Raw genomic sequence first — 144,179 nt, forward strand, 5'->3', positions numbered from 1 at the left:
TAAAGATTCAAGCCAGCATTTATTTTGTAGTGTAGGTTGTTCAACACACCTCAGGAAAACCACATCATTCGAACTGCTGTCAGATTGTTGTGGTTATACAACCCGCATGGACATCACCGCGATGTGCACCCCTCATGAGCACTAAATCTGGGCTTCATCTAAAACCAATGGCAGCAGTATTTGAGCGAGCAGAGGTATCTGAGGAAGAGTTATCTTTCCAGAATAAGTTTCCATAAGGTTTATTTAGGTTTATTCTGGTGTGGTGCCTGAACTTTATCATACTGATTTCTCATCATGAGGGGCATTATGTTCTCCCTGAACTACCAAGACAGTATTGCTAGGTTAGTCTCCAAGCATAGAAATACTGGAGTTGCTGCCTTGAAGAACCATGGCAGATCTTCAGCTTAAAGCTGGAGGTTCAAAAATATTAGCTTTGGTTGACAGGTGCACAAATAGCCAAGGTGGTGTGTTCAACCCACTGCAATGGCCTGCCTCCATCACTGGTCAGGGTGACACATCCTGGGGAAGGAGCAAGAAATCATGTGGAAAATATAAGAAGATGCATAGCGGGCCTTGACAGCTACTCTTTCCCTTCTTTCCCTTTCAGTTTCCTTTTCTCTTCTCTCTTTTTCCCCTTCCCTTTCCCTAGCATTGTAGAAAATGATCGTCCTGAGGATGGGAGTGCCACAATGGGGACAGGAGTTCTGAAAATTAAATGGACTGAGTAACCAAAGACCAGCCAAGCAGAGGGTGAAGGAGAAAGCCTCCTCAGCATAGCAGCAGCTGGAACACTGGGTATGAAATGGCTGCTCCACAGACTGGTCTGCATGATTGGTTTCCCTGACATTAACTTCTAAGCCCTTTGCCTAATTTGCTGACCCATATATGGTTTTATGTCTTTAAATATATATTAAATGCGTAACAACTTTTTCTAATGGCTCCATGAATGACACACTGCTGCCCTGTAACACAGTAGCTGTCCCTGCAGTTACATAGATGTGTCTGATTATAGATCAGCCTTTCAAAAGTACTAAAATGAAGTGGCATTTTATGTAACTCAATGGGTTACAGTAGGAAGCTGTTAAGAGTAGAGGATTAAAATAAAATTGTTCTTGATATTTAAAAAGTGATGAAATGAAGAGAAAAATAAATCCACCCCCAAACACTGCAAATCACTCCTTACAAGTTTGGCATCTGCCAAGATCCTACTTGGAAAAAAACCCTGGGCTCCTTCCCTCAGAGGGTCCTCCCACGCTGTTCAAGGCATGAAGCTCAAGGGTAGTGTTCACTGTCCACAGGCACACCCAGCATCCTCATTAATAAATGCCACTTATCACATGGGGTTTTTTTGATCACTTTCTAAAAATATTACTGCTAAATCTTTGTATTCTGTACATTTTCTCTGATGAGATGTAAATGCAGGGAGGAGATCTGACACATTACAGCAGTTTCCGTGTTCTTTAAAGGTAAACATTCAAAGGTGGGACATTAGTGTGTTACATTTAATGTTTACACATCAGTGTGTATTAATGAAGTGATTGGCTGACTAAAATATTTCAACAGTGATCAGTCAAAGTACGATTACAAGTTGAATCAAGTTATTGAAATGAGGGACTACATTCAGCTGGAAAGAAACATGAATAGAAATAACTCATGAGTTTTAGATTATTCATTTGTATTACTTCTAAAAGATCATCCCAGCTTATTGTCTGTTGCCTTATTTTCTTTTCATTTCTATGACATGACTGCTACCATAAATAAATGAACTTGCATAACTTTCAGATCATTCACTGGATGTGGCATTGAGTACATCACAAAACGGAAAAGTATATTCCGCAAAATGCGTTCCTCTGATGAGATGGAGTTAGTCTTGCGTATTTATTTCCAACATTTTGGCTAGGCATGTACCTGTCGCACATACTTAATAAACACAAGATTATTTTCCAGAATTCCACTGAGTAGTTTTTGCCATTAAACACTAAAAACGAAAAAAAAAAATATCAACCATTCACTATTAAAAGACTTTAATTATTTGGAACACTAACATCAGGAATGTTTACTTGAAAAGGTTTCTTTCCACTTCAGTCCATCTTCAAACCTGTTACACTGTATTCCACTGACTAGTATTACAAATTACACTGACATGTTTCCTCATACTTGTAAAAGATAGAACTACAGTAAATTGTTTCACAAAGTGTTTGGAAAAAACATATATAAGAAATCATTCTTTCCCTCTTCTTTTATGATGAAGCAGAAGCTTAGTTTTAAAGTAACAAGAACAGTCATTATAGAGCTAAATATATTTGACATATTTAACCTCACAAATAAATAAATATATACAAGGGAGGTTACAGCATGTCAACTACAAAGTAGAAGCTTTACATTGTAGAACTGAGAGCATTCAAGAGATCTGACACAAAACAGTTTAAGATTACTACATGGTAGTAAAAAAGAGAAAAAAATCTTAATTCACTAAAAATATAGGTAGCTGTACATTAAATTGATAGTTAGATTACAGCTCAGCTTCAGTTAGGATACTGTGTTTGCTTTTTATTTATATTTTACTGATCTATCGTGTATTACTGATTCCTCATTTTTTCAGGAATGTTTGGTTTTCCTTCACTTCTGATCACCTTAATCAGGTAGAAATCTCACAGTAAGCTGCTATGTGAATGCTATTATCTACAGTAGTTAAGCAAGTGGGATGATAAAATGTAAGTTCAGTAAATGCTTGTACATAATCTCTCCCTAAAATATTTCCCTTACTAAAGATCTCTGACAACACTCATCCCTGTTAATAATTACATTTTAAGTGAATTGGGTTGACTTTCATTCATACCACCATGTATTGCAAGTATCTGCAGTTATGAGACTGAGGTTTCGTTAAGGTCCGTGTAACGACAGCAGTGTTTCTGGACAGAATAAGATCAGGACATCCTCCTCCTCCCACCAGGTGTTTGCAGCCAGGGAAAATATGCCATTTGTGCGGTCACAGCATTAAACGATCTCTGCACGCAAAAGCACGTGCAAAGAGCAAAGAAAGGCACAAATCCACTTCCCTAATCACTGAACATCCACCTGCTTGGCAACTGAAAAATCTCAGCACAATTTTCTGGACACCTTCTGAATACAATTAATCAAATACTTGGCTAAAAATATTTTGTTTAGAGAAAAAGTGCCTTTTTTAAAAACAAAAATTTCCATTAGGAGACATTCTCCTCTGAAGACAGTATTTGAAAATACCTTTGATGTTTTGGCCCATGCCTTCAGCGTCAGGCACAGCTACAATTTTTTAAAACCTGTCATGGGGCAAGACATGCTTTGTGAGGAGATGCACTTTTGGCAGTCATGCCCCCATGGTAATGTATCACACATTTATAGAGATTAAAACAAGTAAGCATTTTATGCTCTTGTCTGTGCTCTGCACACACACAACTCAGTGTTGTTATGCACAGAGTATAATGATGTGAAATTCCCTAATGTTGCCTGAACACTGTTTAAACTCTATGCTTCCAACAACCTCAGTCAAGTCAACAAACAAGGGAGCAGGAGAGGGATACTGATAACGTTTTGTGCCCGGAAAGATGTTGTTTATTTATTACTGGCAAATGCATTCCAGCTTATTCTAATGTTGCAATGCCATCTGATGGAGGTGTCTATACATACAGTATATCTGAACTACTGAGACTGACAAACAAACTCATGGGTTTACAAAGTATTCATCTTGTATTTAAATACTTAAGTTTTAGCACCATTTGTAGTTCTTAGATTGTCTGTGGTACACATTGTGGTTTCCTCTGTCATATTTACTGTGTGCATTGCTATAAAAATACATGTGGAGAGACATCTAGCTATCTATTCATATATCTATCTGTAGTGGAATGTCGTCTATTTTGTTTAGCGAAAAAGAACATTAAACATAGAATTGCGGTGGGAGATGCTGCATTTCGTACATACCAATCAATAAATGCTGAAATGTGGCTTTGGGTAAACTTCAGATTTACCTGTGTACTTGTTCTGCGGATATGCCAATGATACCCACAACTGTCTGTTTCCATACACAGAAATGGGCTTAAAATTTGCAAGAGTTACTAGCGACCTGCACACCCTTCTCGGGCAGCAGATCTATGTAATAAGTGTGTTTCTACATACAAGGATACAAAATAGCCTGAATTTACAGCACATACTGTTTTGGTAAGCAAGATTTGCATGATAAGGTCTATTTAGTAAAAAATGGTTTAAAATAACCCTTTAACACTAGCGTTAGGGTTTTATTCACTTACAAATAAAAAACACACAGCACTAGACAGTCAAGAAGCAAGAATGTAACAAGTGTCATAGGGAAAATCCGTATTTTTCAAGAGAAAAAGACCACCAGTAAACTGTTCAATAAGAACTTGCCTATACTGCATGACACGTCTGCTGTTTTCTCCAGGAGTCAAGAGTTTCTTCTGTTTGGACTACATAATTTAGAGTTAGGCTTGTGGCTCTTCAGTCTTAAGAAATATTTACACAGGATTACAATTAGCTGTCCAGTCATCATGGTGGCTGACACACATTTAAGAACAGCTCAATACCATGGTGGAAATTTGTCTTTTTCCACAACAGTAAAAAGGTAGAGAAATTGGTCCTTGAGTGGAAGCTGTTAACAGAAGAACATTATAAACTGGGAAAAAAACCCTAAACAGGTCACATTCTATGACATCCAGTATTCTCAATTCCAGGCAGAATTTTTGTCTTCCTTTGGTTTACAAAATTCAGAAGCCCACTCAGAATTTTGTGCTGTGACTAAATGTGTCAGACATGATGATATTTTTATAGAAGTTGTCGGAGTGAGGATTGCAGTATCCCTTGACTTTGTCAATAACCTGGTGGACAGGGATGATTGATGTCTGTTCTCCATCCTCTTGGGAAAATTTTGAAGATGGCTTGTCAAGAAAAACATTCTCTAGAAAGATGAAGAAACAACAAGAAGTTAGGCCTTCTTAAGCAAACTCGTAGTTTAAGAGGTGTGTCACTCCCACACAGATATGCCTTCAATGGCCACTACTGATGAATGAAATTACTGCCCTAAAAGCCAGCAAACAACCTTTTGGCTTGGCATTGCTTCTTGTAAATTCTTTTGAGATGCCTGGTGTTGTGGACATCTTGAAATTATTGTGGGCGTCTTGATAATTTCTCATGAAATTATGCCCCTGTTCCTTTGCCTAAAGTGTAACTGACTCCTACGACCTTTTAATATACTAATTTACTGCTGATGCTTTGAATCTTACAAACTAAAAACATTTTGATAGCACTGGAATAGGGGTGACCTCCATAACACCCGGTAAACAACATCTCCATATAATGAAGTAGTGGAAAATGACAGTAAATGGATGCAATTATTTTAACAGTGGAGGTCTTAGGCTACGGATGGAAATAATGTACTTTGTGCAGAGATTTAGCAGAAGATGACTTGCATCTTCAAGCAGATAACAAGAGCTGAAACTGGCCTAAACTTTGTGCTTGCCTAGCATCACTTTCTTTTTTCCATATTGTAGAGGGTACGGACTGAACAACCGTGGGGAGGAAAAGATGCAGAAAACTGGCATCCTTTCAGAGTTCATGTGCTATAAATCATGGGTGGAGCTTAAGAGAAAAAGGAGCAAAGCAATTCTCAGCCGTGCTGGGAAAGTCTGCTTCAGCGTTGCTGTTTGGAGAATGGTCAGCAGGTAGAGCTCATGTAATGAGCAATGAGAAGGAGAGAGCCTGTATCTCATTTTCTCAAGTACATTGTCCTAATGAGATTTCTTATGTCTTCCACTGTAGTGAATAAAGCTGGAACTAATTCTCTTAACCTAGGCAAGGTTTGGACCATCGCTAGCCAACAGTAAGATGGAGTATCCTGCGAAGCAATGTTTTCTACAAGTGAAGTTTTTGATGGCTGTTTACAAGACCTTGGTGAAATCACCTTCAAAAATTCCTTGGTAAAGGATCGTTTAAGAATTTAGCATATTACTTAAACTATGATTTCATACAAAACTTTTTTCATATAGAAATAAATTAACTAAAAATAAACAGAAAAGTAACCCGCCCCTGCAGAAGTCCTGATATCAAGGCATAAAAGAGTATAAAATGTTGCAAAGAAGAAATGGATTACAGAGTGAGAAATCAAAACAGTTTCACTCATGAAAAGAGAAACAGGCATGTTCAGGCATATCAGGATGACTTTTTCAAAGCACGCAAGAATGTCTATGAATTACAGCAAATAACTCCATGTCCAACAGCAAACTGCTGAGTACTGTGTGCCTTTCAAATGTATGCATTCACTAGCCAATGGTACTACATTCTGAAGTTTTTCTACATATTGAATACCTTATTGCAAAGACAAAAAGTTAATTCTCAGTCTTTAGGGAAAGTTTTTGAAATTCCTTACAAATATATACATTTTTTTTCACAAGGCATCATTACATCGTTAAATGGCAGCTATTTCCTCATGAAATGTGCATGCACAGGAATTATGCAAGGCCTCTGAAACCAGCAGTGCCCTCTTTTTTGTTTAGCTTAGTGGGCTTCACACCTAAGTACAGGGTTAAAATCCTCTATCACTGAAGTAAATGGGAGTTGTACCACCCAATTCTCTGCAGAAATAATCTTAACTTCTAATTCATATAAGTGCTATATATGGTATTTAAGTGCTATCTACAAGATTATTTCAGACTTGTAGACAGCAGGGCCACAAGATGGAGAAGTGATTTCTTTTGTCCACACAGTAGGGCCCACCCAATATTTATTTTCCAATCGGTGTGTTCTGCAGCCAACCAGCAGTTCACAGCACAGCTTTCAGGCATATATAGTTTGTCATTCAGAGTCATTTTGGGTGTGACTGGATATGAAAAATCAAGGGCTAGAAGACTAATTCCATAGTGGCCATAGACCAAACAGAAATACAATATCTTAAAATTCCTGTAATAACTTTCAAAAATACTAAAAAAATTTCTAGGAATTGATCAGATTGTTTTTGCTTTTTAATATACGCTTTGTGTATAGGTGTTTCAACTTAATCTAATTGCCCCAGACTACTGTACACAGGCATTAATGTCAGGACATGGTCTGTTTTCTAACATGGCATCTTTCCAATGCTTCATGCCCCATGCAGAGTGCAGATGCCCAGAGCCTGAAGCACGCTTACCCTTTGATTCTGCATCAATGGCGCAAGATGTAACAGTGAGAAACAAGCAGTGCTTCTGATTAGCAAAGCCCTTTGCGTCAGTGAGGACATCATGCAAGTGGCATCCCTCCACCCTGTTCAAACCATGCATTCAGCAAAAGCAATTCTCACTTTACCTGTAATGCTCCACCACTGATGAGGAAAGGGCCTTAGAAGACATTATCTATACCACAAACACACGAATGCTTGTGTCAATTCCAGGGAGCACGTTAGAACCATATTAACAAGAGTTGCCAAAACGTATAGCTGTTACATTATTTGCCTGCAATTCAGCTAAGACATCAAACTGAGAAGTGTAGCTGCATTAAAAATCGGAATCTTAATGTTATTTTCTATTTTTTTAATACATGAGACGATATGTCAGTATTTTAAAACCTAAGATTAGCAAAAAATCCTTTGGAGTATCACAATAAAACGTGTGTTTTCAGAGGTCAGAGCAAAATGTGTCAGAAAAATGTGGTAGTCCCTTAATGTCCAATAAACTGTCACATTACAAACTATGATTACATTACTAACTGCAGGCCTTTTTAGGAAAAAATTTATGCATGGGATTAAGCTCACCAATTTGAAGAAAGTACATGAGCTTGTTCCTAACTTCAAGTTTCTGTGAACTTACTTCTTCCTATCTGGAACTGTTTTATTGTTGTGTTTCAACCACGCATTACAAAAACTCCAGCTCTAAGTCTCTTTAATTGTCAGAGTCACGAAAAGCCCTGAGTTCAACAAAAATTTTAAGCATATTTTTATCACTAATCCAGATCCCAAGGGTCTGAAGGTTGATCTGCCACGAGTACAAATGGAATTCTCTGTCTGCAGAACAGAGAATGTTCTGCAGCGGGAAGGGCGCAATGCTCTCCTCCTTTACTACTAAATTAATCGTAGCACTGCGGTCGGTGGATATTATAAACGTTGTTCATGCAAGACTGCTGACAGAAGTGTCCCTTCATAGGAGAGTGAGCTGAAGACAGCTTGATCAGGGCAGCTGGGTGGGTGGCACCCCGGTGAGGCGGGTGCCAGCCGTGTCCTCCCAGCGCAGCTGCGAATGGCAGTCCTGTGAGCAAACTCCGGGGAATTTCTAAGATACAGCTTGTTTTTACTGTATTCAAAGCAAGTGTACTTCATGTACATTCTCGATAACCAAAAAAAAATTTACACTCCTAAAATACCTGATGCACAGCTCCTCATGCTAATGGATGCATTGAATATTGTGAAGTGAGAAAACAGCAATGTAGTTCTTAAAAAAGGGGATTTCTAGACAGAAGTTGTGTACCTAACTGAACCAGGTAATGATCATCAATAAAAAAATAAGGTTTTTCCTGGAAACTATGCCACATATCAAGACAGGAAACTGTATCATCATAAATGAGACATTGAGGACCTCTGAAAATAATTTATACTTAAGAAACAACATAACTTTCCTTCCAGTAAAATCATGTATTTCTTATCTAAACATTGCTTGCAACACACTTTAAAGCAAGTAAACACATCTTTGGGTTAAATATGTGGGCAGATTTTATTTCCATCATGTTTTAGAAAAGCATTCTGTGATAATGTTATGTGACTTTACACAAGACAAAACATAAATTCACAAAAACGTAGTAACAAAAAAATCTGAAGTGATTTTCTGAAATATTATCTCACACATCTGCAAACAGATTTGCAAATCATTTCAGCTCCTCTCTTTTTTTGCTCCTTTAAAATGCTCTTATAATGAGCACATTTTTATGGCATGAGTGCAATACAGATGATGCCTTTTATTACATACACCAATGACATCTAAATAAATAAGCAGTAGATGTGTTATGTTATTTGTAGAAGGGAAAGACAATGCATACTCCGGGAACACAGTATCAATTTCCAAGTAGCCTCCATTTGCCTCTCTATCCATAAATGTGCTACAATTAAATGGAAGCAGTTTGACCAAGTGAATCAACTGTGGACTTGGGTTCAGAAGACTTGATCCTTATTTCCAGCTGTGCTGCTAACTTTCATGTTACCTTGGACACTGAACATCATCTCCCTGTGCTTTGGTTACTCTGTGTTTACAATGGGATAAAAAGACTTACCTTCTTCTAGCCAAAGAGGTGAAAACGCTATAAAAAAGTAAGGTTTGCTTTCTTCACACCTACTTTGTTTAGTATGGGAATATACCCAGATCAGAATTATATACTGGATGTACTGTATGTTTGGTTAAGATTCTTATTAAACCGTAACATATATTTTAAAAAAGCTGAAACTATATAAATTGGTGAAATTTTCTCACATTAACCTTTGGGAAGAAAACCCTATTGTACCTTTAACACAAAACTACTTATTTACAGATGTACTGTGTTACAGTGCAAGAACTCACCCGTATGGCTGTTTCGTTTGCAATATGTATTCGTTGTAGATTTTGATTTGGACGTTAAGTAGGTTGAATTGGAGCCGATGGAACTAGAGGACAGGGATTTCCCAAGATTATCAGAACTCTTCTTTATAATATTGGTTGCTGTTTTGCTCCAATCTAAAAATGATTGAAAAATTTTACATAAATTACCATAGGTAGTAAATTTACTCAGTTATGAACATTTCAAGCATTAGATACACTTCTTCATGTTGTTTATAACAAACGGCCTATCCTTTTCCTGTCAGGTAGCCTCTTTGGTTCTTAAGAAATACAAGAATTAGTCCAACTTGATTTACTTTGCTGTTTACCACAGCAGTTAAAATTGGTGGCTCTAACTCTCTAATGATAATTTGGCTGGATGGCAGAACTGTAAGATCTGGCTTTCCAGGATGCAGGAGAGCAATGAAGATCTGTAGCAGTATAAGGATGCCAGAGTTTTACCACCTGAACAGAGAAATCCAGAGAGATAGTAAAGGGACGGATAGGAGCATTTACAGAGGTCTTATCATTTCACAGCTTGATCTGCTGAGGTAGATACTACATATTAGTGGATTTGCACTTATAGGGTTACAGGGTTTATCATATTGGTGCAATATTAATTAATAATAATGGTTATTCAGTAATTTACATCTGACGAGTTTTGTCTGAACTATTAACACAATAGGCTCTTATACTGGAACAACTTTCAAAATTAAATTAAATGACTAACACCAATAAAATTACTGAGGAACATTCTCACTAAAAAACTCATCACAAGTGTCCCAATACCAGTAGAATAAATGTATCTAACTACTTTTGTATCATATACTTGCAGGTCAGTACAGATAGTTTCACACTTTAGTCTTGATACTGTTATTCACTGTATTGCAAGGAAATTCACAAAATGGAAGAGAAGTCCAAACCAAAGACACACGGGCCACTTTTGCCTTAAATCAAGACAAATATTTTATACCAAGTCATTGCTATAGGGTATAGGTTACTATTTCTCTGATCTAGCTATGGCAGTGTTGCAAGGCTTTGGCTTGTTTGCTTCTTCGCTTAATTGTAGCATGCCCTAAAGTACATTTCAATTGGACAGGTATGCAAGTTCACATTTGGCTTATATTTCACTTTTCTGCCTGCAAACTGTGTCAGGTTCATGGAGAATAAAACCAGACGGTGGTGATGGACTGGTTAATGCTAGGCATAATGACAGCACATTAACTGTGCCACTGAAGTACTCCTATCCTTCAGGTTTTTATTTCTGTTATACCCAGAAGCTGCCCACCAGCAGCATAAAAATCTGGAAATAATTCATCCACCTGTGTTTGCCAGTTCAGGAGTTACAGCGGGAACCACATGGAAACTGAACATATGAAACAATCTGGATGTCTGATCTGAATGAATATGCTTTTCCTAATTTGTATTAACTCTCTGAAATCACGAATCAGGTTTTCTTACTACAAAGTGAAAGCATAAATGTTTTATAGTGTGCAATGAGAATGTATTTCCTAAAAAAACCAGAGCAAAACAAAGCAAAAGTCTTGGTGGCAAAGCAGTTACTTATAATCTTGAAACAAACCTTGGATGCCAAGAGAGAAAGGACACAAGGGTATTTGGGGCGCTGTTATTATCTGGGCTAGGCTAGCTTACCTTACTAGGCAATGAGCTTGTGCCACCCTACATCAACTCTCGATTTCAACCCTCGTCACTGAGCAAGAACCATATGAGCAAGAATTATATGGTCCAAAAACATTACATCAGACAACAAAGCAAGATCCAGTCATCTAAACACAGGAGTCTAATGCCATCCGAGATGGCCAAACGTGCAGGAGACTATAAGCACAGTGTCCCAAGTGTTGCACTTCGAAGTGTCCAAACCAACTGCTCTCCTTTCTCTCTGAGATTCACAGACAAAGATGAACTTCAATTCTGGAACCTAATCAGGTTCTATCTGCTAAAGGAATCTTCTACATTTTGGAGTCTCTAATGATCTCTCTGAATTATATAGTGAAGGACAGAACAGTCTGAAAAGGCAAAGATAAAAGCAAAAGACCTCAGAGTATTTCTATCTGTCTTTTAACAAATTGCTCCTACATCAACCTAATAGTTCACACAATTCAGTCAACACACTGTCGTGTAGGAGAAAAGGAATAAGATTGGCTTTTGAATGAAAGAGTTTGAATCTCTGGACCTTTATTTAATTTTTTTTAGTTTGCAGGGTCCAAATGGCCTTCCAAAACCTTGCTTATAGCCCCACAAAATTTACCAGCTTTCAGTGGAAAACTGAAAGAGAAGATTTGAGAATTTTTATGGAGTGATATCTGAAAAGTCCCTTGGCATTTGTTAGTACTGAAGTGACAGCCTATGATTAATTTATTTTTCCATATCTCTGGCTTACATAGTATATTAAAAATAACTTGGCAAGCTGTTCACCTGGACTTTTACGGACTACTGCAGCATCTAAGGAGGGGAGCTGTGAATTGCTTTTACCTGAATTGTCTGCCAGCCGGAATCTGCCACAACAGAGATGTCTTCTCCATTGTTTCTGTACGTTTTCTTTCATAGCACAATGGAATACAAATATAAATAAACCTGCGACAAAAGCAAATAAACAACAAATGAAGCATGTATTTATAAGCAGACAAATAGGTTAACTAAAATCTGCTAACAAAAGACCATGAAGTACAAGCGAAGGAAAATCATCTTAAAGTTTTCTTACTGTCATCTATGCTTCAGTTAAGAGGTATGGAAATTGATTAAAATTTTGCCATCCTCTAGCTGCTATGTAAGTGCTTGTGACATCAGAAGAGAGAGAACTGGAGCCCTTTTATTGACACTGTTGATTTAGATCCTGCTCAGTGTGGATCTTCTAATTTTTTATTGGCTTAGAGGAAAATAATTAAAAGGTTTTGTCTTTGGACAAAATGAATACTTTGCAACAGCAAGAGCCAGACTGCAAAGTAAACACAGACACTGTTATATTAGCAAGAAGGTATTTTATCTTATTCTGTTCCGTATCTACAGAACTGTGGGCTGCATTCTTTTAAAACCGGTCTTGTAATTGGCACTAAAGAGTGCCCTGAAAAAGCACACTTGGATGTATAGCCATCACATGCAGGTACTTGAAATGATTATGAAAATGGTAAGTGTATGTTCACAAGTACTAATTAGGTGTCCAGCTACTTACTTCTGAAGAAAATTACTCAGTTTGTGTATGCAATTGCAATTAATGTGCTTAAGAATGTTTTTGTAGAGATCATGTTTCTCATGCAATTCTATAATCTTTATTTTCAAGACAGAAGATAAGCATCTATCATGTAGTAAAGGAGGTCTTAACTGGGCGTATGGTATGATTTCATCATTCTACGGAGATACTTTGGAGCTAAATATAGAAGTTGGAAATCTCATATGCTCCTAGCACTTCCCCAGCAGGCACTGGCTGTGGAATCTTCCATCGTTCTCCAGCTTGGCCTGTTCTTGTTCTATCATTATTCACTGGAAGAGAGCCAGCCCGGGGCTGAACACCTGATGGCAAAATGTTACTGCTGAATCCCTCATGGTTATATCTTAAACATGAATAAATGCTACATAATGTGGGCGAACAGGGTTAAGTGCCATCCTTTACGACTGTTCCTTTATGGTCATCAGGAATAGCTCCATATACTAATGCCTACTAAAGTTCAGCTGGTAGAAGACAAGGGCAGGGTATAGCTCGGAAGAAAATGCTTTGGAGCATAAAATTATCCTCTCTTCTCCAAAGTGGTGAGGTCTACTTTTGCATGAATGCTCGTCATTGAACTAGACTTGTATTTGCTTATAGCCATCAGGCCAGGCTGCAACCACTGAGATCAGTTAACTTTAGGTAAAGGTTGTGTCATGAAACACATTTTTTGCAATGTTTTTCAAGAGCTGCCGTTGAAAAAAAAGGAGAAGCACAATTTAAGGCAGGCAAACATACCTTAAATGCTCCCCCTAAGCAAGCTCTGTTGAATTATGGCTACTATGTTTGCGTTTAGTAAAATATTTCTGTGTGTGATTTGTTTTAAGCACAGAGTAATTCCAGTGCAGTCACTAGCAGCTCTTACAGGCTTAGAGTTATGCAGTTGTTTGTGGCTCAAAGTACCTCCTAGGACTCCTGTACAGCTACAAACTTACTAAATTTATGCTTAATTAAATTGTGGTGAACGTTTGGAACATTGTGAATGGTTAAAAAAGAAAATACACATGTCTACAGTAATACAAAACAAACGTACTGCATTAAGTACTTTGTCTTTGCCCCGTCTGGGCTTGGTCTCTGAAATTTTTTTCTCTGTACTTCATTATTCATAAAGTTTACAATGTGCTTCAGTAATATAGCTTTGGTTTTGTTTCCTAGAGCCAAATCAGACCCTAGGCTTGGCTCTAGCTTGGCTCTGACTTGAAAGTATTTGGCTTGCCCAGGCATATATATAAAATGAGCAGCCAGAAAAGAGATGTTCCCAGATTTTTTCTCTGAGCATCAAAGAGAGAAAAATCATTTCCTATATAGATGAAATAGCAAAGTACAGTAACGCCAGTAGTTTCTGCAATTTACTTTTTCACTGCCAGTGCACAGAAAACTAGGTTGATGGAGGCTGCTGGTACAGCTTAAAATACTACTGCAGTTTTCAAAAAACTTGTGAGAGAGAATAAACATATTTACTGGTGGCTCAATAATGAAGTTCATGCTAACACTGATGAGAGACTTGCCATACTGAACTGCTTTTTGCTGCTAGGAAATGCTTCCTGATACAAACCCTAAATTTTTCTTTGCTCCATTCCATCCCCTTACTGCTACATGTGCATTACATCAGTTGTACGTGATTTTAAACATCTTATTTTCTTGTTCCTTTAGCTTTGCCTAGCTCTTTCTGCACAGCAATAAGCATTTTGAGACACAGGATAGTTTTCTTCCTGTGCTTGATGTGACAGGCCTGAACATATACTGTGCCATCTTTGCTACCACAATCCATGAAAAGCTCATCAATCTTTTTCTTTCTGCATTAACTCCTCAGGTTTTTCAGCTTCATTTTCTGACTTGACTGCCTTCCAAATATTCATTTTCCATTGAACAGTGCTACTACCCCACAGAGACTTCAGCAGTGGTGGTCAACTTTGTGTGCACTCCGCACATACAAGCTTAATTGATTGCACTGGAAATTCTGGTTTCAGAGAACTTCTTGAATTTGATCCTTGGCATGCTCTTCAGAGCTTAAATCTTTTTTCATGTTCTTCCCATACTTCCAATCTCTCTAGGCCCTTCTGAATTTCTAACACAGGCACATTTCAGCAAATACTTCATTATGCTGCTAAGGGAGTATCAGAATCTGTTCTTTGGAAAAAAAGTCTTTAGTAAGAACACCACATCCAAACAACTTTTGCCATTTTGCCTAGCATTTTAGATTGAAACGGAACCAAACCAAAAACCACAACATTATTCTCTTTCCACGAAAGCTCAATAAATCTTTTAATGCAGTAAATATGTCTCAACTGTAACAGATAAAATCCACACAGAGTAACATTAAGTACTTTTTCCATAAAGGGAAGATATTTTGCTGACCCTGGGAAAATTTATATATTATCTCAATATTTGTGGGGCACAACACAAGCTCCTCCAATGACATTCTTGGGTTTGTTTTTTCTTATGGTTCTTTTTTGGGCAAATTTATTTTTTATCTCAATATGTGTGTGGTGTAACACAGGGCTCTCCAATGACCTTCTTGGGCTTTTCTTTTTGTTATGTTTTTACTTGGTCTTTATTAGCGAGTAGGGCAAGCGGAGGTGGAGATTCTTATGTCATTTGGTACATACGTAGATTTCAGCTCTGAGCTGAAATTATTTAAATGTCAGCTACATATTTCCGTAATTTATAACCATTTGATACAATTATAGCACTTTTCAGAAGGATGAACTATGTTGGAAAAGTAAAATATTTAGAACTTCAGTAAGGAAACAAAAATAAGCTGACTAAAACAGTTGCTGAATTTTCCTTAAAGAATATCCTATATACCTGTGCTGTCCCTCTGCACTGAAACAGGACTGAATTTTGTTCTATGACCTTCTCATGCCTTAATAAAATAATTACGAGCTTCACAGATTCCCTACAGGAATAAATTAAGGAAAGATGCTTCCTATATTTGTTATAATGAGTGAAAGGAAATGTTGAAAGTCATACAGCATCTATCTCAACAGAGTTCACTGCAGACTGTTAGTTAGGAATAGTACTATTTATAATAAAGTGCATTTTATTGAAAAGACCTTGAAAATAATTAATTTAACTAAGATATTCAAACCATGGGTAGTTGGTATCACTATGGCACATAAAAAGACGTTTTAGTATCAAGGAAAGATCCAGAAAGCTTGGATCTGAGTTATCTGGTCAAACCACCGGACATAATATGTCCCAGAACAGCAACAGCTCAAATATTATTTCTTCACAGAACAGAAATTCAGCTTACCTTGCAATGAGTTGAAAATGGAGAAGAGGTACAGGAAAGCAAGAGTTAAGGGACCCCAGGCAAAAAAGGCAAAGCCCCACGTCATGCCCAGGAGGAAGGTCAGGCTGACCACGCTACGGAGGTTCCTCAGGATCTCTTCCTTCAGGCTCCGATTAGTTCTTTTCCCATTCCTCCCACAGATCTGCACCATCACCACAATAAACATAGCAACGTTCATCAGAAACATGATTCCAAAGTAGCCAGCACAAGTCACGTAGAAGACAACTTCATTCTTGATCCAGCAGCTGCAAAAAGGTACAAAAATCGGATCATTTTTAGATAAAGCAAACTATCCTCCAATTATTTATATGACTACAAGGAAAACCAGTCTATGTCTGATTCTACTGATGCAGAGCTATACTTTCAAATGAAACCCTCGTCTATTTGCTGCTTGTAAAAAGGATGAAGCCCAGTGACATCTTAAGTGTGACTATGGCACATATTAGTATCATGTCAGTAATCTGAGGGTTGTACCATATTTTAGTTAAAACTATTTAAAAAGGAAATCTGACCTCAGATACAAGCTGTGGGAACTGCAATCCCATCACAGAAACTTTAGACTCATAAGTATGAGTACCTTCATCACTTTCATCTGTGTGAAGCATAGGACACTTTAGTAACAGAGCGGGCAATCTTGGATCTGCAGTGCCAAAACCTCAAGTTTCTGCCACTTGAGCTAAAGGAGAACTCATAGAGCTCTGGAGAAGAAGCAGGATGGGTAGTCCTTTGAGGTAGCCATTTGACAGTCAGACATGTGACAGTCACCCATGTGAGAGATCTAGCTTATTCCTCTAGCAGTAAATGGCCGGAATGCTTAACATAATACTTTAATAAAAATACAGAACGATATTTTTATTTATCATGATGAAGCGTTGCAGGCAAGGAACAGAAAATGAAGTAACAAAAGAGTCACAGAAAAATTCTGGCATTTGGAGGTTATTAACTGGACATCAAGAGAGGAACATAGAAAGCTAAAGAACTACATTTACAAAAGGCTGGTTTATTTACAAAGGACACTGTTTTTATATTACTTCTTTCTTTGCGCTTAGCTAGAAGACTTAGCTTTCATTTAAGATAAACCAAAACAGGTATTTTTATTTTATTTTCATGAGAGAACTTATGAATTACTCTTTTTCCAGAGGAGTGTCGGCACCTGGCATTGACTAACACAGCTTTTCCTCCAATTTTTCTTACAGCCTTCTTTACACTTCAGATTCAAATAATTTAGAAGGCAATTTTGTCCATTTTGCTTGTTTAATGCATGTCTGACTTTTCCAAAGCAACCTGACTAATTTTTTTTCCAGACTGTAAATGCTAAATTGTCAGAGATTAAATGAAATACTCACAAGTCGTCTCCTCCTTGCCCGTCAGCATCTTTGCCGTATAACTCTTTGCCATAAACATTAATTGCATTTGTATTAGCACTTGCTAAAACAATTGCTATCACCAGAGCTGGCAAACCTGTAACACAAGAAAACTTCTAGTTTGTTTTCAAATCTCCTAAACCTTCAAAATCGCCAGGCAAAGTTAAGTTATTGATGTCTCCATTGCTACTGCTTTAGTACAGAGTATCCTGAGGTAGTTCTATGTCAGAAAACTGTACAGAGAAGTAGAAGAAAACAATTTTTCAAACAGTACAAATATATAAAACTTTCAAAATGCTTAATGGGCATTAATGAATAAACCTTATAATGTTCTGTAAGGTAGAAAACGTTATTTTAGTATCTGATGTGAAAGCTACAGTAGAATAATCTCTCCTAAATATTCAAAGTTAAATTTGCATTTGCGCACAGGGTCTCATAATAAAGTGAGAAGGTTAACTATTACAAAAATGAGATCTAATGGAGGGATGATAATAGGATTTTTTTTGAGGGATTTTTTTTCAGAGATGCTAATGTGACCTGATTAGGCTGGGGAACTGGGGAACTTGAACTTGAACCTGTAATTTCTCCACTGCTTCTCTCAACTGTTAATCTCTTCTTTTTTTCTACAGTATTATATATCCTTTACTTAAATGTGTCCAAAAAAATGAAGTAAACTATATATTTTTAATACGAAGGGAATATTTTGGGAAAATAACAAACAACTATGCACAATAGAACTTCGTGCAGAGAGGTACAGCTTACACAAAAGAAACGTATGTTTCCTGACATGCCTTATTTACATGTCTTATCCTTGCTATGACAAAACAGATTCAAAGGGGAAGAGGTTAATTTGCTTTTCCGACCACTCAGTCCTTGTCCTCTGCTGAGGTTGCCAAATTGGATGCTAGTTGCCAATGGAAAGACATCAATTATCAGCTGGACTGAGGTCAGTGCTCTAGCCATGAGGTTAATGGTTTTCTATTGTGTTGTATTATTTCAAACACAATATGTGCATTCAGGCAGAAGGCACAGATTCCTGATACAGAAAAAAATGAAGAATAAAAGCCTTGCTGCCCGAGCCTTGCAGTTATTTTTCAGTATTACATTTTCCATTTCAGTCCTGCAGTGTACACTGCTTAGGGGAGGCAGGATCTCTTTGTGGTTTAAACACTGTGATGAAGCTCAGGAAATTTTAGTTGTTTCTGATTCTGCTATAAGCTTTCTACTTGTCAGCAAGAAACTGTAAGATGGAGTGAAAGCTTTTTCAAAGCCAACGCAAAGGTCCCCCATAGGCTTTGTAGTAACTGCAAGAGTTTCTCAATTCACTGTGTGCCAAAGTTCTTCACCTCTGATACGACACTAACATTTCCCCTCTCCCATGCTGGCCTCTGTGGAAAGTAAGACCAGTTTATCTGGTCTCTCCAGTCCTCCTCAGGTTGTGAGGTGCTCCAGGCAGACAGTGGCAGTTATGCTGTATTTGCATAGAATTATACAGGGGAACAGAGCAGGCTGGCTCCACGCCGGCCCTGTCACGGGTTGCGGGGAAGCAAACGGCACACTGATTTTGGTTCTACTCTGTATTTGTGACAGAGAGCTTTTATATAGCATCATTTCAAAATACATGCTATGTAAATACTGCATCTACTGAACTCACCCCAGCCAATGATGCAAAACTTCAGTATATATCGCCGTATATAGGTGTTGAACACTTTCACTAGAGCAATGTACATATGAACGGCTTCTAGTCCCATCCACGTAAAGGTGGCCAGAAGAAAAAAGTGCAAAAGTGCACCAACAGCTATGCAGAGGCCATCTATGTCAAATGACGCAATCCAACCATCAAGCAAGAAGATCAGGTTAAGAAAGAGCAGGGCTGTGCTCAAATTCATCAGGATTTTGGATGGATAATCTCTTCGCAACTTCCTGATGAGAGAAATACAGATGTACCTGATTAATTACCTTCAATCACCCAAGTTGCTTACAGCAGCTGGGTTTACCAGTTTTGAAAGTAAATAAAAGCACAGGGATGTCACTCTAGATGTAAGCTTTTGTGGCAATAAGGCATTAGTGATGTGTACTTCTGTGTGATATCACTGAAGGTTTCTGCTGTATGTGGCGGGGGAAAGCTACTACTTCTCTGGGTCCTTAATGAGCTAATTAACTGCCACAGTATTTTGGCAACTGGTTTATTATTAAAAACCTTTCAAATTAAATATAATACAATGTGTTTTGTACTTTAGATGAAAACTGAAGAAAACTGAAAGAACACTTTCAAAATACAGGTGACCAGAAGCTCACCTCTGATCATTCTGTATGTAAATCTTTGCTTAATTTTTGGAATATATTGTCCAGTGCGTGTTGTTTTTTATTTCTTTTTTTTTGTTTTGTGTTGTTTTCTTCTTTGTTTTTTTTTTTGGTTTTTTTTTTTTTTTAATAGGATCTTAGGAAGACTGAAGATCAAGTTTTCTTTTTTTAACTGATACACATTGAAATGTATGAACTGAGGGGCAAGCCAACTTTTGCCATCCTGGACCAGAACACTATACCATAGGTAATGCAATAGGAATGTAATCATTGGAGATATTTAGCACTTGAAAACCCCCTTCCCCCCCCCAGCAAACTATCCTTCTTTAGCAGCTACTCTGTCCCGTCCAGTTACAGGCAGAATGGTTTCTTTGTGTTGACATGACTTCATTTTCTCTTTTCATTGTTCGCAGAACCGTATCACTTCAAAACTTTTGCATTCCCTTGAGTCACTTGCACATTTCAGTAAGACTGCTGTTGAGATTCTTAAAACAATCCACAATTTATCTTCATTTTATTTCTCTTCCCACTTCTTTCTGAAGGGCTCTAGAATGCAGTTGTTCTAGTTGGAAATTTCTCTTCTTATACTTAGGACTTGTTATGCTGACATGGCTAAGTTTTGTTTTGTTTTATTTTCACAAAAAGCCTGGTTGTAGATTTCAAAATAATTTACATCTGTTCAGAATCTAGAGGACACTGTACTCCGGAAAGAGAAAATTTTGAGACACATTAGCCTTGCTCCCAGGCCTGAGCAGCACAACACATTGGAAACAGGAGGAAAAAATCTGAACTTACTTCCCCTTGAAAAAAATTTCCACTTACAACATTGTGACCATGATTTTGCAGGTTTTTTTTTAAACATGGATTCCCCTTCCTAGACAAATAAACCATACCAGCCCTATAACTAATTTATTTTATTCATCACACACAGGTACTTCCCTTGTGATGCTTTTCACAGAGCTAATACTTACTCAAATGCAATATATGTCAGAAGAGTTGCAGCTGAAAATATAGCAGATATCCCACAGCCAATGTAAGTGATAAAGGTGAGGACCTTGGTATTTTGTGGATCTATTTGTGTAACGGTTCTCTGAAGGTCCTACATGAGAGAGAAGGAAGAGGCATCAATTATAGCAAACACCTTTTCCATGCGCACAACACTTGATAATCAGTCCAGTAAAACTCAAAAGCACTTTGGCAATACCACTATAACCCTGACATTAGGGTTCATGTTTACTAAGTATACTTAGTCTACAGTCGTTACACCTCTCACTTCCTTCCCATAGCTCTTGAAAACTTTGTACTTTAAGTATTATAACTGCTGGCATCAGCAGATAAACTGAACCCAATACTGATCCTTCTAATTCAGTAACAGCAATGCAAATGTCCTTCGCTAGAAAAATCTCCCCTTTTCAAACTTTTTAGTTCAGTTGCTTATAGCCAGCTCTATTTAAATAGAAGTTTATGTTGTATGTGTATTGAAAATGTAACTTAAAACTATACATACTGAAATGTGCAACATTCTGGGGAGTTTGTGACATCACTTCTCATTATTGAAAGCTCATAAGAGTCAATGTAGCTAATCATCTGCTGGTGAAACCAAGGGCAAGATATTGCTTTTTGGTTTTATGGTCTGTTTTGACATGAAAACTGCAGTTATAAATAGAATTGGTCAGAAAAATAGTGACAAAGACAACATTTAAAAAAAAATGGAAATGAAGCAGGAACATTCTGAGGATTTTTTTTTCCAGCTTTCTGTCCAACTGTAATTGCCACATAGTACTGTCTGAGAATAAATGCCAGTGTTATTTCCTTTTTCAAGTACAAGAAAAAACGAGAATGTTTGGATCTATATCACTGTGGAGTAAATGTGCGCAAATACTAACATATAATGGTGTCTATTCTACAGTCAGTGTAGTCAGTGTAACTGTTGTCCCTAGCAAAACTCTGTATCAAAAAGAAACCAACAAAATGCTACAGAACTTGCCATTCTTCATAGGAAAAGGAAGGAGCTGTATGCAGTTTCTCACACCCTGTCCCAACCTTATGTTATAGTTTATATATACAAGGAAAGTGTTATTTGAAAATAATTTAATAGCTAAATTAAAGTCACCAAAGATTATTCAAATGTAAAAGAAACTAAATGGGGCAAAACTGTGTAAAAATCTACTGGAACACAGCCCAAATTCAAAGAACTTCTGCCTTATTTCCTACTGCCACAAAAGCACTCGGGAAAGATAAGGGACTCATTGAATATATCCTAAAGAAAGCCCTTTTTTTCTCCCTTCGAGGATGAAAAGTGAAACAAGACCACAATTTAGATTGCAAAAAGACAAAAAGCTTGCAGCTTTTTCATATCTACATCTGAGCATGACGTGAAGAGAGCAGCTCTATTAAGAAGGCTCTGGAAGGCCAAAGCTGAAAAAGTCAGTGCATGTGGCTTCCTTGTGCAGTTAAGTCCTGTGTGTCACTGCAACAAATTAAATCAAAACCCAAATACTTCTACAGCATTGCAGTGATCAGGAGCAAACGAAATTTCTTCAGGTATGTTTCAGAGACCAAAGAATGTTAATCTGAGATGGAAAGAAACATTTCATCCCATTACTGAGTGTAAAAAATCACCAAATGCTAAGACAAGACATCAGTATTCCATCTTTTTCATGTTGGAAATTTCTTCTCAAAAACATTACTGGAGGCACCTGAATGCTACAGGAATTACGCTACTGAGGCTGAAGTGCTCTATACAGTTCCCTCTTTCATCTTCCTGACAGGCTATGCTCTACCTATCTCAGCCACCCAGACTGGACACTTCGCTTTAGGCTGTGACAGAGTACTGGTTATACATTTTGTACCAGCCCTCAGTGGGCAGACTTTTTCCAAAAGAAGGTCTGCACTGCAAGGCATCCCCAAAGCTGATTAAAGGCATTTATAAGAAAACAGCAAATAGGGGTTTGCGCATTTCACAAAAGAAGATACTGCTTTATACTTTTTGACATTAGATAAATATAAATCTTGTCAAATCTGCAACGTAAATTTGCAAGGGACAATTTAGCCCCTTGAATCTCAGGAAGAAAGCAAATTATTGGGCTCCATTGACTTCTCACCCTCAGTAGCAGTTTTACTGACTGTAGGACGTTTTTCTTTCTCTACTGTTTTCTCTGACAATATGAACCTCTCTTTTTTTTTTTTTTCTGCCAACAACTTCCCACTTTCCTGATGTTGAAGTTTCAAATCTACCTAGACCTGTTTCTCATTCACTTCCCTCTTGTTTCACCCTCCTGTCTCAGCTGCAGGTCATTTTCATCAGATCACATTGTTAAGGGAAATGACAGGGACTCCCTGCACTGTAGGACACGTTAAGATTGATTTTTTCTATTTTGCTAGTGGAAGTGTTAGTACTGGGCCTTGGTTTTACAGTCCCTGACTTTTTTTTCAACCAGTCATGTCCCAGTTTGAAGCTGGATGCTATAATATGCTATTTGTATTTTGGTATTGCTCAGAAGTCTTAAGCCCAGGTATTTTCAAAATTTAGCATACTCTTATAGGCACATTTTACTTTTTATTTTATAATATTTAGCCACTTGTAATAAACATAAACATAATAATAATAATAATAATAATAATAATAATATACTTTCATTACTAACTTTACTCATTACCTCATTCCTGAATCCTTATCACTAGCTATTTTGTTATGAAAAGGTAATTTTATGACAATAAGGGGGAAAATGATGCATTATTATTAAAACTCATGTGCAAAAGGACTGACCCAAGCAACAAAAATGAAAGTTGTCTTGACCCAAGACAAAAACTGCATTGCAGTTCCTAGGAAAGGTAACTTTGTGAACAGTGAGTTTGCCTACCATTAGGACCCCAAAGTGTGTGAGGTGGTTGCACAAGCAAACGGTCTCATTTTCATTGGACTCTGCATCCACTTGGCAGCCTGCAGGGTTCCAGCCACCACTGCCACCTGTGGAAATCAAATAGGAGAAACCATACTTCCCAACAAACTCATGTCACACTCTCTTTTAACAGAGTTCTCACTTCACCTTGTGCAAATGCAGAAGTGCTTTCTCAAGCGCATGTTCAACGGGTGAACATTATAACAATCAGGAAAGAAGCAAGTGTCAGATTTCCTAGTGCCTGCAGAGAATCACACCAGATGAGTGTCCCAGTAACGGCCTACTGAGCAGAGGCAATAGATGGAGATCTATAATAAAGGTAAGGAGCTTTTTGGTTAATAAGGGATGAGTAAGACCTACTATGTGGATCATGCATTAACACACACCTTAGTTTTACCCAACAGTAAGATGGTTTTAGAACTCCTTTTTAGCACACTGATGCAGTATCTGCACCTGCCTCCCTCCTACTCACATATCCCCAGGTACATGAAAGCATTTATGGCCCAGGAGCAGAGGGTCCCTTCCTCTCTGCAGCATATAATGCAGAAGGTCAGAGAGGATAATCCCAATTATCCTTTGTGGCCTTATGTAAAAGCATGAAATAAAGAGTCCCTCACCCCACCTGAAAAGGCCATTCCGAAAGACAAATAAAAAGATTTTATTTAAAAAAAAAATGTTAAAAGGTAAAATCTGTATTTCTGATTACTTCTCCTTTAATTTTTTCCTGCTAAAATATGAACAAATTTTGTGAAATCGTTCATATTCTCTGAAGTCTTAAAGACATTTTTGCACAACTCCAGGCAAAACTCAGCAAATTATCTGCCTGACCCTGTAACTTTACCTCAAATTCAAGACAGAATCTCTCAAAAGACTGTGAAGAGGTTACAAAACCACTTAAAACTCTCCCCTACTCGAGCAGCCACTGAGAATTCCTCCCTGTGTTTCTCCTTTGATGTGCTTTTTGAGTTTGGCTTCCTAGTTTTTGGGGTTTTTTTTGCTATTTTTATCCTTCTGCATTCTTCTCAGTTCTTCTGTCTTAATTTCCTGCTTTCAGCTACAACTTTTATGGTAAATTTTATTTCTTGCAAGACTTTCTGTACTAAACACCTCCACCTCAAATCCTACTGCTAAGGACAGTTCTTTGCTCTATCTCTGTTTCACGGTAAGGCAAAGTAACATCTCAGTAGTGATCTCTAAAATAGAATGATCTGGAAAGTCATCCCAGAGAACAGCTTTGTCTGTGGCAAAGGATGAAGAGCTTGAGTTTAACACCACACACGAGTTAGGCAGTAGCAATGAAGAATGAGCTAAAAAAAAAGCCCTGTTAATATGTGTCTCCATACGGGACCTCACTGTGGAGACTGTCATCTCCTTACACGATGCATGTTGTGTCTCTGCCTAAATGAAGTTTGCATAATATAGTTTCTAACCTTCCATGGAAGATAAAACACCTTAAGCTTTGTAACAGGCACAATCTCACAATTAAATAACCCAACATTTTTAAAACGGTCAGTTAAAAGCATGGCTAAGAACCATTCCTGTGTCTGATTAGAATTACTATTTAATTTGCGTATGCAGACAGATCAGTGAAAAACTGCTATCAGATACAGAAAAGTAGAAAAACTATTTACAAATTTAAAGTGTTAATCAAATTTATGTACAAAACTTTTAATAAGAATATTTAACACCCGCTGTTACAAGTGACCTTACTAACTAGAAGTGACATAGTCTGAATATTTCACCTAATTCTGCAAGGACTGATTAACAAGCAAAAAGAGGCAAGACTGTGACTGATTTTAAAACTTAGACACCTTTATTCCCCACATAAAAGAAATGACAGCATTTTTAAACTTACCATTTTTATTCATATCCCAGAAGACACAGGTAGGCTTAGGATCTTCCTAAGAACATATTAAAAGTAGACCTTTTATACCTATTCAGACCTACATCTCATCAACATATACATTTAGAACAGCTATTTTACTACATATCTTTTCACTTAATAAGTAGAAGAATAAATATTATTTGGATTTTTGAAATTTTCTCTAGTGTCAAATTAGTATTTACTCTGCTAGAAGGACACATCTGCCCACATTATAAAATCTAGAGCACTGTTCCTCTGCACTGTTCTTTTTCCCAGTCATCAGAATAATGAAGTTTTATTGTCTCACTAAAGTTATTGATGAGTATGATGTCTTTACAAAATCTAAAGTGGAGGTTGTTTTGTGTGACTTTAAAATAATCATTACAAAAATGTAAGGAAAAGTTAATTGGATTGTAAAAATTACAAACCAGGCTCTCATTACATAAACAATTTACTTAGGTATTGCATTTTAACGTCTTCATCTTCTTGCTTAACTCCTGTAGGGCTGTTGTCTCTCTTTTGAGGTAGCTACTGGCAACATGTCTGAGAAAAGATCAAGCTCATCCATTTTTTAACTAAAACAGTATGTGCCAAAAGGTTGCATTTGTTCTGCATTTCCCTAAATGAACTGCTGTCATCTTTTAAAAGTGTGGTTCTATCCATTCTTCCTTTGCTGAAAACCACATAACAACAAAAGAATTTGGGGAACTATTAACAAAGCAATTCATGTTTGATCAAAGAATTTAGTAATTCTAAAGTTCCAGTGTAATAAATAGTGTCCCTGGTCACTGGTCACAAACATGGTCATGAATGTTGGTTTTGCCTACAGTTATTGGAACAGAAATTGCCTCTGAGTAGCACAATCAATAGTCTTTCAGATAAATGTTAGATCATGACTGGAGCAGCAATGTGTGAGGATGGGAGAGGTTATTTGTTTTTACTTGTTGCTTACTTGCTTTTGTTCTGGAGTTTTTATTTCCATCTGAGTTTATGTCCTTACTCAAAATCCACCCAAATAAATCAGGCTATATGCTCAGCCTTTACTGTATATAATCTGCATTCCTGTTCCTCTGAATAATCAGTCTTGTCTTACCTGTATTTTGGTATGCCTAATTGTAACCTTCACATAATCTGGAAGATCCTGAATGGTTATGTTTCCAATACTGCATGCCACTACAAAACTGGTCAAATTGGCAGGATTTTCTGCATCCTTTGAAAGATTCAGAAAAATACAATAAATGCTTACACAGCACATAACATAAAAGTCAGAGTGCACAGTCTCATTTCTGCAGTGTGCCAGAATAAATAACTTGTCAGCATTTCCACACTTTTGATCAAGCAATATAAGAACATTATGTTTATAAAATCAAATTATGTGTTTGCCTCATTGAAGTTTCCCTATTTTCCTTATAGTCATAAACACATATAGGCACAATTATAGAGAGAGGTTAGAAGGCATACATTCCCCTTTTAATCATTATGTCTGATGCCAACAAAATTGTAACTCAAACAATGTAGCAGATAACAATCCGTGACATGATTAGCTCACTTCCCCAGACAAGAATGAACTAGCTTTCTTATTTTATTGTCGATGCTATCCTTTTTAACAGATGCAAAGTTTTTGGAGAATAACCTGTTTTCTATGTATAGTTGCTAAACCATCCTCCATCTTACAATGACTGACTAAGCAGTAGTAAACAAATTCAAAGCAATGTTACATACTGTAGGAGGCATTTTCTGCAAGGTCTGTTTGATGGAAAATTTAAATAGAAGACTGACATTATCACTGAGCAATGCCATTTCTAACCTGCAGTGAAAAAGTACCAGGTTGAGAATTTTCCAAAAGAGAAGTTTTCCTTGGAAACTAATGATTTATTGTGATGGAAGTGCTCTGGAAGTACTATTTTCTGTTGATGAGCTTCCACTGAAACTTGCATAGTTACATGCCTGGTTGGCCTTACAGGAAGCTGGGAAGCTTGGTCACTGCTTGTGGCAGATTTTAGGTCAAATGAAGTCTGTTGCCACTCACTTTCCCTCCAAAAATTGGGGCTGCCAGACTCCTGAATCCCCTGATTCCTTCAGTCTAGGGGCTTTGTTAGCCTGACAAGATGTCAGGCATCAGCTCAGCACTGGGCTCATGAGATCCCACTATTCATGAGAGACAGAACAGCTTCAATTATTAAGTGCACATTATCCTAAGAAGAAGATTTCATTTCTTAACAACCACATCCAAGAGTTTTCAAACACAGTATTTCAGATTCTACTGGAGCTTTGTGACATAATATCCTAAAAACTTTGAAATTGCAGAGGAATGAAAACATGGTTTTCTAGACAGCTCTTGAGCAATCAAATAAATGAAAACCTCTTAGCTACTACCTAAGTTTCAACATCTGACAAAGTCTATGAAAGCCTTTGGACAAATTTCTATGGGTTTCAGTGGATTCTGTCTCTAGCAGATAACAAAAACTAGAAATAAATATCAGACGGTCTCTTTAGGGAAGGCAATTTAATATATTCTTACTTGTCTTTAGAAAGGAATACAAATAATGTGTGCATTAAAGTAAAATACAGATAACTGCTTATTTAGCTGTAAGGCTGTGCTCAGCTAAAGTTAGGGGTAAGCTTTTAGCCAATAAAATATACAGAGCTACAAAGTAAAGAAATGCTGAGACTAGTATCAATGACAGAAATCTGGTCTAGTCTAGACAATCATTATGATTCACATATTTATCATATTTGCACACTATTTTCTTGGCCTCAGAACTCATGAGGATGACCCTTCCAACCTAACTTGAGGTATGTAAAAAGAAGATGTCTAGAACTCAAGTAGCCATTCTAGGGTTTCTTAACATACTAAGTGAAAGGAAGCTGGCACATCCAGGGCATAATCCATTTTACCTATTCTATTCTAGATCAATAATTCATCTTACCTATTCTATTCTAGGTCAAACACAGGTCACCAAAAAACAGAGATTTTAAGGTATCCTGCCCAGTCTCCAGTTGCTACTGCAGAAGATCTCACATCTCTTACATGTTCATCGTCACGTGTGTCTGCCAGTAGTACCTTTGTACCTTGGGGTGTCTCAAATCGCACTACAGTCTTTGCCTGAGGAACAGATGCCTCCTCCTGCACTAGGATGAGATGTGTCACACCTCAGTGGTGTCCATTCTTTCCCATTGACCAGCTTTGAAGGCAACTTATGGACAACAGTTCTGGCATAGGTATGTACATTGAATACAGCTGACTTCGGCGAAATGAATCCTACCCTGGCATCTTACATTAATTTTTCATACAGTCTTCTAAGTAATGTAACCATCAGATTTTAATGAATGACAGGATTAACTTACTAGCATTCTCTCAGTTGCAATAAAAAAACCCTCTAGTGCTGTGAGGTATGATGTTTCACTGTTGCATTGCATGCGTATAAGAAATACAGCTAATAGCATTACGATTTTTTTAAATTGCAATTGGAATAAATACATTTATGAAATACTCTTATACTAATGGATAAAGTTATTCCATTTAAGACGGCATGTGGATCAATTTATTTTCAGGTTTTATTTTTAGGTTTTATTTTTAGCCTTTATTTATTTATTTATTTATTTTTAGACACTAAAATGTGAGTTTTATGCATTTTGAATTAATTGTGTTGAACATGTCACCCATGAATACTTTGAAAAACACCAAAAAATTGAAAGAATTCTAGTTGCAAATTTAGATACAAATATTCCTGTTTTTCACTTTTCAATGACTTATTAAGTATCCCTTAGAAACACATTCTAGCACCATTAAAGGTCACATTCTGACTTTGCATGATTTTATGCCATTGTGACAAGCCTACATCTATATTCCTCTGGTTTCTTTATTAAATACATCCATCCTGTTTTTCTCAAAAGCTGGCTTAAAATGAGTACTAATTTAAATAGCTGAAGATAATTCGGAGTGTATTTCAGAAGGCAACTGTGGGTCATGGGTATTTTCTTGCCTAGATTATCTGAAGAATCTGGATACACTGCCAATAAAAACGGTAATATAGGGACAACACAATACTACAGAGTTCTGCGGATGCACAAGAGCCAAAGGTCACTTGAAATACTAATGGGAAAACAAACTCAAGTCTTCTGAGGCTTAGTCTACAGTTCACTATGAAACAATGTTTTCTTAATAATTAACTGATTTTTTTTTTCAAAATAGGTATGTTTTCAGTCATTTTCTCCAAGCTTCAAACTCTTCCTAATTTTTTGCATCTACTGTGCAGGAACTATTTAAAATTACCACGTCATGGGACCCAGAGGAGAAAAAAATCAAATCTACCTGAGTCCCTTTAGTTTTCAGACTCAAGTATTGTTATCCATATTCTGTATTAAAAGACAGTATGCTTACAAGAACACATCTATGAAAAGAAGAATAGTATGAATAGAAACAAATGTTCTCTGGCTGATGACCATCAGCCCAGTTTCCAACTGAATACAAGCAGTCAGCTGGACACGAGTGCTAATGAACTCTTTCAGTAAAAAGAGAAAGAAATAGGCTTGGCAGTGCTATAGGCCAAATTCCCTTCTGATAGACAAGAACCCGGCTCCATTGAGCGTCAAGGACCTATATTAATGCATTTTACCAGATGTTAAGCCCTTTAAATGGCCTTGCTACTTTGATTATAAGCAGCTGGGATCCAAATTTCCACAGATTACCCTGAGAAAAAGTTTGTCTTGCATGTGACAGTACTTTGCAGTCAAATCACTGACTTCAATTCAACTTCGGCACTTTGTCTACTTTGTCACTCTGAACATAACGCTGTCTCTAGTGCCTACATCTCCTATCACCTTCTCATTCCTATAACTCATGAGATGCTGTGAAATGATTACACTACAAAAAAACTTTTATCAGCTGCCTTTGACTTACCCGAACTGAAATTACTTAAAACACATTACAGTTTACCTGAAAAAGACCGTTTTTATTGAAGAAAGTAAATTGAGCCCTGGATATAACTTCAAACTCCTCTTGACTTAAATTCTTCAGTAAACTTGGTGGCAGAACGACAGAAGCAAAGGCATTTGTCTGATCCTTGTCAAAATCTATCTGTTAAATAAACAGAAGAACATGTTCAAATAAAACCAAACCATTTATTGTCCACAAATGGGTTCACACCCTTACACAAAGATATCTAAACATGGGACTAGAACCAATAAACACTGATATGACCTGTATCTATGTAAGAGTTGATGCAATAAATAAATAAATAAATAAAGCTTAGAAGGTTTTCCCACCCTTCCAGCATGACATCAGCCTTATGCTACAGGAAGGTATTAGACAAAACAAACAAACAAACAAACAAACTCCTCCACTGCTCTAATGATGTTCTGGAAATAGTAAGATGACAATAATAGCAGTTATAATAATTTTCAGTAACCTTCAAGATACTTTTCCTCATACCAAACAATGTTGAGAACTGAAAAATATGCTCTTCATCCTTCTTTCTTGAGTTTTATTATTTGGCTTCATCTGCACATCTGAATTAATTCTCTTATGCGCCTTTCTAGTTTCTCTGTCACAGAAGGGAAGTTCAGTAATAATTAGTATCACATCTCTACATTTATCGTGCTATGTAGCACAAAAAAGACACTTTCTGCCATCAGTATAAGCTTAAACTATACAGGCAACATGTCAGCTGAAAGCCCTCTATGGCACAGAGATGTATCAAGTGAGCAGCAAGTAAGTCAGGATGCAAACTTGCATTTCATTAGCTACCAGGCAGCAATTCTATGACTGCACGCTCTCCCACCACGGCATACTCAAGGTGTGCCACCCTACCCACCAAAGGAACAGGAGCAAGCCAGCTCACAGTGGCTTTATAGTAAAAGCATTCAAGAATTTTACTGTGAGACGAGGAAACTCACACTCCTGACTTCTCCAGAGGCAATTTGGTCATGTATTTACGCTTTTCATGATCAGTCGTACGATCCTTAAAGCACCATTAGCTAGTAGAAAGTTAAAAGCTATAGGCTACTCATAGACTTATTTCACTTCTGAATTTTCACTGATTTACTGTGAATAATAGTCACTGTTTGAAATTAGCAAGAAGTGGTTCATAGCTATCTCCTGACAGGGCTAAATGCAGCTGAATGAAAGGTTTTCAAAGGATAATTCTGGCACATTAAACAGAAAGTGTGTGTGTGATAAAGACATCCCATTAGGTATTGTCTGCAAATAGAGTAGAAGAGGCTTCTATAAAGACGTGTGGATCTATTACAGGAACAATTTAATAATATGAATCACCCAAAGCTAACTTAGTCAAAGGTTTGGCAAGAAATATAAAGACACAGGGGACCGAAATAGAATCTTTCCACATTGCCATGGATACATTTGTTTGATATCTACTTTATAAAAAAAATACGAAATAAAATCTGGAAACATTCTGACATAGAGCTTGAAGAGTTTAATGCTCCCTGATGAGCTTGGGACAGATCATCACATCACTGGTGAAAAACCTGGGCTTTCACAAGGGAATCTCCCTCCAGCCGGGACAGCAAGTATCTTTCCTGATAGGCATGGAAAATATAAATGGTGACCACAGCTGCTGCACTTCTCTGGTAGGAAGGATGCTAAGAATTCTCAATCAGCTGTTGGAAATGTAAAAGTCTGAGAACAAACTCATGTTCCAATAGGAACATTATAAATAATTTGACGGAGTTTGGATTTTATGATTATTTAGACAGTGCTGTAATAAATGATTCCAGGGCAAGAAAATTCCTGGATGTCCTCAAGCCACAGATGGTAATTCTTATTATACATGCGAACATCCCAAACCTGACCTCAGAACTTTTCCTTTCCTCTTTCCATAAGTACAAAGGATGAAATCTGGAGAAGAAGTGTTCCTTTGATAACAATCAAAGAACAATCAGCTATTGAGCTTCATTAATAAGAGAGCTAAACAAAAGTAGAGTACCATCAAAAATTTCTAATAAAATTGACTCCAAGAAAATTTAGCCAAAATGTTTATGAATATAAATATGTGAAATCTCAACTACATTAAATCCATTTTATCTATTTGAACTAGCATCTGAGATATGATCCAAAGTCTATATACACAGCACATAAGAGGCCTGCAGTCTATCATATTACTACTAGTTTTTATAGCACTGTCTTCATTACTGTTTTTGATTTTTACAGTGCATAGTACTTTACAAAATGATCAGACATTTATTACGATTGTTGTCTTGCCAATTTGCAGCAGGGATTAATTTAGTTCCATAAGATGCTTATACTCTAGTGATCAGTCTTTAACTGTTTTCATAATGCCATGTGTTGTCTGGATTCAGATTTGGTTCCTCTGGTCCAAACAATAGCAGCTTTTTTATTTTTCATTTAATCTTTTCTGTATGTATCTTCAAGTAAGGCTCGCTGTATTTGAATGGTTACACTCCTAGAAAACTGAGATTACATTACCTTTGTTGTAGACTTCTTATATAACTGTGAAAAAACCACGTTGCACTACATTTTTAAAAGCATTTAGGTGCCATAAGAAGCAGACAGGCACACAGTGAAATCGAAAAAGTCTCGGCACCGCATTGCTACTGATTTCAACAGAACCTTTGGAATATCCCAGTAGGTGCTCATGTGCACCTCAGATGCTATTTCACAGTTTTTAGATGTCTCAGCTTTCATATTTGTGAAAAAAAGAAGAAAAAAATATTTCTGAGGTGATAAAATATATCTTAACTATAGCAGCCTGTCTAGAGGCTGCAGCACTGGAGACCATTCCGCATTTTGAGTGCTCTGTGTTTCTTTTGGTTTTCATGTCTAGGTTAGTCAAACTTCACATAAATGTCTTGAACTGCCTCGGACATCCCAAATGGCACAAGCTTATCAACCCATATGTGGACAACTGGATCAGCTGTAGGTCTCTGTTAGCAGTAGGTGTTTAAACTATACTGAAAGGTTGAAGACCTACTGTATCTGCAGAAATCCAGATGTAGATACCTATGTTTAGTCATCTTACTCTAAAGCTGAAATGCATCAAAGGACTTGTTAGCTAGTGTACAATGGGTAACACAGCAGACTGTTAAAGATTATTTTCCCTTTTCATTAGTGAAAAAAACCAAACTATAAAAAAAAAAGAAAGCCTGTTCTAGATTGTAAGCAAATTACTTTTCATCCATACGGAACATGTGAGTTTATCTGGGTTTCCTGTCACTTAAGGAAATACTACATTAATCTGTTTGGACGGTTGCTGGAAAAAGGAAATAGAAAGTAGGGGAAGAATTCAGAGTTGTAAGTGGTTTTATAGGAACCACAGGAAACACACTTGAAACAACAGGCACATTTCACATTCAAATACAACTGCTTGTTCCATACCTGGAAATCAGATGCATTGTTCTGTGGACTGACACTGAAAGAACCACCTTTGAATGAAGTTGAGTTTATAGAAGACACTCCAAGTGCAAGGTTTCGTGTTGAAATACTCATGGATGGTCCAGTGAACTGGATCTTTAAAGCCAAGGCATCAATAGTTTTTAGAGCTCTAAAACCAGAAATAAAATTGTTCTAAAAACTGAATACAGGAATAAAACCACTATGCTCTGTATGCTCTTAACGTTTAAGATGATCTTATTATTGACTATGTTTCTGTAACCCATCTGTGTATTCACAAGGAGACTGTCAGGCTCTAAATTTATGCATCTCTGTTGAAAACAAAAGCTTTTGATTGACAGAAACTATCTGGCTACTTATCATAAATTTTCCAACAATACTTAGATCAATGCTGTATCATGTATCAGGAGGCTTCTTTTCCATCCAAATACTTTATCTTTGTCATGCACATCAATTTTAGTACAAGAAGAAATATTTGTAAATCTAATTTGAAAAATTCTTTTTGATGAAAATCAGAAAAGTTTGATTTTTGTACTGCATATGTATGGGAGGATGAATCCTTCCAACATTCAGGTTGGTCTCAAAAGCTTGTCTCAAATGCAGAAATACTTACTCTGAAGATGATGCTGCCAATACACTGTCTGAACTGGTTAGAATATTGGAAAAAATTGTCACCACGGTAGAACCCAGAGATTCATCGATTTCTTCATCATTCACAATTTTTTTGAGCTTCTGCACAACATCATTTACTTTGTCTGAGGTTAGCTGCTGCCCTTCACCAGTGAGATTCAGAAGCTGATTGGCTATATCAGCTGCATTTTCTGTAAGTGTACACGTAAAATGGTGTAAGAAGAGAAAATAATGCATCTCAGTCCTGAAGTAATTCAGAAATACAATTTTTTAATCTCGTTGTTGAAAGCTAGAACATGTTCTGTGGTACTTGTAATCAACATAGAATTTTACCAAATTTATAAAATTTTGAAAAATTATATAGAATCTGCTGATTAATATATACTGTCCTCATTGGCTGTGTCTTTCTTTTCCTTAGTTTCATTTGCGTTTGTAAATCAGAACTATTATTGAATGGGCTGACTGGAAACCAGAAATAAAAAGCAAATTTTCTCTCTTCTTCTCTGTATGCTACCCCTTTTTTTTTTTTTTTTTTTTTTGTTATTAAACTGGGAAAAACAGTTTAACTCTTGAAGTGAAACAAATGCATCCAAAGTCACTATTACTGACTAAATATTCAGTCTCTTAAGTTTCGGGGAGAAAGTATGACCCCACTGTAAATGTTTCAGTTCCTTCAGAGGACTGAACTCTTACTCAGAAGGTTGGCAAGCATAACACACAAGCAAATTTCATAAGAAGAATCTTCCTGGTAAGGAAAGTTTGAGAGTGTGTCCAATGGCAGAACATTATTGTAAAGCATGTGTTAAACTGTACGTTTGATGCCACAAACTAATGTAAACAGTAACATTTTACAATATCAAAATATTTGAGGTATACTGGAATTTGCAAAAAGGATTTTGAAGGAAGATCAGCCCTCTTTAGTCTGCAACTGGCTGGTTTTTTTGAACGTTGTGTTTTATTAATATAGCTTTTGCTAGATTTACTGTAGAATGTTCATTTTATGTGAAATGATGTTTTCATATTGCCTGACTGCAAGTACTCAATCAACTAAGTTAGGCAGCCAGGCTCCCTAAGACCCCTCTATGAGAGGAGAAAGAAAAACGGGCTTCTCCAGGAAAGCAATTCAGAACAGGAGCTTACTGTAAGTGTTTCGATTTACTTGTGGGAGTATCATTCTCTTCACTAGCTCTAGCACTAAAAAAAGGTGACATAAAATTGTCTATTTATTTTATTACTCCTTTAAGGCCAGAATGACATCAAGGGGTATTTTGCAAACTGCGAATAAATCTGAAAATGTCTGATCATAAGCCCAGTGAAGAGAGTGGGAGTCTTTCCACTGGCACCTACATGCATCGGAAACATTTAAAAATTTGTCTGAATCTGAACAACAAATTGAGGCAAGCTACCACCTGCCTCTGTTCTTGCTTAAATTACCTGCAGAGTTTGATTTATTTCATTAATTGGTATCCAGAGCTTTTCATGGGTGGGCTGAATTCAACTTCGTGCACTTCCCCAGAGTTCAAATGCTTACTTTGAACTGATTTTTTAGAAAGATTTTAAACAACTTAGCAGAAAGGAGGAGAATATTCTTCCTTAATGTAACTTCCTTACACTAAGCAGTAACCAAATTCTACAAAACTATTCCTTTAGCCAAAGATCAGTATCAGTATACCCACCTGTGCAATTTCTAAGATCAGGCTGGCCCCAGTATGATGTATAATTCTGCAGACCCAAATAGCTAAAGAGGAAAAATGGTAAAATTCACATGAAATACAGTAACAAAATTATGTAAATGTTTCATAATTCTTCTGTAGGTGTCACAGTGGTCCACTCTTCTCAATTCACAATTTTCCTAGCAACATGACCCCTAGTGAAATGAAATATGTATGCTTGGCAGTGGATATATCTGACCAATTAAGTGACAGCGCTGAGAGAAACCCTAGTTCTTTTGGACAAATTCCCAGCTGATTCCTATACTGACTTGATAAACTGCATCAGTGGAACTTCTGACCTTGTATTTCAGGAAAGACCCAAATGTTGACACAAACTATCATGGCCTAATCAGTTGCTGTTTCTATAATTTCCCTTTGATATAAATGCCTTTGATCTAGTCAATAGCAAGCCATAACACCTCTCAGAAGATGCACGGGAGCTATGGGGAGATATAAAATTATGTCACCCATGAAAACTAGGGCTGGTCACCATCAGATCCAGGTCCAAGGTGAGGGGCAGATATAAAGATACCTTTTTTTCAAAAATCTTATTTAAAAAGCCTTAACACAGCAAAATACCCAGATATAGCTCCAAAATAAAACACACCTCTTCATCAGTTTTCTTTAAAGACACATTATCATAGCATGGCAAAGGCAGGTTGAAGAACGGGAAAATGTTCTCCTTTCACTCAGCACATGATAGAATAAAGTTATTCCTCAGTTGATCACCTTTATTATAACAGCACATCACAGGTAACCTTCTACTGTGGGATGCACAGGACTAGTAGAGACCATTAGAAGAGGTTCCTCTTCTCTCAAAACACATTCCACCTGTGCTCCATATTGGCAAAAGATAGTGGAGACAGAGGCAAGGAAAGCATAGCACAGTGCAGAACACAGTATTTTTTTTAGTGAGAAGTGCTGTATACAGAAAATAAATACTATTGTGTAGAGCACAAATGAACAATAAAGATAAGCAATACTGGCTGGGGCAGCAAAGGCCAGCAGCCTTAATTTTTAATGATTCCAAGGCTCTGACATAAAAACAATTTCTGCACGACTCACTCTACAACAAAAGTTAGTCAATTAGAATCTAGCAGTTCTTGTACAAGATTAAGAGGCTGAGGAAGTGAGTTAGTTAAATATAACGTTAGTTTCTTTCCTGTTTGGCACAGAATCTCAGAGCTGATTCATATCCATGTTGCCATATTGTTTTCAAAAAGTAAAAGATCTTGTCTTCTCAGAACATATTCTAGATACAATGTGGGCAGATAAGACTACTACACTGCATTCAATGGCGATCATCCTAAATGCTAAAGAAATCAATTAATATGGCATCATCATAGCCACATTCAAGGCATTCAAGGGAGATCAAAGCCGTATTGTTTTGGTAATATATCAAAGGAAGTAATAATACTCCCATTCTACAAATGGGAAACAGAGATATAGCATCTAAATCTTTTGTAGATGTTCACAAACAAAGCCTACATTAGGGAAAATTTATCCTAAACCTTAGAAAATCAAGTTCAAATCTTTAAGCATGAGATTATCCACATCTTCAACTATGACTAAGTACTTGCAAAATGCTTGTTTCACAGGATTTCTTTTACTTTCCCCTAATGAGATGAGAGGTTCTGGATTAAACCAAATACATATCTCGACAGAATTTTGTTGAGAATTTCTTATACAAGTCAGATAGTAGTAGCAGAGTGGTAGCAAATGTGAAACTTTTGGTTTCTGTAACATAAATATCATGACTTGAAGAAAGCAATTTCAGAAGGTGCTATTTTTATAGTCACTTTGAACATGTATTAATTGTGGGCCTCAATATGCCCTACAGAAGTGCTTAGAGGAGCATTTCTTTCTCACTAATGAAGTACATTTCTTACTGCACACACCTAATCTCTCACAGTACAGAAATCATCTTCCTGAAGTACAATACCAGCCAATGGCAACCATTATGGAGGATGCAGTTTAACCATATAATCAGAAAGTTGCATTTGAAGCTCACAGCTTCTCAGATATTTGAATACCTACCAGGTTCTTGATGCAGTCTGAACTGAGCTCCCATGGCATAATGTGAAGTTCGTCACAGTCGGTCTGGTATCCGGCCAAAAATAGTTTGGAGGGTTTTCTTCAGCTAAACATTTTTCTATAAAAATAAAAATACTTCAGTGTTAACAGTAAATTTCTTCATCTAATCATCTTCCATTTCTTGCCCTTAGCTCATCAACCAGCCTACTGCACAAAATTGTCTTCAAATGAAATGTTTGGTTGTTATCTGTAGAGTAGTGGCAATGGAGAGGTGCACAACAGGCAACAACATACACTGCTGCTGCTCAAGGGAAAAAATGAACGTTCATGCTGCATCCACTCGCACTCCACCAGCTCCCACCTCCTCCCTCCCAAGGGAAAGGCAGTCTCTGACTGGAAGAAGTTGAATGGCAAAAGATGAGAGCTAAACAGAGATTGACTAAGGGCAGCAGCTGGCAGGAGCACAAACAACAGGGTAGATGAGAGGGCATGAGGGGCTTTGGAGGTCCAGAGTGTCTCATTATAGCTCTGGCTGTAAATCATACCTCTTTCTCCTCAAACTGCCAGAGGAGCTGTCGGGAATTGTCCCAACCTCTTTGAACCAGACAGCAGAACACTGACTAATGCAATCTGGACAACTGTGTTTGTGTTAAAAGAGGTATCCTGAGCACGGCTCTCTGAGATTAGTGGAACAACGAGGCTTAAAGGGACAATTTAAAATCTGAAACAGTCATACTGTTTGAAAATGTGTGATTATTTTAACACAAAAGATGCTTATTTATGGACAAGCAAACAAAATCTGTTGTGTAACAAAGCTGAAAACTACTTGCCCACTGGATCAACTTCCACGGTATGAAGCTTATATCCTCCTTCTATGGTCCCATTATTACTTATGAGCTTCTGTCGGATGTCTTCCTCTTCTAAATTGATGTTGTTGGTAGAATTATAAACCAGAAGAGCCAAAACCTCAAAACTGCAAGGAAAATTATCCGAGTGTTTGAGTCAGAACAGCAGAGGCCAAATATGTGGAAATAAAAATATATGACAAAGTCTGATTTTCTGAGTATGGAACAGTGTCACCAAGACAATTTTGCTCGCTATCTGTAGATTATTATTTTTTTATACATAGGGCCACAACAAGAAAGTACTGTTGGTAAATTTCATCCTCTACTTACCATTAAAGAAGCATCTCATCTAAAGAGCTAAGGAATGTTTTCAGAAGATTTAGATTATTTTAAAAGATAGTAAAAGATGAAAGCATAAAGTTGTGAGTTGTGAGTTCTAAATGTGCCTTAATTAAATTTAAAAATCTGGTTGCTGATGGCCTAGGAACTTACGAGCTGATTCATCCTACCTTTCGAAACTTGTCAGAATGGGACAAGTCATCCTCCACAGGGTCTATCTCTCTCCACTGACTACAGAGGAAGGCTACAAGATTAATGAAGAACAGATGCCTGACGATTAAACGTCTAAATTTTGATGTAGTGAAAAACACCCTCACACACTTCTGTAACTTTTAGTCCTAATTAGGAAAGTCTAGTTGCTCAGATGAGTAATTCAAGTTTGAGCAGTAATAGCTGTTGTGTACTGTAGCCCACTGCTACTTTCTTGGGCATGAGAAGTAGTTCAAAGTGCCCAAGTCTCTTTCCTGTGAGAGAAATAAAACAGTCCCCACCCTTGTCCAAAAACATAGCTTTTCTGGAAGGGAAATAATGAACAGAAAAGCAGTTCTAGCAGGACATAGTAAAGAAGCCCAGAGCGGAAGGCTCAGAAATTTCCTCCTGGGACACAGAAAACACACGGTGGAGAAGAGAATATGTGGGTACCCAAGAGCATTGCTTGGCTGTGGCTAGTAGGAGGTGACGCCACTGAAGCATGGAACATTGGATCTCCATGGGAGCCAAAATGTGGAAAAAAGGAAAAAGCAGCCCTGCTTTGGGCTGTCTTCATCTTAGCCTTGCCCTTGGATACCCAGCAGCCTGAATAAAGACAGATCTTTGTGGTGTGTGATCAGTTCCTAGCAGCCTGGGAAGTGGTAGCATTGCCAGCATACATTGAGTGAGCAGGCCACACACCGAACCGAGCGCCTTTCACCGGCGGCCCCCAGCATGAGAAAGCAGCAGTGAGACGAAGGGTCTTGCAGTCTGCTTAAAGAGAAGAAAAAAACTGTAGGTGTGCTGTATGAGAGAGGGCTAATACGGTTTTCAGGTACCCCTTCCTAGACAGACCAGAGCTTCATTTCCAAAAACCCTCCAGAAAGACATCCCCATGATGACAGCTCAGAGATGCACTTCGCAGAGGTGCCTAGTCTGGTACAGTATAAATCTACAGCTTAGTGTTCCACTTATAGACGGCAGATTTAACCCTTTTTCTGTCAGACATCATTCTGAAAACTAACACCAACCAATAATTCTGAAGTACTCTCCTTAGTGAAATGGCATTCAAAGAATTGGTGTTAGAAAACAACCTCTCAGACTAGGAAAAAATAAAAAAAAGAAAAGCCCAAACCTCATAAAGAAATCACAAATACGAACTAAATGCTCCACACATTTCACTGTTGCAGATGTCAAGAACTAAGTAAATAATATACACAGTCCCTGGTTGGTGGGGTTTTTTGTTAGATTTTTTGTTGAACACCAATAAACTTTTCTTTTTTCTTTCCATACCTGCTGTTCAGTAACATGTTACTGAAGAAGAAGATAAAAAAGTGACTACCTGCTGGTTTGGCTTGTTTTTTCATCAGTGGATGTATCCTAGCAGAGAAAATCCAGCTATCCCTGGCCACGCTGCTCCTGCCCTGCTCCCAGAGACACTGAGTTCCTCCTAACATTCCTTTGGTCTCTGTGGAGTGTTTAACATATGGCAATAGTCTCAGTAGGGTCGATATGCATTAGCAGCCTTTTGCTGTATACCTCAGATATATTAGGAGGCACACGTTTATTATGGCATTTATTTTTAGCAGAAGCATGGAAATTGCCTACGGGATTGCCAGTTCCTTCAGCCCTCCAATACTTCAGCCCCAGAGTCTCCTGGCGCTTAACCATCTTTCCTAAAAGATTCTGGCTTCACTCATCTATTCCCTTTACTTCAGAAGAGGAAAACTTAATATACTGATGCCACTCCCTACCTCAGCACTTTGGCTGTAAAACAGAAGTCGTAAGTGAACAGTCACTGCTACTACCATGCTGACTATTGCAGGACTCCCAACTAAACAAAATGATATTTAGTAGCCGTAACTGTGGGGAGGGATAATGGCAACAAAATGGAAGCAATAATGACAGATGAGGTCAAACTGGTTACAGTTACATTGAACGATTACAGAGAAAAGTATTGATTATGAAGCACCGATAAAAATAATCTGCTAAACCACTTTGTTATTTGTTTTCTGAGAAACTCTTGGAGCACAAGTCATGTATACTGTGTAATGAGAGCCTGTTCCATATTGTGACGAAAACAATTTCTATAAACTTTTCAGAATGACTCATGCTAGCTTCCCAAAGTAAATAAATACCTTTTAACTCAACAGCTGACGCAATATGAAGCTGAGAGCCTCCTTCCACTTTTGTCGCACTCAGATCCCAGAAAGAAAACATTTTAATGGTGAAGAACAAAACTCTCGATTTGGGAAACAGTAGGCCTACACTCAAATAAATGGCAACACTGCCATGCTCTGCTAGTGTCACTGGACTTGCTATACCCAACCTTACGTCTTTTATTGTGTGCCATTTAAAAGCAGATAGATTCTTGCAGCACTAATCAATTACAAATTACCCATGATCTACACTAACCTGTAATCCTAGTATTACTGCTGTCAATATAAAAAAAATGGACTGTGGTGTAGGTAAACACAACAAGGATAAGTATTTATGCCCCTTTCATTTAGACCGGCGTCTACCCCACTTTGTCCTTGTCCGTTAAGCTAAGCTGGCTCAGAGGGAGAGGAGTCTGCGAAGCTGCATCCTCATCAGAGGCACGGGAGGCAGCGGGGGTGCCTGCGCTGCCATGGCGTGTACCACAAAGCCGGCTTTCTTCTCTGGCAGCGTGACTCAGAGCTATTCCAGGACAGTGTGCCTACACAGGGGCTGTGGTCTCACTGCTGCGTGATGCGAGGAGCTCGAAGGAAGGATTAACAAACTATGTGAACTGTGCAATGCAGGCTGTCTGATACCTGAAGATATGTGGTTGATAATTAGCAATGCCTATTTCTCCTCTTGTTTCAGTTGTACTAAGACAGACTGAACTAAAGCTGAATTACTGTGGTTGTCAAACTGTTTAACAAATCACTACTAATTTCTTTTGCAGGTGATATTACTTAACTTAAGGTATATAAAAAATCATTTTTAAAGAACCTAAGTACTCAGGGAATCTAAATTTCCACTAAAAGTGACTGGAAATTTAATTCCTAACTATGCTGGCATATTTAAAAAAGTTTTAAGATATCAGCATGAAATTCTTTACCAATCCTGCTGTTATGTTGGCTTTGAAGATAAGCAGAGATCGGTAGCTATAACTCAAGACTGGCAGCACACGTAGGCCCACACAGTCACCTGCAAATACTACTAACTTCTTCACATTAACTGGACAGACAAAAAAAAAGCTGACTATTGCATAAGCCACTCAGTGAAGACAGAACACTAACAGAAGACAAAATGTTAGAGAACACACAGAATGAGACAGAAAGAAACATGAAAATAGAGGGAAATTAAAAGCCTTCCACAAAAGCATCCGAGTTGTGGATAAACTTTTACTTGAGGAAATTTGGGCTGTGATACCACTAAAATGTTCAAAACAGAGAGAAAAGAGTAGGAACTGAACATAACAGACACATTCAAAGTAATGCCAAGGATGAAGAGGTTTCTTTCTCAGCAGAAGGCAATGTTCTAGAAAAAAATATAAAATCTGAGACTTCAGGACATAAAACTAAAAATTGAAGCTACTTTTTTGACTACAAAAAAATAAAAGTACCCAAAGCCTTCCTTTTAAGCTAATGGCCATTGTACCAGAACTTTGCTGCGAGGAGCATGGTCACGCCTCTGTGTCTGTCCTCATGTCTCTGGGCCCTGCTCCTCCTTGCAGATCTGGTGTGGGAATACAAATATCTATGGCCTTTCAACAGAAAGCACTTATAATATGTGATGATTTGGTATGAAGACTATTCATTATTCGAGAACATAGCAGAAAGGGAAAACAGAAAGAGCTGGAATCCCTCACATTTCAACAGCTGGTCTTCGCTGAAAGGAGTTTTTGGTTATGCTTGAAGTATGGGTCAGAACAACAAAGAAAACCCCCATTCCCCACTACATTACTCCCCTAAAAATGTCAACTAACAATGTCAGGCCTACATTAACTCAGGTTAAAGTCAGTGGAAAGACAAAGGAAGTCGTTGGAAGCTGGATCAAAAGCAGGCAGGTTCAGCAGGAGACTAAGAAAGGATCATCCTTCAGTCACTTGGGAGGAATTCCCAAATTTCTCCATCTGTGATGAAGGCTTTCTTTACAGGTCATGGACACAAGATGCCAGCAGGGCACTGTGGAGAAACCTTGGCTCTTTGTTGGCTAGTTTTTCTAGCAGAAATATTACACATAATGTACGCATTAGGTGGCATGTTTAAACTTTGCTCAGCACTGGTCATAGCTGTCCCTTACCGCCTTCGGTAACACCAAACTTGAAGTCAGGGGGAGTAGATAGGCAGAAGTTGTTCCTAAATCCTCAACCGTAGAAACCAGGAAAATTTTTAAAATAGGAATAGGCAGTGCAGATGTGTTCATTTATAACAAGAATAGCATTGTTATTTCATAACAAATAATCTGAAGTAATCTACAAAGAATGGAAAAGCCTAATACTTTACTCAGTAAAGATACTTAGGACTATAAAAGCAAAATTATGCTGCTCTGATGTTACTAACTCCTGTCTAAAACTATTACACAACCTAATTAACTTAAGTTTTATCCAAGTGCATTAAACTTTCCATTAAGCAACACAGCACCCAAGAACACAGCATGCAGGAGCCTGAATGTGCCTTACAGACACTGGTGGCAAAACTCCCACAAACTTCAAAAAAGCAGGACTAGGCATGGGCAGCTCCGATTTCCTGCTTTCCTCTTTGTTTTTGTTCCTAAGAGAAGGGATTTCTGTTTAAGTTTAGTGGTCTTTACACAGACTGCTATCACTGTGGTTTTTAATTTGGATGAGTTTTTTAACAGTACTAACATTAATGTTGTTTCACAAAGTAAAAGCAATTGAACACAGGAAATAAATAGGCCAAACTATGACTATCAAGTAGTGGAAGTTGGAGCAAGCATAATCTTCTTTGTATGTTAAGTGGAGAAAAGGTTATAAATGAATTGGGGCTTGAATTCTCAAAATTGCTTGCGAAATAAAAGAAGGAATGAGAAGCAGGGGAGCTGAGCTGCTTAATAAAGACCAGTTCTGCTACTGAGGCAGCCCTATAGTCGTCTGACAAGACCTAGGATCACTAAGACCCCTCCAAGCAAAGCAGCAGTCACAGAAAGACTGATAAAGCTGCAGAGTCATAAAAGGCAAAGAATTATTGAAAGAAACACATTTACAATTTATCTACATAAAATGCACAAATCAGCTTCACTTTCAAAGGTTTGTGCAAAATAATGGGGGACAAAGAAACAGCTATGTCCATAGCCCATTCTGAACTCCTTCCTGCATTTATTTTGAACAGCTGCCCTCATTAAGCGATGGAAACGGTACGACCAGAGGATAAGATTAAACACAGACACACAGTCAAGTATAGCTGTGATAAAAATCTGTCTATGAAAGTAGTTAATAATCTACCAAAGTATTAGCTTGATATACTGCTGTCATCCAGAGATCTCACACTATTAAAGATGCTGATAATAATATGCTCTTTTGGACTTGGCACTCTGTCTCTCACCACCACGTACATAAATGCATAATAAGCACAGTGCACTTTGGATTTCTGCAGCTCAGAACACAGCTATGAAAGAATAACAATCCGCTTCCATGTTTTTGTTTTGTTTTGCTCTTCTCCAGAATGCAGTACAGTTTAAAATATTTATTTGGAAAACACCTATTTTTAACGTGTCAGAAAAAGCCAGCTTCCTACCTCCCACTTCCAGCTTCTATTTCTTCTCTGAATCATTCTCTCTCTAACTATCCTTCCTCTTTCACTTGCAAGAAGACTAGGTGGGGAGACTGATAATGGAAGTTCCTTGATAGGGCAGCAGTGTGGCAGATGAGGGTTGAAGCAAAGCAAAATGCATAGAAAATGTTGGGAAAGGTTGTTTGTTTTTTAACTGTTGTTTAAAATGCTAATCCAAAAGGTAAGGAAAAAAGATGCGATCTGAATGATAAGAATATGAATTCATCTAAAGAGAGGGAAAACTTCTCAAAGAGCAATTTAAAGAACTATGGTAGTGCTTTAGAAATAAGCAGGCTATGTTCTCGTGGAAAATTCAGAAAAGAGAGGTAAGATTTAGTGAGTTAGACTAATATGTTCACTTCTGTAAAAGATAAAGTTAAGGCCATAATACTTACGGGTGAGGTCGTAAATTTTAACTGTGGAGTGAAATTCTGCTCAGATGAACATGAAGGTAAAATGGAATAAAAAGTATTTAAAATCTAAGGGAAATAGTGGAATGTCTAAAACTGCAAGAGACTTCTTAACTATAAAGAAAGGAGAAATAAGAAAATCTTTGGACAACTATTCACAGATATAATATATATGAATATTGAATTAACACAAACTGTATGACATCACCCTGTGAGCAAGTTACTTACAAAAACTCAGCCATAACATTTCAGTGGAACACCCAAGTAGTGAGAAATTAGCACTACTTCCACCAGGGATTAAAAACTTCCAACTTGTAACCTGCTAATTTTTTACACCCCAAAAATGTTACTCTGGTGTCTTGTAGGATTTCCTTAGGATCCTACCCAGGACAAATCCAAGATAGTGGAAAACCTAACAAAGTATCTTGAAAACAATTATTGGGAAGTAGTAGGAAAAAAGTTTGCTTTCTGGATCTTCAGAAATTCAACAGATTTCTTCCTTGCAAAATCTAGAAACAGGTCTGTGAACCTCAAAGAACTGGAAACCTGGTGACTAAACCCAGGAACACTGAAAACTACTGGGAAGCTAATCCTTCTTTCAGATGTGAAGCAATGTACAATGATAGATATATACACAGAAGACCTAAAGCTGGGAAAACACCAACTTTTCCCAAATGTTTCTACTGTAAGAGATGTGTAAAAATACATGCAACACACGAAAAATACATGTAAAAATAGCAAAAAATCCATGCATATACAATGTATAAAAAGTGTAATTTTTGTTTGTCAGTCACATATCATGTAGCTCTATTAAATTTTTAATTATCCCTATGTTATCCCAACCAGGTTGCTAGGTAGGGCAGAATCTTGACTTCTCTTTTTTGTCTCTTTTCTAAGAAAACATGCACAGCATAATAATCGTGATTATTTGGAGAACACTAACGTTTTGTGTGTCGTCATGATTAGCATTTATACTAAATTATTCAGAACGATGATAAAATGCCATTTGGCCTTGACACAAAATGCACTAAAGCTCATGAGAAGACTAGTTTCTCATTAGACCAGGTCTCCCTTGAAAATCTTTATGGCATACTACGAACCTGTAATTCCATTGCCTCTGAAATTACATCTGATGAGCAAAGTAAATAGGAATGGGGTTGCTTCCCTGTAACAGTGATACATTATTAGAAGTAATTTAGTGCTATATTCACTGTGTGTCAGAATGGGAGGGGAGAGGAGAGGAGAGGAGAGGAGAGGAGAGGAGAGGAGAGGAGAGGAGAGGAGAGGAGAGGAGAGGAGAGGAGAGGGAAACGGAATTACTAGAATAACTTCTCCCTTTTCACCTCCTCTTTTTTATAGACTGGGAAGAGGAAACAAAATCCAGAGGACAGGATGGCGGGAAGATGAGATGAGAAGAAATCAGGTGTGCAGTCTAGGGGAGAACAAACTGAGCTGCTAGCCTTGTAAAAGATGCAGAAATAAGGATGGGGAAAGCTTTAAATTCCTCAGCTGTCTTGGACTGTTAGTAAGACCTGAGGCATGGTCTCCACTTAAAAGGTTATGCTGGCATAACCATATAATTTAGAACTGTGAAAAAAAATCCCACCCACATCACTACATCCTACTGTAAACGTAGGTCAAGCAGCGAAACAGCCCATTCAGAGACTGCATTTACACTATACCAGTTAAATGGTTTTGGCAATAAAAGCTGTCTTTCTGCTGTGGGTGTGTGGGAAAGAGATAGTACCTCTTACAAATCTTTTCATATCTAGGTAAACTCTGTAGAAAACTAAAAGCATCAGTAAGTAATTCCTGATGGTAAACTGGGAATACTGGGCTATCTCTGAACTTAAAAAGCCCAGCTGTTATCATGGCAGTTCTCAAGAGTCAGCAGTTAAAAGTCCTTTCCTACGGGACTTTTGCCTACACTGCAAATAGATACATCCCTTACCCACTTGTTCCCCCTTCCTCACACCATTAATTAGGTTTTGGTTTCCTCTCCTTAATTTGGTCCTAAGATTCATTCCCTCCCCATATATCCCTCAAAAATCAGTCTGCTTTCAAAGAAATCCCCTGAGGCCCAATTTTCAGGGGTGTGGCCCAGCTAACTTTCTTTGGCTGCCTTTGAGGCCGTCCCAACTCCTGCGCCTCCAAGCCCAGCAGAAGTCAGGAAATGAGAGCATATGGTAAATAGTTTAACTCACACTAGTTTGGCTTTCAATTCTAGCATGATTTTGCAGTGTTTTGCATCTAGTAAGATGTCTGTTAACTCAAAAGGCTCTGGTTCAAGAGAATAAATGCTGTGGCAGGGGATAGATACCAGTGTACCAAAACTTGTTGCTAAAGAAAGCTGTGTGTGCCATACCACGTATATACGATATGTCTATCCAGTTTTGCGACAGATGAAACCTGAGCTCTGAAAAAATGATCAGTTAAGGTTTAAAGCTCAGTAGCTTTAAACCAAAACAAACACGATAACCAGTGTTAGGCTTCTGAGCACATCCAGAGCACTCAGCTAGCCAGCAGTCTTATATTTACAGATTTGCAGCATATGCCCAGCAATAGACAACGAATCCCATAATACACAATAAAGCCTGTTGTAAAGCCACTTGTAATGGCACCTGCTCCTCTATCAGAAAAAAAGGTCTTTAAAAATGTTACCTTTTAATACTTCTTTTTTGTCTTACTGCCTCTTTTAGGGAGCCAGGGTGGATGCTAGAAAAGAAATTAACATTAATTAGGGTAGAATAATTCTCAAAAGGAACATAGCATAAACATCTTCCCCCTTCATTTACCTGATATTGACCACATACACAGTGTAATTCCAGTTCTGGAAAGTACGGTTTAGCTGAAAAACAGGAAGACATTGATCATATGAATGGTGAGATGTTAATGGGGCTCTTTGTTGCTTAAGACAGAGTTAGAATTTCACCCTTCTCCCCCTTGAGAAATCCCTTTCAGTTTTTCAAAGCAAAGAGAACACTTCCATTTCAGTAAGGTGATTGTTTTATTAGGTGTATAACTGGTAGTGAGAGATGTGGGCATTTTTACTAACAGATGGAAATCTCTATTAGGTCATGACACAGTGAATAGGCGAGTGCACGTGATGCTGAACTTTTCACTTTCTCCCTCTCTTTCCTATCTTAAATTCTCAGAAACACTTTGATTAGAAAAGATCCACTGACAAAACTACAGGGTCAATTTTCACCTGAAAGTCTACAACCTTATGATAATCTTTTTTCCAGATCTTTGTATTATTTATTCTGAGTGGACAACGGCTGCTCAGTTTTCCCCTGGGAGACATTTTTGCACATTCTGCTAGGGCCAAGAGACTCCTCTTCAGATTCTTTGGCTCGGAACCTACGTATTTCGCCTGGCTACTGCTGCTAAGAGAACAATCTTGGGGGGCGTGGATGGCTGTATTTCTGGTTTGTAGATGACTATAGGTGGTTTCTCTTCTTTAGCTTCTGAAAGCTGAAGTCTCCAGGTTCATTAACAGAAAAATAAAGCATCAGTGCCATATATTTATGACATCATATTTTCTGTAAGTAGTTGGTATAAAGACTACTTACAGATTGTGTGAGTGCTACTAGATGACCTGTCAAAAAGGACAGAGAATATCTGCATTCACACAGAAGAAACTTTCAGAGGTAGGAACTTCAATAATCCTCCACCCAGAGGGCCCAGGAAGGAGCTTATGTCTGCTAAAATGGGCTGAAAAAACAGGTGCTACTACAAACCCCAACAACTCTGTGGCAGAAGACTTCTAATGTAGAGAATATTAAGGTAAATTGTAAAAGTGTATTGCCTCATACAAATGAACACTGCCTGTTTTATTATTTCTGTCACAAAATAACTTCAAAACAACATTAGTCTTTGGGGAGAAAAATTTCGCTCTGTATAGTGAGGTTGGAACTTAAACATCTACATCTTTCGGTACACAGTTTTGATTTCTCTGTACTTTCCAAAATCTCAGCTGGTATCCTCATTTCTTAAGGAGCTGGCTGGTATAGTGGAGACATTTCAAAATTTTATCCACAGTGCCTAATAACCCCAGCTAGCCTTGAATTCACTATTGTGCAAATAAATAATAGAACACATTAACTTAAGAATTTATTTGGTATTGTCTCTTTTTTTCCCTTTTCAGATTGACAACACCAATGCGGCACATCCATATAGGTAACCATACAGGAAAGAAAACTTAACTTACCCATTCTGCAATGACATCATGTACTTTCACCGCTGGGTTCGAGTTGGAACTAAAGACAATTATAGATATCCTGTAGAACAGCCCACCTGTCCATTAAAAACAGCATTATAATGTTAGAAACTGAGAAAATTTACCTTTTTAGTAATAAAACCTTAGTTTCATGATGACTATAAAGATTGGACTAAACCCCAGACAAAACGACACCTCAAGCTCTTGTTGACATTATACAAGTTTGGAGTGAACAAGCCCTGCAGGCTTGGACACATTCTCACTAGTCCTGTTGAATTAGAAAATAATTCCTGCCCCCCTATCCTTTTAGAAACACTTGAAATGTGACATGGAAACTTGCGATGTATGCATAAATAATATTTTGCATATGTCTTCGATGTGGTATGTAAAAGCAAGAACTTGAAAGTGTCATGAATTTAAAAAAGAACCATAACTAATGAAGTCTGTAACATGGATAAATTCTGCTCTCAGTCATATTGTTATAATCCAGAATTCAATCACTGCAAATTAGACTTAAAACTTTGTGACAGCAGATAAGGCTCATCAGTTCAAAGTAACAACATAACTGAGGACAGAATTAGGTGGGAGAAGGGATATCCAGCTCTTGTTTTCACAGCACAGTCTTTGCTCTCAGGCCTGGCGATGGCCAGATAGTAGAAGAGCCCACATTAGCTTCACAAAACCAGCAGCTGAACAAACCATCTTTCAGCCACAAAGTGTGTAGCGCTTGGCTTGGAGCAATTTTATATTCAGTAAAAATGTTTTGAAACGGCACTGGGTAAATATAAATTCTCTTTAAGCTCATGAGTTGGTAGACAGCATTACAAGACTTCACGTCTAATAAATAATATCAAATCATCTCATGGTTATGCTCTGTGTTAAAAGTCTTTACTTTTCACACGTGAAACTTTTTTCATTAAGCCACTGAAAATTCTGTCCAGTCTGGTTGAATAATATTTCTCAGGATGTGGGGGAGGTTTAAGAACTTCTGGATCAATCCACTTGCATGTATGTGCACATGTGGCATTGCTCAGTTCGTGGCTGTTACCAAATGAAGTTGTGGGTCTTGATCACAGATAGATGTATTTATATAAATCTTATGTGCATATTACAGAGACACTACACAGGACAGAACAGGACATGACAACAGTCATACAGAAATCCCTTTCTGTCTCTTGTCTCTTGATTGTAAAGGAACTGCTCTATCTTTTTGAGTCTAAATAAAAGACCCTTTATTCTAGTTATAGACGTGTAGAGCAAATTTTGTCATTTTACAATAGATAATGGTTTTATAAGAGCTTAAAATAAAAGTATCTGGAAAAAAATTGAAGTCAGTACTTTCCAATTTAATTGTGCATATTTGTTACTATCCTAGTCACAAGCTAGGTTGAGTATTGTTCTTTCTTTTCATTATGGAACTGACCCTATGATCACTGAGATTAGTATGAACATTCCTTTGTGACAAAACACTAAACAATCAATTTCTTTCAGGAAGATGGTTTACCGGTTACCTTCTTTGGTAAGCTGTGATTAGATTTTAGATATGAGTAGAATGAACTTGCTTGCTTTTTGGTTTACTGTCTTTTTTTCTTCCCTTAACCCAGCAGACACACAAATTTGGTGTGCAGTTTAATCTGAAAATGTATTTTTATTTGTTATTTTTACTGTGATAGTTTCAAATCAAAAAGAGTAAAAAATAAGTATTTGGAAGTAGAAGATTGGACTTTGGGTTAAGTTGAAAACACTCGCAAGACTTGGATCTCATTTATATGTATATACCTCTATATATACATATATTCAATAATGTACCTTTTATATGTGCTACACATATACACACATACTGAAAGTGTGCATTGTATATATTATTACACATTCATATATAATCATATATATAATTATAGCATCATTTATATAAACATGTATATGGACAAAAACACCCCAGTATAGAAATATGCAAAGTATTTGTAAGACCAAATATAGTAACTACAAACTAGAGTCAACAGCTTCAAGATCTCCACCAGATGGTGACCCAAAGCGTGTTTTAATGAGGTGAAAAAAGAACAAGAACAAAGAACTAATCTACATTTTTAAACACTCTCAGGAGACTGCAGTGGCAGATAGCGAAAACTAAAAATGATTTCTCACTCTCCAAATTAAACAGTGGAAATCCCACCTCAAAATGCTGAATGAAAAAAAAATATTTTTATGGGCAGATAATTGATGAAAAGTAGCCAAAGATAATTTGAAAAAAGAGGAAAAAAGAACCTGAAAAAACAATTCTCCCCACACCCACTCCCAACTACAAAAATACAATGACAAATGAAGTACCAGGATTGGGTTTTGTAATTCTGTTAGACAAATTATCCAAAAATTTCTTTTGGAAAATCTTTGCTTTTTGAAAGTTAAATCCTCAAAAATGTATGAATACTGTAAGTGAAAAACATTCATACAATCTCAAACAGTAAAATGGCATAAAAATATATAAAATACATAGCAACACAATACATTATCCTCACAGTCTCATGAGAGCTGTCTTAGAGAATTATACAAAAATTACAGATCACACACTAATGACATTTACTATCACTAAGATGTTAGAAATTCCCTTCTACTGTAATTAAATTACTATTCTAAAATCTTTTCATATGCGAAATGGATCTATAGCTAAAAGATGAAACATCTACTTCTATGTTCAGTCTACGAACAGAATATCTAATAGATGAGATGATCAGGGTTTTTTCTACATTTGACTTAATGGCTTGACATACTGTAGTTGACCTCAGGTTGACACAGGCAGCCCAGCTCGGAGTAACATAAACAAGATAAAAAAACTGCAGGAGAGCTAGTAAGTTGATTCAGTGGTGGGTAAGGGGTGGTATTTTGGCTCGTCCCAGATGGTGAGTTGGCCAAGGAATGAACAGGTGCCGAAATGGATGACTGATGGTACGTTACAGCAGAAACTGGCATTTTGGACTGCATGAAAGAGTGATGGATGGCTGCTGCAGGTGTTGTCAGAGAGCCCATCAAGATGGTCTCTTTGTGCTGAATAACAACTCCACTATATGAAGGTGGCAAAGGTATCGCATCATTCATTACTGCAGTTCTTGATGACTCCAAAACAGAAGAGACATGTGCAAAATGTCCATAATCCATGTTCTCAAAATCCAAGGCACGAGTACTAACAATATTCAGAGAAGACATTCCTTCACTGTGCTTGCTCAAAGATCCATACATCTCCCCTTTTGAATCGCATTTGGAAAGCCTCAATGTGTTTATTGACGTCAGAACAGCAGAATTCCTTATGTCTTCATTATCAACAATGATTTCTTGTTCTACTGCCCATAGAGAGTACCTAAGACTGTCCCTCTGATTTTCAACAGAGTTTTGTCCTAGAACAGTTAGATGGCTTCTCAGTGTAACTGTTGTTGGCAAGCTTAACTCTGCTACGTCCCACTGAGGGATCAGGCTCGGAGAAATTGTATGAAGTTGGTTCTGAAAACTTTGTCGTAGTGGAGGTGTGGTGTAGCTGTTAGGAGGTACACTGACTCTGAATTTTGAGTTTGAATGAAGAAGGTGCCTTAATTCCAAAGACAATGTCATTGGAAGCAAGTCAGAACTCGTTGAACCGTTGTTTTCTAAAAAAAACCCTGCATCTATTTGAACGCTACTTCCTGCCTTATCAATAGTAGTTGTTACAGCATCTTTTGCTGAAAGACTTTGAGTCTGCGGTGATCCATGTGCTCTTGTACTGTTTACCAAACTCTTAACTGGTGTATTGATCAAGAAAGCAGCTTGGCTATCCCTTGAACATGAAGACTGCATTCCTGAATGTGCTGGAAGGACAGAAACAAGCTGCTGCCCATTGTTTAGGAAGGTCATATTGGTTTGATCACTTACTACGTCAGTCCCAATTTCAACGTGCAAACTATCAAATATCATTAGTTTTTCTGTGGAGTTTTCAAGTACCTTATCAAAGGGACTTACCTGTACCCGTACAGAGGGTTGACTCAAAGGTGCTTCCAGGGAAGGAAAAGGAAAATAAAAATAAAATTCAGTGTTGGAAGAGATGGTTAGGTTTGCAAAGTTCATTGCTGACTGTAACTGCGATATTGTCCTGCCATTACTTTCTGAAATTCTCTTTGAAAGACCTAGAATAAATGAACTAAAGATTTGTGTTTCCAAAGCTGATGCACGACTAGAGAAGTTCATTTCTTTGGCCCTGTGACCTAATAACCTAATGGCAGATGTTTGTTTGGAGATACTGTCAGACTTAGTAGGTGAACTAACGGATGGCAACCTCTCTGTTGGGGAAGAAAGCAGTTTATTAAAGGAGAGCCACCAATTTTCTGATGGCTCACCAGAAAACTGAGATGCTTCTTTCAAATGATAGGAAGCAGTCCAGAAACTTGCTGTTAAAGAAGGGGAAATATCTACATATTTTGCTGGAAAATCCAAGTAACCTGAGTCCCAGGAACTGCCAACTCTATTCATGTTCTCTGGCTCTAATATGGAAAAAGTTGACTCTTCATTTTCATTACTATCATGAAATGCTTCTAAATTCTTCTCCAGTACTCCATTTCTGAGGGTCTCACTTGGCTTTTGAAAATACACTGAATGTTTTAAATGATGAGACCAGTAATTGCTGTTAGATGTAAACAGGCTGTCACTTTCCAAATATATGTCAGTCATTGACTTCTGATAAACAGGCAGGGTCGTTACAACAGGCTTAAATGCTGGGCTTGTCCAGCCTGTTACTACCAGAAATGCTGAAAATGTTAGTAGTTCTCTGCTGTGTCCTAGGACTGAAGTGGTCAGTTGGATGTCAGGCATAAATCTTGTGTATGCTTTTTTCATGTTTTGAAAAAAAGTTGTTGGGTTTGCACGTGGAGTCTCCACAGAGGTTAAATTTGTAATGCCACCTGAATGACGTTCCTTAATGTGTGTAGATTTTCTAAGCTGAAATTCACCACTTGCTGCTAACATAGAAATAGGTTCCCTATCAGCATTGCCTTCTACCATTTCCAGGCGAATACTCTCAGGTTCGAAGTCTAGCAAATCTAGCCTGCTTTTTTGGACTGAAGATTTCTCCTCTGTAGGTGATATAGATAAGCTAGAAAGAGAATAATGTCTGTCTTCTTGAATGTCAGAGGTGATATGATGATGAAAGACAGTCTCACTCCACCAACTCACAGGCTCCAAGATGTCGCTTATATGCATGAAATTGTTTGTGATGCTGTGGGAGGACAAAATCCACATGGTTTCTTTTTTGTATTCATAAGCAGTGCTGCTGCTGCTGGTGCTAACAGGAGAGTGGGACGCTGACTCAGAGTCAGAACTATCTAGCCCATTTGCCAAAGTCCACGCTAGCTCTGTGTAAGGACTTCTGTTTTGAAGAAGAGGAACTGCTGCATTCACAGAAGGCTCTGTACCAGCATCTGCTGCATCAGAAGTGCCATGAAATGAACTTCCAGAATCATTCAAAATATTTTCATTTGGTAACTGATTCATCACAGTATTATCTGGGTTGATTTTCTCTGTAAAAGCAGCCAAGCTATCGTTGCCAGTCTCCTCAAAAGCAGCTGATGTGGACACAGTTGGAAGAAACAAGCTGTACGTGTTTTTTCTCTCTGGGTTCTGATCTGCTGAGTTTTTACTGAAACGGAGAGGCCTTTGTTTCACTGGCCAAATAATTGGGGTTGACATGATTCCTATGGTTTTGATCCCTTGTATCTTAGACTCTTGCTGCCTCTGTGGTCGTGAATGGGAAGATTCAGGTGAATTTCTCCTCATTCTGAAGATAACTGTAGCAGGAAGTCTGAATTCCTGCAGGTCTGTGTGTAGCAAGCCACATAGTTAACGGATTCAAGAAAATACATGCAACTTAACTGAACTAATGTTCTTGGCTGGCTGCTCTTTGTCTAAAAATCAACTTACCAAGAGCGGAAAATGATGCGAGTTACTAAAGTAAAAGTTTAATTTGCTTCTACTGTAAATTAATTTGGCATATTTTTCTTAGTCTTTCTACTTTCTCTTGGGAGTTTCGAAGACAAAGAAAGGACTTATTGTCCAGTTTTTATTCACACTAACATTAATAAGGCATTCAGTTCCTTCTGTAGTTACAAAAATCAGAGTCAACTGGTCACAGTGAACATAGTGTGAGTGGCTCCACAAAAAGAAAAAAGCACAACTTGGGAGAAATTTTCAGTATTTTCTTCTTACTTCTACAGCTTAGTAAGTCCAAACAGGCTGAATTCAGATAAATTCTTTCACACTGTCTATTGTACTGCCTGATTGCCAACGTATAAGAAATGATCTGCCAAGAGACAAAATACTCCAGGAATTTTAAATCCTACAGTAACAACTGATGCATTTGGGGAAAAGGAAAAAAAAAAACCCTCTGTGGAACACAGTGAAAAAATAAATCTTTACAAAAAATATCTTTAAGCCTCCAATGAAAATTGCAGAAATCTATCTCTGTGTGGTTAATCATGTTTAACAACTATCTCTAAGAAACTAATAAAAATTTTCGCAGTGCCTCACAAAATGATGCTCAGTCTCTAGGAGACAGTGATATCATAGGATATGAGAAAACCTCAAAAGAAATCCCTGCTTTTTTCCTGTACTAATAATAGTGTCATTTACTACCTTATTTTTTCCCTTAATCTTTCTAAATGAAAAATAAACGATATCTGATACTGTCAACATTTTCCCTAGTAAAGTCTGATCCAGCTCTTCTTGAAGTCAGTGGAAAGATTCCTGTTGACTCAGTGGAAGTGGCTTTGCTCCATAGGAATGATTCCACTTGGCTCCTGCGCTCGACCAGTGAGGAACAGACAATCCCAGCACACTACCACTCTGGCTGCACCGGTGGGAGCTACACAGTGCCTCATAATCTGCAGCCTCAAAACATTTCAAAAGCCTGATTCTTTCTGGACCTTTTTTTTAAAAATACCGCTCCCTTCCCTTGTCCTTTCCATGGGTAAATGCAACGGTAACACAAAGTGAGTCCCTTTCGTACAAGAGTCAGGTAAACATGATATAAATAAACACTGAGTTTGGTTCTGTTCTCATTTACACCATTCCTGAATAGTCCAGTGAAGTCACTCCTGATTTATTTCAATGTAAATGAGATCAGAACTGAGACATGACCCTTAGCATTATGATAGTATGAAAAACACACCTTAAAACACAATAAATTTGCTCTAGACAAAGTACAAGAAAAATGTAACACAGGATTTCTTACCATTGTTTGGCTTATCGTTTCTATTAGTATCGGGCATGTTAGTGGTGACAGTGGGTGGTGTAGGAGTAGTAGCATTTACAGTAGCTGGTAATAAAGATGAGAAAGAGGTGAACTTGAACGAAATATGAATGTTAATGAGGTAAGACAACATGGGAACAACGCATGACAATGTAAAATGAAACCATCTACACACAATGCCATAAATGTTAAACAAACACATTATTTTTTCTGCACAAAGTGATGAACGGATACGAACTGAGGTCCCAACCCTGCAATCTTCACTTTCACTGACTTCAGTAGGAGTTTTGCCAGTGTAAGGGTTGCAAGATCAGTCCTATACTGCTTTCATAAACTCAAAATCCTCTTATGAGAGCTTCAGATCCAAACAGCTGTGCAAAGACTAGAAAATAGATCTTACAAGTTCTAAGATGCATGTACTTAGAATATTGCTTGTGAAAAGAATAATTGTCCGTACTGAGGGACTGAAGATGGCAAACAAATTTGAAACTAAAACATCCATTTAATTATCAAATTAACTCCATTGAACTCCATACAATGAAGAGAACTGAAATTGGACTTGGAATAATTGGAGTAGAATATATATTTTGAAAGGATCTCAGCTGTACTGTTTCCACAGATGCTAATAGGAGTCATCCCACACAACCTTGGCAAATGTTTCCCAGGAGAACTAGCTAGAACACACTTCAAATTCAGAGTGAGGAGCCAAAACTGCAAATTTCCCCCATAGTGGACTGGGAGGGTATACATGCTAGAGGAATTCAAAGGTCATGCAACTAAATTTTCAAAGAATAGTTTGGAAAATAATTTAATTTAATCTCGTAACTCCTAGGGAATGCAAATCCACTCAATAACAGATTTCTTTTTTCCTGAAAACTCTTTTTTTGGTGCGGTATAATTTCGCAGTATTACATATCTTTTGCAGATTTTGACCAAGAACCTACCTGGAAAGGTGAAACAACTGTATTTTTGTCACGAAATATCACTTTTGACTTTTTACGAGGTTGTTTTAGCTAACCATTTCAGCTTGAAATTCATAAACTCAGGTCTTAGGGAGCAGGTTCATATTCAGGTTTCAGTGAAACAAGAAACTTAGGGAAAAAGAAGGAAGAACTGGGGACTGAAGCAAACAGGTTCTAACTGGGAAAGTGAATATATAAAGTGACCTCCTATAATACAACAAAGTTTTCTTGCATGTAACTTCAGGGCTACATTGTCTGAGAGACAGGTTTTAAGGCTTCTTACTGACTGCATCTTCCAGCCAGCACTGAGAAAGGAGGCACCTTCCAATGAATGAAAGTATTTGGTACGCGTAATGGAGAAAATGGCTTTTTTATGAGACTAGCTTACATAATCTGCCATCCACAAAATTTGTTACTGGTGCTATTGCACAACACACAACAAATAAACAAAGAATCCAAACTGGCCTCTCAGTTGAAAATAAGTCTGCGCTGCCCACAGAAACAGACAGACATATTTTTATGATTTTCATTATTATACCAATAATGATGATGATGAGGAACAGGGTAAATCTGATCTGTCACTTCCAAAGTGACAACCACAGAACACTAGTGACACTCTGCCAAACACTTTTCACAGAAGGAAAGAATATTACCTTCATGAAAGTACTCATAGTGTTTCTTGAAGATGTGATGGTCTAAGAAGTTAAGAGAGGCAAGTTTGGAAGGTAGCATCTTTTATTAGAGGCAATGTCTTCTACTAGACATGTTAATAAAGCTGGAAAAAAGGATGAGGCTTTTAGAAACGCAGGCTTGTTTTGCTGAAAGTGTGTCCATTTCTGCAGCCATATTAACTGACCTAATGAAAGATATTCTCTCTCCTTTCACATCATAGCATCGTAATAGAGGAAAACTCTCAGAGTTCTTCCAAGAGAATAGGCAAAGGTCTTTATATAGTGGCTGTACTGCCCTTTATGTATAAAAAGATTAATACTGAATAATTGTTGCTGTCACATTTACCTAGGGTGTTTAAGTAGTAGTATTTAGATCATACTGCGCTTTGTGAATATGATGTCTCAAAATTACTTTTCAAAATCTGATTATGAACATAACTGCCATTTCACTTTCCCTGTGGAGACCAGTACAATATGCTCCAAGACCCTGAACCAAATTTACCTCAAGAAAATCTGGAAGAAGTACACTGAAGCCTGACATGCATCTCCTACTGGCTTCCCAAGCAGAGTGCATTGCCCTTTCCATTTTTAATCTAAATCTGATTTACTTGTAAATGTCGCTTTTGAAAAGAGTTCTGAGACTTCCCCTTTTGTATTTTATTCTCCCCTGTTTGCATCCTCCACCATTCAGTCTGAAAAGAGTTACAGAGCACACATTCTTTCTGGTGCAGCTGCTGCTGTGATTAAAGTTTAACATAGGATGTCACCTCTTCAGCCGGTCTGTGTCCACGAAGGCATTGTGGAAATCAGCCGATGTTGTTCATGTCAAGCATTTTTATACAACTTCAGCCACTAAGCAGAGCGGAAAGAATTAAATGTCCTTGCATGTTCAGCGATTCACATGGCATGGAAATCTTTAGGGTTCACCTATTCCTTGCATTCAACTGAGCTGACCTTTCAAGAGACCTTATGAATTCTTACATGTGGCAATTTTTACAATATTAAACCATCACTAAGTGCTGTAACAAGTGTTTCACTACCTAGCAGCTGCTAGATTTTGCAATTTGATGTTAAATTTTTACCTACTAATCTAAAAATACCTAGCCCCAAAATAGCTTATTGGAAAAAAATGAATAATAGTCAGATCCTTCTTTTACAACTGCTCATTTTTTATTTACAGATATACTCACTTCTTATCGTGGTTAATATTTTACTGTCAAAAGGCGCAGGAGGGAAAGAGGTGGAGAGAGAAATGAAAGCAGTCGATTAATTCAGTTTTGATATAAGGGAGACTATTTGGAAAACGTTTTATCAAGGGAGTGATCACATTTTTTCCACATATTGTACGTACAGGACACCCACACACTTGACGAGACTAAGGAATTCCTTTCCTTGCTATTTTTTATTACAGTTCTCCCTTTTAGAAACAATAATAAAAAAGAAATGGAATAAAAAAATCAAGGACAATAAAGATTTAACAAAGATGAAACTGTGAAAATGACCTGGGCTTCTTACCTTGGCAAAGGCTTCCCAGGTTTGCACAACTGGTTGGTTCAATTCCAGAAAAGGGAATTAGGTAGGAGCCTTTAGAAAAAGAAAGTAAACTAATTAGAAAAGTTTGGCTACTAGGCATAAAACTACCATGTCTCAGAAGACATTATATCTTGCAGTGTCACAGTCCTCTTCCTAATTTCTCTCAGTGGCAAAACTGATATTGCCATTTGCCTATGAGACTTGAGAGTTTTCATTTTCCGTTGGAACTGACGGATCCATGAAAACCCCTCTGACTTGCAAGTTACAGTCACTTACGTATCCTCCCCCGGTTTTCCTAGCTTTCACTAAATAACATCCCATTAAATGAACACAGCTTGCGTGTGCTCTGTGAAATGGCTTTAAGTGGAGGGGTATGTATCGCCATGGGATTTATGCAGTCTTCATGACTAATAACTGCACCTTGGAGCAGCAACCACACTCCGCTGCTGTAGCACCGGTTACCCACCACACACTGCTGAGTAATCTGCCTGTGACAGACACCAACCAGATAAAAGGTGATTAAACTTGTTCCTCTGCCCAGGGCGTGGGCATGATTAGTATTCTGGTATGCATGACTTATAAGCAGACAATGTTATAAGCCTGTGTCTCTACTGAATTATTCATAACAACATGCACACACTTTGATGATCTAGAGACAAAAACAGGGCATATAACAATGGCTACAGAAAAGGAACTGGTGAAACTGCATTAATCACACTTTGCACATCCCAGCAGTTCAGCTGCAGATACAGCTGCTTTTGCACACTGTGTTGAAAATAATGGGGCCATAGAGCATGGCATAATCTGAACCTAGAGGGAGCACTGCCCTTTTGGCTTTTGCTTTACCACTTCAGAATCATTATTGACTCAATGAGGCTCTCTCATGAAACCTTGTGTCCTTCCATAAAATTAAAGGGCCACCACCCATCAGCTCATAAAGATAGCTAGGAAAGTATTTCCTGCAATGCAAGAACAGACGGAGCACAGGGCCTTGACACAGAAATCATGTCAAGTCACAGATACCATTACATGTATTGCCGATAAAAACAGGGCAGAATTTAAAACCTATGATCCTCAACAAATATTAAAGCTCAGCATTTTTAATTTTTTTAAAATAAGAGATACAGGAGAATTCACTTCCTTAGTACACTTCTATGAACGCCAGGAAGGACGCTGTAAGTGAAAGCGCTACTTCCCGTGTGAGACTGCCCCCTCCCCCCCCCCATCTACTAATATTAAACAGTCAAGGCCAATACCTGCTGTAGGTTATCTCCTCTTAGCTCTGTATCATGGAAAGATCACCTGAAAGTTTGCTTGGAAAATCAGTGGACCTTCATATTTTCTTCAGTGAGTATTTAAAAAAAAAATCATGATTTTGTTTGGCGAAACAAAAAAAAAATCCATTCGAACTTTACAAAATACTTAAGACAGAAGACTGTAGACTTTAAAGAGGAATATATTCAATAAGGTTTTTTTAAGTTTTAATTGAGTTGAATTCTGGTCAGACTAGACTTTCCCTCCGTGCCCACTAAAGAAAATATAATGATTTGGATGCAAACAGATCATAGAATCATAGAATGTTTTGGGTCGGAAGGGACCCCTAGAGGTCATCTAGTCCAACTCCCCCGCAGTGAGCAGGGACACCACTAACTAGATCAGGTTGCTCAAAGCCCTGTCCAACCTGGTCTTGAATGTTTCCAGGGATGGGGCCTCCACTACCTCTCTGGGCAACCCGTTCCAGTGTTTCACAACCCTCATTGTAAAGAATTTCTTCCTTATATCCAGCCTAAACCTACCCTGTTTTAGTTTAAAACCATTACCCCTCGTCCTGTCACTGCTGTCTCTACTAAAAAGATTGTCCCCATCTTTCCTATAGGCTCCCTTTAAGTACTGAAAGGCTGCAATCAGGTCTCCCCGCAGCCTTCTCTTCTCCAGGCTGAACAAGCCCAACTCTCTCAGCCTGTCCTCACAGGAGAGGTGCTCCAGCCCTCGGATCATTTTTGTAGCCCTCCTTTGGACCCGCTCCAACAGTTCCATGTCCTTCTTGTGCTGAGGGCTCCAGAGCTGAACGCAGTACTCCAGGTGAGGTCTCACCAGAGCAGAGTACAGGGGCAAAATCACCTCTCTCGACCTGCTGGCCACGCTTTGCTGTCTTTACCTAGGCTGTTTGTTTCAAAACGAGTCCGGATACCCATGCTGTGTACATATACCTTTAAATGCAAGCCGTGCGAAGGTACCGCAATAAAAACAGAATTCCATCAAGTCTTCCAGAAACACCCCACCACAACCACACAGCTGTGAAAACGTTAGTTTAAGGAATAAACTAGGAGAAGGTAAAACTACGAAAAGATTATCTGGAACAACTTGTCAGGGTTTTTATGCTCCGTTAATCTACTTGTAAAAGCTGTGTCTGAAAAACCATGAACATAATACCCCTCGAAAAATGTAAGTACTGTTCAGGCACAGATATGTTGAGATCACTGCTAAAACCTTGGTTTATTTTTTTTAAGTTACATGACTCTTCCTGGGGAAGCATTATTGGAGCTGTGCGAAAACCTCTTTTCTGCATAAATCCTTCCATTGCTGCTAAATGAAGCCTAATCATTTAGAGTCATCTCCCCACTGCCAGTGGTTTATTCATGGTTGATAGCCTGACTCATCAACTCTCCTGCTGAAGTCTGGTTTTACAATGAAAGCTTTTATTCAAGAAGATGAAGGGAAGAAAATTCTAACAATTCAATTTCTGGGATTAGTAACCATTTTTGAAATGGCACTGCACTCAGTATTTTCTTTTAGGAAATACTCTGGTTCAGGAAAACCTTTATCATAGGGGGTGATTTAACATCTTCAAAAGAAGATGACTAAGTGAGTGAGTTTTCTCATAGGCTTATGTAGAGGAAATAATGTTTATCTATAGATATATTTGAAGTGCCTTATACAGACACTTGGGCCTAACATACGGATCCTAATACTTTTTCTAAAATAATGTTCTACTGTAAGGAAACCGCTGAACGGTGACATCCCAAGGAATAAAGCTGTGGAATGAAAATAAGTGTATTGGTTCTATGGTCACAGCTATCACATTACATTTGTGTCACAGGACTGTACAGTCTTTAACAGAAAGAAGGACAAGACCCATACTCCAGTCAAAATTAAACAAGACCCCAACATTTACAGAGATCTTGGTAGGTTCTTTAGTAAAAATGTTCTGGTAGTCTTCACGGTATAATGGTGTAAGCGCAGTAACAATTCCTGGGAAGTTATTTTTGTCAGATCAGTTCATATCGATGGAAAAGCAACAACTTTTTTAATCCAGAATGCCTTCATCAGTCACTGTCGGTGTTTAGAACAACCTTTTGTTTGTTCTGGTAGAAAAGTGAAGGCACCTAGTCGCTCGTGTTTTTACAGAGGTGTCGCTTAGATTTTCTTAGCAGAGGCATGCTGAAAGCTGTCCCAAAGACTCTAGCTGGGAATGAGTACCTCACATGTTGGTTTGAGTAAACCAATGCAAGCAAGATGGGTTTTTTAGCCACCTTAATCTCTCAGGAACTATTAGATACAGAAACTTGCACACCTTAATAATGCCAGCTTCTGTTTTAAGCTAAGGATTCTCAGAGTGCTGACAGATGCTCTATCAGGAGACGCTTATATTGACACTGTTAAAATTATGTTTAATAAGTAGTAAGGATTCAGAGGAGCAAGAAGGCAAAACTGGAAAGGACAACCTCAGACATGAAGAGACCGCATGTGGTTCAGAAAGAATCAATATTTGTAACTGATTACTTTGACTTTTTTGGGTTTTTTAACAAATGTGTATTTGCTACAATAGGACGTCTCAAACTCTGTGGACATAGAGTTTGATAGGAGTTGATTTTCACAAGCATCATTGTGTGCATATAGGTTACTACTGGCCATGACTGAAGATTTTCCCATACGTGTTCTATAGTTATTAAAATACTTCTAAAGTTGTCACTAACCAAAACATTCTTTTTTTTAAAAAGAAAATTAACAATACTGGTCCAAAGTGACAAAAATTTTTCAGTTTTGATTTTTTTTTTTTTTAATCCGGAGAAAATGTTCCAGTAGAAAATTGTCAACCAGCTGTAATAACATATACATATACAAAAATTACCCCTGGACATTTATGAGAATCAAGTGCCTAAGCCATGAAATGAGAATAGGTTGGACAACGTATTGAAATTTATCTTCTGGAGTAATCTACCGGAGGAAAGACCTTCAATAATTACCAGTTAAAAGAAGGACCGATAATATGTCATCAGGAAGATAAAATCCAACAATTTGAATCTAAAACTCTTCCTTCCTGTCTGCCTCCTCTAATTTAATCTTTTCTCATACTTTTCTGTCTCATATGCATTGTTTCCTCACTGCTTTTGCTGGCTCTGCACACTGCAGAAGGCCAGCAAGTGCTCCTTCTGGCTAACCAAAGGGCCAAAGGGCAAGGTACAAAAACATTTACTAAGTGGTTAGTTAACACACATTCTTTTTTCCAGAGACCACTGTAATCTTACTTGAGGCTAGCAGGTACTTGTCTGTGATCCCCATTTAGTCTGAGCAGAAGGCCAATAAACAAATTGTTTAGGAAAACCTTTGATCTGCAGATCATTTCAAGCAGCAACTCAATACACCTAGGGGACTTGTTATTTTCCTTTAGAGAATCCACTTTATGCCCTTTCAAAGCCTCGTCTATGGTTAAGAGTTGAGCTAAACTCTAAGGTGAGACCTAGCAGTTTTTCTTTCACAGGAACACTCTTTTTTTCCATGCTGGTATATGGTATGTTCAGCACAATGCAGAAGTGTGGGGGGAAAATAAGCAAAAAAGATTTGGCAAGGCGTACTCACCACAACTCAAATTGTTTTCTGCTTTCAGTGCTGAAGTTGGAATACTCCAGAATTCATTTTCCCAGTCTACAATGTTTCCTTTCACATCGCAGCTGAGGTTGGCCAGTGTTTGCGCATTCATGGTGAAATTCCAGAGGCGGAAGTTGTAAATGTCTCCATTTAGAGAGCTCACTTCGTTGCTGTTAGAGCCCAGCACCAGCCTCCCATTTCCAGGGATAACTTTGCCAAAGATACCTGGACAGTACACTGTATGATAGGTGCTTTTGGCATATATACCTATACTGCCCGAGAAGCTGTCCCCTATGACACAGAGCTGTTGAAAGGTTCCCGTAAAAAACTCTGAATTTCGGGGCAATGCATTCTCAAGGATACACTGCGTGCCTGAAATGGACAGAAAATGGCCTTTTGTGGTCTTCCCGAAGCTGAAGAATTCTGTCGACAATGTATCAGTGTAGGAGAAAACCTTCCAGTCATCATTGTCATCGCTGCTGCCCTTGGTCGCTTCAAAGCACAGTGTAAACTGGCTGAGCTCTGGCACTGAGACAGTCTCTGCCACGGACACAATGTCGATGTCAGGAACCTGGGGAATGATGACTTTCTGATTCCTCAGAGACACAGCGACTAGAACCAAGAGCAGATAAATAAATTAACAAGAAAACAAATTCATCATATAGAAATAAATGCAGACTGGCAGCAGAGGTTAAAGTAACATTAATTAAATCAAACATTCATCAGGTGGTATTTATTGCTGTAATATACCAATAGCACACATGAAGGGGAATTTAGCTTGGGAGAGCACTCAGCTGAAAATATGTAGAGTTCCTTTTCAATGGCACGCAGAATGCTGTGCTACACACAGTTAACAACCCCTCGAGTTGCATTAAGAGGAATATTAGGACATGCTACCTAAGAACTTCCAGCTCTGCCTCAGCTCACTTCATAGAAATTACTACTCGTTCATCTAGTAAGGATGCATTAGGCAATGGAATAAACCAGCTATTTGAAAAGAACAGTATGACTTGTTTTTAAGATGTATTATTTTAATTACTTGTATGCATGACTGCATTACACCAATGAAGTTCAGGCCTTGCTTCTTTTAAACACTGCAATAAAAGAAAGCCCCCACTATATTCATTGGCAAACTGAAGCCTTTTCTTCCTGAATTCAGCTAACGGGTTTCTGCAAAGCATTAGGCATCTTTTCATTTTGTCCCCAGCAGCCTTCTGGCTGAATACTGCAATCACGTGTTTATGAATATTTATATTCAAGCTGTTCACTATTTGCTAATATTTGGGTCAGCAGTTTTGGATTTTGCACAAGCATCTAGATATGACTAGTCCTGTTGCAAGTATGTACTGCAGTAAGGGTATTTAGGCATAGGCAGAATGACTGTCTCTAATCGAGTATTCTCATTTGCACTGGCAAAATGGCAGTCAACAAATGTGAAAAACAGTATCACACGACATGTGCTTTTTCTCCGTGAGTGTATTAATGACAATTCTGTTTGCTTTACTTTGGAGAGCATTATTTTTCCAAACAAAGTGTCAATATGCTCAGTTTTATTGGCGTATTTACGGCAGCAAAATTCTTCTAGTAAATTTCTTCACAGAAAGAAACTTCAGGTTATCAGTCATGCAAAGGCATCAAGGTCAATAACACCAGACTGTAGCAGCCCTTGGTTTTAATTCTGCCTCCACAGTTCTGTGGCAGACTACATCTCCAGCCAAAGTCTTTTACCTCTTTTACACACTTTCACAGTGTACATGCTGGAACTGAAATCGGTTTTTACTAGACCTGAAGAATAACTGCTACAGAAATTAATCCCTAGTCTCCTCTGGGATTTTTAAGAGATGCCACAACACATACGTTAATTACTACACCTATTCCCGTCTCAGAATGAAATAAAAACCTTTCAGTCTGAGAGGGAGAGGCATGAGAGGGAAGGGTGACTGTCCCGCCACACTTAGGAAAAGAGACAGATCTGTGCGGTATGAGGATTCTGCATAGACTGTGGGATTACACTTTCCCTTTGCCAGCTGCTTGGAAAGACTCTGAGCTCCAAACTACCATATTTGGATATACACAGGGACATAATCTGACTAATATATTATATACTAAAACAACATAAAGTATTGCACATTATCCACCAACCCAGCAACTAGAGAATGGGAAGGAAGAGAAAAAAATACTGGGCCTTTATAGTTACTGGATTTACTTCATAGATTTTTTTTCTTCTCAAGGGCAAAAGTATGTTGTAACAATTTTATAGATAGAAAATGCGTTCAACTTTCCATTGAAAACAGGGGCTTTTTTTTCATGGGTTAATTATACTGTAAGCTTCTGTATGTAACATGGAAAGTGTTCCAGAAGAAGTATATTCAGGACTTGAAAAAGAAGAAAACTAATTAATTTGAGCACTGTCCAGCCTGTGTTAGGGTGGTCAGGAGAGTTATGGACCACCTGGTCACATTTAAACAGTAAATGAAGAGAAATAAACAGGGAGGATGTTGCCTTGGTACTGAACAAGTCTACTAACATTGCTGTACTCATCTGAAAGATTTAACCATTGGCACCTTCCCAGTACAGTTGAAAGGACAAAATTGACAAGTATTTTGTCTGTATGGAGAAAACAGAATCCTGCCACCAACATTTAGTGCAGATCTCTTTATTGTTGCACAGCCAGTCATGATACTGATGAATTTCAGATGGTAGTACTGGAGAAACTGGTTACTCTCTGGGGAAGAATATACACATATTCTTGGAATATTTACCCAAGTGTTTAGACTATTTTCAGAACGATGTTAAATTGTTTCTGTTAGGAAGATAACTGGATTACAACGAACAGGGGTTTTTTTTGGACACGTTGCTATTTACTCATGAAGAATGTACAAAAGTCTTGGCAGCCCAGACGCAACTGGAGTGACCAGCAACAGGCAGCTCACTGCTCTGAGATCCACATCTGGTTTTACAGGAGTGCTGTGGAGACGCCAGCCCTGCCTCTGCTGCTTTTTAAAGCCCCTAGCTTACTGCAGCTCACTGGCTCACATCTCATACACCCCTTTACACATAAACAAGCTGGGAGTCCCTAGACTGTATTTTACAATCCCTTGCAGGGAAAACGTCTTTCCTGCCTATTGATGAGCTTTTCAGCATGGTTCGGTGCTTGAGTGGTGGCTTTTGCCATTCCTACCTTTACTGCTTTCATCTGCCCTTTCACTGATGCTGAAGAAATGCACCAGCTTCAATGAATGAGGTCTGCAAGTGCCTACATACCAAATACCTGTTTGAGAGGTTTTTGTTACTACCACACAAAATTGTGCTTTTAAACTGGGCTACTACAGTACTACTCAACTGTGTGCTAATTTTACATGACATTGTCTCAAGCACTTCTGTACTAACCGAGGTCTGTTGGCTCTCCTTCCTCCCCATTTGGTGACTGAGCGACTTCTACTCACCAGTGGAGCTATTACTTATGCAGTTAACTACTACCAGAAAATCATGTAACATGCCAGCTCTTCAGCTGGTGTAAACTGACATAATTCCCCCAAGAGTAGCAAAGCTGCATTAACTCAATCAATGCAGCTGAGGATATTGCCCATACATCTGCTGCTGATGTGTTGCAGGAGGTGACAACCTGGAAAGCCAGCATTTGTGAGGGTGGCCAACTTGTTATGAATAACAGGACGTGCCTTGTGAAACTCCGTTTGAAACCGCTCTTACGTAAGACCGAGCAGTCACACAAAAGCTGTTCTATTCTCGGCTAGTTCCCTCCCACAACTCAATCTCTTATATTTGTCTTTCCCCACATATATTTTGTCTTGTGTACATATTGTATATTAGGACACACCATTAATGTCTTTTAAAATGCTATTTCTAGATAGCAAATTGCTGTGTGTCTTTGAACAGCCCTTTACTTCCCAACTTTGCATTACTTTGTCAAACCTAAAATTGAACAAACTACTTAATTTTAGTATTTGCATCGAGCATATCTGAAAAATGAAAGAAAATATGACTATAACACTGTTCCGCTTGCTTTGGGAGAAATTAATGATTTTGCCCAGCTATCATATTTGTAGCAGTAACAATGGTGTCAGCTTGACAAAGGAGCTTTGAAACCCCATTGGGGAACTGAAGCTAGGGGGTTTGCAATCTCTCCAATGGCTTTGGGAACTCTTTGCAAGGACAGGAGAGCATAGCACTGGCATCTGCCCTGCAGATACATCGTCATGTCAATGTGTGCGTGCATTGATGTCCTGTTGTCTGCATGCTTTTATGACTTGAAAGGAAAGCAGTACATCATCCCTCGGGTTAAATGTTTCCATGATTTTTGTCTGTAACTATCTTCTGAACCCAATGTAATTGCACAACTGTGGGCAATAAGCAGAATACAGTTATAATCTGCCCTAGATGCATGCAGCCAGCTCTCCTGGGATTCGCAGTCAAAATCAAGATGTCAGGTGAGAGTTACAGATTTGGAGTAAAGAAACAAAATTCAGTAGCCTTAGTCTAGATGGTGAAGGTCACTGACACTTTTACTCACACTGGAGAGCAGTTTTATTATTCAAAATGAAAGGATATCTTCCAAGACTATTTAACTGTAATAGTGCTATCCATGAACATAAGGTACTACTCAATTTGGCATGGAGGTAATCCTTTTGCTTCCATAAAACTACATTACCTATAGGTATATATAGACAAATGGTTCTTTGACTATGTCTATGGACCTTTCCTCTCTTCCTCGTTGAACACATCTGAGGGCAACATTGCATCTTTCAATTCCAATTGTAAGTCGTCTTATCCCTTACAGTCATACTTAAACATTAAAATACGAAAGAGGAATAAAGAAGTAAATCATTATGCATGATCTGATTGCATACAATTTTTTATGATCCACTTGATTTTATAACTTCTTACAATACAGCAAGAGCTGCTATTTTCAAATAGAGAAACCTTTCAGAAAATTTGCTTCCACTTTCAGAAGAGAAGAGGTGCTCCTAGAATTATTACTACATTCTTTATGTCAGAATGAAAGGACCTCAGCAGAAAAAGTATTTTCAGCTCCTCCTGACATAACATTTTCTTTTCAGAACTGCATACAAATTTTGCTGGCATAATCAGGACTACTTTTGTGTTATGATTCCTGGGGGTTCTTATTTTAATTATTTTAAAATATATTATATGTATAATAAAGTGAAAAAAAATCATTAGCAAGACGTGCTTGTGGCTGAAGACATAACTGCAAACCTCCCTGCTCTGTATTTCTACAACAGCCACCCAACCAACAAAACATATGTGCACTACACTAATATAAATGCTTAGTACTAGTATTCAGTCTAAGGTGTGTGACTTCAACAAAAAGCAAGCCTACTGAGAGCATGCAACTGTAAACTATAACCCTGAAATGGAACGAATGGTGAGTAGCATACAGGGCCTGCAAGTGATCAACCTAATGCACTTTACTGTCGTGTGAGAGGAACTTCTAGTTAATGCTTTAAACAACAAATGAAATATCAATCACATGCTATTCGTACTCTTATTTTCTCCTAAAGGAAAAAGCATGAGTGTTCTTTTTTTGCAGTTGTTAGGCTTTTCAAAATCTAAGCATTGCTACGTATTTAAGGAAAAGCAAGGAAGGCCAAGGAACTGGAACAAAAAGGTAGCCATTTTGCCATGCCAGTTCATCCATGGCAGCTCATTCTAGGGGCTGGAAGAACCCCTGCAAAAGTTCTGCCTTCTGCACAAACTCCTCCCCGCTGTCAGGTGGTTCTCTGGGCCAGAGGTCTGGGCTGGCCTCGTTTCTAGCTCGACTAAGTTACCTCTTATGCTCTCCTAGAGGTTTCTATGCCCCTCTGAAGGTACCCTGACTTGAAGGACAGGTGTTTTGGTTCCAAACCCACCAGCACAAGCCTTCAGGAAGAGGCACTGCTAGGCTTAAAATCTTTCCATGTGAAAAGTTTTTCTAACATGCTTCACGTTCTTTCCCACAATAAAATAATTTATTTTCATCCACAGAAAAATAAATCAGTTAAAAAAAACATACGACAAACAACTTGATAGTTTTACCCTGTAGCATCCCCATCTCCTGTTTCCCCTTCCCCTCTCATGAAGGAATTGATTCCTTCAGTAAATGTCATTCTAATCCTTACGGGACATATCTTACCTACATCTATAAGAGGGATTAAATGCTTTGGGTTTACTTACTTCGTACATAGCTGGCATTAAAACCTTTCTTTTGGATACTAAAGTCGCTTTTAAATAACACGATCATTTCATTTCCGGTAGAGTTATAGGATAATCCTTTGGCAGTGATGCCACACAGGTTCATTGGGCTTTCTCCATTGTCTAATGTCAGTGAATCATAAATGCAGCCTGGAGCTTCTTCAATGTCAAAATCGATAAATGTTAGCTGTATGATGAATCCATGAGGTGCTCGGATGATCCACTTGCATGATTGGCTGTTGGGATAATCACTGGGGAAGCATGGAGAAGTGAAAACTCCAGAGGGGTCAGTCAGCACAATCCTACAGTCGTAGCATCCATGAGCTGGCAACAAAAACAGAGAAAGGCTGGAGGTCAGGAAGAGAGATAACAGGAAAGGAATCATCAACATAATACCTACAGAAAAACACAAACAGAGATGGGAGGAAGAAAAGCAGAAAAACACCTGATTTCTAGTGGGCAAAATGCTGGAGGAATAGTAAAGCAGAAGAATATTTTATGTAAGAAATCCTACAAAAAAATTTTTGTTTCTAAATATTAGTTTGTGCACACAATATGTATTTGCTGTGTATATTGACCTGACAAATGCAAAGTGAAAGCAACGTTTTTGAATTCAGAAAGGCAAACGAATTCTTAAACTGCAACTTCTAAAAATGACTGGTATCATTTACATTTTTGGCTGCTGGTCTGATGCTGACCCATGGCTATTCCAGCAGAATAGACGGGTTGAAGAGCGGCAGAAGCAGCAGCTCTGCAGAGCTCTTGGAGGTTAGTCATCAGCATTTCCGGCAAACGCTCTCCACATCACCCAGAAGGGTAGCAGTGAGCTACTGGCTTTTGAATCAACAGCAAATTACTGCACTCTTCCCATGCTGACTCAGCTCCATTGACATATTCGTGACAGTCAGGCTCTAAGAAATTCTTATCCTATTCCTCATACTCCTTTGTTCACCTGCTGTGCTTATCGACGAGAATTGCAGGCCCAGATAGTCCCCAGGGCTCGGTTTCTTGTTTGGTTTATGTTTCCTCATTTATCATATATTTACTTAGTGTATTATATGATATAATTACCATGAACTGCCTGCTGCTAAAATCTGTAACAGTTTGCCAAAGCAGCACTGAAAAAACTAGGTGGGAACTGAATATTGCCTGCAGATAACCGAAGAAACTAACTGGCACATATACGCTGAATTACTTTGCAAACATTTCATTAGGCCACAATCCTGCATCAAGTGCTACAGATATGAAAAAAACAGGACAACGCGAACACGCATTATTAGTTGCCTGAGCTAAAAGTAACTAAAAAAGTTGTCAAGTTGTCAACTACACATGGAGCAGCTATAAAACAGGAATAAATGCAAGAAACTTCTCCAAAGAGCTGTTTCCACTGCTTGGGTCCTGATACTGTTCAGTCATATTCAAATGGTGTTTGGCCTAAGCAAATGGACCCTGACTCTGTGAAGCGGCATGGCAAAAAAAGAAGCAGTTTATATCTGCGGGGAGAACTGCGAGGTGTATTTTGCAGAGTTTTTATAATTTTTATTCGCAAATCACAAATTCCTATGGCCCCAGAGAGGTAAAGAGACTATTAATTAATTGGGATCTCAGAGCCAAATACAGGCTGTTTACATTAGAAGAGATCAGCAGGATGTTTATTTGTTCAAATGAGAAAAAAAGATTGAACAATTCGTAGGTAGCTTTGGGAAGAAGTGGTGCTCACGATATTGGAGAACTTGATCTGTGTAGTACAAAAGGAACCTGTCCACTCTCAACTTCTCTGCAAAACTTCAGTCAGAGGACCATGCTCACCTGCCCTGAAACCCTGCTGTTCCATTTATTAACCAGAGAGGGAATATTAATTATTAGTAGGGTGACTATAAATCCTGCAGTTATACAAAGAGGTGACAGCTTCATCCAGTGGGCTTTGCACAGATAGGTATCAGTTTTCAGAGTCTCACCCTAGACTGAGAGGAGGAGGAACAAGAAAAGCAGGCTCTAAGCCACTGCAGTCTCCTAGTCCAGGGCGAACGAGCCTCTGCAGGGCAGCGCAGCCATAAGAAAAACGGCTCCGGCTGGAGCTACCTCCAGCTGGAAGGCTCAGTGACTCCTGGTCCTGCTTTCCTTAGGATGAGGGCTAGAGGGGCTCAGGATTTGGCAGCATGCCGCACCCACTCTCCTACCCACGCCTGCCAGAGAAAGAAATGACACAGAGCTATCCGGGCAGCTGAGAGCTTTCCCTGTGCACCCAGATGGACCTGAAGCCAGCGACTAAGCTATTAAGTGATGTAAATACATACAGAAACATGGGTGTTACTGTACACTCATTCAGCCTCGGACCCCTGAAGTAAATCTTAAGGGCGCTATAAAACATTGCTGAACTAGAAAAAATATGCCACTTGTCAGTAAAAGTGTATCTCTCGAATTGGTAGATTACATTCAACCTGAGACTGGAAAAGTCAAATTTGTCCATTAGAAAGAACACAGACATTCTTAAGAGAAGCCTGCCTTTATTAATTCTATTGATCATCATCAGCCAAAACAGGACTCAGCTCTTCTAGTTATCTCTCTCTTGAGTATTTGTCATCGTTTCTAAGCTGTGTAAAAAAAAAAAAAAAAAACCACGGGTCAGTGCACTTAAAATACTTCTATCCCTGCTGTCTGTCACTGTAAATACTAAAACATAAATGTTATTTATGCATAGGGTTTTTTTACTCATTTAATCTTTTCACTAACATATTCTTATTTTATTATATCCATATGGTTTTGTTGGTTTTATCGAACTAACTAACTAGCAAAAAAACAGCCCCTAAATTTAGGTAGGAAAATAAGTGCTCAAAACTTTACATACACAGAAGAAACAGATTTGGTGAGCAAAATAGTTTACTTTTTTGAAGTGGGTTGGCTCTATTTTGGCATAGTAGCTATTCTGTCCATGACTGCAATTTGAAGGAGAAATATCCTGTTTTCATGCAAATGTCCACAGTAGTAAGTAAAAAGAAAAGAAAACAAACAACAAAACTATATATAAACAGAATGGTTTTGAATGGAACTTTTTGCACAGCTTCCCATGAGACAGTTGTTTTTCTATAAACACCACCTATTTTACTCATTAAAGAGAAAAACTGCTGTGGCAACCTTAGGCTGTCAGCCAAAGCTGACAGATATTTTGCAATCCCATTGGCCCAGAGCAGTTCTGAACTGTGGATACTGAATACTTGTTGCAATACACACCACAACGTTTCTACAAGCAATCTGAGATATTTTATTGATTTTAATGGGAACAAATTTAGGCATGATATTCATGGTCAGGAACCCCACATACACAGAATCTGCCTGTCAAGTATTTTTTATCACCCTAGACCACAGGAAATTCACTCTCTAAATATATTTTATCCAATAAAAGCCTTCATCTTTTCTCCCCTTCTTCTCTTCCCCAAACCAAAATGAACACCCTCCCCATACAGTGAAATCAAGCACTTAATTTTGATATTTCCAGAACTGAAAGTTTCACTGGGCATTTTATTTGTGTCCATCAGGAGAATACTCTGGAGCATGATTTTCATTTCGTAATCACTTTTTTTTTCCTGCAGGACTCATACTTACTATAATAAAAGAATAACTAAGTATTTAGTATGACACTTCAACACTATACTAAAAGGAAAATTAATAAATTCCTCTGGAGTGTGTTAGGGCTTTCACCAAAGTTACCTAAGCGATTCACAATTATTAATTGACTTCAGAAGGGGAACTGACTGTAGGGGAAACGTCTTTTTCCCTCCTATCGTGCCCATTTTATCAGGATAAATATAGGCATAGAGATAATGGGCAAAAATGGCAAAAGTTTCCGTGGTTTTTGGGTTCCTAATCTAAGAAATGAGAGTACTGATTTTCCTTAACTACTTAGTATTTGTACAGGGTTTTACATGTCTAAAGCACGCTATCAATGACTTTAAACTGCAGCTGGGAGAGCAGTCTGCCAATCTGACCAACTGTAGAAAATCCAAAACTGAGTACTTGGTGGCCAATGGAGAATTGTGGTCAAAGCAAATTGGCCATCTTTAATAGGAACCTATCGGTAAAGGCAGGGATAGAATCCTGTTCTCACAACTGCCAATTTTTCTAACCATGAGACCATCGCCTCTCTTCTATGAGTTTCCTGCCTTTTCACACAGCTACCTATTAATTGCTATGAAGAGGAAAGTACCCTATACTAGCTTTCCTACACCATTCTGAATCATCTGAAGATGGTCCTAAAACTAAGCAACTAAGGGAAACAGCACGTGACTCATTAAATATTGCACCATACAGACATGCGCACACGCAAACCTCATATCCTATGGAACAAAATTAATCGTTCAGCTTGTGCTGATTTTGTCTCCTTAGAGCCACAGCACAGAATTCCACCATGAAGATGTCTGTAGGCACTGAGATACACAATTTGAAAGTGACTTTCACAAGCCATGTATGGGCAGCTGAAGCCAGTCAGACCCAGAGCTACAACGCTGAACTGCAGATTCAGGATGGAAACATTCTGTACATAACATCATCCTGTACATTTTTACTTCTCTCTTTTTGATTTCTTCTTACATGACTAACACATTCCAGCACTTGCCTCCAAAATCTGTGCTAATATTCATATATCCCTCTAGCTCCTCACTCTTCTCTACCTCTCTCCATTGTCATCATTTTCCCCCAAAACCTCATCTTTTGCCCTATTATACTCTGCATTTCTTTCTCAGACATGAGTTTTGACTTCTACGTCTCCACCTGCTTTCATTTCTGCACTTACTCAACCTTGGAGAAAAGCTGCACAAAAAATTTTGTTTGGCCGAGAATTTTTTTAAAAGAGCAAAAGCAATCCAGCTTGGGACACTGCCTTTTTCAGCCCTGAGGACTTAAAGTTTGTGAAGGTCAGGAATAAACGAAAGCAGAGTCTCTGGGGAAAAATGTCTGTGCTTGAAATTTGTGCATTATCCAGTTTGTTTTCACACCAAGTTACACCTTGCATTGGGTTTTTCTTTTTCCAGCTGTAGCATGCAGCTGGCCTTCTGCACAGCATTTTCCACCTGACAGAAGTGTAAATGACTACATACGCGTAGGCAGCAGCACAGGACACCAATGATAGGCAGCGTGGGTTGAATTACACCACTGGTATTTTTTTTCAAATCCATTAAAAGGCTCCCTCATAAAAGTAAGACAGAAAACCTCTGGATTCCATTTTAGCATGAAAATTAACTCTACTTCTCCCTGTCGAGGTCACAATTTTCACATGAAAATATCCTGAAATGAATCTATGTAGCTCTGGCATGGAATTTTCAGAAAGCAAAACAGTTTATGTTAGCTCTAGTCTTATTCAAGTGAACAATAAAATCTCCCCTGCCTGACAGAATTAGGCCAATTCTAAACCACAGAAAACCTTAGCTACAGTACCTAGCACTTTAGACATAAAAAAGCAGTCAAGAATTAATTATAATTTGCTTTCACGCAGACATCTGAGGACCTTTTAGCACTTTACATACGTTTGAAAAGGTAGCACTTACAAGGACAGTCATTTTGAACTAAGTAAGAGAGAAGCATGGGGAGGTGACATGACTTAGGCACTTTCAAGAGTGTGGCAAAGCCCAAAATAGAAGTGAAACCTTACAATTGTTCATTGTGACAGCATGAAAAAATACCTATTTTAATGAACATTAGGCAAGAAAAAGTCTTGCTTTATAGTAAGCAATTAATTGTTGATTTTTTTTTCTCTATTTCAAGTATGCCATAACAGAGATATGGCCAAACATTAGGCTAAATGTATTTACGACTCCAAATAGATGGGTGAATGAGGTCAGCAATGGGCACACCTGCAGACTAGCACGAGGAAGGGCCAAACCACCAAGATGTGGGTGGGCTGGAATGGCTACAGAACAAACAAACCCATGTTATTCCAATGGAACACAAACACGACACCCAGAACAGCTATCACATGTCAAAGGCTTCAACAGTAGCTTATCTTCTCTTTAAAAAAATAATTTTGGACATAAAGGGGATCTGTACATCTACAGAAATACCTATACACAAAATGTGAATATATCGATTGTAAAGAAGTGTCACGCCATTCACTCTAGACATAAAGCAATGCTCTGCTTACTCACGTCTAAGTTGTAAGATCTACAGAGATTTTTATGCAAGACATTAAGCACAGCACTCTTCCGGAGCCTCTGCACACCAAACCATGCCATATGCTCTCTGTGCAACCCACAATTTGATAGAGTTCTGTCTCAGAAAGTGCAAATGAGGAAGTGTGGCAGGTTTATTTTTGCTTCCTTATTTACTTTCCAAATTGTAGAAACTGTTTGATCTCCCAAAAGGATCCTTATTTTGCTACAGTATGCCGGCCCTGATAAAAATTACTATACACAACACGTGATTTAATGTTAGCATGCATTGTAATCTTCAAATTACACAGACAATCTTCATTCTATTTAAACATCTGCATTTAAAAAAAAATAAAAAGGAAGAAATAAACGACAAAGTCAACAACAAAAAATTATCTCTGCAACAAGCACAAGGGAAGTAAGGCTCTCATCCTGATGTGTACAAAAATTTGTCTCTGCACACACGATGTTACAGGGCTGAGGTCTACTTGTTGGAAATATGATTGTGATTGTATATAAATGTAAATGTCCCCTGATTTGTAATAACATGGAACCATTTCTACTTCAGCATTTCTACAGTGTGCACAGCCCTAAATTCACAAAAATCTTGAGCAAATCCTGAAATCTCACAGATGTGATTTAGATTTAAGCATGGACTTAAAATTGAGCAGCTGTTTAAAGTCCTTTCCTACACGATGATGCCTTTGAGCCCTGTATTTGAAGCTTTACAGTCCCATCTTCAGCCTTACAGCCCCCTCAAGGCAGAATGGGAGGGCACGACTCCATACTGCTGTCGTATGAAAACAACAGGGGAGGCACTGCACGGACCCGCGCCGTGAGGAAGGCTGTGCTATCCTCTCTAGTTCTGATCATTTTTTTTTCCTTTTAAGGAAAGGAGTAATAACTAGACCAACATATGCAAGCACCCATTTAGGCAGAGAGATCCACTCTCATACACACAGGCTGAATATGAAAAGCTGGTAACGATGCGATTAAATAATTAACATGAACCATTTTACAGCCTAATGTCCACACAGCAATCTATACTCTTCCTTCCTTTCCTTGCCAACCTACCAGGCACATTCTAGATTCCTAAGTTGGTCAAAATTGGGGAAAGTGAGAGGTTGATCTTTTATATCAAACTGTCACAGAAATAGTTCCTTCCAATATATGAATTTCCTTCTCAAATTACTTTCTACCTAAAGACCAGGAAAGTCCAGGTTTAATTCTAAGTCAGTCATGAACTTTCTAAAAACTCACTATGTCAAAGTCTCTTATTCCTTGTCCTCCCCACTTGAAGCACTATTCCTCTGGGTAGGGTGCAAATCCATCCCATCACCCTTTGTTAGCAGGATGTTATACCAACTTCCAGCTCTGCAAAGGCATCAGTAGCAGGCTGTGACACTGGACAACTTGTGTGTGGATAAATACATTTCAGCTCACCTCTGGGGGGTTTTAAATTTTTCTAAACACTGAGCAGTTAAACTGCTGCTCTCTAAAATACCTGGAGATGTAGTGTAGGTCATCAAAAAAAGAAACTCAGTACAATTTAAATAATTGTCTAGAACATCCCTAAAACACTTCTTTTAATTCATAGGTGTAGAATATATAGAATCCTGAACAGGATAAACATTACCAGTTTTCAGGTGAAACCACTTGCATGTACTCATCAGTAAGATAACCAGCATAATTCAAAAAATAGCACTCTTCTAAGCTTTATATGAGTGAAGCTTTACATTATCCCACTCAAAGTTGCAACACATAATCAAATGCACTTCGCACACAGCATGAGTATAATAAAGATGTAATTAGGGAGAATCTTTCATCTCTGTGTTATTCTTACTTTGCAAATGTGACTTTTTTTTTTGTTGATTTGTAAGAAAACACTATTTTAAGCACTATTAAACACTCAGTCCAGACTCTCATTCTGCATCATTCCCATTGCATCATCTGCATAGTACTCCTTGTACCCAGCAAGAATTTAAAGCCTCCATATTCCTGACTGGAAATAGCACATAACCCTGGCAGAGCCTTTTATAATTCAATGAAAGACAAGATTGTGCTCTCACAAAATAATCCAACAACTGGGTTTTGGCCACTGAAGCCAGGAGACAAAGAGAGTACTATGCCCTGGCCAGTCATATCAGCTTGCCTCACATCTTCTTTTGCTGATGCATTATGTCCTGCAGCATACGCTTTAAATGACTGAACTGGTTGGTGCACCTAAGAATAATGAAATAGTAGGGGGGAAAAAAAAAAATCTCTTCACAGACTAATACATAGACATATATGAAAGTAACTGTTGTCTGTGAAGTCCCTTATTCCTGCTTCCTGTTGCTCTAACCCTTATTGCTTATCAGGTTATTAACAAATTAAATTTTTCATCACATGGAATTAGAACTGGTTATTTTCTTTCTTTCATAAGACAAGAACAAGGCACATAATTACATTATATGTGGCAAATTGAAAACTGATAAAAGACAACATTTTCTCGGATGTTACAATACCAGCCTGTAGAACTCTGACCTGAAAAGTATCAAAGCAGGGAACATAAAATTCAGAAAGCAAACAGACATTTTTCCACGTATCTAATAAGAGCTTGAATCCCTCCAGATATATAATAAATGATAAGAAGAGGCATAACTGTAAGGAATTGCAAACGTCCTGGCTTACGCTTGAAACTAATCTCAACCAACCAACCAGGAACAGCATTAATAGCTCCCCTCTGATGGCAGGCATGATTCCAGGCTCCAGGGCTCGACTGCTCGTACGGTCACAGCACAAGGCTGAGCCCGCCACTGCTCAGGCCAGCCCGACCAGCTCTTCTCCAGAGCCCCCTCGGCATGGCTCAGCAGCCAGCACAGGCCAGGGACTATTCCCAGCATGCAACCTGAGTACAGCTACTCTAGTTTTTATAACCATGAGCATTTGGGACATGGCCTGAGCTGGCCTCCGAGGCAGAGAACAGCCCTGGGCATGTACCATTTACTGGAACAGAGATGGCCAGTGCATGTGTGGGAAAGGGAAAACAGCCATGCGAGGCAGAGCATGAGGTCCTATCTTGTGTATCTCATGCAGAAGCCAATACAGCAGTTCTCGCTAGTTTTGGTGATTCAAACACTACATGTAAATCCAGGAGAAACAGGTGGCAGTACATCCTGTTTCTAACACAATAATCAGAATTATCTTTCAGGATATGCTTAAGGTCAGTAACAGTAATAATGTACTAAAAAAATCAGGAAGAGCAAAGCTTAATTTTCAAATCTGAGGTTAAGATTGGAAAAGCAGAAGTGAGAATAGTGTATCACTGACTCAGGAAGCCTTTACCACGAACACAGGCAGTAACCAGCCACTACTAAACGCAGCAGCAGATTTTTTCCCTAAAACCAAGACAGCAGAAGCTGATCTGCACTTCCGCATGACACAACTGCATAACGTGTTCCTACACTGAGAGAGATTTTGTTGTGTATTTTCTCTTAAATAAATATATGGGCATTATTCTTCATCCTTTTCATAAGGGACATAGCTGGACTGGAACTTTACACCAATGTAGGGTGTGCTGTTCACAAGCAGGCTGTTCAGACTTTTGGACAGGACATTTCAAGGACTTCAAGACTAGCATCCTAACCATCCCTCAAACAGAATCATCCAAGTATTGACATTATCTGCATTTGTTATATGCCAGATCTCCAACATGTTGATAGCCTTGGAAAGATCAGAGCTGATGCTCTTCGCTCCCTCAGAGTTGGGTGCTAGCACAATACAGAGACCATTAGAAATTCAGTATGTTTCCAGATATCCCATATCACCCACAGGCCCCATTTTACACTGGAATTCAGTAGGTGTTTACTTCTGTTGGGTTACCATTGCTACTAAATGCTTTGACCCCTCTTGATCGCTCTAGCACAAATATCCTACCTCCTGACAGCAACCAACTTTATCACAGCAGTGACTCCAGTAGGTTTTGATTGATCTGGGAAATTGAGGGAACCAGCTACAATAGAAGAAAATATGTCCAGAGCCAGGGTGGGGGCCCTGTACTGCCTGTTTCCCCTTAGTTGTTTGGTTTCGTGCCAATGAAAATGGAAGTGGAAACAAACACACTGACTGGGTAAATCTGCCCTGACCCATATGAGTGGAGTTCACAGTGTAGACAAAGTTATGGATTTCCCCCAGAGGGAGGGGGTAATGTGAAAATCCTGTGTTACACCCATTGTAACTTAAGAATATTTTCATTGGCATTCCTGTGATAATCTTATAAAAATAACAGAATTGACTCGCTAGTTTTGGCCTCAGTTGGATTTTTTCCCCACAAAGTAGCAGAAGTTTGGGACAAAGAGGGGTATTGACAGCTCATTTTAGACATGCTGGTTAAAAAAGTAATAATTAGTAAGTATACGGGCTAGTACAATAAGCACATAAGCTAACACACATGTCAGTAAAGCGAAGATTATGTTAGAAAAGGGACAGGGTGGGAACAGGTGAGTTTTTTGTGAGGTTGATGAGTCTAACAATAGTTTCAAACTGAGATCTACATCTCCACCACAAATCATGCTGAGATTTACAAAAGGAATGTTCATCAAGAATGTCATATTTTTGTCCACTCCACCAAGAAGTTCTAGCTGCTGTCTCCTAGCTGTTCTGTTGCTGCACTGTTACAAAGAGGATCGCATCTGCAGCTCAAGCAAATCCATGAGTTCAGTTAGCTTCAACACAACTATACTAGGCTGTACAAGCTGAGGAGCTATATGGCTAAATAACTTCATAGAATGATAGAATCATATGTTGGAAAAGACCTCTAAGATCATCGAGTCCAACCACCCACCCAACACCACCATGCCTACTAAGCCATGTCCTGAAGTGCCACATCCACACGTTTTTTGAACACCTCCAGGGATGGTGACTCCCCCACCTCCCTGGGCAGCCTGTTCCAATGTCTGACTACTCTCTCAGTAAAGAAATGTTTCCTAATATCCAATCTAAACCTTCCATGACACAACTTGAGGCCATTGCCTCTAGTCCTGTCGTTAGTTACTTGGAGAAGAGACCAACACCTGCTTCACTACAACCTCCTTTCAGGTAGCTATAGAGAGCAATAAGGTCCCCCCTCAGCCTCCTCTTCTCCAGACTAAACAGCCTCAGCTCCCTCAGCTGCTCCTCATAAGACTTGCTCTCTAGACCCCTCACCAGCCTCGTTGCCCTTCTCTGGACACGCTCCAGCACCTCAATATCCTTCTTGTAGTGAGGGGCCCAAAGCTGAACACAGTACTTGGGGTGCGGCCTTACCAGTGCCAAGTACAGGGCCACGATCACCTCCCTACTCCTGCTGGCCACACTATTCCTGATACAAGCCAGGATGCCGCTGGCCGCCTTGGCCACCTGGGCACACTGCTGGCTCATGTTCAGCCGGCTGTTCACCAACACCCCAAGATCTATTTCTGCCGGGCAGCTTTCCAGCCACTCTTCCCCAAGCCTGTAGCGTTGAGTGGGATTTCTTGGGTATCATTCATGCAAGCAAGTGTTGTGCTTGCCTAGGAGGCTGTTCAAAAAATGATCGGGAAAACAGCTGACAATCTTTCACAGAGGTGTGGTTTGTAGGAATTTGAGGTCCCACTAAACTGCACAGACACTGGTTAGAACAATGTCATATCTGGGCACAGGTCACGTTCTCAGTAAAACTCAGTCATACAGATGCACACAAGAAATACATTTCCTCTATACATACACTGGAAACAGACTAAAGAGATTGTTAGGACAAAATTTCTTGGTATCAGAATATTTTGTGCAGTGAAAGTAGAAAATACTGCCTCTTCATTGGATGCTTTACCCCATACATCCAACACACACCCAATATCCAAACCAGTTTCCATTTGACCTGTGATGCATTCAGTATCTTTTATTGCTTATAAGAGGACAGTTCAATCGCAGAGTTTTCTTTCCCAGGCTGCAATGTTGGAATGCCTTTTCTGGCTGTGAATATTCAGAATACGTACCATTCTTAACTCTTATGAAGGCCTCTAGAAAACACAAGGTAGGGTGGTTATTGTTACTGGTAGTCAGTGATACTCTTCAAGCTTTCTGTGTTTATAGGCCAAATTTTGGGTCTAGAAATTTTTTCAGAGTTTTTTAGCTATCCCAGCATATCTGTTATTAATGATGTGGATCTCTTGCAGTAGAGGTTGAAACTATGTGCTGGTGTTTAACAAGATACAAAACTTTACACTGGAATTCGCTATTATCACACAACACCAAGGCATTCTAGACTTACTGGGAAACACTGTCTTAAACATGATTTCACATAGAGCCTTTGAATCTTTTTTTAGGGTTTTATTATCTGCCCTTTTTACTAGTTTTCAAAGTATCTACTTCAATATGATTTGTGCTACTTATATTTCACTACTTTAGTATTTTCTAGGTCCTTTCAGTAACCTAATAGAAAATAGATGCTGTCATTAATATATCTGTCTCATCTGATCTGCAAGAAGAAGCAATCTAAGTCAAAGTATTTGTGATTTTTTAACATCACAAAATAATAGTTTTTCTATTACACACAGAAATTTTTTATTTTACTCCATCACAGAAAATTAGTCATGCTTTCACCTTCCAAAGATGATAACATATTCAGTGTTCTGCCCAGAGCAAACTGAAACGATGTTACACTAACGATATCAGGTATTTTCTTGTACACTATTGACTGAAGGGTCAGGAGACTGAAAAGGGGTTAGAGCCTCTTTTCTAACTGAAGTTGTCACCCCTGGTACTTTTTAGAGACTTCCTGGAAACAATGAAGCCTACACAAGTAAAAGTGAGATCAGAAATTACTTCTGAACAGTTTGCATTGCAAAGAACAGAATAATGCTATGCACAATACGGCAAACAAATATTTATTGCAGGGGGGAAGTGTGTACAATTTTGACATTTAGTGTTACTCTGACACCTCCAGTGCTGTTTTTTGCTATATATTCTCAAACAAGCCATTCATTATAATTTTGAATAATTTCAGTGATACAGTATCTAGAACTGCTTTCTTATCATGGTGTTTCTATCGGATGTAAAGATGGAAGGGAATGGCATACCTAGCTCAAAATAGTAATTCCTTCACCGCTGTATTATTTATTAATTCTCACCCCGGTTTGTCAGCATGTTTCTCCTTTACATGAGAGCAGAAAAGAAAACGTTATTAATGCAGACAGCAAAGTCTTGTATTAAACAGTCCAGTGCCTCTTTACTGCTTCCATTAAGCTTACAATGGCTGATCTTTGTGTGAGTACACCTGAACCTGTTATTTTTGCCAGTCTGGGCTATGTGATTTATTTTTCTAACCTCCATCCAGTTCTCCAACTGCTCTAGCCACTGAACTCCCACTGCAATCAATCAAGAAGTCTCCCTACACATTCCAGTGCTTTTACCAACTCTATCAGCTTTTTCTACCAGTTCTCTAGAGAAAAATACTCCATGGATGAACGGACTTCAAAGTTAGGAATTTGGTTCTGATCAAACTACATGTGTTTAACTTCTTGAGTACAGACAATGTGTGCCTCATTTCTCTTTTTACATCTTGCTTCTTTACTGAAAGCAAGAAAACAAATTCACAGTGATCAAATCAGAAATAAATGACTGATCTAACTGTGTCTTTTTTGACAACTATGGCCGCTTAACACATAAAAACTGAAAAAAGTCTCTCTTTAGCAAGGAAACTATGACAGGTTTGACTAAGTTTGGCTGGAAAACCTCTCTGTTAGCTTTCAAAATGCTTTATGTCTTGTTTGTATTATTTGTCTACTCTACATCTTAATGAACAGATTTCCAGATACTGATGTGATGTTTTTCAACATCTGTTACAAACCTAAACTTGTGTCTGTGTTCAAAAAACGTGTATCATTGAATTATGCAATACTGGGCAGCTTTAATCTCAGATACCAGGAGAAATACATTCTTCACTGAAAGAGGAATTCTGAAAACAGACTTACAAATTCTTGTTTCCCCAAATCAAAATCAGCAAGTTTTTCAGCTTATTATTAGACCAAGAACACAGTCTTAACACAACTTGCTTCATGTGAAGCAACTTACTTTATTTTCTGCCATGGTTCTGTGGTCATCAGCGTTATTTGGAAACAACATCTAGAACACTTGTCACTTAATGGAAACTGCAGAGTTTTACAATTGAGTTGCCTGTAATTTCTGAAACCAGACCAAGCCAATCAACCAAAGGAAACCTCTTTCATGAATCTGTTATTTACATATAAAGCAGGCAGGAAAAAGGTATTTTGTTAGCTCTGGAGACACAGTTTAAGGAGGTTTTAAAAGATTAGGAGGCATAATGACAGGTGCACAGCACTCCTTCAAATAAGAAGGGAAGTGAGTACAAGGCAGAACTTTATGGCACCATCCTTCCATAAAACTAAATGTACAAACTGTTCTCTCTTAATAATGACTATACACTAATATTTACAACCAAGTATCATATCTTTACTTGCCCTTTTACACATTGTACTGTATTAACTGCTGTAACTATTCAATTAATGACAGCCAAGCCCTGGTTTGCTCCCATGTTCCTTCTGTCTGAGATTATTTTTTTAAATATTTTCCTGAAATACTAAACTCTGCAGTTGTTTTGTATCCAGCAAATCTTTGAAGTTCAAGCAAGCCAACCTGTGCCATCATCTCAAAACTCAGCATCCTCACCTTTTAATTTTTCAGCTAATGTTTACAGCAAAACCCACCCTCAGAGAACATCAATGACAGCAGTGCTCTCCCTTCTTAACACACCGTTTCCAATACCATTTGAACAGTTCAACTGTTCTCAAGGTAAGCCTATTTCAAAGCACAGTTAAAAAGACATATTCTTGTTTAGAGTTGGAGTCCACTTATATGTCTTTGCACCTGAAATACAAACTAATGCAAAAGTAGCTGTTTAAGATCTGCAATCAGTATTGAATATCTAGAGAAAATATCTGGATCCCTCTGAGAATCAAACTGTAGTTTGACTGGAGGTTTGCTACTGCTGAAATTTTCAAAGCCTCAAAGACTGAATCCTTCAAGACAGTAAGTCCTGGGCTTTCCAGTGATGGAGCCTCATTGCCATCTAAAATAAAATAGGCTTAATAAAAAAAGCAAATATGGAAGAGACGCTAATCAAACTAATATTGAAGACCTGACTCTGAAGTGCCAAGAGTGATTAAATTTTCCACTGCTTTCACATTGCTTACATTTGATTATAGTTTTTAATAATCACAATTACTCTGTTTCTGTAAATACTCAAAATCCTAAAGTTCAGGATACTGTAACTTTCGAGCTAGCATTTGAACAAGCAACGGCGCAAACCCAAAGATGTAAATATACCAGTGCAGAGAGTACAAGCATACTTCTCAAAAAGAGGGAGAGGTATTTTGCATCGTAAATGTAGATTTACTTTGCATTAACAGTCAACAACAAGAGTTAGAAGCACACAATTTAAAGACAGTATATTTTTACCCATGACTACAGATTTATGATTATGCAGAGTTAACTGCAAAGTTCAAAGAGAGAAGGCAAGAGAAATATCTCAGTGTCATGACATAGAATGATTAACAGAAAAGCAACTTGCCATGTGTGACAATTAATGAAAAAAGCAATAAAACATGAAGCATTTGCCATTTGCTACGGCACATGCCATTATGTGACCAGTAGGACCCTTCACAATGCACTAAGTAGAGCAGCAAGGCATTTAAACTTACTTCATACAATAAATAGAATAAAGCAGTGTTCCTGGGGTTCTTTTTTTTCCCCCCTTAATTTCACATACGCTGTGTAAGCTATTAAACTGCATACTGTAAATGTGGTTCATAAATGAACCCATCAATGACTTTTATCTCAGCTTTTTAGGACTTCTCTCAATGATCATTTCCCTGCATTGAAAATTCACTTCAGGGACTAATGAAGCGTATCAGTAAAGTGTTCAAAAGCAGCCTGAGGAGGCTGGTGTGAACAGTGTCTGTCTCCCACACCTGTATCCTATCATCCTGTCGAGTACAAACTTAAGTGAACTCTGTTCACTGTTGTCCACTCAGATGTTCTAGATATTTTACCGGAATTCCAGATAAACACCTGAACCCAGGAATTCAGGATAATAAGTTTCAAGTTTTGAAGAAGATATGTTTAAACATATTAAACAAATAACATACAGAAAATAAATATATCTAATTCTCTTTATTTTAGTTTGAAATTCTATGCTTATTAGAAGCTTTTCTCCTTTTGTGGTCCTTGGCCAGACTATCTAGTTTTAGGCTTCATCCAAAACTCCTTTAACGCAAAGAAATGTTCTCACTCTTTGCAGTGGGATTTCAATCAAACCCTATAGACTCAAACATGAAAAACTGTAGTTGACAATAAGGGAACCTCAGAGGGTGATCTGACTGCTGGTCATGCACACTTTCTGAAATAGAAACAAATGACCTACTTTACTATGTTCCCACACATGGTTCAACAGAAATAAAAAAGTTCCTTAAGATGAACACCTTAAGCATGGCAATTTTTTATATGGAAAGCATACTACCTATGAATGGTTATAATATCTGATCAGAAAATAGCAGGCAACAGAGTGGAGACAGTTACTACTTCATAAATCTACGGTGTTAGTTTTGAATCATTATTCAAGGTGGTCCCTACAAGGCATAATGAATGAAAAGCTGCACAAAACGAGAAGTACAAATAATCTGACAAATAGTTCCAGCAATGTCACCCTAGGTCCCTCTAACATCTATCTGAATGCAGAAAGTAATAAAAACTGTAAAATAATGAAGCAGATCACAGAACAGTTCCAGAGGGAAAGAAAAACATAAATGCAAAGCCTAATTTGGGCAATATATTACCTTCATAGAGGTAGTTTCAGAAAACGCAAGAAGTGGCCTAAAAACCTAAAACTACCTATTGTTTGAAGAGTCCTAGCTGTAACACAGGATCGTGATAGGAAAGCTACAGACAAGGCAAATTAAGGTGAGGCACACCATAACACCACTTTGCTTGCTGATTTATAGTCTCATTGTACTTCCACAAGGGTGGAACAGAAAAAGGCAGACAAAGCCTAATGAAAAAACAGTGAGGGCTATATCTGATCCTCCCTTTCTTCTAATAGTATCTCCTTCTGAGTGCTGTATACCAGATCCTGAGAGCAAGGATACTCCCAAGCGTCCATCAGGCCACCCTACAGGTAGGAATTAGGAAGAGGCGTATTAATGCTGCAATGGATAGGTTGGAACCCGCAGTACAGACCTGCTAAAACACAGCTCAGCATACTTAACGAGTTGGGAAGTGTTCCCTGCCATGCCACAGTGAGATTTTTTTAGTGGGCATATTTCACTCACGCAAGCAAGGGAAGAATGAGTCATGAATGGTTTCATAACAGCTCTGCAGAAATTAGTCCAACATCATGGCTGTGGGAGAACTAAGATGGACAGGCTGTCAGAGCACTGAGGAACGAGGAGAAAGAGTCCAAAATCATCATTAAGAAGCACAGAGTAAAGAGGATAGAGTCTGGGTAAACAGGAAGTAAAGGAAGTCTTGCATTTCACCCTGACCGCAGTGTCTAATTGCCATGGATAAGAAAAATTAAACAATTCCTTTCACGCTACCTACAAGCATAACCAAGTAGTCACTGTATTCTGCATGCTATCATGTCAACCTAAATCCACCTTGCTACCATCCTGTGACAGCATTATTTCTTCAACACAAGTCAGTGGCTAACCCTAGAACTGTGGTAGACTCCTGTGGCAGGAATGGCAGAATTTTTAGGCAGATCATCTGAGTTTTATTTTGATTTATGACAGCTCCACTTTGTTAAGACTAGGTCTTTGGTCAAGAGTTCAGTCAATAAAAACTTAGTGGATTTATGTTTTCTTTCTTCTAGATTTTTCTATCAAAGACTCTTAGCTAGTAGCTCAACTAAGATACAGTCAATCTAAAGAGCTCCTTGGGGAAAGTATCCCTTCTTATTCTAATTACTCCAGCTGACCCTAGTGCCAAGGTCTGCAAAACAGCTGCTGCCCAAGAATTAAAGAATTATTGTACCTACTTTAAGAGATGGGCTATTCCAGATCTCCTAGCTCTTATGAAATTAAATCTATTAAATCTATTTTAGTAGCTGTATGGCACGAATCATTGCAAGTTTTTCAGTGGAAGTGACTAAGCAGTGTGTGTAAGCCAACAGGGAAGTCTTCAGTACAGTTCAGCACAGCTGCAGTATAGCTCTCTCTCAACGTGGACAGAAAAGTTGAGAAATCTTTTAATACCTGCAGGTATTAAACCTAATATGAACCTAATACGTGGTCAACTGATCCAGACATGTTAATTTGGTGTAGCAAAGAAGTAACTGGAAGATTAAAAACAAGATAGCTGCTAATTGGACCTCCTGAAAATAAGTAACATAGGAATAAGTAGACAGGAAATCTTTCCAAAAAAAGGAAAAATTAAGAACCTTCTTCAAAAAAATATTCTGCAAAATAATATCAAACAAGTCACTTCAAGCAAATCAAAACATTTCATTGTTATTGCCTTTAAAACTTTTAGGAAATCTTTTTTAAACACTGAAGTCAATTCAAAACAATGACACAAAATTTTGCTTTGAATTTTCAAAGCTATTTTTTCTCCATTATGAAAACGTTTTAGCTAAAATTTTTATCCTGTCACTTTTCTTTAAAATTGCTATACTTTTCAGTTTCAACGAAAACAAGACTTTGCGGGGGGGGGAGGGGGGAGGGGGAGAAATCGGTCTGATTTAATAACAACTCCATTCCTCATCCAAACAGCTTTCCAGGAATTCTGATATTTTCTTCCCTCTCTGTAGTTTTCTTAAGTGTTACTGTGGAGTAAACTCTGCGGTGAGAGAGAGTGCTGGAGATCCACCCATAGTCTGAAAAGCCTTCAGATGTGCTAGAGAGCTCTCCTGCAACTCTCGTGACTGCGAAGGTTTCTCCACCCAGGCAGTTCCCATCCCCTCCTGCGTTTGATCTCAAGACTACTCAGCCAGAACAGCCAAAACAGGCTCTGACAGTAGACAGTACTAACAGCAATTATAGCATTTCATAGCATGTGATAATTGAGTCATTATGATGAGGCTGCAACAACTACAAGAAGGAAAATTCTTGTAATAGCTCAGAGGGTAACAACTTGCATATTTTCCTCAGTTGGGTCTGGATCAGTCATGAAAACAGCAGAGCGCTGCTTGACGGTCTGCCTATGACACAGTTGGGTGAAACACCTTTCTTCCAGATGAGGAAAGCCTATGATGCTGAACAGACACATTCAGGTACCCACTCATATCTATGCAATATCATAGAAACAAAAGGTTGATGTAATTCTGATCTAAATGGCAACAAAACTGTAACCACATCTTCCAGTATTGAATTACACACTACACTACCTGACAGTAATGGTGGCAGGCTAAACACTTGTTTGGCTAATCTGGTAGATCTGCTCCAGCCTGAACTTTAAGCTTAACTAAAATGAAGTGCCAGCAGCAACTTTAGGCACTTTTTAGTTAAGGAAATGGCAGAGGGTTTTTTGCAAGTAATCAGGCAACTCCTAGATTCATCACCAGGTATGACTTGCAAAAATTTGCCAGAAGTGTCTTCTTTCATTTATGACTAGACAGACAATTGCATCTTTTCTTTTCAAACTTCTTGGCTGTTCACAAGTGCTACCTCTGAGGCTAACTTTACCAACAAAACAAATGCAAAACGATAACAGAGACAAAAATATTAATATTGTAGCCTAAAACAGCTGACCAGAGCAACTTTCCAAATGGGACAAATCAACAAAAATAAACACCACCATGCTTAGATTCAAATCTTCTCAGCAGGGTAAGAATAATCTTATTTTGCCTGTCTGTGGAGAAAGGGCTGTGATGAAGCAGCTCCTGCAAAGTATAAGGGACAGAGTGGGTTAAGTGATACAGGTGTGATGAATTATCATGAGAGGTCTGGAAAGCCAACCTTGCAGCACCTACAGCTTGTATCAGTATGAGGTGTCACTGCTGCTGCTTTCAGGGGTGATTCCACTTCCTCCACCAGGAGCCACACATTCACATCCCTTCCCTAATGGCAGCGAAGCCAACTTGGGCCGTACGCAGAGGGACTACAGCCGCTCTGTTGCCTATAGCAGACTTCTGCTCAAAGCAACTCTTTGCTCTGCCTGAAGCTGGTTGTCCTCCCAGGACCGTGCCTCTAAGACTAACCGAAGGCGCAGTTTCATTTCAAAAGTCAAAATAGGAGCTATAATGGGAAATCACCTCGTTCTGGTTGTAAGCCATGACTCTTAGTGCAGATGCAACGTGAAACTTGTATTATTTCATGGCAAATGACAGTGACAATAAGAAAACAGTAGTTCCAGTGTAGAAACTTCTTAACCTTAAGCAGTCAAAGTGATGGTAAACATTGTAAAGGACCAAGATACTATGGAAAAGAGGTATAGAATGATAGAATCATTAAGGTTGGAAAAGACCTCTAAGATTATTAAGTCCAACTGTCAACCCAACACCACCATGCCTACTAAACCATATCCTGAAGTGCCATATCTATACATTTTCTGAACGCCTCCAGGGATGGTGACTCAACCACTTCCCTGGGCAGCTTGTTCCAATGCCTGACCACTCTTTCAGTAAAGACTTTTTTCCCAATATCCAATCTGAACCTCCCCTGGTGCAACTTGAGGCCATTTTCTTTCGTAAAGGTATATTAGAAATATATTACAATAATCAGAAGTACGTGATTTTCCTCCTTGTTAGCGATTGAAGTGGTAGAATATAACTTTAGAATAGAAATGTGGAAAAAACATTCTAGACAAGATACTAGGCAGGTATAAAAAGACATAAGACATACTAACTTATTTCCAATGAGACTACCCTTGCACACCAGTAACGTCATTAATTTTAAAAGAATTCTAAGAAGTTCTAGCTATGATTGATCCCCACTATCTTTATGTATTTCTATTATTTTGTAAAGTGGAATGTATGAAAAGCTACTGTTCCAGTTGTAATGCTGATAGCCCAAAAGAATTCAAAAGTCTAATAGTTTAAATAACTAAACAATTTGGGTATTCTCATTCACTCTATTTTGTCTTATACTTAAAAATCTGCTTTAAACCAATGTTGTTATTCCCTGCAAATGCAAACCCTTCTATTTCATTTACAAGTTACAAGCCTTCCTGTTCTGAGAAAACAATTACTTTCCAGGAAGCAATAGTATCAGAAGTTTCTTGGCATTTAGGTTTACTAAAAAAACAAAACTAGAACAACAGTGTTATCTTCCACTTAGAAATGTCTTCTGCGTGGTCTTTCAAACAGAAAGGTATAAAAATCTCTGATGTGTGAACTAGCTGATCTCTGAAGTGCCCATCAATAAGAAATAATCTATTCTATTTATGTGACTATATCCAAGTCAATGAGGATATGCAGAAGTGTTCCATCTTTGCAGGGAGAGGTAGGACTGTTAGTCCCATAACTACAAAATCTGCACTGTGCAGAGTAACAGGTTTGTCTCTACATTTGTGAGATATAAACGTATAGCATATATGGTGAATTGCAGACTCTCTCGGTTTCTTCTGCATTTTAGTTTACTCCTGTCTCTTCTGCATCTCAGAAGAAAGCAGAAATTCTTTTTTTTTTCCAGTGGTGGCTCTTTTCTTCTCTTCACAGTCTGAGGGAGCACAATACGAAAAACAGGCATCTGATTCCTTCCTCAAGATGGTCAAACTGTGGTGTAGCTATTTGCTGCAACTGAAAAGGTTCTTCCGCCAATGTTCACAGTTGTGAGCCACAAGAGTGACTCTAGGACAAAATTATATTGAGGAACTGCCACTCAAGTGAGCTGCTCAGACCTTTCATTAGGTTTTAATAAAGTACTAGAAGTACCGCTCTGTCGTTTCCAGTGCTTGTCAACATGATTAAACACATGCTATTATTTCAAGCCCGTTTCTGCAAGATGCAGTCTTAGTCTAGAGGACTGGAACAGTAGTGTAATTACAAGTCATACATCCTGAGGATTTGCTAATAACATTAACATCTGTTAAGGTTGCCAGTAACTTGCAGTCAGGTAAAACTCGTTTACTTCAATTTAATTTTTCTCGTTGAGCAGACCAGTGCTTCAGCTACCACAAGGGATCTGTGGTGTAAGAAATGCTAGAATTAGTGGACACATGGATAAATAAAATCTATTTGTGAGAGTCAACATGACTTCTGTAAAGAGATATTTTGTCTTACAAACCTCTTTGAGTTCTCTGGGGAGTTCAGTCGTGCTATGCGGGTAAATGTGACCCAGTTGACACAGTTCACTTGGTTATCCAGATAGTCTCTGGCAAAGTCTTTCACCAAAGGCTTTAAAGGAAACTAAGCAGCCATTACATAATAAGGAAGGTTCTGGCATGGATAAATAACTGATTAAGAGATAGGGTGTAGGAGCAAACGTGAAGCTGTAAAAAGGTAAGAAAGTCACCATTAGAGTCCCACGGGGGTCCATGTTGCTTAACATATCCAGAAAGTTTCTGGAAAAGCAGTAGAAGAGACAAAGTTTGCTGAAGATACAAAGCAGATACCTTGAAGGCAAGCTGCAAAGAACTTAAAAATGAGTCTCTTATAAGACAGAGTGACTAGGCAATAAAATGACAAATAAAATTAAACGTAGATAAGTGTGACAGCACCCTGAGTGCACTAAAAGCCCTTAATTGGCTTTCAGTTCTTGATGGACATATGCTGCAGGTGTATCTGTCTCTGGCTGCTCCTGACCTGACTCCCTGGATGGACCCTGGACCTGGTTCTTTGCCTTCACCCTGTCTGCTGACCTGGCTCAGACATGGTGGGACTGAGCCCGCTCAGCAAGTGCCCTGTTTGCACTAGGGTTGCCCCGGCACACAGATCCTCTCCCATCATGGGACACCCAGCTTCTGCTGCTCCCAGCTAGCCGACAGCCCAGGGCACGTGTGGGTGTCCCAGCCTGGGCTTAAATGAAGGCCTCAAGCCACAGGCAGAGAATGCCTGGGTGGGGGTGGTCAGGGAAAGCAAGGGAGTAGTCAACTACTCTTCAAGCTGGGAAAGAGATGATGTAATGGAGATCTGACAAAGGTCTACAGAAGGTCTGTGGGTGACAAAGCAAAGGAAGAGAGGGAGTATCGGCTCATTGTATTCACTTGGTGGCCCATTGTTATAGAAGCCAGGTTCAAAGTAAGGAGAACTAGGTGGTTCTTCATGCAGTGGTAAGTGGACACATGGCACTTGCTGCCTGAGGACAACTGTGGATGTGCAAGTTCAAAGGGAGAGTGGGCAACTAGTTCGCAGAAATCCATTGCAGACTACTAAACCAACAAGCCACACCAGCCTCAGTGAAATTTTCATTCCCAGAATGGAAACAGTTCACGACTGGGAGAATTTTGAGGGGAAGCATCATGTACGTAGGCCTTAACTCTTCTATTCCAGGTGGCCAGTTATGAACACTGGGCTGCTTGGACCTCTGGCTTAAACCTGTAACAGACCTACTTCTGCTTCAAGGGCAGATGGACATCAGGACCTTGTCCATGGTTACAGGACAATTAAATTAATTGATGAATTGTAACCCAAAACCTGCCACAGTTACTAAACATTTCTTGGTTTCTGGAAAGCTCATTTGTCCTACCACTAGCTACATGTCTGGAGGGTAAGAAAAACAACCTTAGCTTTAAAGGAAATCCTTTTTCAAATCTGATGTTTTAAGGATTACAGTCCTTGTTGTTTTTGAGAATGTTGGCACCAAAGGCAATAAGGAAGCAGGGGGATGCTTGGCACTGCATGTCAGTTGCAGTCTTTCATCTAGCAGAAGATCTTCACATCAAAAGATATCCTACCCTTGACTAAACACATTTATTTACTTACTGATTTTATTTATTGCTGAAAAAAGTAGGCATCTTTCCACAGAGCTCTGGGCACCCTGCCATTACTTCAGATACACAGAAAAATTTTATGCATTTCAGAGAACCTCACTTCCTAGCAAAACAACACCTCCATTCAAACCTCAGTCCACACAGGATCTACTCATCCAGACTCCAACATTCCCTAAGTGCTCCTCCAGAAACTAACGCTGCAGAAGTAGAAGCCTTAACATGTCCTCTCTAGATAGCAAAAGAGAGACAAGAAAATATCTAAGTGTAGCATTGAACCCTCTGTTCCAAATGCAAAGTGTTTTGTTTTCTTTTTCCAACAGGACAACACAAATAAATCATCAATAAACTAAGAACTATAGTGCCTTAAAAATAACAACTAAATAATCCTCCAAAACCAACACCCCCACGCACAGTATTGCCATGGAAAGAATATTGGGGAAGATGGAGAACGGATGTACTTCAAATCTGTAGCCAGAAATCCCCTTGAAGTTATGGATAGAATAAAAAATTGAAAGGGGGGGGGGGGGGGAAACAAGTGATAGTAGAATGTAGGAAGTACTACAACAGAATACCTCTCTGTTCCTTTTTTCTTTTTCAGTATGAAATACTAGGTTCTGGTGTTACATAGGTTGTACAGAACCAGGCTGCTATTGTTCTAACTGCTAGGTCATTCAAAGGCCACAATAAATAACTAAATTAAAAGGAAAGTTCTACTTCTAAGTGAATTGTTTTACAGTGAAGTGGCTTGATTACTCCAATCACTGTCAATCTCAGCTTCCTTAAACTGTCTTGAAAATACAGTGGAGAACATCCTGAATGAAACAAGAAAAATAAGTAAATAACATCTTGCTGACAAGACTTTCTATTCTGCATATGGGTTAGATTGAAATTCTAAGTAAGCATTTCTAACAATAATTATAACTTTATCTGCATATACATACACACCAATGTTATAAAACCCTCCCAGAAACACGCAGGCACCATTAGGATTGCACAACAAGGACTATTGAAGTTAGGAAATGCCAGAGTTAACCTTCCTTTGGCCTTTGTGCACAGATAATTGAAAAAGAAGTCTTCAATTACATAATCACACACTACTGTTTTTGCAGGACCTCATTCAGTGCACAGGAAGGACAAATCCCATGAAATAAGCAACTTTTCAGTATCCTGCTTTACCCTCTGTTCTTCAATGTGTGACCCTCAGCCTTGCAGCAATTCCAGTCCTCTCCTGAGACAGAAACACTGATTTCCTCATGAGATCTTCCGTGGTGTTCGTTAGTATAACATTTGAACCTTTCTCCAACAGTTATTAAGTAAAAACTTACAATATGACTGGGAAGGAAGAAGTATTCTTAATTTTATAGAAGAGTAGTTGGGGAATATCAACATCCGAAGAATCCTCTCATGTTAGGCGTCTAATTTCAGACACAGAAGCCCTAATTTCTTAATGATTTGCAGCATTATATAGAGGTTAATATGGTCAAAGATGGTTCCTATTCACTTCAACTGCAATTATAGATTCAAATCGCTCTATAGCTTCAAATTATGCACAGAAAATGGGTTACACTAAAGACAGCCATGAAATTTATTTGCTCAGCCACCCCTAGCAGACAAGAGTCAGAGACAGACAGCATTCAGTTTTCTAGCACAGCCTTCAGCCACCCTAGCCAGGAGATGATCTTGCAATCCAAAGCCTTGTTTAGTGTACATATTCTACCTCTGGCCACACATTAAGCAAAGGCCTTAAAAACCATGTTTGTTTTCAGCCTCATAGCACGTCTCCTCTGTACAAAGCTGGAGGCCAATGACAAAATGCAATGACTAATTAAAACCTGCATCATCATGGTGGATGTGAAAATGGAAAATTCCATAGGCAGCCTGAATTCTTCAGTTTTGTTATTTCCAAATTATTCAATTGCCAGATTTCCAGCTTTAGTACTTTCTTTGTAATATTTTCTTCTGTTATTTAAAATAAGCCAAACTTTGAAAACCACCACTGTATGACAATCAAAGGAAACCTACCCCACTGGTCTATGCCCTTATTTCCACCACACAGGTCTCCAACATTTCAACCAAAGTAACAAGTACTGATTCTAGATTATCATTCTCTATTCCGGTTCACTAGCTGAATCCCAATCTTTTCCTCACCTCCACACAGAACAGGAAAGGATTAGAAAATAAAAAAATGTAAATGTCCTTGTCAGAATTGGTAAGAATGAAGGATTGTGTTACTTGAAAGCAGTAACAGACAAGTAAAAAATGTTTAACAGCATGCGAAATTTCATAAATAAACATACTGTGTCATAATTAGAAAAGACAAATTACAGGGAAATTGCAATATCCTTATGTAATTGGGAGCCTGGACGTTCACTCAAACCTCTCATATTGCTGATGATAAAGAGGTGCTCACGACAAAAACCACAATTCATTCAAGTCTCATACAGATCTATTTTTCCATGACCAAAGCAGCCCATACTCAAGACCATAACTTACTTAAAGTGTGGACAAAGGCTCTGTGCTATCGGGCCGGATTTATAAATCTGTCAGAGCTCACAAACAGTACAGGAGCTCCACCTGCACAATCCAGATACACAAATTAATGTGCTTACATATGGATATTTGTCCTTGAAAGTGTTCCAAAAATTTAGCTTACCGTTTTCATGTATTTAAGTTGCATCATAAACATATAATGTTTTATAGGCATATTTATCAGTCATTTTTACCACATAATTTATATTGCTTGTATTTTTAAAGTAGTGCCAAAGAACAAGTCAAGTAACTCTATGCCAGTACACAAGCACAGGGTAATGGCCAATCCTACACCCGGACAATATACCTCCAGTTTGATATGATGATGGTAACTAGTGTTAGTTTACTTATGAAGAATTTTCTCTTCATGGAGAAAAATAAAAAATTTCACATTATTACTACTTGACTTTTATATTATAACTTTAAGGGGACAACCCTCATGGAGTTGCATCATAACTTCAAAAACATAGCAAGTGAATTGTTAATTTTACTGAAAACTCTGTGTGTGTAATATACACCATAACCCCAAGAAAGGTCCATATGGGAGTACATTCACTAGATCAGTATTTAGACTGGCCATATTGGTCTTCAGTGTTTTTCGTAATTGTTGACAAATTGGTAAGTATAGCCCACCAATGGTATCAAATGGTGCAGCTTACCTTCCTGAATTTCAGGTAACTGGTTCTTGAATGTACAGATGACCTTGGTCATACAAAGTCTACTTGCATAGCATTTGATTATTATGATATCTATTACCATCAGTATTTGTATATATACTTCTAAGTTCACACTCCAACAACGTAAGTTCTATGAGGAATGATACAAAAGGACTAATGGGCACTGTTTATGAGAACTATTGTGAAAGCCAATACAAAAACTGAACTACAAACACAAAGAAAATTAAATTATGACCAACTCTAAAGAACAAATTGCAAGTACCATGAAAGCTTCTTGGCAAGAAAAAAAATGTTTCCTTTAATTTTCACCAGCTTCTATTATCTAATTTATGTTTCTGACTTACAATGTTCGTGTTTTGATGACCAGATCCTAATTTAAGACCTTTTTTTGTTTTTAAAATATGGAAGATTATTTTCCATTCTGCTGTCATTGTATCATTCCTTACAACAAATTCTGTAAGGGCAAGCTAATAGAAATCTAACATGAAATACCATGAGTTACTAAAAGACCAGATCCAAGGGTTTGGCTTTTTTTTTTTTTTTAATGTAGTTTGGCTTGATCCCTGCTAATAGAAGATGTTTCTTCAGATTTTCACATATTTCAAGCGAACACACACAGTAGCTGATTAAGATAAGAAGCACTGCAGACCTCACCCTAAAGATTAAAACTCTGGCCAGGCTGAGCTGTCTTCTCACTAAAAACACACACACTACAGTAAAATATGAGGAAAGCTCAAGAAAATCTTTCATGTTGCTATAATCAAAAGCCATCCATTTAAAGAGGAAAAAGAAAACTTTCCTTTGTGTGTTAGGCTTAAGAACCAGGCAGATTATGGATGGATGGGTAGGTAGAAACACGAGTGGATGTCTGGAATCTTATGATACTTTAACTGGCTCTGCCAGTTACTGAACAATCCCCAGTAGGATGCAGTAAACCTAGCTGAAAAGAGGGTGATCCAGCAAAAAACCGCGGTCTTCTCCCGGGCTCACATTTTGCGAGTCCTGAGCAGGCTCGTTTCCCACTGAATCTCCAGGAACCTGAGGTGCTCCAAACTCCCGAAAATGGTACCGTGTCCTGCAGAAAGCATGAACGGTGTTGTCAGAAAAAGCCTTTCAGTATCATCCTTCCAGGAGAGTTTGTGCATTGCAGTTTTTTGCTGGAGCTCTAGTCAATTCTTAGTACCAAGTCAGGATTCACATGACACAGGGATTACACGGACGAAAAGCACAATACAAAACCCTCTTCCGTTTCAAGCATTACTGGGTGAGATCACAGTAACCTGCAAATAAAAACCACAAGTTACAACATATAATCGCTGCCAAGTGTACACAGCCACTCTTCTTTTGTTCTTTAAGCCTTTTTCCTTTCTGAGCACGAATAACAATGCTGCAGCACCATGCAAGTTGAATCTGTTAAAGGCAGGGGGCAGAACTTTGGCTTCCTCTGACATAACAACATTGTTTGGCCACGACACCAACTTTCAAATAGTTTCTATGTGGACATTTGCAGCAGGGGTTTTCTGAAGTGCTCAACAGTGTTGTATCCCATCTCGTATTCAAGTGGGCAGTAAAACTTGCACTGACTTTGGTGGGACCCAATAAAAATCAATGTTATGCAACCCAGTTAAAATGAAGGAACCACTAGGCTATATATAACTGAACGTTTACTGAAGTTTCTCCTTGTATCTTATTCCAAAAGCTGTGCAAAACTATTTCAAGCTTAAAGCAGATCTCTCTCAATTTCACCATTCCCAAGCATAAAAAAGCAAATGGCATGCTTGCTATGAATTTATGTTAATATATTTTTGATCATATTATTACTAAGAGTTATTTCTCTTTACTTGCTTGGAAAAATCTCTTTTTATTTAAGAAAATTAATTCTTTTTAGAATTAGAAAAAAATGGTGAAATTTTAAAATGAACATTGTCATTTCCTCCTTCAAATTAAAAATGTTTATTACATCAGAAAACGGATAAAAATTATAAAGCAAGATAAATGTTCTGAAAACAACAGCTTTAAAAACTGCACTCTTCTCATCTACATTTCTGGCATCTGATACACTCAATTGCTATGATGTGCTATTCAGAAAAGATTGATACAGCCAAGCACAAGAAAACAGGCAATTTTTTTTCCTAAGATCTTGAGTTCAGCTATTGATTATATAATTGAATTGCCAGTCACTCAATTCTGATATGCTATAAACACTATAGAACAACTTCAGATACTTTTGATAAGGGTAGTAGTCAGAGGAGTCAGTAACTACAGGAGCTGCCTAAAAGACAATATTTGTATCGCATACATCGACACTGCTGAGAACGTGGGGAAGAAAACCACCCAAAACTAAAGGCAACCGACTAAGCCAGGCAGATCTCATTTGCAGGTAACTTAGAAGTTACAAGTGTTTGGCAAGGGCTTTGGAAAACACTAATTTGGTATTACCCACGCGTGAAAAATGTGTGCAGATTTTATTACAGAGAGTGAGTGTGTATAGAGATACTTGCCTTTTCCATCCTGAGTACTATCCTCTGACTGCCATGTGCCACCAGAAGGATAAATTTATTACTGTACCAATGCGACTTCTCCCAGTTTGACTTTCACTGAAACCCTTCTAAGAACATGGAAGGGTTAAACGCAATTCATTCATAACGCAGTGAAATAATCACTTAACTGAAGAGTAACTCCTCACACATGGAAGGAGAGAGAGGGGAGCCCCGACTGGTGGTACTGTTGCTATACAATGATTTTGCCAGTTCCAGTGGCAAGATTTTAGCAGAAGCACAAAGTACCCAAATTAAGATCAAAATACTGGACATCGTGGAAACAATATACTTCCAAAATCTGACAGGTCAAAGAAAAAAGCATACACTTTACAAGCTAGTTACATCATAAACTGTAAGTGGAGCTGCTGGTGCACACAGCATATTTGATATACCAGGCTTATGTGTGGAAGGGAGGGGGCTCATTGTTTTTATAGTTACATTTCCTTTAAATATTTTTGTCAGTCAAACAACTTTTTTTTTTTTTTTTTTTTTAAAACCACCACAATTTCTAACTCATTGTATGAATGACGCTTTTGTTCAACACCAGCATTTTGCCCTTTTATTTTTATACACGTATTACAGATATGATTTCTGGAAATATAACAATTCTCTAAACCAAATTTAAAATCCAACACAAGTTGAACACCATTTGAGTGACTTGCTGTTCACAATATTGTATAGGTGGACATCCACACCCAGCACAAAGTCTCTTAGTCTAGATTTCAGTACAAAAGACACAATATTGGTGGTCCTTTGCGTGGCTCAGCATGTAAGGTGATTTCTGCATTCCCTGGATACTTGTAGTTTCTGTAAAGTACAGTATGATATATGACTAATATATTTTGGAACTAGAAAACATTTAGACACTGAACTAGAAGAAAAAAAAGCACAAGATTTAAAATTTAAGCCCACTTATAAGCCTTTCCTGTAAATTCAAGACAATGAGAAACAAACCCACTTCCCCTTACTCCTCACACCACAGAACAAAAAAATCACTGAGGACTGGGTCACTGGTACAAATGCCTCTGTGATAACTTCAACCATGAAGTCTTTTTCTCCACCTAAAAAGCAAGTTCTGATAAAAAAATGACTTCAGCTTCATAGTATGGATTTGTCACTGCACAGCTCTTAATGAGAAGAGCTGTGAAAAGCCAGAGCGTGCATCTGAACAAAACAAACTCTGTTCAAGACAGGGAATTGCAGTTTTCTGTCTGACACCCATTAAGAAGCATATTCATAAGGGAAAAAGCTGGAACTGGGAAAACTCTGATCGCATTGTATCCTTTCAAAAATTAGGTTAGCTGTGTGACGGTATTTTCATGGATCTAGCCTGTGTTCTGCAAGAGCTAGCTCTTCCCGATATCTAGCCCTGAAAAAAGGAGCTGGTTTACAATGTACTGGAAGACAGTTGGACTGCTTTGGGGATATCCAGAAAAAAGTGGTTTCAAGAATGGGAACCAAATTTCTGTTGCTCTTTAACTGAGAAAAATATTTTCCAACTCACAATTTTTCAGTCTACAAGAACCTTCCAAAAATACGTTCTCTAAAAATATGTTGTGCTGACACATCTATAGAATATTAAGTATCTTACATCTTAATTGATATAGCTGTAGTTCTGGAGTATTAAGTAACTGCTTTACCACTGTGGTGGCCTCTCCTGCCAAAAGTGACTACTTGCTACACTGGAATTTGGACAAACTAGTAAATAACTGAAAAAAATTTCAGAAATTACCAAAGGGGAAATTGATAGAATGGGAATTGGTGAGCGTGTTTGGGGAATGAAGTCTTGAGGACAATTAGAAAAACTGTTTCCAACTAACAAATTGAAAACAGTTAACATATTACTCAAGCTGCAGTTGTCCCAGTATCACAGACAGTAGGGTAAAAACTACAAAATGAAAGCTGAGAAAAAAAAAAAAAAAGGAGTACAAATTCATAGTGGTGCCATAAATTTATGACTGGAGATGAGTTTAGAGTTGAAAGTGGCTTGATGCTTCAAGAGAAGGCCAATAAAATGAATTAGTGTGAAGGATACCTGGAGGTCTCACCACATAAGCAGAACTCTAACTATGAATTATGCACTTAATTTTCCTGTACTGCAGCAAGAGTTAGAGCTTAGTCTGTCATTTACAGGAACTGAGTAGACCAGCGAGCATTGAACCCAGACAAAACAAGGGGTGTTTCGGGAAGCCTTGCCTTCCCTTGATATGAGGACCTATATTCTCACCTTTAAGGCAGGAAAAGTACTTTTGGTTCGATGAGTCGCAGTAAGGGATGTACTTCTCTGATGTAACATCATTATTGCACTAATATTTCACGTAATTCTGTAGAAAAATGTTTACAGTCTATAGCTGAAATACTTATTTTCCTCTCATGGGAGAGAAATTTTTCACATGAGTGGGTGGAAGAAATTCCGAAACAGTATGAGTGAACTATTTAGTCAGAGGTATTTCTATGCACAATTTTAACAAGGAATGTAATTTTCTGGGTGGGTTTTGTAATTTCTTACTACCTTACTAAACTGCAGCTAAAATTCCTTCATTTCATTTTTTCAAATCCTTGTAAAATAAAAGTCATACATTTTCTTCATTTTAGTATTGTCCACACATAATACATGGAGTAAGTACATCTATCTTAGACACCTCTGTGCTGTGGTTATAATAAAAACACAAACGTTAACATTTCAGTTATGAGACAGCATTAACTGAGGTCTTGATCTAGTGAACATTTACATGTTACACCTTATGCAACTCACCTAAGCAATCCCATTAATTAAACAAATCCAATATTCTAGCAAAACAGTCATGGATATAACAATATGCATCCAAAATCTGCGAGATCAGCACTTCTTATTAATTGACAAATGCTGACTTGTGGTTGTAATCACTTACTTCCAAAAGGTCCACTGGTATATGAAATCAACCATTTTAATTACTCTGTATTCACTGTAATACATACTAAAATGCATGTCACATGATCGCTAGACTTACACGTAAGGAACTTTTATCTGGAAAACTGTTCTGTTCCTAGTTAAGACCTTCACTTCGTGATGCAACATTTCTCACATTACTAATCCATAGGAGAAAAAAAGTGACATTCAGTCTTTTAATGAGACAGGGACACATTTTGTTCCAAAATGTTCATTCACCTCACTGAGGGCAACTGACAAACACCTTAAAGAATAAATTTCTTTGCATAATAGCCTCTACAGGAGGCAGCTTTTTGTAAAGCACAGTCCAGCTGGCCACAATCATTTTGTGGCTATTGTGATGTATACCACCGAGCTAGATACTTTTATTGTCCATCGTTATAGACAATATTGACAAACAGGAAAATTGTCATTTGGCTATGTTTTAAATTTTTAACAGTGAACAGAAAAAAGTGAGGCAAAAATAAATCATTAACAGATTCTAAAATCTACACGTCATGAAAATATGACATTCAGTGAAAGGTATATTCTTTCTTTAAAGGTTTATTCTTTAGAGAAAGGCTAAATAATGTATCTATCTTCTAATAAAGGAGTGCAGAGACCCCGTAAGATGCGGTCCTAGTTAGCTTTGGTTTTCTGTGATGTTTGACCACATTCCATTCGGGTTTGGCTACAGGTGGATATCAGTGAGGGGGGGGGGAAATCACTGTGCTTTTAAGGAAATATTGTTATGGTTAATGCAATGTGGCCCAAAAACTTGACGGAAAAACATTATCAGCGCCATCAAAAAATTATAGCTAAAAAAGTAAACAGAGGTAATGAAAGGCAGCTTCCTGTGAAATTCATTCCAATAGTGATTTACTTTTACATTAACGAACTGTCAACTAAGAGGAATACAAGAAAGCCAACTAGTAACTTTTTCTCTGCAAGATTTATATGAACAGAAATTCTAAACGCATGCCTCAAGCCAGAAGAAATTGAGATATTAAACAGAACATAAAGGATTGCTTTTGATTTGTTTTGCTTAAGCTACATTAAAACATAAAAGAAGACTGACAGAAAAAGAGGAAAGAATAAAAATACTTTGGAGCTATTCATTGAATATCCAGATTCCTTCCAACTAATTTCTCAGTTACATGTGATGTATGTATGCCTGCGTAAGCAAAGAAACCGTCAGATTCAATACATCTTTCAAACTTCTCAGTTTTCCCATGATGTTTGGAAATGTGAATTTCCATGCCTGAGTTGGGGACAACACTCTCAGTCACATTTACTCAGCTCAGCAATAAAAAATGCATGCCCGTTCCCATCTCGGGGATGCCACGGGAGATTTGTCACAAAGTGCCAGTAACAATGTCATAAAACCATACCCCGCCTCGCCGCCGTACGCGAGGATTGTGCTGACTGACTGACTGCGTTAACATCTTGGCACATGGGTTCTTGCTGTGCAAATGGCAAGGGAGAGGAAGATAAGCGAACGTGCTGACAACCATTTCATCATTTGCTTGGCGACAGAATCTTTGGCCCTTGCCTAGGGTAGGCAGTTTCAGATCTGTGGTGAAAACACACACTTCCTGACTTGGGCCATTCAAGATAACACCCAATCCATTTTCACAGATTGCAATGTGACTAACTCTTGCTTTTGGCATGGGTGGCGTTAGCAATACTTCCCACCATACTCCCTTCCCATCTCTTATTAGCATCCTGAGCCCACAGGATCACTCTGAAACTCTCCCATAAACAAGTGAGGACTTTAATCCCTCCTTTATCTACAGAGGGCTAATTAAGGAGCATGATGGACAGAGATGATCCTACATTGGACACCATTATCAGTCATGTGGGTGGAGGACCTGCTTTCACTTTTGTTATTTTTTCTCACCTCTCTTTCTTGAGGAATTCAAAACAGCACAAATTTTTTACTCTGAATCACCACTAAAAAAAAAAGAAATTAAAATTTCAGGGACTACAATACAATTGAAACTTACTCTTTGGGGAGCTCCTGGGAAGTGATAAAAGCCCTGTGAGGACAGGGAAACATGACTACAGACACCAACGTACTTTACTGATGGATGAACAAAAGGACAAATGTTCACTGTGGCATTAGCTACAGTCACAGTAATCCTGTGATAACAGCAGTATGGAGCATAATGCTGAAATAGTGTAATAAAAATTGTAGATGTACTTATGGCTTTATTAAAATAAATATTTTCCACATCCTGAGTAAAATTAAATGGTAGTCAAAATCTAAAACGGCTATTGACTCCTATGCAATTACGTATCTACTGATGACACAAGAAGGTAAAAACTCTTACAAGGATGTTGCAATCTCCTCAAAATGTACAAATGTTCAAAACCCTGGAGGTCCAGTACTGACAAGGCACTTGAAAACTGGATTGGAAAGTAATTATGCAAACTGGAATCTGCTTTTAAGGTCACTGAAAGAACACCAGTTCTGCTCCTGGGTTACCATAGAAAGCACAGTCAAAACCAAGAGAGGGTAAAATATTGAAACATTAGATATTTTGTTACGAGAGCAGAAAAGTCAAAAAGCAAGGGGAGACTAAACTGAACACTTTATGTGAGGTTACACATACTTGAAGCAACCGACTTTTACTTTCCATGCTGAACTGCTGCTTCCTTATGTCAGATAAAAATGAGGCCACAACAGGACAAACACCAACACAATTTCATAGGCACGGCAAAAGCAACATTATATTCTGAGAAGTGCAGTTTCCAGTGGATCCCCTTATTTCCCAGATTTTGAGCCAAAATAGATTCTACAGGCTAAAGATTAAGTAAGTGCTATAGAAATTAGGGAAGTTTGGAAACCATCTGGTGTATTTCTCAGTCCCAAGGAAAAAGGACTATAGATTTAAACCATTTCTGGCAGGTATTACTATACATTCCCAAGGACTGAGATTCCTCAGTCTTCCTTGGCAATCTATTCCAGTGCTATCTATACCTTTCAATGAGATGTCTTCCCCTCATTTATCTTGCTGTAATTTAAGACCATTCTTTTTGCCCTTTGAGTTGCCCAGAAAGATCAGTCTATCCCTTCCCACTGCATCTGTCTCTTTAAATATTCTCAGTTCTTATGCATTCCGTCTTCTGTCTACTCTAGACCAAAAAAAAAAATCTTAGTTCCTTCTGTCTGCCCTCATTAGTTATGTTCTCCAGTACTCTTTTCACTCTTTATGTTCTCTTTTGGGCTCTCTGAAACCAACAAAATCTACATACAAATGAAAAGTGAGGAAAGTCTGAATCTTGGATAAAAGCAAATTTAACTAATTCTGTTTAAGACACCACCATTCTAACATCTCTGCTTCTATACAGTTCTTTCACTGGAAGATAGAGAAGCTGTCTATAAGGGAGGCAAGACATACCCTCATCGTTATAGGCAGGGAAACTGAGGCATAGCTAAATGACTCACTCAAGGCATCACGGATGTCTACCCCAGACAGGAATGGAAACCCGTCAAGTTGCTAACTGAGCTGCTCTGTAACTTCCCCCCATGTCACAACACAGGACCTGAAGCCAGTGTGCCAAAACAGTTACGGCTGCATAGATTTTAACCAAAGTGCGCATTATATTTTTATAACTTATTTTTTATTTTTACAATTTATTTCTGTCTTTCTAAGTGTCAGATTCCATTCACTGATTCCTCTGATGTATCAGACATATTTTGGGATTGCAGTCCACTGCTGCACCTGCTTGTCAGCACCTTACTGATCAATTTGTGGCTAAACTTTCTTTTCACAGATCATTCTGCTCCTGTTCTAAATATTCTGCTGTGTAATCCTTCTCCTAAGGTTGTTTCTGAAAGCAGGCCAAGTCCTGTAGTTCTTCAAGTTAAACAACAGAATTATTACTTTTGCATTTTTTTCATGTCACAGCATGACTGATATTTTTATGCCTACGAATAGCCCCTTAAATAATCCATAAAACCTGTACCTGATGATTTTAATCCCTTTCTTGTATGTAATCTCCTCCAGGCAAAGCTTAATAAGCCCCAAAATCTTTCTAAGCTTACACCTCTCTAGTGAAGCCAGATGAATGTCAGATTTTACGGTATTTCTACTGTAACTTCAGTAAAGCTTAAGCTGTCAGAGAGATTATGGATACCATATGAATCCACAGCCAAAGTGACCAATACCTTTTAAGAACACAAAATAAAAAATGCAGGAGCAGCAGTGTTTCCTACCTTGTCTGCCTTGCTCTACTAAAATGAAAAGATGAAAAGACTCCATTTTGTAGCATAATCTATGCTTTTACATCAACATATAAAGAAACACGAACCCTGGGGGTCTACAGGCAAGTACTGCCAAATGACAGGTTGCTGTAAAGGTAAATGCCTCATTTTAATTTCAGTCAAGTATTAACAGCAGGCTATCTATGATCTCTTTCACTGTTAAGAGCAAACACTTGTCTATTGAACCTGGGTGTTTACAGTGTACCTTAATTATCTGCTCATCGTTCAGGCAGACAGAGAAATGTCTTTTCCATTTATTCAAAGGTTTGAAGATTTCAAACCTTTTCCAGTCAAAGTAAGAAAGAAAAATGCACTTGAGATGTAAAAGACTCAGGTTCAGGTCTCTGCTCTGTTTTCCACCAGAAACTTAAGTCCCCTCCATGCCAAACCAGTACCTGAGAAAGGAGCACAGACAGTAACTGTAACAGAGGAGACTGAATTAGCTAGAACACTTTGGCTGCGTTTATCAATCCAATGGCACCAACCACATTATTGCCGAAGTAGTTAGCCTGGAGCATATATGGTTTTGTAGAAGTGTATCTTGGAGTTTGGCTTAGGGTTTTTGACCCACCTACTTCTTCTGTACCAGCACAGGTACCAATGGTATGCTGGGATCAGCTGAATGCACAGATGAGCTTGTAGTTGGCTTTCTCTGTCCTCACAGCTTACTGGCTAGGACTTGCTGGCTTGTGGGACTTACTCTTGCTTTGTCACCCGCACTTTCAATGACTAAATTTTTATCAAGAAGAATTAGCAAAGGCTATGGTCTTTAGGTCTTAATTATCTAGTCATCAGATAACAGCCCACAGCAGCTGTAAGTTAGAGCAGTTTTTGCTGATGTACTTCATGCTGAGGAGGGCAGCTGCATGGGCCGGGACCACATATGGCCCAGGAACACAGGGACACAAAGGCCATCAGCCAACGGAGCCACGGGTGAGAGTTTGGTCCTAAACACATTTCTGGCTACACAATTTAATGGAAATGGAACACAACTATTAGAGTAACATGAAGCTAGAAACTGCTACTGCATTGTTTTTTCTCCAGATAAAAAGTGCAGGTTAAAAAAAAAAAAAACCAAACTGTACTTTTTATTTAAAGAAAAAACAGTATCAAAGAAGCTAGAAACCCTTTCTATATATAAACCATCCTTTTTTTCCAATGGCAAGTCTGTAACAGCAAAACTACCCATCTGATATGGAATTAGCTGAGAACTACAAGCTGCTCCAAAATTTTCCTATGCTCCTGAATAAACTCCAGAGTTTTTTTCCAGTAAAGCAGCTGGAGCTCCTAAAATATTTTGCACTCTTGCCGTTAGGAAAATACATTTAGTAAGTGAAATCTCTCATTCATATGTTTAAAGAAAACAGTCAGAATGTGTTACATTATTCTGTACTGAAGTGTCACTACAGACCAAGATGATGTGAAGTTTAAACTGATTGTTCTTTACAGTGTATGATTATCTTGCATACCTATAGCTTGCTGAGGAATGTTTCTATTATTTGAATCATAAAAGTGCTTAAAATTAATAAGCACACTACAGTTATTTTACAGCTTTGAACCAGAGTGAAGGGTAATGGAATACATAATCTACAGGCACAAACAGTACTGTGGAAAACGGAAGAACTATGTGATGAGTCGTAGTATTCCAACCACCAGAAGAAATTAAAAAGAGAAGTAGGTATTAACAAGGTAAAAGCAAAGGAAGGGCAAAATGAAAGAATTCAAAGAACAAAGTCAAGGAAAAAATAATAACAATAAATAACAGCAAAATGATACAAAACAACAAAAGAAAAATTCAGCAGTAGCAGAAAATATGACCCAACCTACCAAATCACAACTAATATAATGCATCACTTTCATCAAAATGTTATATTGTACATAATTCAGTCATATGTAAGCATAAGCCTTAGTCATCACATCTTTGGCTCCTAGACCATTTATTTAAGCGAGAAGATAATTTGATGACTTACCTGCTTGCTGCATGCATATAATATATGTGGTAAACAAGCAGAGGCAGTGACGCAGCTTCCATTTCCAGTGATAGCACCACATTTCACTTACATGAGACATCCTGTGGAAAAAAAGTAAGCAAGAATTCAGGGAGCTTTACAAGAAGGCAAGAAAAAGAGAAAATACTGTTAGTCAAACTAGTAGCTAGCAGTAAGCGAGCAAGTAGCACTTGAAAATTATGGATGGTCCTAGTGTTGCTTAAACAGAAACAGAAGTCTCTATGCTTGCTAAAGAGAGTCAGAAATCATGTTGTCTGGTTCTCAGCAGACAACAAAGTGGAAGACTGGTGAGTGCTGGGCTTCTAAGACAGGTGTAGTTGGTGTTTCTGCAAATGAAACAAGCAGTCCATATGGGGACAGTCTGAAAGAGTTAAGGTGTAGGGTTTTTTTTTGAGATTGCAAAGTTTTTCTTTATTTATTTACATATACAAATACATTTATGCTGTTTAAATATATAATACATACAAATTTGTTACTAACTATATAAAGATGGCAGATGAGAATTTGCCTCTGCCCTTAACCAGCCTTTTCACATTTTTGAGTGCTAGTATTTTGATAGCTACAATTTCTGCTGACAATTGCCATAAAAATCCTGAAACTTTCCTTGCCAAAATCTAGGGGCTCATCTGTGCTGCCAGTGAAGTCAGGGACATGTTTATTATTTAATACGACAAATGCAATTATATAAAAATCTGTATCAGTTATAGCTTTAAGTTAAGGTTTCCTTTGCCTCGAAGTGTACAGGACATTTAATAGCTAAACCAAAATGTTTCCTCCAGAGTGGGCAGAATAGGTAGAAAGAAAGATTCTTTATAAATTTGGTCAGACTTTTAACCATGTATCCAAGATGAATGGTGCTCCATTACATTCCTGTCTCGTTCAACAAGTTAGCAACAAGCCACAAGTAATGAAACACAACATGTATTATTTTAACCAACTTCTTCTCCTCCTATGTGGCGATAACCGGCTTTTGTTCAGTAAGATACGATCTACTTATACTGGGAGAAAACCTCTAACAGAACCTCCAAAATATTTCACAAGTCTATTCCCAGCAACAGTATGTGAAGGAAAATGAATAGTCACGAAGAAAAACCTGTGAACACAAATGTCTTCCAGGTTAATGCATATTAAATACAGAAAAAAGAAAGGTATTTGGAATGGCCATCAGTATAATTCATCGGAATGGAAATGTGAAAGAGGTAAGTGAAAGAAAGTACAGAGCTCATACTCTGTGGCAAGAAAAATTAATTTTCTTAAACTTGTGAAAATAGTCTTCCTTCTGCTCCACAGACATTGCTGTGAACCTGCCAGTGAAACCTGGGGGCAAATGTAAAACCTTTCCAAGTATCAGCTTCTGTTTCTTCCCAAAGTGGAGTTCTGTAACGTAGACAAGCCAAACTTAATGCAGCAAGATAAACCATTGTAAAGGAACAACTAATGTTTCAGTTTTAAAAGTAGTAGTTCATCAGACCACTTCTGTGGGCTAGATGCCAACGGGCCCAGGTAAATGGCACTTCAACAGCCTGATGCAATCAGTCAGGTTTCCCTTCAGTGCAGTGTTACATAGCACAAGTATCTGATTACAAAAGAAGTCCAGTTCTTTATGGCTAGTTGTATCAAATTAGGAATTTGAAGCCGATTTATTTTTCTGAGATATTGTAAAGTCAAACTTAACAAGTGTTGAAGACAAGCACAGAAAACACTGGGCTCTGAAATACAAGAATCTCTTTGATGAAGCCAGACACACAAAATAACCAGATTATCAAACAATAGAACTATTGTCCTTCAACTTAATGACCCAAAAATCCCTATTAAAACCTCAGACAGCAGAATGCTGAAGTTTGGGAACAATTACTGTTCAATGTATGTAATTCATAAATCCACAATACTCTTAATACTAATTTTGAAAATTGACTTTGAACAGAAGTCCTTTTAAGGCACGAAAAGAGTTATATGCACCTGCAAACACATGCAGCTTACTCCCAGAGCGGTGAATGGAAACGTTGAGCAGAACGGCATGACATACCGGAGATACAGAAGAATATTGCTGTTTCTACAGAAGAAAGAGTTTGCAGCTACTGATGAGATACACGACGGTCCGCCGCATAATCTACCAACGCAAACCTGTAGAAGCGGTTGCATTACTGGTTTTTGTTTGTTTGTTTTGAGCAAGCACAGTTAAAGTTGTCAGACTAGGAAACAGTCACAAACAATTATTTATCAATTCAGAAGAAATCTGTGCTGGTTTTCATCATATTGATACGTTTTGTGTGTGCTACAGTAATCGTCACTGCTGATGTCCCTGTGAACTCAGATGAATAGCGGGTGAATCCAACACACAACTTTTGAGATACTCAAGGTAAAATAATACGACAAGTTTCTGCTGCCTAGGTCTGGAGTGACCCTACCCAATCACATTGCCTCCTGTGTCTTTCTTAAAGGATGTGAGATTCTGCATGAGTCTGAGAGCACTATTTAATTTGGCCAGTTTTTGTTTGTTAACGTTTACTTGCATTGTGGTAATGCTTACAAGACAGTACTCCACGGTGCCAGTTTACAGCATCTTTCTTCATCCTCACTTGTAAAAAGCACAAGTCAAGAAAGATTTCAAGAACACAGATAATCAACAACAGAGCAGTGCATAAGTAAGTGCAAACAACAAGACAGAACAGAGTAGCTATAAAGATTTTTCCCCAGACAAAAAGGCTACATAATTACACAATTGCTATAAAAAAATGTACAATTCTCCACCAAAATAAACAAATACATAAAAAATAACAAACTTGTCTCCTCCACTTACATTCTCTACTGCTGAAGGACAAAACAATTTTCTTTACATCACACCATCTCAGTTGACAAGAAAGAAGGGTTTATCAAACTCAACCACAGAAGAAGCAGGCTACCAAAACACACCACTAATGCAGGCACCATGAGTGAGATCGATTTCTTTTGGAGAGGACTTTTGAAGATCTGTGTTACAAAGCACAACCTCTAGCTGAGTGCTATAAATGAGTGAGGAGATCAGTTATTTACATGTTCTTGAGATCTTGCATAGACAAAAAGCCAGAACTCAGTAACCTGCCTGCTCACAGCCTTACACTATGATGTGTTTAACACCCCTGTTCTCACAAGAAACTGTCAGGGATGGCAGTCAGCTAACATACTGCCAACAAAAAGCCTTATTCCGTAACAAAATCCATCCCCAATATTTTTATAACGCGACATCCCAACTGGCAGGCAATTATGAAAAGAAGCCGGAGCAACTGGTAAATACTTCTCAGACATTAAGAAAAAAAAAACAACAAAAACTTACTTGCAGATATTATTCACCTGTTAATATTTACTATGTTTATATTTATTTTAAGGTTCATTTTCTTGAATATTAGTGTTAATTAACATCTAGAACTGAACCCAAACAGCATATGAATAATTCAGCAGAAAAATTAGCAAACAGTTGTGGGTTAGTTTATAGCTTATCAAGGGACGATGCGATCCCCTGCTACAACAGCACTGACTTGATGGCCCAAGAGACCCCTTTGGACTTGTGTTGCTATTTTAAATAGTATTAAAAGGATGTGTTCTGTCATTTAATATTCATCAATAGCACAGAGAACGGGTATCAACACAACAATGTACTAAAGCAAACCAGGAGTTTCAGTAAGCAAAGTAGTCCAGAACAAAGGCCTCAGAACACGTACAGATTATTTCAGTCTTTAACCCTGGATATATTAAAATTGCTGAACACTGTTCATAGTGGGTTTTCGTCTCCATTTTATTTCAGTCTAAATGAAAAAGCTCTGTTCTGTCACCAGCTGGTAACACGCTAGCAGCTCTGAACAAATCATTGTAGATTGTTAAACACAGAACCCAAACAACATTTTACCCAGTATCTGCGGGGAGTATTAGGACACTTATGACAGAAGTACATCCATCACAGTTGGATATAGTCTCACAACAGCAATTCCTCTTAACTTTCTTTTTTTTAAGAAAAAAGGTAGAAAAAATAGAAAGTGGCCCTCTGAAGTCTAATAGAAGAACTACTAATTTTTCTACGGAGTTGCATTATCCCCTTGTAGACACTGTGTGACATGACCAGCAATGCACTCTAGCTACCAATTCAACACAGTCCAGCTACTTTCATTTCCTATAACATAGGGAGACAATGAGCTTATTCACAATTCATTCCAGAAGAGGAAAATAGACATGTAATTTATCTAAACCATAAATGGATGGTAACTTGACATAGTTCAAGATGAAATCAGTGGGAGTCTTGCTACATCTAACTACTAAACTTTTTGCTCTACAGGCCAGCAGCCAGCTAACACAACATCATCACCTTTTAGGGAGTATACAGCTCTGCAAGAAAACACAGACAATGTGAACAATCCTGGAGGGTTTCATTTGTATACTCTATGGTCTTAAAACATGCAACACATATTTGAATATACCATCTTCCTTGTTCAAAGCTTCGGCAAAGTTCCCTGGAGTAGGATGTGAATTCTGCCCCAGGCAGACCAACACGACTTTCATTGGTCTTTGACATGTCTAAAGCTATTAAGGAAAAATGTTGCTGACACTTTAAAATTAAAAGAAAGATAACATCAATTTCACAATTTTTTTCTCATATAGGTTGTAAACAACAAGATTTTAAGCTTAATCCTTCTTAAGTGGAACTACAAGTTCACAACTCACAGTTCAGCTCCCTCAGGATAACAGAAGAGTCGATTCTAACTTTGAAACGCTTGCTTTAAACTGTAGTACGCGACAGATTAATTACACAAAGCCACTGAAAACTTTCATTTTGTTAAGCATTACTTCTTCCTACTCATTCTTACAGTCAACCTTGCAAACATCCTCACACTCATCGAAAGAGATGAGAAAAATAAGACACTGCCTTTTAATTTAAAGAGTGCCAGCGGTATCGGACCGATCTCGGTCCCTCGGCTTTCCCTTCAAAGCGAACCTTTCCCAGTCACAGGCAACTAACCTGATGACTGTTGGCAGCTCTGCAACACCGGGGCTCGACGAACTCCTCCTCGTCTGTCTCTGCCCTCACCTCACCGCGCACCGGCAGAAATCCCCACCCTCTCCCCCAGGGCCGGCCACGGGTGCCCCCTCTCACCTGTCGAGCGCCCAGCCCCACACCCTGCTCGGAGCCTTGCCCTGCCTTACCTTCGGTCGGAGCCCGTCAGCGAGGGCAAAACATCGCGGGGAAGGCGCCCAGAGCCCGCGGCAGTGGCCGGCCCGGGGCCAGGCGGCGTGCGGGCGGGCGGGGAGGAGGGGACGGCCGCGGAGGGGAGGGGAAGCCTCCGGTCCGCCCGCCTGCCCCTCGACCCCCGACGGCGGCGGAGCCCCGCGCTGCCTCCGCTCCGCCGGGCGCTGCGGGGAGGGGCGGCGGGGCTGGGGAGGTTTTATGGAGCCCGCCCGGCCCTCCCTCCCGCTCTTTTTTTTCTCCGCTTGTGCTGGCACCGCACCTGTGGGACCGGGCACGGTGCCTGGGGTGGACGGGGCTCCTCGACGTGAGCGACCGCGGCCCCGAGCCGAGCGGCCGGGCCGGGCGGGTGCCGGGGCACCGGCGTTCACAGCGGGAGGCGAGCGGGGCCCAGGGTTTCGCTACTCGCCTCCGAGCACGGGGAGACTCACCAGAGAGGTCCCGACGGCGGAATTACAGTGCTCGGAGAGAGTCGGAGGGCGGCAGGCGCCGGCGGACCGGGAGCCCGGACGGGGCAAAGCCCTGGCTGCCCTGCCCCCTCAGCTCCCGACGTGAAACGCTCCCGTTTCCCCATTCCTTCAGCCCCACCTGTTCGCACGGCTCCGACCTGACATTACTCATCGCCTACTACGGGGGTGGGGGGACGGGGGGAAAGCCCTGCTTATCCGGCCGGGGTTTCTTGCCCCGGGAAGGAGCCCGCGGGGGTTCCCCGCGCTCCCCGAGCCGCAGCCTTCGCCCCCGGAGACTTACACGATGACATTACGGGGCGGCTCTCCGCCGGGTCTCAGCAACCATCATCCGCCGCCGCCCGCTCTGCCTCTGGCCCGCTCCCTGGCGGGCTCCTCGCAAAGGTCATAGCCGCTCGCCCACCTCCCTTCCACGCCCGCCCCCCCACACGCCGCCCGCCGCGGCCGGCACCGCGCCGATCCGCTCCTCCTCCTCCTCCTCCTCCTCCTCCTCCTCCTCCGCCGCCGGGACGCCCCGGCCCCGGGACCGGCCCACCGCTTTGGGGCTAGCGCGGGGGGGAGCAGCCCTCCAACTCCCCCCCCCCCCCCCAGCGGGTGCAGCCGCGGGCCCAGGGCCACCCGCAAAGGCCGCAGCCCCCCCCGAGGAGGTCCCACGCCAGGCGCAGCCCCCGCGGGCAGCAGGTCCCGGGGAGCAGGCACACCCCACGCCGGGCGCAGCAGAGGGGAGCACTGCACCCACCCCGCCGGAGCTGCGGACACGGACCCCGAGGTGCGCGCCGCGCCGCGCTCCGGGCAGCAGGCGGGCGGGCGGGTGGGGGTGACAGGTCTCCGGCCCATTTTCTGAAGCCCCCCAAGGCCGTGCGCTGCCCGCACCCGCAGTGCGTGCCCTCACCTCACCCCTGGGTAGTGTTTTTTGCTGTTTGCACCGGTCCCCAACGGCACCCAGTCGCTTGTTTCGGTTAAAACCTGCGCAACGCGGCACTACGCTGCAGGTGGGTCGGAAAGCATCGACGTGACAGAAAGGGAAACGCAGCAAAAAACAAGGTCACAGAAGAAGTCCAAAACTTCCACAGAGCTCCTTGGAGCTAAGCTGGCAGGTAAGAAGGGTGGGGAAGAGAAGACCCGGCGTAGTGAAGCATTCGATGGACCAAGCAGCACGCAGCGGCAGTCAGAAGCAAACAGAGTTCCTACTTAACAAAATATAAACATCACTAAATCTTTCATGAACTTTATACTGAACATTAATACTCATTTTTTATTCTCTGTCAATTTTCATTATCCGTCTTTAAAACCAGCAAGCTCTCGCCTTGCTCTCATCGTGACCCTCTGGCACTGAACGTGGGCGCGGGAGCCGCTGGGGCTGGGTCAGCTGACCCCACGCGCGGCCCACTGTGACCAGAACGCAGCACAAACCGCGTTGCACGCCGTCGGCCTTGTCTGTGCCTCGAAAGCTCTGCGCTCTGCGCAGGCGTTGCACCACTTTCCACCCTGCTTCTGGCCCCGGTGTCACATGGGGGATCCCCGCCGGGGACTGTGAGGGACACGGCAAGGGGTATCTCCTGGCTCCCCCCAAGACTCGTGGGCAGCCGCCCTACTGCCTCCTGTAGCAGCCTGCTCTATTTCTGGATGTCTAAAGTCTGCGTAGATCAACTTTGTATCGCATTTGCAATGAGTCCAATGTACCAACACACGTAAGACTTACTCTGTTACGTGCAGTCAGTTTGTGCTTGGGCCATAAACCTACGTGTTCTCGCCGCCTGGGTTGATTGTACACACACAGGTTGCATTTACCTCACATGCATAGCAAAGTTTGTGCACCTAGAAGGCGCTGGACTCGCTGTACATGTGCAGATCGATGGAGGATTAAGCTCAATATCTCCTGGGCATATTGGACCTACAGTGTACATGATGTCAGGAGCATCTGGAAGAAGTCAATCTGCTGTTCGTGCAGAGATTAACAATAGGGCATATCTGCTGGCTACGCTGGAAGCTTACATCTTCCTTCCCCACTCAGAAGGCATTAGAGGTGACTGCAATTCCAGAACCTGGGAGTCAAGAAAAAAAAAAAAAGGAAAAAAAGAAATCACGGGATTTTTCTCCTGCCGTGCTTTTGCTGAGCTGTTTCTTGGTTAATGCTCCTGTTCTGCATTTGCTGTCATATACTTTCTCAGTCATCAGTCTGCTTCCCCCTTCACAGCAGGAGCACCGCTGCTCCTGGATCCCCAAACCGAACACTGCCTGGTGAGAAACGCCTGTGCTGTCCGGAGGGGATAACGCGCAGTGCAGATTTTGTGGACGATGAAGTAGCATGTTGCTGGAGACTGTCTCAGAGCTGCGGAGCAGCGAAGAGCAGCCTCACTGCTCACAAGAAAATGCCCATCATTACCTGGCAGCGGCTCACTGTGCCACATCTGCCTTTAATCAATAGTGAAGCAACTCGGCATGGGGTGGGTAGTCAGAGAGGGGCTGCTTTTTTGAAGATGACATTTTTAGGATCAATTATTTGGCCTAACGTCATTGCTGAAACAAATTCTTTGTAAGGGCGATGATCTCTTTAACAGACATAGGTATTTCTTACTAACTTCCATAAGTCCGTTGTCATGACACATTAACCCACATTAACATGGGATGACACTGAAAGGTTCAAGCCACTGGGAATTCAACTCTTACATGTAATGAAAAAAAAGGACTATTTCCTTTCAAAACCAATATGGACGTGAGTGGTATTAACGTCCCTTTTGTAATTTCGAGAGATTTAAGCTACTGCTACTGTCACAGCTGTGGAAGCCTGCTATCTGGTACGTGTCGTGCTGCTGCTTAGCAAGAGTGAGAGATTGTGTGTTTACATCACAGCGGTTTTAAGGTCTCCAGCTCAGAGCGAGAGACTGCAGGCTGCCGTACAGCACCCGCCTCAGGTTAACATTGCAGGCTGTGTTTCGCACAATATGAGCAAGAGGAAAAAACCTGCCAAAGTGTGGGCAATGGTGCTATATTCAAACAGTGAAAGGGTCTTTATATGGACAGCTAGTGAGCGATACCAAGAGAAAGGGGGGCAGACCTTTTTATTTTCTTACTGTGTCTGCAGTGGCAACGTTTTTTTACACTTATTTTTATTATACTACAAGCAATGGTGTTTGAAGATTGTGAGGTACAGGGGTAGCACATTCTATGAATATTCCTGAGTGTTTCATGAATATTCTGAGATGATTAATGAAATATTTTGTATTAATTTTATAGGCCCAGATTTTTATGGCTTTGTTCATGTATTTTTTTTAATTTACGGTTAGGATGGTTTCCTTATGTTTTGTGCAACATTGCATGGACCTCTGAAAATATTTTATGAGAATGTTCAAGAACGTTTCATGTAATAATAATATGAAATATCATATTTTAACATTTGAGAAACATGTTTTTTCTGGGAACTTTTGTTTTGAAGCTTTCCTCCTTATTATATCAATTACATTTAGGAAAACCTCTGTTTATTTTCCAAAGAAGTGCCAATACTGAAACTTTATTGCCTATAACAGTGAAAAAGAGAAAACACTTACCACACAACAATAAAAAGGAAGCTTAAAATAAATAGTGCAATGCTGTAAACTTATGAAGAAAATGCAAGATCATATGCATTCTCAAAAAGTCCAACAGCAAAAAAAATTGGCTTTGCACTTTACAACCACTCCTGGCTTTCAGCCTGGTCATTCTCCTCCTGTCTTGAAGAAAACATGATAGATGTCCCCACCTGAGTCTGAAAGTTCAAATGTGAGCTCCCAGAAGCTGGTTTTGAGGATCAGAATCTGGGCTTTGATCTAAAAGGTGAAGGAGCAGATTTGATTTGAACTGCTGCTCCCAATACTTGCAATTGAAGAATTACTTCAGACTGTTGAGATATAGCAGACGAGGACTCTGTCTTGCTATGCTTTTCAATAAAGTAATCTTCACGGTCCTGCAGCTCTTCCTTTTTGAGGGTCTCCTATCTCTCTGAAGACTGCTTAATCAGCTCCCAGACTTCCCAGCCCCGCTTGGCCTTGTTTGCCCCTAGCTGGGTCGCAGCAGAAGCCATCTCTCACAGTCCAGAGGACAATCTGCCTGAACTTTCTGGCTTTTCCACTGAGTCTGCCAGAAGGTCTCTCAACAGCTCCTCTTATTTTCCCTTCTCTGAGACATTAAGAACCTTACCTTTCTTTTTCAGGTGTAGATGAGGTGAGTACAGGAACAGGCGGGTCTTTTTCTTTGTTCAGTTCCTTTTTCCTTCAGATTTGAGATGCCTTCTGGACAGGGCTGGTTCCCACTACTAAGATACTGAAGAGGTAGCAAGTCAGTATTCACCGTGTTCCTTAATGCAATGGTTCCATGTACGTGCTGGGCAGGGATGGCTGAATGCTGCGTGAGTGAATGTTTCTTAGAGGCTGCTGATCCAGCAGGTAAGGGGAAATGGCACACAGTTTCTGGGCCTGACCTAGTACCAAGCAGCAAGCAAGCATGGGCTTCCAGGGGCTTGTGAGGCAAGGAAGGGCAGTATTGAATAAAGCTGGTAATTGATGATACTGCCTGTAAGTGGTTGCACTGACATATATGTACTTGAATACAATTTTTTGTCTCCTGAAAACAAACATAAAGTGAATTATAGCACTAATGTATTTTTACAGTGCATGTACAGAAGGTCGGGGCAAACATACACTCATATATTTTTCCCATTGGTACTTTCTCTGTGTGCTTTCACATGCACAAAACTTAGGTTACAAAATATTTCCTGTCAGGGAGCTTACCAACGGCTAAAACGCCGTGCTTTGTGCCAGATGAAGTGTCTTTGATGAAGTGCTGAGAGCATGGCATACACAGTGCCTGCACACATTGCACTCCATAAAATTCTGTAAAGTCTGTGACATCAAGCAAAGAAAGAGACACACTGGACAGCAAACTAATTTAGACAGTTTTCACAAAACATTTCAGGTTCTTATTCATGGTCTTTTTTTCTGAGCCCATTCCAACTCCTTACTCTTGATCAAGCACTCCGGGGGTCCTAAAGCTTAGCCTGCTGGAGCATGCTGCCACTGGTGTTCTTACACGTGTTTCTGATCTGCGGGACTGGGAGGATGCTGGAGGTCCTTACTTGCCCACTAGTGAAGAGTTCGTTTCTCTCAAGGGGAAGAGGAACCTCAGAACTTTTTCCCAGCTTCAGATGAATGAACTTGGGAGCAGTGCTTGCATTACATGGTGATGCACTCTATCGCTATACAGAACCTGTAGGATGATGTTGATATCCGCAATGAAGAATTATCAGCAGCCTGATCTAAGCTGGTGTCTCGCATTTGAACAGGAAGATAAACCTGGGTAGCAAGAGCTTGTAGAATCAGAGGCTATGCAGGGAGAGCTAGTCGTTCCTGGCGTGATACAAAGCACAGGGGAAGAAGCACACTAAACAGAAGATCACAGGTAGGGAAAATAGGGGCTTCATCAAAAATATCATTAATTTCTGCAAAGTATACTTTGAACTTATTAGATACCAACCAACAGGGCAGAATGCATTAAGTTATCCAGTTCTTTTGTCTAAAAATATGTCTCCCTGGCTGCAAGTCATTTCAATGCTAAGTTCAACACTAGCTGAACTCCCCCGTTTTCTCAATAGACTAACTCTGAAATTAGAGCTGTTTAAAGGAGGCAACACTGACAGCTAGGGTCTCCCCCAGAGTATTCGTACTGGGAGGAAACACAGAGATACATATTTTTTAAAAAAATGAGATAACCTTTTCCCATCAGGATCTGCGTACTACCCTCTCGTGAATGAATAAATACTTGGCTGGAATGAAAATGAATACCCATCCCTGAAAGCTTCTAAAATGTCACCACATTTGAATTTTGCTCTGAACTTATCACTTATCAAATAACCAAATTCTAAGAAGCAAAAGGTTTTAGCTGAGGAGGGTATAGTTTCTGGTATCAATTAACCTGATTCATCCCTAATTCTCGATTCGTGATTTTTTTCAGTCACGGATTAAGCAGTTTGGAGGAGTTAAAAAATCAGTTTTTTTCACCTATTTTTAGAACCCAACTTTTCCAATAATACAACTTCTGGGCAGGATTTCTCACTTCCGGTTTCTGTCCAGATGTTAATGATTTGGAACAACTGGAAGAAAAGCTGACCTCATGGTATTTCCACCAGGTTCCACTAGTGGAACAACTGGAAACCTCATGAGGAAAGCCCTTCTCTGTCTAAATGTTCAGACTAGTTTTGCAGACTCAAGAGCTTAGGAAACTTTGGATAAGTTTTGAGTAAGCATCAAAATATTTGGATGCTTATCAGAACTGAAACCAAAGTGAACATTATGAATTTCATTCATCATTCTTTGTAAAAACCCCACAAGTGGTAATGAAATCACAGGATCGCATAAGAACGGAAATAATTGCACATTAATCATAATCAATTACCTTTTTCCCATGTCATAAATAATAATATACTTCTCATGCAGAATGGAAATTAGATGGTAAAAACAAGTACAACATTAAATCAAAACAAGTTTTCAAAGAGCAGAGTTGCAGTTGTAGGGTTGTAGGGTGAAAGTACAGATGTATGAAACCCTTTCTGACTTTTAAGAGAATGAAAGAAAAAAATGAGATAGTGCAGTGTTTGAGATGAACTAGCTATCAACTGCTCTTCTAAAACTTTTCACTGTATTCAGGCTGAAACCACAGGAATTACACAGCAGTGTTTTAAGCCAGAACTGTAAAGTATCATCTTGAAGGTATGAGAAAAAGTTCTTGCAATTCCACCTTTCAATAAATTATACAAAAAAGAACAATATTGGTTCAAAATGGTGTGAAAATTTGAACTGCCTTTGTAACTTAAATTCCATTTCCTGTGCGTATGCATTATTATAAATTACAGAAGCGTATACTCTCTGTTCCACAAGACAAGAGAGAAATATGACAGTTTCTTGAGCCTGAAGCACATAATGGAGTGATACAGGTAACACTTAGTCTGGCGGACATCAGCTCCTCAAACTAAATGATTAGGAATGCTTTAAGAGCTGAACTAAACACAACAGGCACTGGTGTGAATTCAGAGCAACGATTAAACTCATGCTTCAGACTATAAAGTCTCGGCCTGTACAAGAAGAGTTAATTAAAATAAAAAAGTTCTTTCCATTAAGAGTGTGATCTGAGAAAAAAATCCAAAACCTGAGCTTTTCAAAGTACATTTTAAATTACCCTCACCGTGATACCTGAATGCTTGATAACACAGCCTCCTTGCGTGAATACATGGACTTGAAATTATTTTCCAAATAGAGAACTGACAGACAGATGTTAAGGGCAAAATTACAGAAAAGTGCCCACATACTAAGTATCCAGCCTGGAGTTCTTAGGAAATTATTTTCCCTTGTGATTTTTGTGTTATATTTATAACACTTCTATATTTTTAAGATGTATTCTTGTTGACCTCAGGCTTCCTCATAATGAAAACTAATAGGGAAGTGGAAATACAGCATTTTTCTTTTTCGGTTTAGAAAACTCTGTGGCAGTGGCAGGGACCAGTTTTTCACAGCTTGAACTAGTTTTCCTCTGCCTTCAACTCCTTTCCCATGTGTTGTTCCCCCTTTCTCACTGGTTGCAGGTATTGTGCACAGTGAAGAAGTGTCACAGATTCTACAAATAATCCTGATTCTTGTAGGAGTATGTATAGACTCCCAGAAGTGAATAAAGCTGAGACCTTGAGGAGGGTGTGGTGAGAAATGCAAGGTTATATCACAATATGTATTGTTATTTGGCTACTTTCTAACCATGTCTAGCTCATTGAGTTCCTCTTGCAACTGCATCATCTAACTCCAGAACCTCCAATTAAGCCACCATATTTGTTCCATCTTGACCTGACACTGATACAACATCCTTCTTAGGACCTGCAACTAAAGAAGAAAAGGCTGTGAGGGAAAACTGCTTATCTGAAACAGGTTATAATTTATTTACTGAAAGAAATACTGCTAGATGAGCCAAAATGAGTTCAGAATCACTAGATTAATGTGCATTTGCCTCACCTGTTCCAGAAGATGATTTAGGAATCCATACCTCTGCAGACCTCCTGGCTACTTCTTTGTATCTTCTCTTTTCTTTTCACAGGCAGAATTAAAAAAAAATGCAGTGAAAAAATCTGAAAAGCAAAGGCCCAGTCCCATTAAGAGAATGATACTACAACAGGAATATATTTTTGTGGTTGCGGGGCATGAGGAGAGGTGTCAGTGGTGACTTTCCCCAGACCAGCTGCAGAACAGGGTAAGGAAGTCAGCAGTGGAGAGACACCAAAGCGTTTTAGGCTGCTTTAATTCAGAAATGTAACAGAATAACTAGTCCAGCATCCGAACATGCTTAATTCATTGTGAAAGCTGAGCTAGATGCATATGTTTTCAATTTATTTCTTTTTAAACACTGCTGTGACTCTCATCATTGAAGCAAGACTGCAACTACTTATACTGCAACGTGAATGTGCAGTCTCATGCATTTCCCGTTCAGTGACAGTTAATTAAGGCCATGTTTGTAGGATGTGCTCACAACTTGTCTTAGCCCAAGTCACACTTAATTTTTCAAAATCTTTTAGATCTTTTGCGAATATTCATGCATATTCTTCAGTTTTTGAGATCAAGACATAGGAAAACATCCTAAAACATAGCCTTTGGAATGACATTCACTTAATCTTTTACTTCTATGGGGTATGTGTTGGACGGTTATATCTATACTTTTTTCCCCGAATTTAAGAGAGTGCATAAGAAGAACAGCTGAGGTTGTATTTCTTCATGATGAATAAATAAGACCTGGAAAATTTTGAGGGGAAGGGGAAAGAAACAAGGAATGTCTACTTCCCTAACTTCAGATTGGGGCTTGACAAGTCCCAGAAAACTATGCTAGAAAAAAAGAAGGTATTTTCCATTTAACACTGTGTGAAACTCTGGTGTTTCATTCTTACTATTATAAAATTTTGCCTACCCTCCTTTCCCTCTTCTTTCCCTCCTGCCCTGCTTCCCCTCCCTTCCCTGTCACTTCTCCTCTCACCTCCCTCCCTTACAAATATTTGATGGTAAAATTGTTTTAATCAGAGATTCTAAATTCAGTGTAGTTCAACTTAACTCTAAATTAAGATCTACTTAAATGAAACATTATGACATACCTTTTAAAGTGTTAAAAATCTATATTTAGCATTCATTTTGAAAAATAGTGAGATTAATATATGTTTGTGGAAAAAAAAACCCAAACCATGAACTCCAAGCTTGTAACCTAGATATATTCAGTCATTTCCCTGAATTGTATTAAAATTCTCAAAACATCATAACAAGAACAAACTGTATTATAGAACAAAGTCAGTCAAAACCTCTTCCTTAAAAAAAAAAAAGGAAAGAAATAAAAAAAAACCCACCACCTCTAACTTTTCATAATTTTTAAGCACTATTTTCCATTTTTGTTTGGGAACTATGGACCAGTCCTACCCTCAGTAGAGGTGTCTTCTGTGCTCTTTTGCTAGGACCTGGAGACTGTTTGTTTTACTTCCCTAAGCATCACATTATATATGGATACAAAAAATAATCCTGCAGACTGTACCCCTGCCTGCCAGGAGGAGTTTAAGTGCAGATATAGCTGGCAGCACAGTCCCCCCCATACCATAGCCCTCTCCCCAGGGCTGTGGTTAAAAAGGCACGGGACAGCGTTTCCCAGTGAAACGACTGCAGCAAGAGCCCGCAACTTACCCACAGCAAATTCCAGCTGGTGCGAAGAAATCACCCTTACTTACTGAAGTGAGGAGCAAGCTTTGCCTATGGACTAGGAAGCAGGAGGAGAGGACAGATTTCACAACACAGGAATTGTAGCTGCTCCTGCGTTCCCGTGGCTCGCTTCGTATTTCAGCCTCAAGGTCTAGCTAATCATGAGAGCTGCTTCTACTTACAGGCTCTAAGTGTTACTTTATATCTTATATTGGGATTATTGTGCTTCTAAGGTAAAAGAAATAGGCAAAGTCTGCTTTTATCATTATTAATGTTAATGACTACTTATAGATACTCTTAATCTCTGAAATCTATTGCAATAAACAGTGACAGAGAGAAAACTATTGCAAATGATGTAAATACAGTTACAAGATTAAATATTCAAGATTCCTGAAGTTTAAAGATGTTTGACTATCATTCCCATTTATTTTTTTTATTTCGCTATTTTATTTTCATTGCCCAGAAATGGGCAATCATGAGAATGCAAAGGGTTAAAGAACAAATTCCGAACAAATCCCTTGTAATAAAACATCTGAACTTAGTTTAATGATCTTTTTTGATAACCCACAAAGATTAATTAAAAAAACACAGTAATTCTTTTGAAGTTCACTATTTTCATTATGATGTTGAAATGTCTTCCTGCTGCTAACCTTTGTCTAATCTATCCTGAACATACTTATTTATTTTTTCAAATAGAAAAAGGAAATTCAGGCAGTCGAATGTTAGAGCTGCTTATTAATTTCACAACATTAATATTGTCAGTAATTTATCAAACTAGAGGTATTTGGCGAATCAGTTAGAGTTAATGACTCAGAAGCTCAAATATGTCCCTAAAGCAATGATCTAATATACAGGTTCTTTTATGTCCTAAGTTATTGGAGTCCAGTTCTCAGTGACTCGGTTCTACCATCATCACATCATAACTCTAAACATCTGCCTTGGGATCTTTATTTAAAGCCTCAGCAGAGAAGTGAATGGAACCGTGGTGAGGGCCAACCTTTCTCTTATAGTAGGTATATACCACTCCACTTATGGCCAAGACATGTTGGCTGAATGACCTGGGAAGGCAGCAATGTCTTCCCCAAGCTCCTCCTACGAAAAGATAGTCTGCAGCATGAGAGTCCCACTTTCAAACAACAGCCTTAGGGCTTTTAAAATAGTATGCTAGAAATATTAACTTATTAGTGGAGTTGTTCTGTGTATCGTTAAATAATCCTACTATAAAAGGCTGCATTTAGATATTCAGAGTGGGTGTTCCTATGGGTACTGTCCTTTCTCTCTTCTTGTGAAACATGCTTCCTCCTCATCTCGTCTCTGCCCTTATTGCCTCATGGGTTTTTGGAGGACGATGAAAAAGGAAACAGACACAGACCACAACAATGGCTCCCTAGTCATCCTTCTGTCCCCAGGCACACAGCGCTCCACCTCCACCTTCTCCCTGCTCAATAACAGGAAACTGGATCCACCTGGCATGGAATTTCACACATCATCTTAGCAAATAAGGCGCATGTAAACAAAGGAATGCAAAATCTTAATGACTATGGAGGAGGAAGGGTGAATGTATGAGGTGGCAGAAGACAGACATCTGTGGGCTGATTGAGAAGATACAGGAAGTCTCAGGGGGTGGGAAGCTTAGAAGGAAGATGCTGGGAAAAATGGTAGAAGTGTTGAAGATGGATAAATCAAAGAGGTGCTGAAGAGGTGGAGACAGGACCACATAATGGAGAGAAGAGAAACGTAAATACTGCTACAGAGTGAAAAAATGGTAAGCGAAGTCATGGTAGTGAGAAGAGAAAAGAATGGAAGAAGGTAGAAGGAGGCACAGAAAGAAAACAACAAATTAAATTGGAAAGCTTGGAAAATATTAAATAAGCATTATGTTTATTAAAATTATTAGATCAAAAGTAAATGGGTGTGGAGAAGATGATGCAACAATTTGGACCTGGAGTTCATATGCTGCAAACAAGTATTTTTGCAAACACTTTAACAATTTAACTGGAAATGCACTTTTCAGAGTACTGTTTTTAGGTATGACACAAAGTATGTGAGAAAGTGTGTGTAGACATAATGCCCACTATACTAAATATTATAAGGATGAACAATCTAAATCATTAAAAGCCATGAATTTACAATCATTACATTCTTCCTCCATTTCCCATGCCTTTTTTTTATGAACTTGAACGCAGGCATCCATTAAGCTAATGAGGAAAATGGAGCTGAATTTGCTCTAGTCTGCCTGGAATGGCTCCCAATGCTGCTTGGTTCAATAGTCAGCAAGATTTAAATCTGACTTTTTGTAGAGTTTCCATAAATAACCAGCTCACATTCAGAAAGGTCCAAACACTTCAAATTTCTTCTGAAGTCAGTAAGGACAGTGTCTATTAAGATGCTCTCCAACTTCCATCCCTTTATCTTGTATCAGAAGAACTTCCTCTACCATTAAAAACAACCTCCAGACAAAAACTGAGTTTTTTTCTTGAGTTATAATGACTAAGTTACCTTGCATTATTGACATAAACATTTCAAAAGACAAGAAGAGTCATTATGATGTCTCCAGTGATGGTTATTAATGACACAGTCTTTAGAAGCTGTACAGTTGTTCTTAATTTCTTTATTCTCAGTAGAGAAGAAAAAAAGTCATTTATATGTTGTTTTTCTGGAAGCTGTTACTACTTAAGCCACTTAAAGCACAACTAAAAGAGTATAATAGTAACTTCAGACATCATCAACTTAGCTGTAGTGTTGGATCTCAGGACAGGTTACTGATTTCAACCAGTACTTATACTGTAATCAGCAGTGGAAATAATTTGAAACAGCTCTGCCTACACAAGCAGAGCTGATTCCCCCTGAGGTCAGGGGAAAGGTTCCCACAGACTTCAACAGGCTTTGGATTAAGCTGTGAGTAAGGAGCTGCGCAGGGTGAATACTGGTGACAGAATCTGAGGCTGTGCCAGATAAACACAGAAAGAGAAACAGGGAATTTCAGAATGCTTTGTTCCTGGAAGAGATGAGACTTTCTATCCTTTATCTTTTAGCTCTAATTATTCCCCATTCAAAAAAGGTCAGGAGGAAAGAAACAGAAGGAAAGACCAAGCTATTCTTTTGCTCTCAGATCTTCAACAGAATGTGAGTACGTTCATGAGAAACCAATCTGTTTTAAATAGTCTTTACTAACAGTGACAAAGATAAAAACATAGCAAGGTATGATCTAAGAAAATAGTTAATGGTGTTAGAACCCACGGACCTGTCTTCTAAACAAGGTTTCAGGCTAAACATCAGAATGTACACTGGAGAATTCCATTCCCCTTCAGCATCTATTTCGTGCTTGTTTGGAAACAGTCTGATGACTAATACTGGGATATCCTCTTCGATACAATATATACCATTACCCTCTCTTTTACCAAATTTGGGAATATTAAGAGCCAAGGAATATCCCTTTTATTGAATGCTCTTTTTGTTGAGATTATAGTAAGACATCCCTCTAAAAGTTGGTTTTGTGTGAGGACATAGCAAAAATTTCAATTTATATTGAGCAGTGTTTCTCTTAATTTTCCATTGGTTTTCATATTTGTAAACCAGTTAAGTGTTAATGCCTTCTGAATTACACAAGATTGAAAAATTATTACAAAGGGGGACAACAAGACCTTGAAAAGAAATAATTTCTATACTAGACCAGAACTGATTTGTTTTCATGACATAGGCTAGACATGCACTAAAAGTGCCATATTAGGCACTACAAGTGCTTAAACTTCGTATTCTTTAGACCGTCAATGAATTAATCACTGTTTTTGTCTTCAAGCACTTTCTGCTCAAGCAGGCATGCAGACAAAAGCAGCAAATGTGACATACTGTATTAAATTTATTGTGGCACACTGGTGTTTTTAAGATACAACAAATAGAACATCTGTACCAGAAAACCAGGTTCGAACAAAGACTGGTGTAGGGAAGCAAGTTCATAACGACTGTGAACTTCCAGCACAGAGGAAAGCATTTGTCCTTTTCTGAGCCAGAAAGCACATTCATCTTTCCCAGTGTCAGCAGTGCAAATACGTGCAATTTGCACATTATTGTCTAAGCTTCTGAAAAAATGTGGCCCTTGAGGCTTTCTTCTTCAGCAAATACAAAGTTAGGCTTCCCACTAACATTTTTTTTGGTGGGAATCATGTAAATCATACAGTTGGGAAGCACAATTAAAAAATCCCTTGACTGTAAGCCACTCACCACACCCCCAAGCCCAAACTTAGCAGGAAAATAATAGTGATACATTGGGGTTGCCTTGCCAAGGCGTGCCTAAAAAAGTCATCTTGACAGTCAGATTGTTAAAGCATAGGTCTAAATCCAGTGCAATTTTAGTTAGTGATGCAAATGTTATTGCAGGTAAGTTGGATGCAATATTTTGTATTGTACTTTTGTTATTTGATGAAACAAGTATATGAAGGAGCCTTGATGAGCTTGCAGGTCCTTTGATTTGGGTGTCTTTTAGCATGGAATGTTTTTACTTTAAATGTACAATAGATACAAATGCCTGAGCTTTTGGGTTTATTTTCCCGTGAAGTAATAGTTCCTTGGCAACTCACCATGCCTTTTCTACTGGCTTTGCATAAGAAACAGCAGGACAGTGTGAGTAGCTGATACAAAAGACTTCCTTTTCAGAGAAAGTGTTTGTGCCATGCTCAAGACATAGTCACATATATCCTATGTAGTCACACACATATATATGTGTGGACAAATAACTAATTAATGTATTGTCTGCATGGGGACTGAAAGAAACTGAGAACTTATAGGTGCACACTGAAAAAGAAGTGCTGTATTCAGAAACTAACATGGAAAAAACAATCAACTTGCTAATATGTGTATTACTCCAGTAAAATATTACCTTAATAAAGCAGCTAAGAACCCATTTGTGTCTATATAGATGTAAATATATTCTAGTTTGTTATTTTAGCTCTAGCTTATACTAGAATTACTCATTTAAATTACTGATGTAATAAAAACAATTCTTGCACAGCCCAGTGAGTAAAATCACCAAGACAACAGTTAAGATCCAGAATCCAAATGAGGGTAATGCTGTCTAACCCAAAATTGATGTTGCTCTTCTAATGCTTTATTCATGTATTTCTGCTTGAATTTCAAGCTGCTTAAACCATGGCAAATGCAGCCTTTTAATCATTCCTCCTGCAGCCACGATGCACTAAAATTTCAAAATAGCCTTCTGCTTGACAGATGCTCAACTGCCTTGCCATGGTGTTGATGTCCAAACAACAGAAAGCAGCCACCTGGGAAAACGTTGGTACCTATAGAGTGGTCTTCCCTCCATCCCACATACTGCCCACCTCTTCACAAAAGCCCCTTCCCCTCCTGACCCTCACTGTGCCGTGGAGACCACAGCCCTGCAACCTCCATCGCATCCCAACTATGCTCAGCACTGTTCCCTGTGGTGCTCAGGGCAATACAAGAGGATACCAACCCTGAATCCTCTTCCCAGTCTGCTTTCCTCCCTACTGTGTTCATAAAGTAAATAATTTTCTGTACTGCCATTTTTTCAGACCATAGCCTTTTACTCACGTCTCTTTTCCTTCACACTCCCTCCATCCCAGCCTGCCTCATTGGCATCCTCAGACTCTGGAAGCAGACCTGTTAAATGAGAGAGGCAAGCTGACATGAGCCAGATGAAACAATACAAGGTAATTTAGTCATTATAACTCAAGAAAAAAACTGGCAGAATTTAACTGATCTGTGGGCTGTTCTTAGAGAAGACTGAATTAACCTCTGTGGAAGCAGAAAAGATGTCTGAGCCACTATGGAAATATCCATGTATATAAAACTCTGACAATAGGTCTGTGACTATTCACAGCATAAGCACAGAAGAAAAACAAAGAAGCTAACACCAAGAGAAAAATTTGTGCTCCTAAAGTATATGTTTCCTCACAATGCTAATGACATTTGGTCTGTGAAAGCAGTGTGGATTTTATAACTGATAATTGAAAACATAGATAAAAATGAAGCTATCTAGAAGATAGGTGTATAGTCTAATACAGATGTCTATGCTACCTCATTCATTAGGGAAGAGAGATGTAGAAGAGCCATTCCATGTCTTTTGGACACCTATAATCAGATGGGAGAAATTGATTGCTGAAGGGTGCAGTGACCACAGGAGTGAAGACAATCAGCTTACTGTGGATGCCTAATGAACTTGACAAATGTCAGTGACGTGAGTCCCACATTTCCTCTGCAAATTCATCAAATTCTCCTTTCCCTTTTATCTCACCAACCCTTTAGAATCACCCAGTCACTTATCATGTATTCTCCTGTAATTTACAGACCTATTAACTGCAATATTTCATTTTATTTCTCTACAGAGGAAGTATAGTATGTTCAAAATCATCATGGCTAATGTATTGGTTATAACTGGCAGGGTTTGGGGACAGGTGACAGCAGGGAAGACCTGTGTAGGAGGAGGCCATGAGCTGTGGTGGCTACAGCTGGGTCCAGCTGGCTCTAAAACCCACATGGGCAAACCATCATACTGGCTCTGAAACCTACATGGGTAACCTATTGCACACCACTGGAGGGGAGCACCCAGCATCTGTCCTTAGACATTTAAGAAAGCGCAGTGGCTGCTAGGGGCAGAAGGAACAGAGGAGGAAAGTAGCAGGGGTCATTGCCTGGAGACATGCTCTTGGAAGGAGGTGCTCTGTGGTGAAGGAGTTACGGCTTTGAGGGACTTCAGCTATGGACAACTCATGCCAGCGCACGGAGATCCCAGAGGGACTGTGGCCCGTGAGTGACCCATGCTGGGGCAGAGGACAACGAGTAAGAAATAAAGAGCAGAAGAGGAAAAAAGAGTAGGCAAGGAGTGTCAGAGAGTGATCCTTATCCACCAACACCAGTCACATGCAGTGCCCTGTTGTAAAGGTGCTGGGACAGTCTCAGTGTAACAGGTGATGAAAACGAGGGGAGCTGGAACCAGGACGAGTGGAAGAGTGATATTTGACTGAAGCTGCGCCTAGAAAAGGGGGAGGAAACGTGTTTTCCTTCGTGTTTGTTTAATTGTTTATGTTCTCTTTTTCTGAATCAATTATCAGAAGTTTATGTTAACTAGCAATAAATAAAATAAATTTTACACTGTTTTGTCCACAACAGTTTTGGAGTCCCCTTGTGGTATTTATGAGATATTGCAAATAATTTCTTCCCTCTTAACCTGGCTCTGCCTCTATTACTGTGTCAAGGCAGGCTGTAGCTACTCCTCACATGCAAGAATGCTCCCCCTTATTTCAAAATGAGCCTAAGTATTTTTCAAAAAGTCTGAGGTAAAACTGTGACCTTAACAAACACTATTCAATAGAAATTCCAGGAGGGGCTAACTCACTGCTGATTGCGTTAACTGTGTGAACATCACTGATGAACATGTTGAGTTTCACATACTGAGACAACACAGGCAAAACCTTCCTCCCTGCAAACTGAGGCTTATTTTTGTTAAAAGCCAGTTACCTCTACATATACATACATATATAAATAAATATATATAAATTCCTACTATGCAACAGGCAATATCATGTTTGTTGGCTGTTTCTCAAAATAATGAGAAGCATTTTTAACTGCTATGGCACTTTAAATATAAGATGGCGAGATGTGAGGAACTAAATTCAGTACCAAAGAACTTGATATACAATTCTTGACATATCCTGTTATAAGCTTTAAGGTAGGAAACTGCAATTTCCCAGTGCAAATACTTATTTTAGGCTTAATCTAATCAGAATGACTGTAAATCAATTATTCACAAATTTTATGTGTATACCCTTATTATGATATACGCACAACCATACTTAAGAAAAATTTGGAGTACAATGTTACACATCTACAAGTGGAGACGGAGGTAAACTCCAACAGAGCTTGTTCTTGGAGTCACAGAGCTCCTTTTACTCCAGAAGAAACTATTATAAAATGATTTCCCATCTTGCATGTCAGCTGATAGTCAAAAGATTGCCAGTATTTCTTCAGAAGGTCCCTTCAGTAGCCGAGGGCGGTTTATGCTGTGTGCACAGAAATAAAGTGACTAGACTTTCCTCAAATGGCCATCAAATCCAGAAGCAAAGGAAAACCTTCTTGTAATGGTTGCCATGACCATTTGTAATATTTGTTACTTTGTCATCCACTTCTTCTCTTTCCTTTACAGAATTACTAAAACCAGAGAATAGACCACAACTTAATTCAATCAGAGCAAGCAAAGGATGGAAACAGACCCCACACAATTGCTGTATTTCCTTTCTCTCTTAAGAATGATACTGGCATCTAAACAAAGAAAATTTGAAGAGGAGAAGGAATCTGGCTTTCATTTTTGGAAAGTATAACAATAAGCCAACAATATGTTTATGGAGACAATCAATAACACATCCATCTCTGCAATAGTTTTGGCAGTCATCCTGTGGCCCCATTTCCCATTACACAGTGTCAGAACTCAAGGTACAAATGCTCTCTCCACCTCGTCTGATCTCCCTTCCCCTCTGCCCTCCCAAAGTTTATTGGTTATGGTGAATGAAGTCACGGCCTTCAGGAAGGTTATTCCCTGAAAGAAGTAATGCATAGTCCAGGCTGAGCTATTCTGACTCTTTTCCCCACACTGCTCCTAAGAGTCCAAGTTGTCCTCTCACGATCATACCCTCTTGTTTTAGCCTTAGGACAGCACCACCTCACTAGATGCCAAGTGAAATCCCATCCCATCCTCCATGGGATTTCATCCACCTCCCTGGCTAACATCTGCTGCTGCAATGGCATCAGGCAGGAACTGTGACAGGGCTTAAAACTTCACCTTACCTCTCCTTCTGACACTGAATTTATGTTCCTCCTTCAGCTGGAACAAGTTATCGCTTAATCATTCTCCCTAACAAGCACCTTTGTAACATGTTATTTGTAGGTTTTTAACTGCAGGTGGTAATCCTGCCACATTTACTGAAAGCTGCACAAAGCCTTTAAGATTCTGGCTGTTGAACTCTATGATGGATTCTCAAGGCAGCCCAAACTTCTGTAGTGGGTCTGCCTGTACTTCTTCCTGGAAGTGAGTGTACTGAACACCCTAACAAGACCTTCTAACTATATTGGCATGCTCAGAACACAAACTAGAAGCAGGTGACTCTAAAGAGAGGTCTTTAGATCTGCTAGATAAATCAGACAAAAATCAAAGCATTTGGAATGAGATTTTCTCTGTTGCCTGCTCTTGCCTTTGAATGGCAAGACTTTTACTTAATGCCTGATTTCTAGTTCTGCAATTTCCAACGGCTTTCTGCAGAACACTACGCACTGCACTGCTCCCCTCGGGTGTCTATGAAAACTGCTTCTTTTTATTACTTGCCTAGTCCCTGCTTTCCTCACAGTGGTCCCAGTATCCTGTTCACGCTCTCTTTCACTCTTGTGTTGTGAACTTCTCCCTTGCTAAGCTTGCTTACTTTTAGCAATGGTGCAACCTTCCTTCTCTTCCTTCAGCAGGGTTTTCTGGGCTGAGACAGGATTGATAAGATGAGAAGGTAAGGTGCTTCCTCTTCTTCCTTCCAGCCACGGTCCCCTCAAGGAAACACACAGCACTAAGCACTCTTTGGAAATCAGAACACCTTTCTTATACACACGTGTCTGTATGATCCAACAGTTCAGAACGATTTTCTTTTTCAAGATCTGAAAGCATTAATGGGACACTGTCCTTACTCTCTGCAGGTCTTTGCAGAGGAAATGGGATGAGAGCGACATGTATATAATCTTCCACCGCACCATTTAACAGATTAGAGCTATGGCTTTTGAAGGGAAGTCTGTGTTACAAGTCTTCCTTCTAGGATAAACCTTTGGTATTGTCTTTCTCTTGAGATTAATTTTCTCGGCTGTCGCTTCAGGTTAGTTTACTCGCAGAAGAGCTTCTAAAACTTTTGGACTTCCTTCCAAAGTCCTTTTGTATTTTGTCAGAGTAACAAATAAATTAACACATGGCAACAGAAAATTGAGTTTGTCCTGTCACTATAGGAAAGTATGCTTCTGTTTTCTCTGTTGTGAGGTAAGATTCTGCATTCTATATGGATGCTTTCTGTATGTATTTATCAGCAGGATCCAAAGTTTACCACACAACCCTCGCCTTGGTATGAGCTACAGAATACACTTGAGTGCTGTATCAATGAGCATTTCTGTCTTGTCTTTTACCAGGCACATCAGCAAGAAACCTCCCTCTTATACTTTGATTGGAAACACATTGATGATATAGCTGAGAAATATCTCTGGTTTCCATTGTGCAAAGCAGAAGCCTATGAATAGTCAAGGTTCCAGCTGAAGAATGGTAGGACCAACATGCAAACTCTTTAGAGAGCACACATGAACATTTGTCTGCTCAGCAGACATACATCTAATAAAATGAGTGGAATATTGCACGGACAAGATATGGAGGCTTGTCTTTGTGGCCTTTTTAAGGACTATGACCTTGTAACACAAGTAGTTCTCTCTGTAGGAAATGTAACTACCACCGAAGTTGAAAGATGCTGCGAGAATACGCCAGAATAAAGGTGAGTTTTTTCTTGATAGGTACTGAATGCTGAACTTGTCAGAGCAAGAATCGCCGATAGTGGCACTTGGCATTTATATCTGACATAGAGCACTGATCAATTACGCTAAGATTTCAGTTCGTGAATGGCGTAAGAAATGGTTGTTTGTCTGGCTGCACTACAGTCCACAGCTAGAAAAGGCACCCTTTCCAAAAATCTGTTTACCTATCTGGTCATAAAATTAAAAAAAAACCTGCCTGCCAACACATCAGTGTTCAGAATGAGAATTCAAATTTTTAATTCTCCCCTAAAATGGCCCTAGGTGATGGGCCATTTTTCATTTACGGACATTACAGAGCCATATGAAACAATTTATAAAGTGCATTTCATCACTCAAGCAACAAATTCTTAAAGGTGGCAGTATTTCGCTTTTCAATAGATGCTATGCCAAATATTACTTTTGTTGTGTAAGTAGCTATCATTTTCCTGTCCACAGTTGAAGACTTCCTTGACTTTTTTGGTCCTAATTGTTCCAAGTCAATGCATCTGATATCTCTGTTCCTTTCCCTATTGCACATGGGAATTTCAAAGCTGAGGCTTTCCAGTTTGAAATGTTTTTATACATGGTTTAGTAGTTTGTGGAGAACATTTTAAGATAGGGGAAAGGAACTTAACAATTAGCCTAGGTAGACATAACCATGTTTTTTACAGTAGGTGGAAAGGGCCAGGGAAAGCACACACAGCGCTCCTTTTCATTAATTCATCTTGACTCATGCTGTCCCTCCTTTTGCTGGAACTTTTTTTAAGAACTGGAATTTCCTGTGGAGGAGCTTGCAGGTGGCTGTAGTGCTCACTAGTTGGCTATGCTCTTTTAGACGTTTTTTGTTTACTGAAACTGCTTGCCAATTTGCAAGTCATTTGCAGTTTTTTCCACTATTGAGAATGCCTGGTGCAGTCTATTTCATATGGGCATGTACTGCCTGGCTTCCATTAGAAAAATATTTTATAGAGGACAGCACAATGCTTTAATTATTTTGTTGATTTCATTGCACTCCACTGGATGGAGTGTACTCCCTGTACACGTCTTGGTTTTCATTTACTTCTTAGCTTTGTTGTAAAAGACGTTTATTTTGGCTAGATGCAACTATCAATCTATACCTATTCATTAATTTGTCAGTTTCAAATTAAAAATGCTACACAATATTATTGATTGATAAAAATACAGATCAACATAAGGATAATTCCAGAGGTAAAGAATACTCCCTGGGAAAAAAAAAAAAGGAAAAAGGATATAAGCCTTCTTCACACAGAGAGATTGTTGCATTTCATCAACTGAGACAAATGGGGCAATCATACCCTAGCACTGACCTGTTAATACTGAATTAATTCATATCCATCTGGAGGGAAGTCTAAACTACGCTAGTAAAAAAGCATATTGATGCTCCCAAAAGGCATCATATTGATGTAACTCCCTATATAGTTCTACCAAAACAGAAATCATACAGATCCAGCCCTGAGGTGTCACTGAAAGCTGTTACCAAATACTACCTGAATTGACCAAATCAGCTACACAATTACCATGTTGGATGTAGCAACTATTCAATAAAAATCAGAGCCAGAACAACAGAGGTACCATGCTCCTCCCAATATTAAAGTCTGGGAAACTGTATATAAAATGAGGATACTGGAAAAGAAAGCTTTGCTATTGTCTGTCTTTAACAAGGCTATAATTTTTAGAGCCCTCAGCGCCAAGATTTAATTAAACAGATTCAAACAGGCAGTCCCACAGTAGGAAGAGACTTAAGGAGCAGCACAGAGTCAATTTTAAGGAAGGACTTCTTTTTCATGCCTAATCTACTACTTCCAGTTATTGTTTACAAGTCTTTCATGCCAGAGCACTGCTGCTAATGAAACTACTTGTGTTTACTGCTTTTTACAGGTCCCTCAAAAACTAAAAAGTTATTTATCTTCTCTAGAACTAATAATTATAATACTAATATACCCATTATAAAAAAGCAGGCTGCAGTCGAGCCAAAGACAGTCAAATTCAATTTCAGTTCAAAGGACACCAGATAAAGGCTAACAGTGCAATGCTGTGCAACTAAGAAAGTCAGGCTCCACTGGAAAGTAAAGCACATGTTTACACAGCCTTAACAGGGGGTGAGCTACGTGCAACTGAAAACTATGACGGCTAGCAGAGAGGTAGGCAGTTCTTTCCATTTTTAGTGGTAAAATGCTCTATCTTCCTCACTTCTTCACGTAACAGTCAAATTGTAATTACAATTCATCTTTTCCCATCTAAAAAAACAATATCTTTTACACTATAATCAACTACTCTCTATAATGAACAGGTATTCAGGTACCTCCTTCAGACTGGGTACAGCTTCAGCAAAGTTTCCAGAATCAAGCTTAACCGATGATGGCGAACAATCATCACCTGGAACTGATGATTAGAAAAGGAACCTTTACCTCCCTAGGATAAAGTTAGCTTTGGTGGATAAGCTTTTCTACCTGTATACAGAGATGCAAACTAGAAGTCAGTGAGGAAAACAGTGCAGCTTGTCATGGGAATATGTCGCATGAATTTTGCTACAATGGCTTACTTGGCTTCAGTGAATATGGGTGGAATTTCAGCTTCATTGTGTTTGAAATTTTCATTTTAGCTGTAGGGTACCTATATGATGAGGAAATTACATTTTTTATAATCACTGCTTTAGCACAAGTTTTGCATTGGTACTGAAGTATAAAGCCCATAAAGTCTTTTCTTCCCCCAAGATACAGTTGTTTTAAAAGAAGTACCTTACCTGAAGTGTAGGCAATTCATATGAAAACTTTACTTTAAAAGTACCTAAATATCAAAAGGAAACACTTTTCCCATTTCTGTTAAAGGGTTATACCACTGAAGTACAGCTGATGCCAAATACTTCTCTACATCTGATTTGTTAGCAGGGTTTTTGTATGTACCCTTTGAAAAACAGAAAGCATTTGGGCAAATTAAATTTGATTTGGTAAGGCTCCAAAGGCATTTCAGCGCACATGTTTCAAAACTGAATAATTACTGTATAGCAGTAAAAACGGTCTTCAAAGGCATTTTGATCTGAGGGAAAACAATAGAGCATGATCAGTGACTAAAGTTTCTGCGCTAGTAGAAAATGCACATTTAATGCATTAGAAATAACATTCCTAAAGCAAGCTCTTCTCCTGTAAAGATGGGTAATGCTTAATTTGACAAAGGAGTTAATGTGGACACTGTTACTTCACTGTTCAGAGGAACCTGTTTAAGACCTTAATTTAATGATTTAAGCATAATCTGACTACTTAAACAGAAATGTATAGAGACCAAAATTTTAGTAAGCCCAGGTCCAGAAAGCTCCCTAAACCACTTGTTGCCCCCATCTACAGTACTGATGGCAGCGAAGCACCCCGCATCAGGCCTCGGTTGCTGTACTAGCACTCCTAACTGCAGGCCAGCAGGGATGACTAGCAACACCAAAAGCCAAGCTGCCACAGTTTTACTGTTAACAGTATTTAAGGTAACTTAGACACAGCTACTCGTGTTGCAATAATGCTCCTCACTTGAAGTTAAACAGCCTTCAAAAATATGTCCTTGCTTTGCGCATGGAAACAAAGAGCTCCCTTTCGGCTTTATCAGTTGGTCTAAATATTCTGGATTTCAACGGCACGGGGAGTGGGAAAAGGATATTTACACTACCCAGTTTTAAGCACTTAATGTACTTCCTTCCCCCTCCTCGCCCCCAGTGTCTGCCAGGTTTACATTTGCCGCAGCTATAGCACTTCTGTCTCCTCTGGGAACAAAACACCAGAAATGGCCTATCGCCTCTAGCTTTCTGATAAGCAGCAAGGAAACAGGATTTAAACTCACATGACAGGTACTCAGCTAATTATTTTTCATAAATGATAGTGCTATTATATTAGATATTAAACAGGGAAAATGCGTTTGTGTGTACAGAGCCATTCATCTACTTCAAGTCATCTACAAAGAAATACTTTAAGGATCAGGTTCTCATTTACTTCATTGATTTTTTTTGCTCCACACACATTTCCACAAGATTATGATGTAAGATGACAACATCAACAGTTCTGGTGAAATAACAACTGAAGAGAGACACCAGAGAATACCACTTGGTTTCCAACCATGCAAAGATTTTATCTACAGAAAGCTATCAGGGTCACCAAAACTATCACTGAGATCATGCAAAGATTTTATCTACAGAAAGCTATCAGGGTCACCAAAACTTTCACTGAGATGATGAATATTAATATCAATCCAGGAGGCTGCCTTTAGAATGGACAATTTGGATTAGTAACTATGATTATAACCAGAGTTTATAAATATATCACTTTCCCCAGACTTCCTGCACTTACAGCTGTAGTTCTCCCAGACCACACATACGTGAAGCTTCCTCACCTTGTCCCGAGAACTGTAGGGTTATATGGAAGCTGCTATCCAGAACAACTCTCCACCCAGGCAGAGAGGTCATTTAAACTGAACTAGGATCTGTCTGGTATTTTGAAGAGAGCAGTTTTAGATGGTACGTATCAATGAAACACAAAGGTTTTGCATCTCTATGGGCATTTTATAATGGGATATGGTGATTCTAAAGTTTTATTCTTTACTGTATCATATTGTCATACATGGAATTATTAAACCCACGCACCTGCGAATAAGAAGAGGTGGAAATAGGAACCATGACAAAAATGAAGCTTTAATTCTTGACTAGTGAAAATGTGCCATATATTCCATGCAGTCCCACACTGTGTTCCTTCAGCAGCAGAATCCACACTATGTCCTTACAGTTTTATCCTTTCCTTCCACGCTCAGTAAATTTAATACAGCCCAACCTTATGACATGTCACTGTGAATTTCACTATAGCTCCTTCTCCCCAGTGAAGTCTTCAGTCATGAAAGAGAGAAACTGAAGGGCAATCAAAGCTCCCGCTTGTTTGGTGTGTTTGAAAATAACTGTTACACCACCCGTGGTCAGCCTCAGATTATGTTTCTGTGTATCAGTCCAGAATTGTTGTGTTAAAAAGATGTAATTTTAATACTGACATTCTAGAGTGTTAAAAAGATATACCGAGAAATTCCTTATTTTACTTGGACAATACGATTGCTTCTATTACACTCGTTTACCCGTTTACATACAATTTCTCTGTTTTTCATTGTGACAATTTCCACAGCATCTGGTAGCATGGAGCCTTAATTTGTAACACCTTGTTCAGCTGTTCGCAGCCTAGGAGTTTGATTGCCAGGCCCCAAGCACAGCTAAAACTCAAACACCAGCATAACTGGAGTACAAAACTGGAACTATGAGCACTAATGCAAGGGTTAGTTTAGACTTTCTGGAAAGACCACACTCATTGAATTCCAGGCACAATTTATTTTTTCTTTCTAGCATTTAGACAACTTGACTGCCACTTGGAACCCGCTCTGGATCTCCTATGTAGTCCCTTAACGAAGCTGAGTGCTTACAGAATCACAGAATGTTCAGGGTTGGAAGGGACCTCTGGGGGTCATCTAGTCCAACCCTCCTGCTGAAGCAGGGTCACCTACAGCAGGCTGCACAGGACCTTGTCCAGGCGGGTCTTGAATATCTCCAGAGAAGGAGACTCCACAACCTCCCTGGGCAGCCTGTTCCAGTGCTCCATCACCCTCAGAGGGAAGAAGTTCTTGCTCATGTTCAGATGGAACTTCCTATGCTTCAATTTGTGCCCATTGCCCCTTGTCCTGTCACTGGGCACCACTGAAAAGAGTTTGGCCCCATCCTCCTGACACCCACCCTTGAGATATTTATAAACATTTATTAGGTCCCCTCGCAGCCTTCTCTTCTTCAGGCTAAACAAACCCAGCTCCCTCAGCCTTTCCTCACAGGAGAGATGCTCCAGTGCCCCCATCATCTTCGTAGCCCTCCGCTGGACTCTCTCCAGTAGCTCCTCATCTTTCTTGAAGTGGGGAGCCCAGAACTGGACACAGTACTCCAGATGGGGCCTCACTAGGGCAGTGTAGAGGGGGAGAAGAACCTCCCTCGACCTGCTGGCCACAGTCTTCTTAATGCACCCCAGGATCCCATTAGCTTTCTTGGCAATAAGTGCACACTGCTGGCTCATGGTTAACCCAGGTCCCTCTCCACAGAGCTGCTCTGTAGCAGGTCCACCCCAAGCCTGTACTAGTGCATGGGGTTGTTCCTCCCCAGGTGCAGGACCCTGCAGTTGCCCTTGTTGAACCTTAGATCTTCTTCTGTAAGATTTAGAACCTGTCACGCATTATGGAAAGTAGAATTTACCCAGATATTCACCTTTTGGACAGAATACATCGTTTCCCAGTTTGTTTCCCTTCTTCACCACTGGCGACATTTATATCTAAATTATTGCATTAGCACACTTCAGCATCAAAGGTCCTTCATTTATACAAAATACATATTAGAACATAAGTGTCTCTTCAAGTTTGGCTGAACTACTGGAAAAAAAGCCAAAAACCACTGGAAGACGGGATCAGTACAGAGAAGGCAGATAGGATCGTTCACTGGAGTAATCTGCCACAGCGCTGGCTGCCAGCTCTGATCAGACCAGGAAAATGGGCGCAGTCATGGCTCCGATAAGGCCAGAGGTCTGGTCAGACACAGAGGGAACAGTCTGAGCATGTGGCAGCCTCCGCCCCAACCACCGCCTCTCTCATGCCTGCACCGGCATCCCTGCAGCAGGCAGGCCGGGAGGGAACCTAAAGAAACATTGCTCTGAAGAACAGAATTTGTGCTGAAAATACTGTTTGCAATAGCACATTCTCATTGTGCATTTCAGGACTGCTGTTTACAAATTTATGAATTGCTTTTACTTTTACTGCCAACTATCTCTGCAGAAAAGCAGAGAGAGTGACTGGGGAAGTCAGAACCCCTCCAACACGTACATTCTTTATGGATGACTGAGGAACTGCCACAGTGGTGATCTCTTTTTTTCTGGAGATGGATTAATTTAATCTTTTGTACACCAATGGCAAGTTCCTTTGGAAAGACAGTAAAATATATTAGAACTTTATCATTAACAAATTTTATGATTAATAAATTGTATCGGGTGAAGTAAGAAGCACTTGATTGTTGAACCCTTTATGATTTTGGTTACCCTCAATAGCAACTTTTCTTAAAATGTATTTGTTTTATTGAGCTTGTGCTACAGAAAATAGAAAACATGTTTAACAGAAGAAGGGCCACTAGTTGAATGAGACTTATTAAGAATTTACTAGTAAAATAAAAGTCTGAACATCATAATAGAAATCCTTTATTGAATCAAAGCAATGGCCAGATTTTTTTTAAATTATTTATTATTTTTCCCCATCTTTGGTGCCAGTCCCATGTCAGGGATGGTTCCTAAAGTTAAGTAATCAAAGTCAAATATAAAAACACACAGATCTCCCTTTAGAAGTTCAGATCCATTAAGCAGGTACGAAAGTCAAAGCTCTGTCTGATCCTCTTCTCTGCATGCTCCTCGTTTTGCCAAGGAAGCAGTACACAGTAACTGCTGCCTTCAAATAGGCAAGAGTAGGAAGTCTAATTAGTCTGCAAAGAAACGGTTATTCCTTTGTAGTCTAATTGACACTGGATGTATTTCAACACATTAATACCCTCCCATTTTTAAAAAAAGGGTGCTTTGTAACACTCTGGCATGCTTACATCCTGTTTCTTTTGTAATGCATCATACTGTGGTCAGAAGGACTGCTCTTGGATACGCACCAGA

General features: G+C 39.1%; 1 protein-coding gene across 5 annotated transcripts; it reads right to left on the reverse strand.

Annotated features, from left to right (window-relative positions):
• Window positions 1–1,841: 1,841 nt before the first annotated feature.
• Window positions 1,842–116,549, reverse strand: ADGRG6 (adhesion G protein-coupled receptor G6). 5 transcript variants are annotated; one of them, XM_075413921.1, is made up of 25 exons: window positions 116,460–116,549; window positions 110,459–110,559; window positions 71,527–71,868; window positions 65,326–65,946; window positions 60,448–60,516; window positions 57,282–57,365; window positions 50,030–50,115; window positions 48,615–48,667; window positions 48,481–48,534; window positions 39,105–39,247; window positions 38,278–38,392; window positions 36,205–36,266; window positions 34,512–34,719; window positions 33,884–34,049; window positions 30,467–30,607; window positions 26,621–26,737; window positions 25,519–25,564; window positions 23,625–23,731; window positions 20,733–20,860; window positions 19,112–19,380; window positions 17,440–17,554; window positions 16,055–16,338; window positions 12,069–12,170; window positions 9,561–9,713; window positions 1,842–4,948 (listed from the first exon to the last, which is right to left on the reverse strand). In XM_075413921.1, exons 2-25 carry the CDS (start codon window positions 110,556–110,558, stop codon window positions 4,770–4,772), a joined length of 3,744 nt encoding a protein of 1,247 aa, XP_075270036.1. In that variant the 5' UTR covers window position 110,559; window positions 116,460–116,549; the 3' UTR covers window positions 1,842–4,769. The 5 variants fall into 5 exon arrangements, with proteins under 5 accessions (XP_075270036.1, XP_075270032.1, XP_075270034.1 ...); XM_075413920.1 differs by lacking the exon at window positions 57,282–57,365 and adding an exon at window positions 7,327–7,373 and having other exon boundaries at window positions 4,868–4,948; XM_075413917.1 differs by lacking the exon at window positions 57,282–57,365.
• Window positions 116,550–144,179: the final 27,630 nt, after the last annotated feature.

This window comes from Opisthocomus hoazin, chromosome 2, assembly GCF_030867145.1.
Source record: "Opisthocomus hoazin isolate bOpiHoa1 chromosome 2, bOpiHoa1.hap1, whole genome shotgun sequence".
Classification (NCBI taxonomy): Eukaryota; Metazoa; Chordata; class Aves; order Opisthocomiformes; family Opisthocomidae; genus Opisthocomus; species Opisthocomus hoazin.

Coding starts and splice junctions, on each gene's coding strand:
- ADGRG6 (XM_075413921.1), bottom strand. CDS start 110,558: ATGTCTCATGTAAGTGAAATGTGGTGCTATCACTGGAAATGGAAGCTG. Junction 65,947..71,526: donor TAATGCCAGCTATGTACGAA/GTAAGTAAACCC, acceptor TCTTGGTTCTAG/TCGCTGTGTCTCTGAGGAAT. Junction 17,555..19,111: donor GTTTTGCATCATTGGCTGGG/GTGAGTTCAGTA, acceptor CTTGTGTTACAG/GTTTGCCAGCTCTGGTGATA.